The sequence below is a fragment of the Hemitrygon akajei genome, chromosome 11 (assembly GCF_048418815.1).
Source record: "Hemitrygon akajei chromosome 11, sHemAka1.3, whole genome shotgun sequence".
Classification (NCBI taxonomy): domain Eukaryota; kingdom Metazoa; phylum Chordata; class Chondrichthyes; order Myliobatiformes; family Dasyatidae; genus Hemitrygon; species Hemitrygon akajei.
The window spans coordinates 139,233,192-139,360,029 of record NC_133134.1 but is presented as its reverse complement, the minus strand read 5'-3'; the positions used below and the strand labels follow the sequence as shown (position 1 = coordinate 139,360,029).

Here is a 126,838-nt window from a genome sequence, read left to right as displayed (position 1 = left end):
TCCATCACTCCACTTCCTCATCCAGGTCATTTATAAATATCATGAAGAGTAAGGGTCCCAGAACAGATCCCTGAGGCATCCCACTGGTGACCAACCTCCATGCAGAATATGACCCGTCTACAAACACCCTTTGCCTTCTGTGGGCAAGCCAGTTTTGGATCCACAAAGCAATGCCCCCTTGGATTCCATACCTCCTTACTTTCGCAATAAGCCTTGCATGGGGAACCTTATCAAATGCCTTGCCGAAATCCATATACACTACATCTACTGATCTTCTTTCATCAATGTGTTTAGCCACATCTTCAAAAAATTCAATCAGACTCGTAAGGCACAACCTGCCCTTGACAAAGCCATGCTCGTCAAGTCAAGTCACTTTTTATTGTCATTTCGACCATAACTGCTGGTACAGTACACAGTAAAAATGAGACAACATTTTTCAGGACCATGGTGCTACATGAACAATACAAAAACTACAATGAACTACAGACTTGCATAGGACTGCATAAAGTACACAGAACAGTGCAGGCATTACAATAAATAATAAACAAGACAATAGGCACAGCAGAGGGCAGTAGGTTGGTAGTCCGATGGCTTGGGGGGAAAATCTGTTACATAAATAAACAGCTGAATGACGGCGTCCAGGATTCCGTCCGTTTCTGTACTCTCGCCGAGTATTTTGTTGCCACAGATGTAGTCCAATATACTGTGCATTGAAGAGCAGAATGGATGGGAGAGCTGGCCAGCTAGGGCTTGCTTTTTTCCTGGCACGGACCCCTGCCCACTCGCCTCGCTTCCGCTTCCTCACACACTGCTTACGACGTCCCCAACTCCGGCCACCGGCATCAGGCGACTCCGAGGACTGCAGGCCCGATTCCCTCAGCAAGCCGAGGTCGCGCAATCTAACCAGCAGATTTTCATGATAGTTTGTTTTTGGGTGACCTCTGTATTGTAGCAGTATCTGGCGATGGTAGATAGTCGCTCTGTTATCCATTGTCCTAAACCCTAATTGTGCCTTAAAATTAAATTGAAAAACTAAATTAGCACCAGATCCGAAAGGCCGCTGCTGCCGTGTGCTGTGCCACCTACTACCCTGACTACTCCTAATCATATTATGCCTCTCCAAGTGTTCATAAATCCTGCCTCTCAGGATCTTCTCCATCACCTTACCGACCACTGAGGGAAGACTCACTAGTCTATAATTTGCTGGGCTATCTCTACTCTCTTTCTTGAATAAAGGAACAATATTCGCAACCCTCCAATCCTCTGTAGCCTCTATCGTCCCCATTGATGATGCGAAGATCATTGCCAGAGGCTCAGCAATCCCCTCCCACAGTAGCCTGGGGTACATCTCATCTGGTCCTGGCGACTTATCCAACTTGATGCTTTCCAAAAGCTCCAGCACATCCTCTTTCTTAATATCTACATGTTCAGTCTGCTGAAAGTCAACACTAGAATCACCAAGATCCTTTTCCATAGTGAATACTTAAGTATTCATTAAGTACATCCGCTATTTTTTCCGGTTCCATACACACTTTCCCACTGTCACACTTGATAGGTCCTATTCTTTCACATCTTATCCTCTTGCTCTTCACATGCTTGTAGAATGCCTTGGGGTTTTCCTTAATTCTTCCCACCAAGGCCTTCTCATGGCCCTTTCTGGCTCTCCTAATTTCTTTCTTAAGCTCCTTCCTAGTCGTTTTATAATCTTCTAGATCTCTATTACCTAGCTTACAAAAGGTTCAGAGAGCTTTTCTTTTCTTCTTGACTAGATTTATTACATCCTTTGTACAGCAAGTGAGAACTGACCAGTGCCTTATGAAGCCTTAGCATTACATCCTTATTTTTATATTCTCATACTCTCAAAATGAACACTATCACTGCATTAGCTTTCATTTCCACTGACTCAACCTGCAAGGTAACATTTAGGGAGTCCTACACGAAGACTTCCAAGGCTCTTTGCACCTCTAATTTTTGAACTGTCTTCCCATTTGGAAAATACATCATATTTCTTCTAACAAAGTGCATGAATTTATGTTTGACTACACTATACTCCATCTGCCACTTCTTTGCCTACTCTAAGTCCGCAATTTAGTAAACAAATAGTTTAATCATTGCACTAAAGTAACCGACAGATGGATCTTCTTTCACTGTTAAAATTTGTTTAAGCAATATGGCCTGCAGTAGGTTCTAAACTTCTTTTTTTCAGCCTACTTATTGTGAAAAGTTGCACAAATAAATGTTGTTTGAGGGTGAGAATGAACAGGGTTCAGATTTGCAATTTTCTTCCATGTTCTCAGTTGCAACTGGATAGGATTATGGTGATAATTGAAGGTGGCTGACAACTATGTCATCACCTCTCTAGTAGTCTTCATCCATGTCCCTGCTGAGATCACCACTAGTAATTCCTTTCTATTCTAGCACCAAACAAATGGGGTGAGTGATTCATTTCAGAATGTAGTGGAATTCCATTATTCCTGCAGCAGTAAGTGCCACATTTTAGAGTGAAAATCATCAGGAAAAGTTATTGTGGGCATGTGAAAATGTGAAGGAGAAACATTACATAAAATGTAATTGAAATTTTTGAGGTTCAAAGTTCAAAGCAAATTTTATTATCAAAGTACATATATGCTACTATATACAATCCTGAGATTAATTTTCCTACAGACACACTTAGTAAATCTATAGAAAAGTAAATATAACAAGATCAATGAAAGATCGACTAGAATGCAGAAGACAACAAACTCTGCAAATGCAAATATAAATAAATAGCAATAGTAATAATAACATGAGATAACAAGATCAAGAGTCCTTAAAGAGAGATCATTAGTTGTGGGAACATCTCAATAGATGGGCAAATGAGTGTAGTTATCCCCTTTTGTTTGAGAGCCTAACTGTTCTGGGGTAGTAAATGTTCTTGAACCTGGCGCTGTGTTTCCTGAGGTTCTTGTATTTCCTATCTGATGGAGCAGTGAAAAAAGAGCATGGGAATCTCCAATGATGTATGTAGCTTTCCTACGATAGCGTTTCATGTAGAAGTGTTTCTTTGCTTTCTTCGCGTGCTGGTTCCAGGACAGGTCCTCTGAAATATTAACAATCAGGAATTTAAAATTGCTAACCCTCTCTACCTCTGATCCTCCAATGAGGACTGGCTTGTGGACCTCTAGTTTCTCTCCTGAAGTCTACAATCAGTTCCTTGGTCTTGCTGACATTGAGTAAGAGCTTGTTGTGATGACACCACTCAGCCAGATTTTCAATCTCCCTCCTGTATACTGATTCATCACCAGCTTGAAACAGGTGGGTACCACACATGCCAAAGTGAGAAGTTAAAGATCTCAGTGAATGCACCAGCTAGTTGGTCAGCACAGGTCTTCAGTACTCGGCCAGGTAACCTTTCCAGTCCGGATGCCTTCCTTGGATTCACCCTCCTGAAGGCAGCCCGCACATCAGCCTCAGATACTAAGATCAAAGGATTATCCGGCGATGTGGGGATTTGCAATCATTCCTCCATGTTCTGGTGGTCAAAGAGAGCATAGAAGGCATTGAACTTATCTGGAACTGAAGCCCTGCTGTCTCCCATGTCTCTTGATTTAACTTTGTAGGAGGTGATAGCATTCAAGCCCTGACACAGCTGTCGAGCAACCCTCATTGATTCCAGTTTGGTCTGGATCTCCACTTCACCTGTGAGATAGCTTACAGGAGATCATACAGTACCTGCACTTTTGTAGCTTTCATAGTCTCCAGACTTGAACACCTCTGATCTAGCCCTCGGCAAATTTTGGATCTCATGGTTCATGATTGGGGAAGGCTCTGAATGATTTAGTGGAAACACGGTCATCTACAGCTGTTTTAATAATGTCCATTACAACCATAGTCTAGAGACTTTCAATCTCTAGATGAGTGCTTGAAAATGGCCAAGTTCACTAACTCAGAGAAATCCTGTAATCATTCCTCTGCCTCCCATGACCAGCTCTTCATTGTCCTAATCCCTGGAGCTTTGCTTTTTAGGCTCTGCCTACGGGCAGGTAGGAGGAAGGCAACCAAGTGATCCGATTTAATGGTATGAAATTGATCCTGTCTATATTGATTTAGACATAGTCAAGTTTCATTGTTGCATGTAACTCAAGTTCAATTTAATTTAATGGTAAGCTAGTATTAAAAAGCTTAGTAACTATAATAAGAAAATGTGCAATTGGAGGTAACCTTGGGAAAATGGGATCTAAGGTAGGTCTTGCAGACTTCTATAGCAGTACTAGAATGTACTGGAGAATCAGCATCACTTGTTTGAGTATTTTTAATGTGAGGAAAAAAAGTTAAGTCAATTTTTATTCATTTTAGTTTGTTTCAATGTTTTTCATTATTGCTTTTAAACTGCATTAATCAAATTTTAATTCTTGCAAGCATTTTAAATCGTGGTTGGGTAAGAACCACAGGTGCCAAGTCCATTTGGTCAATTCCATCTTGATTTAGCCAAAAAATCCCAAGTAAGTCACATCACATATAAAGGAAGTCATATATTACTACATAGTCATGAAATTGTGGGCTTGAAAGATTCCCTAGTCTTCATAACGAAACTGTACATCCATTTTGTGAATCACTTTTGCCAAGTGATTTTTTGCCCTGGCACTCAGTTATATTACCGTAGTTTCATTGGTGTATGTAATTCAAGTTCAATTTTAATCCCACTAAAAGACTTTTTGACTCTACCTTGATCAGATGAGATCAGTTTGTATCAAGTTACAGTATATGTGAGTATGCTGATGTTTTAAAAATTATTTCACAAACCAGATCAAAGGTTAGAATCAAATTACAATTGCTTCTCCATTTTTAATTTGAATCCTAAACTACTCATTGTTGCAAATTCGGGGTCAGGCTCATTTTAATACTTAACTCATTTAACTATTATTGCACTAGTTAAGATTAACAATATTGCCTTTTGCAATTGTGCAGAGAAGTCTTATTCCAAAAATGCAATATGCATTTATTCCTTTTTAATCTGAATTCAAAAATGTCATCATTCAGAAATGTTGCTGAGGATGTTTCAATATTTCACACTATAGTTACATGATCATTTTTTGATTAATTAAATTATTTATATTTCAAAGTTTTCAATATTTAAAAATATTAATGTTCTCACTTTTACTTCAATATCTTGAGATTCCATTGCATTACAAAATGTACTTTTCATGTTTTCAAGTATCCAGATGATTCTAATTAGCTCTGGCTTTACTGGCTTCTTTATATTCAGTTTTGTCTCCACAGGATAATTCTCTCCCCAAAAGTACTTTCAACAGGGTCTCAGATCTAGTCTTCTACAGGATTCACTATCTGCCTGAGGCCAGTTGCTTCATTAGTGCTGCTGCTCTGATAAATACATTATTATTCTTTATATCCTCCCTACTAACAACCAGAAGCACCAATTGATTTATGATTATGTAAAGAACAGGGCATTAACACGCATTGTCTAAGATAGGTAACATTTCTCAGATACATTGTTGGCAGAATTTCAGATGGTGGAGGCAGACAGGAGAGGCAGTTCAGCTGGTTGAGTGATGTTGCTGTAACAACCTTGCACTCAACATCAGTAAGATCAAGGACTTCAGGAAGGGGGAAGTTGATGGAACACACACCAGTCCTCACTGAGGGATCAGTAATGGAAAAGGTGCTCAGTTTCAAGTTCCTGGGTGTCAACATCTCTGCAGATCTATCCTGGGCCTAACATATTGATGCAATTACAAAGAAGGTGTGACAGTGGCTAAATTTATTAGAAATTTGAGGAGATTGTATGTCAGCAAAGATTCGCAAGTTTCTACAGATGTACCATGGAGAGCATTCTAACTGGTTGCATTATTACCATCTGGTATGAAAAGGCCACTCACAGTATCAGAAAAAGCTGCAGAAAGTTGTGAATGTAGCTCGCTTTATAAGGGGCACTAGCCTCCCCAGCATCAAAGACATCTTCAAAAAGCGATGCCTCAAAATGGTGGCATCTGTCATTAAGGCCCCCGTCACCCTCATATCTTTGCTACCATCAAGGAGGAGGTACAGAAGCCTGAAACACATACTCAATGTTTTAGGGACAGCTTCTTACCCACTGCCATCTTTTTTCTTGCTCTTTTTTTGCACTACTTATTGTATATATATTATTGTAATTTAGTTTTTTAAATTATATTGCAATATAATGTTCCCACAAACAACATACAGTATTTCATGACATATGCAGTGATATATTAAACCTGATTCTGATATTTGAAAACATAGTCCTGTTTAAAATTGGATTTTCATTGCTTGTGAATCCAGTTAACACAGTGGATTCCAGTTAATTTGGCCATCGATTAATCAGGCTGGTCGCTTATTTGGGACAACTCTTAAAGAGCAAAAACTAATCAAGAACATTACCAGGAGTCTCTTTGTTTATTTGGGACACTATGCCGCTTAATTGGGGCAGGAGGCAGTTGCCCAAAAGGTTCCAACTAGAATTAGTCACGTGTACTTGTGTGGCTGTTAAGACGCTTCACTGTGTTTAAATTTTAAATAGTGTTAGTTGCATGTATTAGTGTCCAAAAAGCAGCAATTTTTTTTGTCACTAATGGTTTCCAAGAAATAAGGTGTAAGACAATTACGAACTGTTTTGCTCACTGTGATTTCAAGCCTTCAGGCTTGGGGATGCCTGAAAAGGCCAGGACTGAGAAGGAAATGATTTCACTACTTCAACAGTTTTTGAAGGTGTCAACAATCACCTTGAATATTGCAATGAAAATGAAGATTCGGAGGATGCAATCATCAATAGCATTGTATGAAGGCAGTCCATTATTTGCACTAGATGTCTACACTGAATTTGTTCATTGCGTACACTGGATGAATTTCTCTGTCGATAACTGTTAGGAACTAATACACATATGTATAGTATTGTAGCAATATTGGTAGTGTTCTAATTTGTTCTGCATTTCATTGAAATACACAATTTATTACTCAGTTTGTCTCTTTTATATCTTTTAACCATTTCCATGAAACTTCAACTAATTGGGGTAGTTGTTTAATTAGGACAAAATGGCTGGTCCTGACGTATCCTAATTAACTGGAATCTGTACATCGGAGATAAGTTAAAATAAGAAGTGTTTTGGTAGAATTAAGTTCAAAAGCAAACCATTTTAGTGATATGGGATCTCCAAAGCATTCTGTCAAGATCAAGTAGGGTTTCAAATATGGATCCACACTCCTTGTTAAATTCTTGCCACCTTGCTTTCTCCTATTACTTTTTAAAATTGTTCCAATGGCATATCACAAATTGTATAATTTATCTCTCAAAATCAGAAATGATTTTCCAGGATACTTGCTCTATCAACATATCTAAAACAGATATCGCTTCTTAGAAGTATTTGAAACCACAGTCCTGTGTGAAGTGAAATGCTCATTACTTGTGCATCTCCATTTTCTGGCAAGAGAAGGAAATAGCTGAATCAGCCACCAATTTTCAAAACCCATCCTTAACTTTCTCTCATTTGGCAAGCGAAGAACAGCAGATGGTTTGAAATCTAAATTAATTTAGAAGCTGTTTGTAACATTCAGATTGGGCAGCACCTGTGCACAGAGAAGATCTGTATAAATTCTTCAGGCTGATGACCTTTCATCAGAACTGAGCCAAAATAAACCAATTCCAAAGCCTGATGTGCTGGACTTTAATAATACAGCAACCAGGATGACTATGGCAACTAACTTCACAGCTGTTTGTAAAGATACAGAAAGTGCATCATGGTAGCAGCTTCCCTCGCACTGATTTCTTGGTGTGAGCTCCACTTGGTTGTGGTCTACCACAGCATAGAAAGCAGTGGATGGATTCAAGGTCCATCAACAAACAGAGGTCTTGTTGGAATTGTAGATATTGTTTTCCTCTTGAACTCAGACAGTGCAGTATCGCAACTATGAGCTTCAAGGAAACGAGTTGAAAGTTATTTATTGTTATAGTCAATATTCAGCTGAACTCAGTCATATTACATACAATGGTCTGATAGTTAACTGTGTGACATAGTTCTTAAGGAAGTCATGATCCCATCAACCTTAAAGAAACATTACATTGAAAAGCTAATATATATAAGCTAAAAATAAATATCTAGGTATCTTCTGATGAAAAGTCTTTGACATAAAATATGAATTCTGCTTATCTTTATGTAGATTCTGCCTGATCTTCTGAGTAGGTAGCAGAGCAGTTAGCATAATGTTTTTACAGTGCCAGATACCAATCAATCAAGATAAAATTTCTACTGCTGTGTGTAAGGAGCTTGCATAGACTCCCCAGTGTTCTGGTTTCTCTTACATTCCAGGAAGTTTGTGCAGTTAGGGGTACTGAGTTGTGACCCTGCTACTTGTGGCATTGGAAGCGTGATGACGCTTGCTGGCTGCCCAGGACAATCCTTGCTGATCTGATGCAAAGGATGCATTTCACCCTATGTTTTGATGTACATGCGACAGATAAAGCTCATCTTTCTGATCCATTTTCTGTTTTATTTTATTTCAGATTTCCAGCATCTGAAGACTGGTTTCCCACATATATCAATCTTATTTTAAAAGAATGAAGATAGGAAAGAACAGAATGGATAATTACTCTAATGAAATGGATCTCAGGATGCTAATAGGTGGCAAAGGAGAAGATTGTTCAGTCCTAAGTGACAGTTTTGGCCACAGAAGAACTGGATGACTGGAGGATAGCAAATAGTGTTCCATTATTCAACAAGGAGTAACAAATATAACTGCAGACCAATAAGTCTTACATCAATGCTAGGGAAATCGTTCAAAGTAAATGTATTATCAAAGTAAGTATATGTCAGCATACACTACCCTGAGATTCATTTTCTTGCAGGCATTGTGAGAAATACAAAAGAATTTATGAGAACTATGCATAAACAAAGACTGACAAGCAGCCAGTGTGCAAAAGAAGACAAATTTTGCAAAAAAAAATACTGAGAACATGAGTTATAGAGTCCTTGAAAGTGAGTCTGTCAGTTGTGGAATCAGTTCAGAGTTGGAGGTGAATGAACTTATCTACGCCGGTTCAGGAGCCTGATGGTGGCCTGATGAGGCTCCTGTACTTCCTGCCTAATGGTAGTAGTGAGAAGCCAGCATGGCTTCGATGGTGAGGAACCTTGATGCAAAAATGCTAAGGGACAGAATTTTTCTTCACTCTCAGGGGTAGTCAGCATGTCATTGTTGGTGTGAAAACCTGTTTCACATATTTGATTAAGTTCTATTAAGTACCTAAACATGTTGATGAGTGGAGTGTGGTATATGTTGCTGACACGGACATTAATAGGGCCTTTCCCGAGGTCTCGTGTCCAGAGGTTAGAGCTCCATTTCCTTCTCTTGCCAGAAAATGGAGATGCACAAGTAATGAGCATTTCACTTCACACAGGACTGTGGTTTCAGTCCTGCTAAAGGGCTTTGGCGCAAAACATTGACTCTTTTTTTCCCTAGATGCTGGCCTGCTGAGTTCCTCCAGCATTTTGTGTGTGTTGCTTGGATTTCCAGCATCTGCAGATTTTCTCTTGTTAAAGATGACAATGGTCTTAGCTATCAGTTGGGGCGGGGGATGGTTGAGGTCACCTGAAAGGGGGTCGGGAGCTGTGGTGGGATATGAATTGCAATATTAAAAAAAAAATCTGCAGCACCTCTGAAGCACTGCTGATCAGAGTTGCTCCTCAGGTAAGAAGTAAACAGCATGACTGTCAGAAAGCCTTGGGACAATTAGTGAAAACTTACTCCTAATACATTAATTGTCTCCTTTCCGAATTGTGGAATTCACCTCTATACTCTGATTAATGCTCATTTCATCAGATCCTCTTGTTCTTGTTCCCAGGTTCCCTTTTGAAGTATTGTTCTGTGGTTAAAGTCTATGTCTGGTAAAGTGCTTCAAAGTCAGTTCTGCCATGTTTCAGTTGCAGATATCACGAGTAAAATTCCATTCTTCACCTCTTTAAACTAGTTTAGCCCTCCTACTCTCAGTTTCCATCTTTATTGCCATTATACTGTGGAATTAAATTGGGAAATAATATGACATAGATTGGGAATTTGAGGAATTGAGGAAGGCTATTTCACACTAATGACCTATCATGCATTAGTAATAATTCCTAGCCCAAGGAAATATATTGAGACTGGAATATGTATGGACATCTTCAAGCTCAAAAAAGCAAAACTTATCAGAACTATTGAGTTTGCATCCTTATGTTATTTAAATTTGCCTTGAATAGTTATATTTGAACTGCACTGAGGATATAGATCATGGTGGATTGTTAGTGGGACCTTTCACATGAAAAGGGATTTTATCACTATGCAAGCACAAAATTCCCCCATTCCCCCAGTAAGACTGCTTTTAGCAGCAGCATAAGGAAACAAACTATTCCAGCAACTTATCAGGGCATCGAAGCAGGTACGGTGGCCCCACTAGATTGTAATACACTTCTGTCACAGTGTGTCTTTGGATGACATTATAATGACATACATTTGGCCTTTAGTTGCCATTCGTGGACAAGGTGCTTCCCATTCCCAAATGCAGATTAGCTCTTGAAGGGTGCAAACCTAATTTTTCCAATTATTCCAATGTGCTTCGTCCTAAGAATTCCTTCCACATATTTGCAATAATCAGCTGGGGTTTACAGTTAAATACTTAATTAAAACTGGAGACCAGAATTAGCTTATGGTGACAAATACACCAGCAAACAATAGCACTGACAAAGCATCCAGGTCTTGAAACGTTAATAGTTTCTTTTTGATGAGTGTTTGCAAGCATTTTTGGTTTTATTATCAAAAACTCATCTGGCTCTCTGCTGTTCCTTCCGATGGGAAATCTGCTACCCTTATCTGGTCAGGTGGATCATATGCGCCACAGTGACGCGGATGTCCCTTCCCTTTCTCTGACAACAGTGAAATGCTAGCCTTGTAGTAGATGGCGATAAATAATCTCTTTACGTAAAGCTATTTCAAAGCTGTTTAAAAGTCTCTTTATAGTTTATATCGTGGTTCTGCTGAGATTTAGGTTCAGTTATTAGCTACTGTGTCTTGAAGGCGTCCAGTTGCATTTTACCTAGATAAATTCCGACTTTATATTGCTTTTTATTCTTGCCAATTGTTCACAGAAATATTTAATGATAAAATTATTTGTTACCCTCTTCCTCTTTTGCTACTTGAAGCAAAACTTCAGGACGAACTACAGAGAGAGAGGGGCAGAATAAATTATGCCAATTATATACCAGTTATGTATTAATTATGTTAATTCAATGTACCCAGCATTCCTTTATGCCGCGTTGGCTGCTGGGACAGAGTCTAGCTCCAGAATGGCGGCTGCAGGCGTATCAACACAAGGGACCACAACGACATCGTCGGCGGCAGCGCCGGCACCTCCGGGAATGAGTTCAGGAGGTCCTACTCTCACCGGGACTCTCAATAAGAAGAAGAAACCGTTCCTCGGCATGCCGGCTCCGCTGGGCTATGTGCCCGGTTTAGGCAGAGGGTGAGTTCCGTCCCCAGTGCGTGTTTGCTTTGGTTCGAAGTGGCGCCGAGGGGAGCCTAACACTTAACGGGCCCAGGGTATGGTGCAGGTAGATGGATGGCTACCGGGTCCTTCAGTGGCTCAAAGAGCTTTGCAGCAACTCGGTAGGTCAGGCAGTATTAATGGAGGGAACTGGCGGTCAGCGTTTTAGGTTGATGCTCTTCAACTGGCTTAGTGTGTTTCTTCAGATTCTGGCATCTACAGTCTCTCGTGTCAATAGATCTTCCAATGTAACTTGTAACAAACGCAACGTTTTGTACGCACCATTATTTGTGCAAAAGCGTTAATTTCGGGCTGTGTCTTTCCTAGTATCCACTCATTAAGATTTTGGCTAATGCACAAAGATTTTGTCAGCTTACTTGGGTGTCTTGTCCAATTTGACTTTTCATACAGGACCTTGATGGGGATGTTGCTCTTAAAAGCATATTCTTCGATCATTTTCTTAGTCTGCTTGGTAATCTCTTCCTATTGACAGCTTGGAACAGAGCAAGTCTTTTGGGCACATAGATGGTGTAGTCTGTCCAATGTAGCCAGCTGAGAGTAACTTAAGCTCAGTGTTGGAGGTGATGGACTAGGAAATAATGTTGAGTTTGGCTTGCTTATCTTTCCAGTGAATTAAAAGAATTTTGAAGAGATGATCTCCCCCTTCCCCCCCATTGCCCAAAGCTGCCATGTGTCAGAAGCACTGAGGTGGGCTGGTTTTACTGCAGTTTGAGTTCTGTGCCAGGCTTTTAGTCTTGATCTTGAAATGTACCAATTTTTTTCAGTCAGCAGATGGCTGTAGTGAATTTCATCATTGATGTTTGTCTTTGGTGAGGAGTGGTTTACAAAATACAGGAGCTGTCCCTATCTTCCAACATCTCACTATGGACAACTTTTGGAGGAATGTGTGTTGCAGTAGGGGCAGGATGCTTAAAGAAAATAACCTTGTTGATGTTAGGTGCTACAAGCAAACTTGACACTGTCCACATTATGCGTGAATAATTTACCATCCTAAATACTTCTGAAACAGTGTAGGAAGTTCGGAGCAAGAAGACTGTGAGTGAATGATTGATTTTTCGGAGGGAAGGGAGTTTTTTTACTACTTGGGGTAAAAGAGGCAAGGCTGCACAGGCGCGTAATGTCAGCCAGTAGCGCGCGAAAGGTTTAAAAAGAAAACCGCCGTATCCAGCGGGCAGCGGAGTGAGAGGGAGGCAGAGTGATAGGGCTTTGGCTCAATGGGCTTAGGCGGTAACAGGACAAGGCAAGGTAAGTTTAACTGTGTTAATGGCGGAAAGGAGGTAGTATGAGTGTGAGGCCAGTTTTTTGTGCTTGGTGTCAGATGTGGGGGGTCCTGGAGTCTCTCAGCCTCACGGACAGCCACATCTGCATCAGGTGTGTCGAGCTGCAGCTCCTGACGGACCGAGTTCAGGAACTGGAGATACAGCTCGATGACCTTCGCCTCATCAGGGAGAGCAAGGAGGTGATAGAAAGGAGTTATAGGCAGATGGTCACACCAGGGCCACAGGAGATAGACAGGTGGGTCATAGGAGGGGGAAGGGGAAGAGTCAGGTACTAGAGAGTACCCCTGTGGCTGTACCCCTTGACAATAAGTACTCCTGTTTGAGTACCATTGGAAGGGACAGTCTACCAGGGGGAAGCGGTAGTGGCCGAGTGGCTCAGAGACAGAGTGGCTCAGGAGGGTAGGAAAGGGAAGAGGAAGGCAGAAGTGATAGGGTACTCTATAGTTAGGGGGTCAGGCAGGTGATTCTGTGGACACAGGAAAGGAATTCGCATTGGAGTTTGCCTCCCAGGCGCCAGGGTCCGGGATGTTTTGGATCGCATCCAATATATCCTGCAGTGGGAGGGAGAACAGCCAGAGGCCGTGGTACATAGGTACAATGACATAGGTAGGAAAAGGGAAGAGGTCCTGAAAAAAGACTACAGGGAGTTAGAAAGGAAATTGAGAAACGGGACTGCAAAGGTAATAATCTTGGGATTACTGCCTGTGCCACGCGACAGTGAGAATAGGAATAGGATGAGGTGGAGGATAAATGTGTGGCTGAGGGATTGGAGTAGGGGGTAGGGATTCAGATTTCTGGATCATTGGACCTCTTTTGGGGCAGTTATGACCTGTACAAAAAGGACGGGTTGTACTTGAATCCCAGGGGGACCAATATCCAGGCGTGGAGGTTCGCTAAGGCTACTGGGGAGAGTTTAAACTAGAATTGTTGGGGGTGGGAACCAAACTGAAGAGACTGGGGAAGAGGAGGTTAGCTGACAAATTGAGAAAGCTTGTAGACTGTGCGAGAGGGAGGATAGGCAGGTGATAGAGAAGGGACGCGCTCAGACCGAAGGTTTGAGATGTGTCTATTTTAACACAAGGATTGTTGTTAACAAAGCGGATGAGCTTAGTGTGTGGATCAGTACTTGGAGATCTAATGTGGTGGCCATTACAGAGACTTGGATGGCTCAGGGACAGGAATGGTTACTTCAAGTACTGGGTTTTAGATGTTTCAGAAAGGACAGAGAGAGAGGCAAAAGAGGTGGGGGCGTGGCACTGTTGATCAGACATAGTGTCACGGCTGCCGAAAAGGTGGATGCCATGGAGGGATTGTCTATGGAGTTTCCGTGGGTGGAAGTTAGGAACAGGAAGGGGTCAATAACTTTACTGGGTGTTTTTTATAGGCCGCCCAATAATAACAGGGATATCAAGGAGCAGATAGGGAAACAGATCCTGGAAAGGTGTAATAATAAGAGTTGTCATGATGGGAGATTTAAATTTCCCAAATATCGATTGGCATCTCCCTAGAGTTAGGGGTTTAGATGGGATGGAGTTTGTTAGGAGTGTTCAGAAAGGTTTCTTGACACAACATGTAGATAAGCCTACAAAAGGAGAGGCTGTACTTGATTTGGTATTGGGAAATGAACCTGGTCAGGTGTCCGATCTCTCAGTTGGAGAGCATTTTGGAGATAGTGATCATAATTCTGTCTCCTTCACAATAGCATTGGAGAGAGATAAGAACAGACAAGTTAGAAAAGCGTTTAATTGGAGTAAGGGGAATTATGTGGTTATCAGGCAGGAAATTGGAGGCTTAAACTGGAAACAGATGTTCTCAGGGAAGAGTACTGAAGAAATGTGGCAAATATTCAGGGGATATTTGTGTAGAGTTCTGTATAGGTACGTTCCAAAGAGATGGAAGTTATGTAGGGTACAGGAACTGTGGTGTACAAAGGCTGTAATAAATCTAGTCAAAAAGAAAAGAAAAACTTACAAAAGGTTCAGAGAGCTAGGTAATGTTAGAGATCTAGAAGATTATAAGACGACTAGTAAGGAGCTTAAGAAGGAAATTAGGAGAGCCAGAACGGGCCATGAGAAGGCCTTGGTGGGCAGAATTAAGGAAAACCCCAAGGTATTCTACAAGTATGTGAAGAGCAAGAGGATAAGACGTGAAAGAATAAGACCTATCAAGTGTGCCAGTGGGAAAGTGTGTATGGAATCAGAGGAAATAGCAGAGGTACTTAATGAATACTTAAGTATTCACTATGGAAAAGGATCTTGGTGATTCTAGTGATGACTTTCAGCAGACTGAAAAGCTTGAACATGTAGATATTAAGAAAGAGGATGAGCTGGAGTTTTTCGAAAGCATCAAGTTGGATAAGTCGCTGGGACCAGATGAGATGTACCTCAGGCTACTGTGGGAGGAGAGGGAGGGGATTGCTGAGCCTCTGGCGATCATCTTTGCATCATCAATTGGCACGATATAGGCTATGGAGGATTGGAGGGTTGCAGATGTTGTTTCTTTATTCAAGAAAGGGAGTAGAGATAGACCAGGAAATTATAGACCAGTGAGTCTTACCTCAGTAGTTGGTAAGTTGATGGAGAAGATCCTGAGAGGCAGGATTTATGAACATTTGGAGAGGTATAATAATAGGAATAGTCAGCATGGCTTTGTCAAGGGCAGGTCGTGCTTTCAGAGCTTGATTGATTTTTTTGAGGATGTGACTAAACACATTGATGAAGGTAGAGCAGTAGATGTAGTGTATGTGGATTTCAGCAAGGCATTTGATAAGGTACCCCGTGCAAAGCTTATTGAGAAAGTGAGGAGGCATGGGATCCAAGGGTTATTGTTTTGTGGATCCAGAACTGGCTTGCTCACAGAAGGCAAAGAGTGGTTGTAGACGGGTCATATTCTGCATGGAGGTTGGTCACCAGTGGTGTGTCTCAGGGATCTGTTCTGGGACCCATACTCCTCGTGATTATTTTATAAATGACCTGGAGGAGGAAGTGGAGGGATCGGTTAGTAAGTTTGCTGATGACACAAAGATTGGAGGTGTTGTGGATAGTGTGGAGGGCTGTCAGAGGTTACAGCAGGACATTGATAGGATGAAAAAAAACAGGGCTGAGAAGTGGCAGATGGAGTTCAACCCAGATAAGTGTGATGTGGTTCATTTTGGTAGGTCAAATATAATGGCAGAATATAGTATTAACGGTAGGACTCTTGGCAGTGTGGAGGATCAGAGGGATCTTGGGGTCTGAGTCCATAGGACACTCAAAGCAGCTGTGCAGGTTGACTCTGTGGTTAAGAAGGCATATGGTGTATTGGCCTTCATCAATCGTGGAATTGAATTTAGGAGCTGAGAGGTAATGTTGCAGCTATACAGGACCCTGGTTAGACCCCACTTGGAGTTCTGTGGTCAATTCTGGTCACCTCACTATAGGAAGGACGTGGAAACCATAGAAAGGGTGCAGAGAAGATTTACAAGGATGTTGTCTGGATTGGGGAGCATGCCTTATGAGAATAGGATGAGTGAACTTGGCCTTTTCTCCTTGGAGCGACGGAGGATGAGAGGTGACCTGATAGAAGTGTATAAGGTAATGAGAGGCATTGATCATGTGGACGGTCAGAGGCTTTTTCCTGGGGCTGAAATGGTTGGCACAAGAGGGCGCAGGTTTAGGGTGCTGTGGAGTAGGTACAGAGCAGATGTCAGGGGTACATTTTTTTTATGCAGAGAGTGGTGAGTGCGTGGAATGCCGGCAACAGTGGTGGAGGTGGATATGATAGGGTCTTTTAAGAGACTTAGGTACATGGAGCTTAGTAAAATAAAGGGCTATAGGTAAGCCTAGTACTTTCTAAGGTAGGGACTTGTTCGGCACAACTTTGTGGGCCGAAGGGCCTGTATTGTGCTGTAGGTTTTCTATGTTTCTATGTAAGTTAGTTTGATTATTTAGATTGAAGTGACCTTAATTCTGGAATGTAGTCATGATAAATTGAGTGGTTTTTCATTTGTTCTGAACTTACACTCTCAAAACTGCATGATAAATGAGTTGGCTAACTGATGTATTAGACATATTATGCCTCCCCCGTGTGAGGAATAGAAAGTTGCTACTTAATGGTGCAGAGACAATATGTTGTCCACCTGAACTGACATCGGCTAGCTGAATTGACAGGGATATTTATGTCAGAATGTGTAGCATGGACACTTCTGTTTGTACTTGCACACTCCAGGACAGTGGCATTCTTTAACAAATCCTGTTTGTTGGTGCTTCCTGTCTCAGGGAGGGGACCCGACTGATGGGTGGGATGTCTTTAAAAGGGTGCCTGTTTGTGGTGGCACGTGCTCTGTGGTGGCTCAGTGGAAGAGTTCATTTTGGGAAAAGGGCAAGAGTGCTGGTTCCTGGAAAATGGTTGGTTGCTTATTTTGGTTGCACCATGTCATGAATATATTTGTGGACATTTGTGAAGAAGGATGTGAAATCCTGTTTTGTTTTTTGTGTAATTGTTACCACGTGCCTGAACAACACTTACCACACCCCCCCCCCCCCCACTTCACTCGCACCAAAATGAGCCTTTAAGTAAGGATCTCCTTACACGCGGAGAAAAGAGATGGGTCTTTCTTTGAAATGCAGGGTGGAGTTTCTGGATTTCAGTTTGCTATTCAGGACTACTGTCCCACAAACCTTGGTGAACAAGTTCCTACTCCTCCGTCTAAATATACTGTGCCACTGGGTGTTACACTTCATTGAACAGACCTCAGATAGTCAGGAAGCAAAACGCTTCACCCTCATCATCATCCTGAACAGCACCCCCACCCTCGGGCCGTGTGCTGAGCTCATTGCCGTAAACTCTGCCCATACGTGATGCGACCTGAGCAATTGTCTCATCAAGGTTCACTGATGATACGACAGTGGTGGGGCTTGTCACCAGCGATGACCAGACAGCCCATAGAGAGGAAATGTAATAATCTCTTCCTTAATGTCAACAAGACAAAGGAGATGGTAATCGACTTCACGCCACTCATTACCTCCCCCCACCTTTACGTTGGCAGCATAACAGTGGAAACTACAAGCAGTATCAAACTCCTGGGTGTGCACATCACGCACAACCACTCAAGATCCGAGAACACATCTGACACAGTCAAGAAAGCTCACCAATGCCTCTGCTTTCTGAGGAGGCTGAAGAGAGCTGGACTTTGCACATCCGTACTCGTGTCATTATACAGATGTGCAGTTGAGAGCTTCCTAGCAAGCTGCATCACTGCTTGGTTTGGAAACTGCACTGTGGCAGACAGGAAGGCTCCGGAACAGGTAGTCAAAACTGCCCAACTCATCACTGGCACTAGCTTACCCATCGTCAAGGGCGTGTACAGAAAGGTGCTAGAAAAGGGCCAATAACATCATGAAGGATCCCAGACATCCTACTCACAGTTTGTTTGTCAAACTCCCAACAGGGAGGAGGCTAAGTAGCATCCACACATCCTGGCCAGAATCAAAAATAGTTACTTTCCCCAAGCAGTAAGGCTGATCAAGATCTCCACCCATAAAATGCACCACTGCTTTATTATTACTAGCATCACTTTATGGACATACAATCGATCTATGTATAAAAGATACATAGTGTATATATATCTATAATGCAATTTTATTATTATGTTTTTTATCTTTTCTGTTTTTGTGCTGCATCAGATCCAGAGTAACAATTATTTTGTGCTCCTTACATTTGTGTACAGGAAATGACATTAAGCAATCTTGAATCTTAAAATGAACAAGTCCCTGTGTAGTGGGCAGGGGCAGGATAATCAAAGGTGACACAAAAGCCTTTTACCTGTGGTCAGCAGCAGAGCACTGAAATGTTGTTGTTGGATGAACAAATTGAAGTATGGTATTTTTTTTAATGAATAATGCTTTAACATCTCCATTTTCATTCAAGAGCAACTTAGACATGAAACAGCCTGTTTCGTTACTCTCCTGTTGAAATACACTTGTAATTAGTGGTACGAAAACAAACTCTTAATAGGCCTAGAGTGACGAAAATGAATCTCCTTTACTAATAGGATTCTCAGGACACTTTGGGGAAACCCATCAATAAGAAGTGTAATATAAATTTTAAGTTGATTTTTTACCTTTTTGTGAATTTGTGGAATGGTATGATCATACAATAAGCTTAAATTGGCCTTTTGTTCTGTGTACATTGTCGGGGTCTGATGAACTGGTGGTTGACATACACTAACAACAGTTTTTGATGCTCAAGTCCATTCCCAGCACAATACTAAACTAACATTAAAATATGAATACCAGATTTGTAATGTGTTTTCCTTTCTTCTCATTGATACTTTATGGTTAAAAGGTTTGCAGTGCTAACAGTCCTAAGCAGAGTCTGGTTAGCAAATTCCAGACAAGTCCAAGAGTGTAACAAGGATACTTACTGTCTGGAATTGACACAATATCAGAGATCAGTGGTCGATAAGGCATAATAGTAGTGATTTAATCAAAATGGGTCAAAATAAACTGCTCTCCCAAAATGCTGGTGGAACACAGCAGGCCAGGCAGCATCTATAGGGAGAAGTACTGTTGACGTTTCGGGCCGAGACCCTTCGTCCTGACCCTTGGCTCGAAAGGTCGACAGTACTTCTCCCTATAGATGCTGCCTGGCCTGCTGTGTTCCACCAGCATTTTGTGTGTGTTGTTTGAATTTCCAGCATCTGCAGATTTCCTCGTGTTTGCAAAATAAACTGCTTCTTTGTTTAAAGTATGTTTCTCATTATTGGAGTACAATCTGAGTGGTTGATGCATGGTGATCTAATTTGAACTGTCTTCATTAACTGCAGTGAAGTGTAGATCATAAATTAAATCATAGTGTGTGCAAGTATATTAAGTTTTTAAAAAGGGGACCATGAGCTAGTTGAAATTCTGATTGATAATGGCTTGATGCGGTTTACAGTGCCCAGTTGAGATCACTGCTCTTTAATCATTCCCATTTCTCCACAGTTCTGTATTTATATTATGCTTTCAGAATTATGTGATCCCACCTAAGCCCTTGATTATCTGATTCCATATTTAGAATTACTTTTTTCAAACATTACTGATACCTGTAATCCTTTCTAGCTGGGGTACTCGGGTTGCTGTCTTTGGGGATTGCCTTGCCATTAACCGATGTTATTGATTGGAAGTGGAATATTAATAAAGACAAAAAGACATTTCCTTGAGTATTGCCTGAACAGTCATTTGGATACGTGATTTCTTCCCCACCCCCCCCGAAAATGATAATATTACCTTTGTTGGGTTTCCTTGGCTCTGCAGTTAATTAGTTGATTCTGTCCAGATTATTTTGGGTGTAAGCACTTATAGTTACATGGCATGAAATGAACAGCGCCATTCACATTGCTATAAGCTTGACTGGTCCATAATCATTCTCTGTGCTGATATATATGTAGGATTAATACTGCCATATCATTTAAGTGTGCTGTATATATATACAGACTGATAAAATCCTTTTATGCAATAGTTACTTCACATTTTGTTTTCTGAATTATTTTTGTTGTACATTAGGACATCATTTGGATCGCCTTAACATTAATGGCATTGCAAACCACCTTAATGTGATCTCTCTTCAGATTAGCTCTTTAACATCTTTCATGATTCTGAACCTGTGCTGTCCTTCCTCTAAGGCCTTGGACATGTCTGTGTGTGGCTGAGTGTTGGTGAGCGGAACTCAAGCAGTTTATTACAGTTGTGGTTGGATACCATCTGAAGCTTGTTGAAATTTAGAAATTCATTGAAGTTGAACAATTTTAGTTTTTTAATTTTTTTTGTTAAATTGTACATAAGTAAATGAGCATGAGCTGTAATGACCTCTTCCGAAAGAAAATATACAAAATGTTGTTAATTTAGTGAATGGTCATATGGTTATCATTCTTGGACCAGCTGAAGTATTGAAAAAATACTTTGTATTTTAATATGTTCATATTAATAATGCTGCCACATTAGATTATTACTTGGAGATCATTGATGAGTTAAATGCTGGTGAGAGAATTACTAAGAATAGTTCAATGCTTGAACTATGAGATTGCAAAGGAGAGAAATGTGGTCCATTGAACCACCACGTGGCCAGAGCTTGTAACAGTTTGACTAGGTGTTAATAGAAAACTGACAGCAAAAAACACTGCAGCAGTAGGAAGGATCACTTGTGGAAGAGTGTTTGGATGAAGAATACTTGGTTTAAATCTATAGATACATATAAACGTGAAAAACAGTTGCTGGGGTACTAAAAGCTGGCAGTTTTCAATTTGATTTTATTGCATGATGTGCAGGCTCATTCTTATTGAAAGACAGTGTTTAATCTGAACTACATTTACTAGTATGACTGAACTTGAAAATATAGAAATATCTATTCATGAATTTTTCAGTTTTTGTGTATATTTACAAAGCTGAAATATAATTGAAAGGATCAAACGTCTCTCAAAAGATAAACTACTGCCCACTGATCTGAAAAGTTTGTTTGTAAAAATAGGAGCATATTGGCCACCGGTGTTAATGATAAACTAAAGTTTCTATGAAGACTACTTATTGTATGTAGTTAAATCTCAGGGTCAGTTTTCCATTTCATCCGGGGAAGAGCAATTCATGCTAACTATAACTGTAAAATAGAATACAGATATTACATAATTGCTAATTTTAAATCTTGTGCTTATTTTAGTGCAACTGGTTTCACAACACGTTCGGATATTGGACCTGCTCGAGATGCCAATGACCCCGTTGATGACCGGCATGCTCCCCCTGGAAAAAGAACTGTTGGCGATCAAATGAAAAAGAATCAAGCAGATGATGATGATGAAGATTTGAATGACACAAATTATGATGAGGTAGTTAGACCATCTCATTTCTGTGGTTTCTCGTTGCTTAAGATGGCCTCTAATATACCTGCCCTTTTTATGGGGGGGGGAAAAGACCAATGAGCACAAAAAGCTGCAGTTGCAACTTTATACAAGGCTCTTCCATTTCATCTGCTATTTCTCTTAGTGTACTAGCTTGTATTGACCAAGGCAATGCCTTTATGGGGCATTTGTCAGACTGCACTTGGAGTACTGTGAGTAGTTTTGGCTCCCTTTTCTAAGAACAGATGTACTGTATTGAGGGGGTCCATAGGAGGTTCCCAGGAATGAAAGGGTTAATGTGTGAGAAGCTTTTGATGGCTTTGGGCAGTCTAGAAGAATGAGGGGAGGTGTCTCAATGAAATCTATCAAATATTGAAAGGCCCAGATAGAGTGGATGTGGAAAGGGTGTTTCCTATAGTGGGAGTGTCTAGACCAGAGAACACAGCCTCAGAATACAAAAATATTTCATTAGAACAGATCAGAAACTTCTTTAGTCAAAGGGTTGTGAATCTTTGCTACAAATGGCTGTGGAGGACAAATATTGAATATATTTAAAGTGGAGGTTGATAGCGACATTTACTTCTCATTCCTAAATAAATTTCTAATAATTTCTTTACTTAATTTCATTTAGGAATGAGCAGTAAATGTTAGCCATTCTGGTAGTGCTTCACACTTCATGGATGAATAAGCTACAATGTATTCTTGGCAATTTAATTAATATTTTAGTATAAGCTACACCAGTTTGGTATTATCTACAAATTTTAAAATTACCTTTTTAATGGCACATATCTCCAGCATAGCCATGTAACTACTAATCAAATCAAGGACTTTAAGGAGACATAGGGGACAGTGAGTTTACCATCTTGAAATCATGGCAATGTTGTATTTACTGAAATGTTAGTTAGATATCTCACTTTGTGTTTGCTACCTAACCTACTGAGTTATTTAAGCATTTTCAATTTTTCAATCTTGCAGGATTTGTAGCATTTTGGTTTTTTATTACTTCCACTGCATTCCTTTTATTTTTTTCTGATTATTTCTCAAGCAGTTTAATATGGTTGGTGTAATATGACCTTTTCTTTTGAAATGTTCTAATATTGAAAATATCTCTTAGTAAAAATAATTCATTTAATGTTGCTGTTGTTAGTTGAAATATATGTATTGGTGCATTTCATTTTTTTTGTAGTAAATCAAAACTTCAGTGTATTTTCTGCTTGTCTCTGCTTGATAATTTGGTGACAGAAGTATTTTTTTTTAAGTTTAATGGATATGCTGGAAGCTTATTCTCAAGTGGGCCATATGAAAAAGATGATGAAGAGGCAGATGCAATCTATGCTGCACTGGACAAGAGAATGGATGAAAGAAGAAAAGACAGAAGGTATGCAACTTGTATAAACCATGCAGAGCACAAGTAGGCCACTCATCCCAGCTAGATTATTTTGGGGGATAATGGTAACTGAAGTTTCATTGCATTCTTCCTCATAGCAGCATAGTGCTCAGTCACTTCCTTTCATAGTACTATAGTTAATTTCAGTTAATTGTGACACATCTGGACTAGTACATTTTGGCCCAGTTAAGTGGCTGTCCCAATAAGCTGAACCTTCATTGAAATAGTTAAAACGGTATAAAAAAGTCAAACTGTCATTTAGCTGAGTAACGAATTATGTTTTTAAATTAAATACATAACAAATTAAAACAATACCAATTCTCCTATAGCAGTATGAAACCGTGTATTAGCTCCTAATAGTTAACAATGGAGAAATTCATCCAGTGTATGCTGAGGTGTTCTTTTGACTAAGTGTACAAAATTAGTGCAGCCACGTAGTGTACAAAACGGATCGACTTCATACAATGTTTTTGACAATTGCATTCTCTAAGTCATATATGTCAAACTCAAGGCCCGCGGGCCAAATCTGGCCCGCGGTGGAATTGTCTTTGGCCCGCGAGATAATATCTAATTACTATTAAAGCTGGCCCCAGTAATCGAAGCGCCTATGGCGTATGATATGGCTAATGCTGAGTTTATTCAGGTACCAGGTTTTCAGGGTTTTTAGTGTTTATTCAGCAGTCTTCATAAGAAACGGAATTTGTAAAGTGAAACACTTTGTAGTTATAGCAGAGACTGAGACACATGAGAGCAAGCTGAAAAAACGGAGGCAACGAAAGCTGCGTTCGCACGCGTCCGACTGATCCGGCCCGCATGAAGCTGCATTTTGCTCAATCCGGCCCGTGACCTAAAATGAGTTTGACACCCCTGCTCTAAGTCTTCATTTTCATTAGCATTGTAACGTTCAAGATGATTGTCAATACCTTCAAATTCTTTGCAGTTCATAACTTGAAATGTAAAATTGTTTTAATTTCATTCCTGGCCATTTCTAGCATCTCCAAGCCTGAATGCTTGGAACTGCAGGGAGCAAACGGTTCTGAATTGTCTTATTTTTCACCATCTCTCTGCGACAAAAGTAATTGCTTTTTGAACACGAGCACACACAGCTGATGCTTTTTAAAAACTGTTTGCTCTAAGCATGGTGTAGTGTCTAATTACACAAGAGTGCACGGACTGACATTACTTAGAAACTATTCGTTAGCAGTTTCCAGTCCCAATTGAGGTGCATAGTGTACTAAGTAAACTAATGGAATCCGGCTATTTTCTCGATTAGTTTTTTTTTCTTAAAGAATTGTGCCAAATAAGTGGTAGCTCCGATTAAACGATAGTCTAACTAATTGATTGTATTTTTATAATATACAGTGGATTCCGGTTAATTGGGAAACATTGGGACTATTACATTTTGGCCCGATTAAATGGCGGTCCTAATTAGTTGAAGTTTCATTGAAATAGCTAAAAAGTTATTTTAAAAAAGGCAAACTTACATTTAACTGAGTAACAAATTATGCATTTAAATGAAATATAGAACAAATTAGAACACTACCAATGCACTAAATAATTGTGTATCAGTTCAACGGAGGGATTCATCCAATGTGTGCTGCTGTATATGGGATGTCCAGAGAGGGGTAGCTCCTCTGTGCAGTGGCTTTTCTTGTCCATTCTGGGGAAGTTCACTCACTTTTGGTCCCCACCAGACAATCAGCTCTCACCTGTGGCTCCAAATAGTTTGCATGCAACATTGGCCATACCCTGGTACACCACTTCAACAGGCAAGTTAAACCAGGTGAGGGTAGTCAGTGGGCCTCATATGCTGGTGAGATAGGGACTTGCCTATCCTAGCGTGTGAAGTCAGCTCCAGCAGACTGGGCAAATAAGATCAGCAGTGAAATCCAACAGTTAAGAAGGTGATTCTGCAACTCTTCATGGAAAGCAAAGGGCTTCATAAGGCACAGAAGATTCATGATTATCTACTGCAACTAAGGAAGAACCCAGCTTGTGACATCTACTCATACTAGTGGACCTGGACCTTCGAGTTTGAGAATGGAACTGTCCCAGTGCAACAGCTTTAGCTTTCTCACAGGCCTTTGTACGTGTTTCTTCTAATTATTTAATAATGATGAGCATAGTAGGCTAGATGGTCTCTTTTACTCTGCTTCAGCACTCAGTAAGATTATGACTAATTCAATGCCACACTCTCCCAATACTCCTTGACTCCCTTATGGTCCAAATGTCTGTTAATATCTGCCTTGATCAATTTCAATACATCTGCCTCCAAGCCTCTTGGGTGGAATATTTTTAAGATTCTTAACACTTGGTGAGGGAATTACAACTCATCTCCATGTTAAAGTAGCAATTTCTTAAATTTGCTGATAGCTTCCAGTAGCCTTCATAATTAGGTATGTTCCCAGTGTCTTTGCTACTGAATTTTTCATCATTTTAAAGATCTTTATTTGCACTCCTCAATCCTCTTCAAGAGCCTACCGTAGATTCCGGACTACAGAGCGCACCTGATTAAAAGCCGCTGGCTCTAATTTTAGAAATAAAATCAATTTTTTAATTGTACAGGCCGCACCGGATTTTCGGCCGCAGGTGTCCCACGTTGTAATATGAGATATTTACACAGAAAGATATTACACGTGAGGATTTTTTAACTTTTAATTAAATCCATATGGTAACAAAAACAAATACATATTGCAAATGCTTTTTTTCGAACCGTGCCCGTAACGCGGCTACTTTTAAATATACGTTGCGTATACTTCTTTACTGAACAACATTCCAATATCTCCTAACGACTGGTAAAAAATATATATACTGCAGCCTACCAGGAAAAGTTATTGATCGCCTTTAACTTAAAAGCAGCATTCGCTCAGATCCAAAGCTGCTCGCGTAATGCGCTCCCTCCCTCCGTCCCGTTTTATCGCAAACGGCATTTTTCCCACAAGACGCGGCGAAACCGGGTGTGACGTCATAGCATCCCGCGATGTAGTACAGAAAACAAATATAGTTAAAACTCTTCTAACTTTAACTAGAAAATGAATTACTAAGCGAAAATATTATAAACTAAATAACTGCCATAAAGGCAGCACAATGCTTTTCTTCGAGTGTTTTCCATGTTGATGAGGGTGAGTACAAATGACTGATTTACAATAATTTAATTGTGAAAGTGCGCTTGATTTATCGTGCAATTTCATTGGACCTCTGTGAACTACTCATCAATTTTATTGGTCTACTGTTATGAGGCAAAATGTTTACGAGGCGGCATGAAAAAAATCATGTATTAGCCGCTCCGTTTTAAAGGCCGCAGAGTTCAAAGCTGTTCAAAATGTGGGAAAAAAGTAGCGGCTTAAAATCCGGAATCTACGGTAATTAACCTCTCTGGATAGGTAGGACCTCTGTTCTATTGTTATCTTTGTATGGTCTTTACATTCTTTCCAGTGTTTTTATAATGTGAAGATTAGAACTGTGCTGCAGTTGTGTTACAATCAGAGTTTCAACTGTTAAGAATACCTAAGTTTAAAGTGTGTACTTCTAGAAATACAGGTGTCCCCCGCTTTACGAATGTTTGTTTTACGCCACTTCGCTTTTACAAAAGACCTACATTAGTGATCTGTTTTCGCATTACAAAGAGGATTTTCGCTTTTACGAAAATTTTCCCCATATAAGTTAATGGTTCTTCGCTTTACGCCATTTTGGCTTAAGATAGGTTTAATAGGAACGTTCTACCTTCGTAAAAGGGGGCGGGGGGAGGCACCTGAACAGCCCAATGTTTGGATGCTTTTCTTGTAGATTTGCTTCCACTTTTATTTACTCTTATTTTCCTCAATAGTATTGATAATTTTATAACGTGTAATTCATAAACCTTTAAATTACTTGGCCAAATGTGTCTGTTCTGTGAGTTTATTAATCATGTTTAGTAAATTCTTGCAGTCCTCCTTGGTATTGACCAACCCTCCCTGAGAAAAGGACAAGTCTGTAAATTGGAAATCATTTTTTAAAGTTTTCCGAATAACATTCCAGCAGTGACTGTTGGCGAAGTCTTTTTCTCTATAGCTCATAGCCTGTAAAGTCATGGAGAGCATGCATACTCTACACAATACCAAAGATGAGGGGCAAATGTATGTGAGACAGCAACTTGGTATGCCACAATAGCACCCTTCTAACTAATAGAACATTTTCTGCGACAAATTCTTTTATTGGTTGAAAGAATTAGCATAAAAAGTCAGCACTCGTTGCCATTTCATAATGAAAGGAGTTAAAAATGCAATTAATGTCAAGTGCAGTGAGTTACTGAAATTGAGGTTGAAATGAAGTGTCATTCTTGTGAAGCAGTGTCAAAAAGGTGCAAATCCTCCACTAAATTGTCACAATTTGTAATTTGCGGGGTTTCTTGCAACAAGTAACTGATCGGTTTATACTATAGTAATTGCCTGCATCTTTAACATGCCATTTTATCAGTGGATTTTACTGTAATATCTTTTTAATTTACTGTTGAAACATAATATTTGCAGTAAACAACAGACTTGTATGCAACTATTTTTGAGCAGAAAAAAATATGCATATGCTTGTCACACAACAGTAATACAGCTACAATTTTTAAGAAAGGAATTTCAATTTGATATGGAATTCAGTCTTCGAGGAGTAACTCATTTTTAACTGTTCAGAGCAAGGGTGAGCATTGCATCAAGGAATGCAATTCCATTCAGTTGGGCTTTAAAGTTATTCACTGTAGGAATACTATGATAAGACATATTAAGTATATAATTATATAATCTGCATGTTTGTATTCCTCAAAAAAAATGAGGAGGTTCTTAATTTTTGTTCATTTAGCAGACTTCAAGTAACATCAGTGCTTCCTATGAAAAGAAGCAAGAGGCTCCCAAGCAAACAAAGATTACAATATTAATTATAGTGTAGGGGTAATTAACTTAGGATGTCCCCATTAATGCAAGTTCCTCATGGGAATATCTGAATAATGTTCATAATGCAACAACTCAGTTTAGTAAAACATTGGAACAGTGCTTCAGAGCAGCAGTACATAAAATTCTAGTACTTGGTATTTATTTTAATGCATGAGTTAAATAATGTTGTATCTGTACAGTGTTTCTAAATCTAATTTAACTAAAAGTTGTAGAGTAACTTGACATTTGAATATACAAGGAGATGGTGGTGGACTTTAGGAGATCTAGGCCTCATATGGAGCCAGTGATCATTAATGGAGAATGTGTGGAGCAGGTTAAGACCTACAAGTATCTGGGAGTACAGTTAGACGAGAAGCTAGACTGGACTGCCAACACAGATGCCTTGTGCAGGAAGGCACAGAGTCGACTGTACTTCCTAAGAAGGTTGGCGTCATTCAATGTCTGTAGTGAGATGCTGAACATGTTCTATAGGTCAGTTGTGGAGAGCGCCCTCTTCTTTGTGGTGGCGTGTTGGGGAGGAAGCATTAAGAAGAGGGACGCCTCACGTCTTAATAAGCTGGTAAGGAAGGCGGGCTCTGTCGTGGGCAAAGTACTCGAGAGTTTAACATCGGTAGCAGAGCAAAGGGCGCTGAGTAGGCTACGGTCAATTATGGATAACTCTGAACATCCTCTACATAGCACCATCCAGAGACAGAGAAGCAGTTTCAGCGACAGGTTACTATCGATGCAATGCTCCTCAGACAGGATGAAGAGGTCAATACTCCTCAATGCCATTAGGCTTTACAATTCTACTGCCAGGACTTAAGAACTTTTTAAAAGCTATTATTAATGCTTTTTGAGATAGTGATTTAGATGCATATCATATTTTTTACTGAGTTAAGTATTGTATGTAATTAGTTTTGCTACAACAAGTGTATGGGACATTGGAAAAAAAGTTGAATTTCCCCATGGGGATGAATAAAGTATCTATCTATCTATCTATCTATCTATCTTTGATTATTATTTTGGATTTACAACTAATTTATAATGATCCAGAGAATTCAAAATATATTTATTATCAAAGAATGTATAAATTATACATCTTGAGGTTTGTCTGCTTATAGACAGCCACAAAGCAAAAATCAAAAAACCTAATTTTAAAAAGAAAGGCCAAAACCACTGCGCAGAATGAGAAAACAAAACAATCATGCAAAGAGTATAAGCAAGCGACAGTATTCCGAACCAGATTGAGTCCTCAGATCTGCTCCTCGGAACAGCCGGTGTAAGCCCAAGCCTCAGTTTCAATAGCACAGCAGCCAGAGCAGTTCACCATTGAACAATAAATGAATGTTGCAGGAGAATGAGCATTATCAGCCCGACCCTCGCCTCCGTTCTTGACCCTTGGGCTTTCCATTCTATCTGGACTAGTGTTTAAATTGCCCAAGCATTGGGAGTACCTCGCTCTAGGACCTGGATGGCAGTGTAGTCATATGCTTGAACTTCCCAGCCTGAAGCCATTCTCAATTTTAACAAATCGGCTTGGTACTTGGAGCAATTCAGCCTCTCGACCAGCTTAGGTGGACAGGCATCTAAGCTCTTCTGCATCGACTACTCTCCAAATCGCTCACTCCAAATCCATCTCCTCCTGCGACCTTGTCTTGAACATGTTGTACTTTGGCTTTGCAGTGCATCTGCACAGACAAAACTTCGAATCAGTTTTGCCTCCACTCACTTCTTCATTTGCAGTGTAAGTTTACCATAATTTTCTTCAGAAAAGATGTTATTAGTAATGTTTTTAGTCAAATGCCTTTCCAACTATCAGCAAACTGTCGCACGCCTTCAGTTGCGCCATTTTAAACTGGAAAGAGGGACTCTTACTATTCAGTTTGAAGCTGGAATAATAACCTTTCAAAACATATCATCTTAATTTGAGTAGTTAGATATTAACTGAGTTTTTAAACTTGTTTTTTTGAAGTTGTAGAAATAAAGTTGTATGTAATTCACTTTTTCATTGATCTGGGCAGGTATGAACACAAAGATCAGTTATGCTGGTCCTGTATAGAGTCCTGTAGTCTTCATTTTCTTTGTGTCTAGAATAATCTGCTTTCCAGCCATACAGGTGAAATTTTGCTGGAGTGATTGATCCCAGAGGTGTTGAATTCTTGTGAAGTTTGTTTAGTAATAAGTACCTGGTCATACTACTGAAGCATCCAGCCTCTAGAACAGAAGGGAAATCTGGAGGTGGGGGCATTGTTAGTATGCATTCAGACATTTTAAAAACTTGAAACTGATATAAGTAAAGTGATGTAAGTACAAGTAAAAATCATCCCTGTTCCATGTGCTGAAAATTCCTATTCAAGTGAATTTTTGTACTACAGTAATAGATTGGAAATGGAACAGAGAATGATTTCCCAGTCATAATATTGGCGAATGTCAGTAAAACTTGGCTATGTGACTGATTTCCACACGGAGTCCAACAGAACATTGTGCTTGCATTTGTAGTGCCATCTGTAATTCAGCAAATTCTGAACTTCTTGTCAGTCATTGCAAGGCCAGAACTGATGTCAGAATGAGTAGCTAAGCAGCAGAGGTTTGCTCTGGAATCACCCAACTACAGGCAGGCATGAACCAGCTCTAATAGAAATTTGCTGTATATTTATCAAGCTTTGCTTTTTGTTAAATAACAGTTTGGCTGTTTCCTCATTCATGAATATTTTCAATGAGTATTCAGCTAAATCTATAGTACAGAATTCCAAAACCCCCATTCAGCTGTGGGGCAGAAGTTCACTGAAGTTGCTGACTCCTTATCCTTCGATTATGCCTCCTGGCTCTAGACTTGCTCTGTGGGAGGAAGGACCCTCTTGTCATCCACATTGACAACCCCCTTCAGGTTTTCAGTTTCAGAGATCATCTTTCATTCTTCTAAATGTTTGAAACAAGTAAAATTTGTTCTTAATGGATATCCTAGATATCAGTCAAATCACTCTTTGTTCCATGCTTGTGAAGTGAATTTGTTTGAATTTATGGAATTGCTGTCTTTGCTAATAGAATAGACATTTTTCATCCAAAGCATTAACATCGGCCATGTTAATGTGGACAGGCTTAGCAATTGGTCAGTGAATGATCAGATTTTATTTTGCTAATGTTTGCCGAAATGGGAAGTAAGGTTACAATACAATGGCAATGTATGTCTATATTTCTACATCATAGTTACAATATGGCAGTCATTATTAACACTGGATGTGTCTTAGTAATTATGAGAGGTTTCTTATACAATGGGTGCAGTGTGAATTTCAACTAAGTTGTTTTTTAATTGGATACAAAGTTTTGAACTAATTCCCTAATTACACTGGAGATAAAGATTTTGCTTACTGAATACTTTTGTGTGTATCTTAGGGATTTTGGGCTGCTAATCATGAAAATCATCATGAAATTTCCTTATCATGCACCATTTTTATGAAATGGCCCATATTTGTTATTTCAATTCACAGATCAAGTCAGAATACTTGATGCCAAGATTAAGGAAGGCATTTTTATTGATCCACAAATCAAACAGGTCGTCAATGACAAGCAATTTAATACCAAACTACATGTAGCTGGTTGACAATATGATTCAAGCATAAAAAAGCATGAAGTGTAACATGTCACAAAAGATTCATTTTCTGCATCCTCATTTAGACCTCTTCCCTGAAAATCTTGGCACTGTCAGTGACGAGCATAGCAAAAGGTTTCACCGGGACATTGCGGTCATGGAGAAACTATCAGGGCAACTGGAATCCATCAATGTGGCTGATTATTTTTGGACACTTAAGTGAGAAGCCTCAAACACTGAGTGCAAATGAAAATCATCAACAAAACATATTTTTAACTTAGTTGAATGTCCTGGCAAAGTGCCAGCACCATTATGTAATTAAATGGATTATATTCAATAAAAGTTAATTTCTTGTTTCTCCAAAATACAAATAGTCTGAAATTATATTTGTGTTCAACTTTAGGTGGGCTATCATAAATTTAAAAAAAAATAAGAAATGTGTTGTCCAGTGTTATGGAAGTAGTTACTATAAATTTGTTTAAAAATCTAATGAATGGAAGGTATGTATATTTTATTTTTTATGTTTAAAATTAATATTGTCCCCTCCAAGGGAGCAGCGTGAGAAGGAAGAAATTGAGAAGTACCGTATGGAACGTCCAAAAATCCAGCAACAGTTCTCTGACTTGAAGGTAATTATTTTGTCTTTTAGTATAAAGCTACATCTCTAATGCTACTTCCCCATTTTACTTCTTCCCTCAAATTTGAAGAGATTGGGTAATTTCTGCATTAGATGGTTGAAAAGCCTTCGTTATTTGGGCAAATAATTTATTCTTGGTTTCCACACTGAGGAATTGTGCCTTCAGCTGTGATCCAGGTAGATTAATGGTAGTGTGGTCTTTTGTTCTACCTTGTTATCACAATGTGTGTAAAATTCTGTCTTCTATTACATTTTAATTTAAATGTGAATCAGCTTGAACTGAATCGGGACCACTGGCATTCAGTATTTAATTGGCAGTAATCCCATGACTTTGAATATGCTGTCAAATGAAGAGGCTTGGGTTTACTGATGGATTTTGAATCCCTGCAGAGTCTGGCAATGGAGCTCAATTTATGCTGGGTTATTGCTTCTAATCCTCTCGCAAGGTAGATCTAGCAGGATGCAAGACCTTTTTAGTTTCTGTAAGGATCATAAGGGTGTCAATTAGGGAATAAAGACAGTGATCAGTTTTTAAATAATTGTGTGTTTTAATATTTTAGCATTAAGTTGCTTTTAAATGCTTCTGAATGTCAGATATTTAAACTATAAAGAATTCCTCTGGTTTTCCAGCTGGTAAAGGTAGCAATGAGGCTTTGCTAGCTATCAGAGGTAACTTGGGAAAGGCTTCCTGAGGTTTTGCTGTCACTCAGACTATGCCCATTGTCACAAGTCAGCAGGATGGATATCCACATCTGAACTCTGTTGGTGCAAGTACAAACCCCATTTCCAGAAAAGTTGGGATATTTTCCAAAATGCAATAAAAACAAAAATCTGTGATATGTTAATTCACGTGAACCTTTATTTAACTGACAAAAGTACAAAGAAAAGATTTTCAATAGTTTTACTCACCAACTTCATTGTATTTTGTAAATATACATAAATTTAGAATTTGATGGCTGTAACACACTCAACAAAAGTTGGGACAGAGGCATGTTTACCATTAGTAACACTTTTTAATCGTTTTGGAACTGAGAATACTAATTGTAGTAGATTTGCAATTGGAAATTTTGTCCATTCTTGCTTGATATAAGACTTTAGCTGCTAAACAGTCCGTGGTCTCCGTTGTCTGATTCTCCTCTTCATGATGCGCCATACATTTTCAATAGGAGATAGATCTGGACTGGCACCAGGCCACTCAAGCACACGCACTCTGTGTCTACAAAGCCACACTGTTGTAGCCTGTGCAGAATGTGGTCTGGCATCGTCCTGCTGAAATAAGCATGATCGTCCTGGGAAGAGACGTCGCCTAGATGGCAACATATGTCTCTCTAAAATCCTAATATATGCCTCAGAGTCAATGGTACCTTCACATACATGCAACTCACCCATGCCATGGGCACTGATGCACCCCCATACCATCACAGATGCTGGCTTTTGCACCTTCCGCTGATGACAATCAGGATGGTCCTTCTCAACTTTGGCACAGAGAACTTGACACCCATTTATTTCGAAAACTAGCTGAAATGTGGACTCATCTGACCACAGCATACGGTTTCACAGTCTTTCGGTCCATCTGAGATGAGCTCGGGCCCAGAGAACTCACCGGCGTTTCTGTATAGAGGCTTCCTCCTTGTGTAATACAGTTTCAAGTTGCATTTCTGGATGCAACGACGGACTGTGTTAAGTGACAATGGTTTTCCGAAGTACTCCTGAGCCCAGGTGGCTATAATTGTCACAGTAGCATGACGGTTTCTTAGGCAGTGCCGCCTGAGGGCTCGAAGATCACGCGCATTCAGCAGTGGTTTCTGACCTTGCCCTTTACGCACTGAGATGTCTCTGAATTCTCTGAATCTTTTCACAATATTATGTACTGTAGATGTTGAAAGACCTAAATTCTCTGCAATCTTGCGTTGGGAAATGTTCCTTTTGAACTGACTAACAATTCTCTCACGAATTTTGGCACAAAGGGGTGAGCCACGACCCATCCTTGCTTGCAAAGACTGAGCCTTTGATGGACGCTACTTTTATACCCAGTCATGATACCTCACCTGCTACCAATTAGCCTGCTTAATGTGGAGTCTTCCAAACCGGTGTTACTTGAATATTCTGTGCACTTTTCAATCTTATTTTAACTCTGTCCCAACTTTTGTTGAGTGTGTTGCAGCCAATAAATTCTAAATTTGTGTATATGTACAAAATACAATTAAGTTAGTCAGTAAAACTATTGAAACTCTTTTCTTTGTACTTTTGTCAGTTAAATAAAGGTTCACATGAATTAACATATCACAGATTTTTGTTTTTATTGCATTTTGGAAAATATCCTGCAAATGGGGTTTGTATGTTGATGACTGGCCAGATAATTTTCGTTGTGGTTCAAATTAGCAAATTGATATGTGGGAACATTCTGATGTTTAAAATCTCTTCAGAGGAAGCTGTCAGAAGTTACAGAAGAAGAATGGCTGAGTATTCCTGAAGTTGGTGATGCTCGTAACAAACGTCAGAGGAACCCTCGCTATGAGAAATTGACACCTGTACCAGATAGTTTCTTTGCCAAACATTTGCAAACTGGAGAACAGCACACATCTGTGGATCCCAGGCAAACGGTCAGTGTTACTTTACACCTCGCATGCAAATCTTCAGTTGCATTAGAAAAAGGGTGATCTCATTGTTTTATTGTGTTGAATTATATTAATCATTTTGCATGTAGTATGATCTTGATATTCTTTGATAGGATCACAACTGAAGCACAAATAAAGTTCTTGGTACAATTTAAGTTTCCATAACTTCATACTGGTTGTTGTGATGCTCTTATGACAGCGATGAGCACTTGATCTCGATCATTAAGTTGAGGCCCTTGGAATTTGTCTGCCTGCACTGCACTTACTCTGCATCTTTAACACTATATTTTGTATTCTGTTTTTTCCCCCAATGCACTTGTGTCTGAAATGATCTGTCTGGATGGTGTGCAAACAAAAACTTTCACTCTTGGTATACGTGACGGTAATGGACCAAATATCAACTAAAGGATGTGCATTTGATTGATCCTTGGAAGGTTCTTCATTGCATTAAATTGAGTGATGTTATCTGATATTCACCAGAGACATAAGATTCAGCGAATGATTGAAAAGTAGATGTTGAAAGCATTTAGCATTCAAGGCCATAGTTCTTTAAATGATGATCCTCTTTGGACTGAAGAGGAATGATTGCTAAGTAAATTGTAAATTTTTGAACTACTCTAATCAAGGTGATTGGGGTCATTTCAACACACACAAAATGCTGAGGGAACTCAGCAAGCCAGGCAGCATCCATGGGAAAAGAGTAGAGTTGATGTTTCAGGCTGAGACCCTTTGGCTGAACCAGAGGAGAAAAGCTGAGGAGTAGATTTAAAAGGTGCGGCGAGATGGAAAGGGAGAGCGAAACCCAAGATGATAGGTGAAACCGGGTGGAGAAGGGATGAAGTAAAGAGCTGGGAAGTTGATTGGTGAAGGAGGAGTCTGATAGAAGAGGGCAGAAGGCCATGGAGGGAGAAGCACCATAGGGAGTCGATGGGTGGGCAAGGAGAGGAGGTGAGAGAGGGAAAAGAGGACGTGGAATAGCGAAGGACCTGTCGAAGAGTCTCAGCCTGAAACACAACTGTTTACTCTTTTCCATACATGCTGCCTGGCCTGTTGAGTTCCTCCAGTATTTTGTGTACGTTGTTTGGATTTCCAGCATCTGCAGATTTTTTCTTGTTTGCAATTGTGGTAATTTTTTGGGTGCACGCATGATTAATGCTGATCAAGGTTTTGGATAACAAGCAAGTCTAAGTCTATATATTTTCGGATAGTACTAGAGATGGTGTTTATTTTCTCCATGATCCTAGTAAATAATGAAGCAGAATCAAGGGACTTTGCTACTTTTGTTTTCCTACCTGTGCTTCTGTGTTCCATAATGTTTTGGTATTTATGAACAAAGTAAATTTACCTCTGAAAATGTATAGACTTATTCAATAATTTTTCTGCTGAGAATACTTCTTTTTAGCCCTGGTATAAAGGAAGGTGACCTGGATATTTTTAACTGGGAAAGAATATGTCCAGAATAAAAAAACACTTCTGTTATGAGAAAACATGTCTACAGAAAAATTAGTCCAATTATACAGTGCCTATAAAAAGTATTGCCCCCCCCCCCCGGAAATTTCATGTTTTACAACATTGAATCACAGTGGATTTAATTTGGCTTTTTTAACACTGATCAACCGAAAAGGACTCTTCCGTGTCAAAGTGTAAACAGATCTCTACAAAGTGATCAAAATTACTTACAGATATAAAACACAAAGTAATTGCATTAGTATTCACCCCCTTTATCACCAAATCATCACTGGTGCAGCCAGTTGGTTTCAGAAGTCACATAGTGAGTCAAGTGGAAGTCTGTTTCTGGCGACCTTTGTGCGGTCGAGGTGTTTCAGTTGATTATAGTAAAAACACACCTGTATCTGGAAGATCTAACTGCTGGTAAGTCAGTATCCTGGCAAAAACTACACCATGAAGACAAAAGAACACTCTAAGGAACTCCGTTAAAAAGTTGAAACGCACAAAGTCAGGAAATGGATACAAGAAAATTTCCAAGTGGCTGAATATCCCTTGGAGTACGGTTAAGTCAATCATAGAAACATAGAAACAGAGAAAACGTACAGCACGCTACAGGCCCTTCGGCCCACAAAGTTGTACCGAACAGGTCCCTACTGTAGAAATTATTAGGCTTGCCCATAGCCCCCTCTATTTTTCTAAGCTCCATGTACCTATCCAAAAGTCTCTTAAAAGACCCTATCATATCCGCCTCCACCACTGTTGCCAGCAGCCCATTCCATGCACTCACCACTCTCTGCGTTTTTAAAAAAAACTTACCCGATGTCTCTCCTCTGTATCTACTCCCCAGCACCTTAAATCTGTGCCCTCTTGTGGCAACCATTTCAGCCCTGGAAAAAAGCCTCTGACTGTCCACATGATCAAAAAATAGAAGGAATATGGCACAGCAGTAAATCTGCCTACACCAGACCATCCTCAGAAACTGAATGTGCTAGAAAGGGGATAGTGAGGGAGGCCACCAAGAGATCTATGGCATATCTATGGCATATCTATGGAGAGGTACAGGCTTCAGTGACTGAGATGGGAGAGATGAGCTTCATTGGCTGAGATGGGAGAGACTGTGCATACAACAACTGTTGCCCGGGTGCTTCACCAGTCGCAGCTTTATGGGAGAGTGGCAAAGAGAAAGCCACTTTTGGGGAAAAGCAATTCTACCGAACTCTTCGCTAGAGTTTGCTAGAAGGTATGTGGGAGATTCTGGAGCTAGCTGGAAGTAGGTTCTATGGTCTGATGAAAGTAAAGTGGAGCTTTTTGGCCAACAGACTAATCCCTATGTTTGGTGTAAGCCAAACACCGCACATCATCAAAAACACACCATTCCTACTGTGAGGCATGGTGGTGTCTGCATCATGCTGTGAGGATGCTTCACTGTAGCAGGCCCTGGAAGGTTAATGGTAAATTGAATTCAGCAAAATACAGGGAAATCCTGGAAGAAAATCTGATGCAGTCTGCAAGAGAACTGCAACTTTGGAGATTTGTTTTCCAGCAAGACGGTGACCCCAAGCATAGAGCCAAAGCTACATAGGAATGGCTTAAAATCAACAAAGTTAATGTCCTGGAGTGGCCAAGTCAAAGTCCAGACTTCAGTCCAATTGAGAATTTGTGACTGGACTTGAAAAAGGCTGTTCACTTATTATCCCCATGCAATCTGACAGCTTGAGCAGTTTTGTAAAAAGGAATTGGGAAAAATTTGCAGTATCCAGATGTGCCAAGCTGTTAGAGACATTTCCACACTGACTTAAGGCTATATTTGCTGTCAAAGATGCATCTACTGAATACTGACTTCAAGGAAGTGAGTAATTATGCAGTCAATTATTTTGTGTTTGATAATTGTACTAAATTTGACCAATTTATAGAAATTTGTTTTCATTTTGACACAGGAGTCTTTTCTGTTGATCAGTGTCAAAAAAGGCCAAATTTAATCCACTGTAATTTGATGTTGAAAAACGTGAAAACCTCGGGGGGGTGGGGTTGATACTCTGGCACTGTATATGTATCTATTGCATTTTTGGATGTTACACATTTGTTAGTATGACTACTCTTAAGACAGCTGGTGAAGAAGTGTTACATATTGGAATATTTGTTGGAAAATCAACATTTAAACTTCAAGGAGATTAAGTTTACAGGGAGCATTATTTTTGACTTTCCATTGTGTTTGTTTTATAGAACCATAGAACATTACAGCACAGTACAGGCCCTTCAGCCCTCCATGTTGTGCTGACCCATATAATCCTTTAAAAAAAGTACTAAACTCACACTACCCCATAAGCTTCTATTTTTCTTTCATCCATGTGCCTGTCCAAGAAGCTCTTAAATACCCCTAATGTTTTAGCCTGCACCACCATCCCTGGCAAGTCATTCCAGGCACTCACAACCCTTTGTGTTTTTAAAAAAAAAGAAAGAAAAAAAAACAACACACCAAACAAACTAACAACTTACCCCTGATATCTCCCCTAAACTTCCCTCCCTTAATTTTGTACATATGCCCTCCTGGTGTTTGCTATTGGTGCCCTGGGAAACAGGTACTGACTATCCACCCTATCTATGCCTCTAATAATCTTGTAGACCTCTATCAAGTCCCCTCTTATTCTTCTACGCTCCAAAGAGAAAAGTCCCAGCTCTGCTAACCTTGCTTCATATGACTTGTTCTCCAAACCAGGCAACATCCTGGTAAATCTCCTTTGCACCCTCTCCATAGCTTCCACATCCTTTCTAAAATGAGGTGACCAGAATTGAACACAATACTGTAAGTGCGGTCTCACCAGAGATTTGTAGAGTTGCAACATGACCTCTCGACTCTTGAACTCAATCCCCCTGTTAATGAAGCCTAGCATCTCATAAGCCTTCTTAACTACCCTATCAACCTGCGAAGCGACCTTGAGGGATGTATGGATTTGAACCCCACGGTCCCTTTGTTCATCCACATTCTTAAGTAACTGACCATTAATCCTGTACTCAGTCTTCTGGTTTGTCCTTCCAAAATGCATCACCTCACACTCGTCTGGATTGAACTCCATCTGCCATTTGTCTGCCCAACTCTGCAGCCTGTCTATATCCTCTTGTAACCTTCGACAACCTGCAGCTCCATCCACAACTCCTCCAATCTTCATGTCATCCACAAACTTACTCACCCATCCTTCCGCCTCTACATCCAGGTCATTTATAAAAATCACAAATAACGGGTCCCAGGACAGATCCCTGTGGCACTCCACTTGTTACCGACCTCCAGGCAGAAGGTTATGTCATATTTTTAGAAGATTATCAGGGTCATTGTCCAATAATTGACCTTTACTTGGGGCGCAAGCCGCAATTTCTCAATTTTTGATTGTAATATACTTGGCAGTGTTGCAAACTGTGAAAGAAGATGGGTTGCAGTAAGGTACAAAACAGGATGGTGGAATGGGCAGATATGGTAGATGACGTTCAACATAGGGAAATTGGAGGCATTTTGGTAGAGTGGATGAGAGACAATTTAGAAGGTGGATGCAGAAGCGAAGGCATCTTGTCAATGAAAGTGATGGAATAGGTTGAGCAATAATAACATGTGAATTATGGGCTTTATCAACATAGTACAGAGTATAAAATTAGGGAAGTCAAGCTTAAACCATTATAAAACACTGCTCTGGCATCAACTGAAGTATTGTGTTCTCTTTTAGGTGCCCCATTTAGAAGGTGTGTAGAGATATAGGAGGGAGTTGAGAGATTTATGGAATTGTTGCCAGGTGTAGGAACTACAATTCCAAGAGTGAATTGCAGAGACTGTTTTGGAGAAGGCTAATATCCTTGTGAGAAGGTTTCTTAGTGTTGCATGGGTGGGGGGGGGGGGTGGTTAAACTAGTTCTAGGGGGATGGGAACTAGAGTGCCAAAGTGGATAGTTGTAGGGAAAACATGTCATTAATCCTCCATACAAAGATAAATAACAGGGTTGAGCGTGGTGGGAATAATACTTTGAGTTGCATCGATTTCAATGCAAGGAGTATTGTAGGAAAGACTGATGAGTTCAGAGCATGGATCAGCACATGGAATTATGACATTGTGGCCCCGAGTGAGACTTGGTTGCAGAAGAGGCAGGAATGGCAGTTCAATGTTCCGGGCTTCTGTTGGTTTGGACATTTGGTTTTGGAGTGAGAGGGGTGGCATTACCAGTCAGAGAAAATGTCACAGCAGTGCTTGGACAAAACAGGCCGAAAGCTTGTCTACTGAAGCTGTATGGGTAGAACAGAGGAGTGAGAAAGGGATGACCATATTAATGAGATTACATTATAGACCACCCAGTACTCAGCAGGACTTGGAGGAGCACAGTTGTAGGAGATCGCAGACTGCTGCAAGAAACACAAGGATGAGATAGTACCTATCATCACAGCCTTAAGTTTCTTGCAGCAGTCGGTGATAATGGGTGACTTTAACCTTTCACATCATCTGGGATGCCATATCGTTAAAGGGCTGGATGGGAAAGAGTTGTAAAATATGTTTAGGAAAGATTCCTTAATATATAAAGGAGAGTGTTATACTGGATCTCCTGTTAGTGAATGAGACAGGGCAGATGACAAAAGTCTGTCAGGTTACATTTGGAGCTAGTGATCGTGACGCCATTAGTTTTGAAATAACTACAGAAAAGGATAGGGCTGCTCCTTGGGTTGAGATTCTGAATTGGAGAAAGGCAAATTTTGGTGATATCAGAAAGGATCTGGTTAGTGTGGATTGGGACAGGTTGCTTTTTGGCAAAGGTGTGGGTGGTAAGTTGGAGGCCTTCAGACTTCATCCAGTCCTTTTACAGTATTGGAGTTCTGGTCAATATGTGAAGTTTGTATGTTCCTTGAATTTTAAGGAACTGGATTTATAAGTATTTGGATAGATGGTAGGGAATAGGGATTGCAATTCAACAGCTGTCAATCTGTATAATTTTATTTCAACCACCAGGTGGCAGTGCAGCTTTTCCCATTTTAAACTATTTGTTAACGTATAATGTGATTAAAAAGCAACCATATGCAACAAAATTGTATTCATTTGTACTACTCCTGCATTTAATCAAGTATATCAATGTTTTGTAAATGTTTAGTGTTTGTACTGAAGCAACACAGATCGGGTCAGGCAGCATCTATGGAGGGAAATGAACAGTTCATGTTTTGGGTCAAACTTCTCAGCAGGACTGGAAAGAAAGAGTGGAGCTAGAGCTGGTGAGTGAGGGGTGGATCCAGGTGAGAGAGGGAGAAGAGTGGGAATAATATAAGAAGTTGAGAGGTGATAGGCATATGTATCAAGGCTGAGGAAGAAATCTGGTCACAATCAAATATGGAAAAAGGTGAGGGGGGAGCTGGTAGGATGAGTGACTGGATAGTGGGCAGATCAGGAAGGTGAGAGAAGTGAAAGAGGTGATATTGGTGTCTGTATTAGTGTCTTGTTTGTTAACTGAGGTACAAACTCGTTTGCTTAATTTTGTATCAGTTTTACTTTTTTAGCACTGTTCAAAATTCATAGAAACATTTATCATCAGAGTACATACATATCGCCACATATAACCCTGAGATTCTTTCTGCAGGCATACTTAGCAAATGTATAGAACAGTAACTATAAACATCAGGAATTGTTAACTGTAGCAATCTGTGCAAATGCAGGAATAAGTAAATAGCAATAAATAACAATCCAGCAGAGTCTCTAAATGAGTGCAGTTATCCCCTCTTGTTCAAGAACCTGATGGTTGAGGGGTAGTAACTGTTCTTGAACCTGGTGGTGTGAGTCCTGAGGCACCTCTGCCTTCTACCAGCAGTGATAAAAGAGCACGGCCTGGGTGGTGAAGATCTTTGATGCTCCTTTTCTGTGACAGCATTTCATGTAGACGTGCACAGTGCTTAGGAAGGTTTTCCCCATGATATACAGGTGAGGCAGCACTTCATCTGTGACACACACACAATGCTGGTGGAACGCAGCAGGCCAGGCAGCATCTATAGGAAGAAGTACAGTCAACATTTTGGGCCGAGACCCTTCGTCAGTACTAACTGAAAGGAAAAAAAAACCTGTGAGTCTGTTGGGGTCATGTACTGTGTCTGGTGCTCCTGGTGTGAGCTCCTGTATATTGGTGAGACCTGATGTAGATTGGGAGTCCACTTTGCCGAGCACCTATGCTCTGTCCACCAGAAAAAGCAGGATCTCCCAGTGGCCTCCCATCTTAACTCCACCTCCCAGTCCCATACTGATATATCTATCCCTAGCACCTCTACTGCCGCGATACAGCCACAGTCAGGTTGGAGAAACAACACCTTGTATTCCATCTTCAACTTGATGGTATGAACATTGATTCCTTGAACTCCTGGTAATAGCCACCCCTGCCCACCCCCCCCCCCCCACTTTACCATTCCCCATTCCCTTTTTCCTATCTCCTATTATCCCTATCTCCTTGCCTGTCCATCTCTGGTGCCTCTCCCCCTTTCTTTCTTCCAGGGCCTTTAAATTTCCTCTCCTATTAAATTTCCCCCTTCTTTAGCCCTGCATCTCTTTCACCAATCAACTTCCCAGTTCTTTACTTCACCCTTCCCCCTCCTGATTTCACCTATCACCATGTATTTCTCCCTCCCTTCCCCCAAACTTTTAATTCTACTCATCTTTTTTTCTTCAGTCCTGCTGAAGGGTCTCAGCCTGAAACATCAACTGTACTCTTTTTCCATAGATACTGCCTGGCCTGCTGAGTTCCACTAGCATTTTGTGTGTGTTGCTTGGATTTCCACCATCTGTAGATTTTCTCTTATTTATGTACTGGGCCTAATCCACTCCTTTTGTAGCATTTTCTACTCAAAGGCATTGGTGTTCCTGTACCAGGCTGAAATGTAGCCAGTCAGCACATTTTCCACCACACATCCATAGAAATTTGCCAATGTTTTTAATGATATGCCAAACTTCCACAGACTCCTGAGGAAGTAGAGGCGCTGTTGTGCTTTCTTCGCAATGATATTTATATTATGGTCTGGGGCAGGTCCTCTGAGATAGTGACACCCAGGAATTTAAAGTTACTGATGCTCTCCAGCTCAGAACCTCTTGTGTTTTCTGCCTCGTGGACCTCTGGTTTTCCTCTCCTGAAGTCTACAATTAGTTCCTTGGTCTTAATGGCATTGAGAGTTTGTTGTTATTACAGCACTCAGCCAAATTTTCACTCTCCCTCCTGTATACCCCCTTTGATACAGGCCACAACGGTGGTGTGGTCAGCCAACTTGTATATGGTCTTGGAGCTGTATTTAGCCACACAGCCCTGGTGATAAATTAACAGATAAAGCTAGTAATGTGAACTATATTAATTATTTTTGGGCTGTTTAAATAACCACTAATTTTTTTCTAACAAAACAGCACTCCTTCCACTAAAACATCCATGGTTTGAAGGTTGTGCTGGATAGGCAAATACTTCACTGTAATCATAAATACTGATTGCATTTTATGAGTTGCTGTGTTTTTGAAGATTTTTTCCATGAATGGAATGACCTATTTTGCAATGCATAAAGATCCCCTACCACCATCAGAAAATGAACCAAGTACTTCATTTCCCTTGTTTATTTTAGAGTTGTTAGTTTGTGCATCTACTGAGACATTTTCACTACAAAAGTTTAAAAATAACCACCAAGTGTCAACTTAAATTAAGCTATGTAACTGAGTTTATAGAATAAGCAAATAATTAATTCTGTCTGTTCAGGATTTTCCAATTATGCTTCACTTAATCCATTGGAAATGTTTAATGTTTTCATTGCAGCAATTTTCTGGATTAACATCGCCTTATCCTGGTGGCTTGAATACACCTTACCCAGGTGGAATGACACCTGGGATCATGACACCTGGATCAGGAGAGTTGGACATGAGAAAAATTGGTCAAGCCCGAAACACCCTGATGGACATGAGACTGAGTCAAGTAAGTGAAGATCAACAAGGTTAAATGAAGGCCAAATTTATACAAAGTGAAAAGTGGTGTATCTCTATTATATGAAATTTAGAAAAATGAGAAAATACCTCACTGAAAAGTATAAAATTTTCAGAAGGCTCGACTTGAGTGGTATCAGGGAATGGTTCCCATGCTTAAGAGTCTAGAATTAGGAAATTGCAGTCTCATTGGAAGCAGTAGGCCATTTATCAATAAAATGGTGAGGATTTTATCTTTTATTTCATTGTGAATTGTCCACCCTGGATAAATGTGTAAATAAGTCGTTGATAGACTTCTGGAAATTGGAGGAAGTGAGTTGCAGATAGATCGGGAAAACAACATCTGAAATAAAGTTTTAGCCATGACCTTGTTGAACGGCAGAGGGAGTGGCCTATTTCTATTTCTTGTTCTCTTCCTTTATGGGGGAAAAACATAGTAATTACAATTTCATCAAACTATTGCAAAAAGATGTCTAACATCTGTCTCAGTTTTGTATCAGGAAAAATTAATGTTTTTTTTTCTCCTGAAGGTATCTGACTCTGTTAGTGGGCAAACTGTTGTGGACCCCAAAGGCTATTTGACAGATTTGAATTCTATGATTCCAACACATGGTGGAGACATTAAGTAAGTGTATTTTATTGCCAATAAGATGTAGCTTTGATAATCACCATCATAAATCTAATTTAAGCTACTATGATTTGTGACCATAGGATCTTGATGATCCTTTTATTTTTATTTGTTATCTTACTCTATTTGGAAATTTAAATAAACATGGCATAAGCCATGGTTTACTACGAACACCTAACATCATTCTTCTCTTACTCCATCCAAGTAAATGAGAACTTCCAAGTTGAGGCCAAATCAAACAACACTTTAGAAAATATTCCAGTTTTGAGCTTCTCAAAAGAAATGGAAGTATTTGTAATTTGTATCATTTGTAGGCAAAATGCTGGATTTGTGAGTTCAGAACTAGCAGAATAGTAGCAGCCTTATAGATGTAACAATTGATTTTAACAGACTAATGCGGTTAAATAGGGGATTTATTAAGTTGATAAACTGAGATTTTAAAAAAATTATTAGTACAGAAGTGCTTTTTACACTACATATATAAATGGAAATGTTTTATTTCCTTTTAGTCAACTTTGGCTAATGTTTTAATGGTTTATAAAAATATCTATTTACATTGCAAATACTGTTTCACAACAGTGACATCAAAAAAGCCAGATTACTGCTAAAATCTGTACGTGAAACCAACCCTCATCATCCTCCAGCGTGGATTGCATCCGCAAGACTTGAGGAAGTAACGGGCAAACTGCAGGTGGCTAGGAATTTAATAATGAAAGGAACAGAGATGTGTCCAAAGGTAATCAATATTTTCAGATTACTTGTATCGAGCGCTGACTATGCTTGTCACTTGGGAATTTGACAAGAACTCTGTTTAATATTTGTTTTATCTAATTATCTGTATTTCATCATATATATAAAATGAATACCTCTTAACAGTTTTGTGCTTACTTTGTAGATGTAAGAAGATCTGTAATTTGTAAAATCAAATAATTTTGCTATTTACCAATTATTGTACAAGTATAATTGCTAAAACTGATTTTTTTCCCCCAGTTATTTTACTTGTGCACTGCTTCTCGAAACCTGGTGTTAATTCTGACATCCCCCTTCTACCCTTTGTCATTCGATATTAGGCAGAAATGAAATGAATTTCTGGTGTATTTTCTAGGCTTCTGAAGCTTTTACAATTTACTTCTCGTGCAGGATTATTTCAAAATCAGAATTATCATTGCCATTTCCGATTACAGGACAACAATTTGCTTTGTGCAGCAGTTTTGACAAGAATAATCCATATAAGGTTTATTGCAAAGGGGAAGAAATGCAGGTCAATAGCAAGGATTTGAGAGTCATCTAATAGTTTAGTGATGAGAATAAGATTGTTTCCAGTCATTTTGTAGGTCTAGAATGGTTGAAATTTGCTGTGCACAAATCAGAAATAATCTTTGAGAAATACTGATCCATTTTAAGTACTGATCACTGGTGATCAGAGTTGTTATTTGCTGCCCACATAATTAGATAGATTCAAGTTGCCTACTGATCCATTCTTGCAGTTATTTGCCAATTGTCAGTTTGAGCCAATGCTAATACAGGCTAGGATGAAAACGAAGATTCATTAGATTAACACAAAGTAGACTTTGAATGCTGGAATATGGAATTAAGGACAGTCTTTGAGGAACTCGGGTTCAGTGGTATCTGTGGAAGCAATGAGTGTATGTTGATTATTTGGGTTAAGATTCTGTGTCTGAACTGAGAGGGAAGTAAAAAACGATTTCCTAAGGGGGATTAGGGCAGAAGCCTCTCTCTGCTTACAACTTGCAGATAATTGAGCTCCTCCAGTCCTGGATATGAGCATCTCCAATATTTATCAACACGTACAAAAGCTGGATGAACTCAGCAGGTTGGGCAGCATCTGTTGAAATGAGCAGTCAACTGATGCTGCCTGACCTGTTGAGTTTATCCAGCTTTGGTACGTGTTGATTTGACCACTGCATCTGCCGTGTACTTTGTGTTTCCAATATTTATCACCCCACCAGTGGTGGCTGTAGTCTGAATTTTCAAGACTTTGAGTCTAGAATTCTACCCTTATGTTTTTAAGATGCTTCTTTATATCTACTTCTTAACCAAGATTCTTATCAGATTTTGTTTGGTAATACTCCTGCAAAGTGTTCTGGTGCATTTTACTTTATTAAGTTTTCTGCTTAAGTACTTGTTTGTTTAGTTTAAGTTGAACTTGTTTATAAAATTGAACTACAGTTAGCCTAGATTATTTTTCAATTTGTATTTCTAGAGTGAAGATGTTTGGTTGGAGGCAGCTCGATTGCAACCTGGTGATACAGCTAAAGCAGTGGTAGCCAACGCTGTCCGTCATCTGCCACAATCTGTTCGCATATACATACGTGCTGCAGAATTGGAAACAGACATCAGAGCAAAGAAGCGAGTTTTGCGAAAAGGTAAATACTGAGTTTGCGCTTAAACTTCTTGCATTTTTTGATCTAATCGTCTTCATTTACAAAGAGAGGGGGAAAAAACTTCGGAGAAAGTGACATATTTTTCATTTGCCATTGGGATTTATTTTAAGTAATCCGGGGAGGCAGGTAGAATATTAGCTGTAAAGATCCTATCCAAAACAGTTAGCTAATTGTAACTTGCGTTTTCATGAGTGTTTTTGGACTGTTTGGCAACGTACTAAATTCTTTGAGACTTCCTTTAAGCTTTCCAGGTTTTAATATACTTGTGTGTAATATTTAATAAACATTAAAGTGTGTTTGGATAATAATAGCAGTAATGGCCAGTCATCTGAGAAAAATTTCCATTCGGGTTTCACCAAAATCCTGAGCATGCTGTATTTGGATTTCTCTCCCTAGGAGATGCTTTTATTTGATTCCAATTGATTTTGATTGCTTTAGTCCTATCAAAATTAATCTAATTTTCCAAGTAATATGTTACTGATAGAAATATCTGTTTAGCAGATTTGTATAAATCTATACTTTTACGGCCAATGCCTTATTAAATAAATACATGAAACTGAACATGTGAACAGTACAAAGCAAGCTTTTATAAGTTTTTCATCAGCTGTGAATTGTACAGCTTGCTGTTTTTGTTGGCCTCAAAATTGAATCTTCATGTTTGTCCTTGATTTATCATTTTGTGCTGTAAAGAATTTGTGTTCGAATTACTCATGAAGAAGCCCAGCTGCTTTACATAGAAAATAATTTTCCCACTGAAGAAAATTCCTTTTTAGAATGCAGTTAGCAACATTTTGATATTTTAAAAGAAAATTGAGAGATGCAGGGCGTGCAAAAACACATCTGGAATCATCTCTTTAATTTTGAATTTGGTGGTTTTGGTTAAAGTGTTACATGGATGTGTTTTCTTAGATCTTTAATAAATTTGATCAGAAATGGAATGCAAACTAGTGATCTCATATTGATCATTATTAATGGATTTTTTCCTGTTATATTTGTAAATTTTGTATAAGTCTGAGAACATGTAAAAAGTGGATTCAGAATTGCTTTTGATTTTTTTTTTTGGTTTGCTGTGTTAATTTCATATACCTGCACTACTGCTTTAAATCCCATTTGGTTTAAAGCTGCTTATGTTAGACTTGTTTTGTAACACAGAATTAAAATGAGCAGTATTATAATGATTTTGCAACCTGTGAAATAATTTATTATGCAGTTTTAACTATTGCAATGCACACAATTATTTGGTGTGTATTTGGGCAATTAATAGTTATGAAATTTCAATCTCCTAGAACCAGTCTTTTATATAAAAAAGAAAACAAATTTGTTACATTTATAGTAGAAAAGAAATTAGTTTCAAAAACAGATTTTCATGCCTCTACCCTTATACTACGTGAGGACATACAAATGCAATGGAAGTTGTACTATTTGTTAAGAGACCAGTTATGTTTGCTTTTTGGTTAGGGTTGTGGAAGTGGGTAGTCAATGTATAGTTGTCCAATTACATATATTTTAAAACATTCTTCAGCCCTAGAGCATGTACCAAACTCAGTGCGGTTATGGAAAGCAGCAGTTGAACTGGAGGAACCAGAGGATGCACGGATTATGCTCAGTAGGGCTGTTGAATGCTGCCCTACGAGTGTTGAGGTAATTACATGTCAGAATTAAACGTTAACTTGTACTTCATATAGACAGTTTATGGAATTGCAGGTCTGAAGTTCTTCTGTTTTATAGCTCTGGCTTGCCTTAGCAAGATTGGAGACCTATGAAAATGCTCGGAAAGTTCTTAACAAAGCAAGAGAGAACATTCCAACTGACAGGCACATTTGGATTACTGCAGCAAAACTGGAAGAAGCTAATGGAAATACTCAAATGGTAGACAAGATCATTGACAGAGCTATTACTTCACTTAGAGCAAATGGAGTGGAAATTAATAGAGAACAGTGGATTCAGGTAATTATTCATCTGAAAATAAGTGCCAACAATCATTTCTCTTGTACTAAATCATCTGTTTTAATTCTTCTCTCAGGTGAAACTGATATATTTGTGGTGTAGTAGACCCAGACTAAAAATTCATGGTCTGCTACCCATATGTTTTATACCATGCAGTAAGTAGTTACTGTTATTGGATAGCTCACTGGGTGATGTTATTGATAATGTTGAAGAGCTAATGATAACAGTAGTGAAGGGTGAATAATTCACAAAAAGAAATAATAGTCTGATGACATTTTTTTGTTGAGGTTATTTGAGATTTTTATCAGAATCAGATTTAATATCACTGGCATATGTCATGAAATTGTCTTTGCAGCAACAGTACAATGCAATATATTATAACAGAAAAGTACATGATCACAGTAACTGTAATGGCAGAGGGGAAGAAGCTGCTCCTGAACCGTTGAGTTTACAACTTCAAGCTTCTGTACTCCCTTTCTGATGGTAGCAATAAGAGCAAGGCATGACCTGGGTGATGGGGGACGTTAGCGATGGATGCCGCATTTTTGATCGCTCCTTGAAGATGTCTTGGAAACTATAGAGGCTAGTGTTCATTATGAAGCTGACTAAGTTTGCAACTCGATCCTGTTCGATAGACCTTCCTGCCCCCAACACCCCACATACCAGACAGTGATGCAGCCAGTTAGATTGCTCTCCAGGGTATATCTCAGGAAATGTCCTCAAATTCCTAATGAAATATAGCTGCTTCTGAAGCTTCATATAATGATGTGAAACACTTTCTTTCAAAGAACTTCTCAATTTTCTTCTTGGTTTCATTAATTTTACCATTTAATAAGCCACTGAAGCTATCTCTTCACAGCAGTAATCTTGTCCTTTTACAACTGTTCTTGCTTTCCCTGTCCTGCAGTATCAATGGAAACATTTTACCTTCCTTTGAAATCAGTTAAAAGAATTACCTCTAATTTCTCTAATGCTGTAAAGAAACTTGTCAACACTGTTGAGGCTAAATTGTTAATCAAACATTCTAAACTTTTAAGTATTCTCCCAAATCATAAGATAATGTGTCTAAAATTTGAAGCCAATTGTAATAAATGGCTACCTGGAAACAAACATATCTCAAGGTTGTATAATTTATACATTCTTTGATAGTATGTACTTTGAATCTTTGAACAAATAACTGACAGAAAAATATATGAATGAAAATATTTTGAACTTTACCAAGTTTAATAACTAAAACTACCAGGAAAAAAGGTCATTTGCTGTTATTAACATTATGTTGTAATTATAGCCCCACATCTGCCTCACATGCCATTTTGCCCACCTGGTAATACAGCATGGGATCACAACTGGATCCTTGAAGATCAGCACTTGAGCAGCCGATAGGCTGGGGGAACTCAAATAAACATTAGATTAGTTTGAGCATCAGCTGAGCAAAGATTCAACACTGCATCAGGGATCTGCCATAGGAAATGTATCCGAAATTATGAATCAATCCAGAAAAATGATTACTGAAAGAAAAAATAATTTCTGCCGATTATCTTAAGGTACTGATTTTTTTCTACCTGGCCTGCTCAAAGAACCCCTAAAAGTTCAAAAAAGTGCATTGTGGTACTGTGGAGCCAGAGGATAACTTGTACAGTCTTTTCTCAGGTCAACTAGAAACATATCCATTTAATTGATCTGGCACCTCAGGGAGAGAGGTGTATGGGAGTTGTATGCAGGCTTCCAAACATTAGCCAAGATATGGGGTATAAACTATAACAGAAAAGGCATGTTTAAAAAAAGGCAGTGTTACGATGGTCATGAGTGATTGTAGTATGCAGATAGATTGGGAAACACAGGTTGGTGCTGAATCCCAATAGAGCAAATTTGTAGAATGCCTACGGGATGTTTCTTTTTTAGAACAGCTTATGGTTGAGCTCACAAAGGAAAGAGTAATTCTGGATTGGGTGATGTGCAGTCAACTAGATTGGAGCTTATGGTAAAGGAACCCTTGGGAGGCAGTGATGATAATATGATAGAATTTATGCTGCAGTTTGAGAGGGAGAAGGTGAAGACAGAGGTATCAGTATTACTTCGGAGTAAAAGGAATTACAGGGGCATGAGTGGCGAGCTAGCCAAAGTTGATTGGAAGGAAACACTAACGGATAAAAGCAGATCAGCAACGGCTGGAGCCTTTGGGAGCAATTCAGAAGGCACAGCATAGGTAGAACCCAAAGAACTGGTAGTATTCTAAAGGGAGGATGAGGTAACCGTTGCTGATAAGGGAAGTCAGTAATATGAAAGAAGATACCAAAAGTTTTTTCAGATATGAGTAAAAGAGAGGCGAGCATATCGGACCACTGGAAAATGACTTTGGAGAGGTAGTAATGGGCAACAAAGAAATAGTAGACTAATTTAAGTACGTAGTTAATAGTGGAAGACAGCCGCAGTGTGCCAAAAGTCCATGTGTGTCAGGGAGCAGGGGTGAGTGCCATTGCGAAAAAGTGCTAGGCAAACTCAAAGATCTTAAAGTGGATAAGTCACGTGGACCTAATGGACGACATAGTACCTAATGGACCTGAGAGAGTCTGCTGAACAGAAAATGGATGCATTGGTCATGATCTTTCAAGAATCACTTGATTCTGGCATAGTCCTAGAGAACTGGAAAATTTCAAATATCACTCCACTCTTTAAGAAGGGAGGAAGGCAAAAGAAAGGAAATAGGCCAGTTAGCCTAACCTCAGTGGTTGGGAAAGTGTTGGAGTCTATTATTGGGGATGAAGTTTCAGTGCACTTGGAGGCTAATGATAAAATAAGCCAAAGTCAGCATAGTTTCTGTAAAGAGTAATCTTGCCTGACAAATCTGTTAGTTCTTCAAGGAAGTAACAAGCAGAGTGAACAAAGGAGAGGCAGTGGATGTCATTTATTTGGATCTTTAGAAGGCACTTGATAAAGTGCCACACATGAGGCTGCTTAACAAGACAAAATCCTGTGGCATTACAAGAAAGCTACTGGCATGGATAGCAGAATTGCCCGCAGGCAGGAGGCAACGAGTGGGAATAAAAGGGGCCTTTTCTGGTTGGCTGCTGGTGAATAGTGGTGTTCCTCAGGTGGCAGTATTGGGACTGCTAATTTTCACATAGTTTGTTAATGATTTGGTTAATGGCTCCATGGTAAAGTGCAGTTGATACAAAGATAAGAGCAGGGGAAGTAATGTGATTGCAGCAGGACTTGGACAAATTGGAAGCATTGGGGAAAATAAGTGGCAGATGGAATACAGTGCTGGGAAATGTATGATAATGTATTTTGGTAAAAGGAACAATAGTCTGGACTATTATCTAAATGGGGAGAAAATTCAAACATCAGAGGTGCAAAGGGACTGAGGGACTGCAAGACTCCCAGAAGGTTAACTTACAAGTTGAGTCTGTGGTAAAGAAGGCAAATGCAATTTTGGCATTTATTTCAAGGGGAATAGAATATAAAAGGAGATAATGCTGAAACTTTATAAGACACAAGTCAAGCTGCACTTGGAGTATTGTCAATGGTTTTGGACCCCATATCTCAGAAAGGATGTGTTGTCATTGGAGAGAGTCCAGAGGAGGTTCATGAGGATGATTCTGGGAATGAGGGGTTAACATATGAGGAGTGTTTGACGGCTTTGGGCTTCTATTCACTGGAATTTAGAAGAATGCCCGGGAGTGGGGGAATCTCATTGAAATCTACCGAACGTTGAAAGGACTAAATAGGATGGATGTGGAGAGGTTGTTTCCTATGGTGGGGTATCCAGAACTAGAGGGAGAGCCTCAACATTGAGGGGTGACCTTTTAGAACAGGTAAGAATGAATTTTTTTTGGCCAGAGAGCAGTGAATTTGTGGAATGCTGTGCCACAGACTGCAGTGGAGGCCAACTCCATGGGTATTTTTAAGGTGGAAGTTGATAGTGTCCTGATCGGTCAGGGCATCAAAGGATATGGCGAGAAGGCAGGTATATGGGGTTGAGTGGAATCCAGGATTAGGCATGATGGAATGGCAGAGCAGACTCGATGGGCTGAATGGCTTAATTCTGCTTCTGTGTCTTATGGTCTTAAAGTATTATACGTCAGTCTTTACTGTCAAAGACACTAGTAGTATGCCAGAAGTACGAGAGTGTCGAGGCAGAAATGTGTTGTTGCGATTATTATGGAGAGGCTGCTGAAAGGTCTGAAGGAAGATGAGACACGTAGATGCACTACATTCCAGGGTTCTGAAAGAGGTAACTGAAGAGATTGTGGAGGCATAAGAGATGCTCTTTCAAGAGTCGCTAGATATTCAAATAGGCCAGTTAGCCTGACTCCAGTAGTTGGGAAGATGTTGGAATCTAATAAGGATGAGGTTTTAGGGTACTTGGATGATAAAATAGGTCGTTGTTAACATGGTTTCCTTAAAGGAAAATCTTGTTCTGACAAATCTGTTGGAACTCTTTGAGAAAAGAACATGCCAAAAAGACACAGACGAGTTAGTTGATGTTGTTTACTTGGATTTTCAGAAGGCCTTTGACAAGGTGCCACACATGAGGATGCTTAACAAGAGCTCATGGTACTACAGGAAAGATACTATCATGGATGAAAGATTGCTGACTGGCAGGAGGGAAAAAGTTGGAATAAAGTGGGCCTTTTCTGATTGGCTGCCCGTGATTCATGGTGTTCCGCCGGGGAAAGGTGTTGGGACCACTTCTTTTCACGTTACGTGACAGTAATTTGGATGATGGAATTGATGGCTTTGTGGGCAAGTTTGCGAACAATATGAAGATAGGTGGAGGGGCAGGTCATGTTGAGGAAGGAGGGAACTTTGTTTCTTTAAGACCTTGCTTACAGTGATAATGGTAGCAGGCTCATTATCTCCAAATGTCACATTAGTCATGGATTACCTAAATGACCTTGCATTTTGTGTCTGACCTACCTGGTGGAGAAGAATTACAAAATGCTGGAGGAACTAAGCAGGTCAGGTAGCATCTATGGAAATTAATAAACAGTCAACATTTCAAGCCAAGACCCTTTTTCAGACATTTGTGTATTTAAATGCTACCTGACTTGCTGAGTTCCTCCAGCATTTTGTGTACTTTGCTTCGGATTTCCAGCCTCTGCAGAATCTCTAGTGTTTATGGTGGAGTGTCAGTATGCTTTCATCTTGTAATATGCTTTGTCACATAATGTTCAAGTTGACCGTTCAGGTTACGGCTGTGTCTGAACAATCAGAGACACAAGAAACTTGAGCTCAGCAGATGACTCAAGAGGGCATGACTTAAAGATTGAAGGGCATCCATTCAGAACAGAGATGCGAAGAAATCTTTTTAGCCAGAGGATGGTGAATCTGTGGAATTTGTTGCCAAGGGGGGCAGTGGAGGCCAAGTCATTGGGTGCATTTAAGGCAGAGATTGATCGGTATCTGAGTAGCCAGGGCATCAAAGGTTATGGTGAGAAGGTGGGAGAGTGGGACTAAATGGGAGAATGAATCAGCTCATGATGAAATGGCGGAGGAGACTCGATGGGCTGAATGGCCGACTTCTGCTCTTATGGTCTTATGGATGACCTTGCTGGAATAGCCTAAAAAGAAGCTAGAATTTGAAAGAACAACCGAATCACTGCTATGGATTCCTCTTTCAAATCCTAGTCCCGAAGAGGAATCTGTAACAGGGTTTGGCTCTTTCAAATTCTAGCTTCCTTCTTGATAAAAAGCCAGGATTAGTCCCATAGTGAACTGTTCCTTCATTCCATTAATACAATGGACATTACACTTTCACAATGTGAACTCTACCTTGGATGCACCAACCTATATCTACTACCCCTTGTCACCATTGTTACTAGTTCTTTGGATGGAAGAATTTGTTTAAGGAGAAAAGTTGAAGATAAGTGAAAGTCCTCAATGGTTGATGCCAAGGCTACTTTCTGTAATTCTACGAATTTGGCTTCCTGCAGTTTTGTGTTTTAATTTTTTTCTGTGTTTTTATTTACTTAAGGGAAATGGGCAAAGCAATGCACCTTGTGATCAGAGGCTCCAATGAAACATTTATAAAACTTGGCTGGAAAAAAATTTGATCAAAAATTGGTTGAGTTCTTCTCTGCCTTGCAATTGGATACCAAATTAAACTACCAATTCAAATTTCAGTTGTCAATATCCTTTTCTTTGCCCACCTTATGTGTGCCCACCTTAAAATTTGATGGTTAGCCACCTGCCTTAACTTTTAACTAAACTTTCAAAGTTTGGTTTCTATATAATGCTCTATAAAGCAAGCTGAATTCCCTTAGAGCATATTGTATGCTATGTAAATTCAGATGATTTTACTGACTGCGGTTGACTCTTTAAAAAAAATTAATTTTCAGTGCAATCATTTAATTTGCAGTGCAAGTGATACCAAAATGTCTAAAAGAATCATATCTCAGAACAGTTGTGATATCAAAATTTCTTTTATTTGTCAATAATAAGATTTGTCCAGAACCAGAATATGCTTTCAAATTAGTTATGTTTAAAATGCTAAAATACTTACTTTAAATAACTGATACTGAGAATGTTATTGGGAGTATACTATACATTCACAGCAATGTATTCAGAGTGTTATTTAATGCTATGTTATCTATCTTTCCTTGCTGCTAGAGTATTCCATGTTTGAAAATGTGACTGGTATTTTATCTTCTCCACTTGTATCTAGAAATCTGTCATATAATGACTCTTGGGAACAGATTTTGTAGCTTTAGAAACATAGAAAACCTACAGCACAATACAGGCCCTTCGGCCCACAATGCTGTGCTGAACATGTACTTTAGAAATTACCTAGGGTTACCCATAGCCCTCTATTTTTCTGAGCTCCATGTACTTACCCCACTTAAAAGGCCCTATCATATCTGCCTTCCACCACCGTCGCTGGCAGCACATTCCACGCACTGACCACTCTTTGTGTTTATTTAAAAAGAAACACCCCTGACATCTCCTCTGTACCTACTTCCAAGCACTTTAAAACTGTGCCCTCTCATGTTAGCCATTTCAGCCCTGGGAAAAAGCCTCTGACTATTCACACGATCAATGTCTCTCATCTTCTTGTACACCTCTATCAGGTCACCTCTCTTCCTCCACCTCTCCAAGGAGAAAAGGCTGAGTTCACTCAACCTTTTCTCTTCAGCGGTTTGAACGGGGCATGACTGTGCAAGTGTGCAGATGTCAGCCGGTGAGAACTGCAAAAAGAGTTTATAAAGACCGATTTATATAGCGGGCATTGGAGTAGAGACAGAGTAGGAAGGCATTGGCTCAATGGGGCTTTGGTGATAATGGGTCGAGGCGAGGTAGGTTATCTCTGTAGAATACAGACAGGAAGAATGTGTGAGTCCAATTTTCTGTGCTCAGCGTCAGATGTGGGAGGTCCGGGAGACTCTCAGCCTCCCGGACGGGCAGATCTGCATCAGGTGCGTCGAGCTACAGCTCCTTAGGGACAGCGTTAGGGAACTGGAGATACAGCTTAATGACCTTCGTCTGGTCAGAGAGAGTGAGGAGGTGATAGAGAGGAGCTATACGCTGGCAGTTACTCCAGGGCCTGGGGAGACAGATAAATGTGTAACAGTCTGGAGAGGGAAGGGCAAGAGGCAAGTGCCAGAGAGCACCCCAGTGGCTGTCCCCCTTAACAATAAATACGCCTGTTTGAGTACTGTTGGGGGAGAGGGCCAACCTGGGGGAAGCAACAGTGGCCGTGACTCTGGCACAGAGTCTGGCCCAGTGGCTCGGAGGGGTAGGGAAAGGAAGAAGATGGCAGCAGTGATAGGGAACTCTTTTGTTAGGGGGTCAGACATGCGATTCTGTGGACGCAGGAAAGAAATGTGGATGGTAGTTTGCCTCCCAGGTGCCAGGGTCCGGGATGTTTCTGATTGCGTCCATGATATCTTGAAGTGGGAGGGAGAACAGCCAGAGGTCGTGGTACATATTGATACCAACGACATAGGAAAAGGGAGAAGGTCCTAAAAAGACTACAGGGAGTTAGGAAGGAAGTTGACAAGCAGGGTCACAAAGGTAGAAATCTTGGGATTACTGCCTGTGCCACGTGACGGTGAAAATGGGAATAGAATGAGGTGGAGGATCAATGCGTGGCTGAGGTATTGGAGCAGGGGGCAGGGATTCAGATTTTTGGATCATTAGGACCTCTTTTGGGGCAGGTGTGACCTGTACAAAAAGGATGGGTTACACTTGAATCCCAGGGGGACCAATATCCTGGCAGGGAGGTTTGCTAAGGCTATTGGGGAGAGTTTAAACTAGAATTGCTGGGGGGTGGGAACCGAACTGATATGACAGAGGAAAAGGGGATTGTCTCACAAATAGAGATAGCTTGGAGACAGTGCAAAAGGGAGGATCGGTGATAAAGAAGGTACGCACTCAGAGAGATTTGAGATGTGTCTTTTTTAATGCGAGGAGTATTATGAATAAAGTGGATGAGCTTAAGAGTGTGGATCAGCACTTGGAGGTGTGATGTTGTGGCCATTACAGAGACTTGGATGGTGCAGGGACAGGAATGGCTACTTTAAGTGGCTTTAGATGTTTAAGGAAGGACAGGGAGGGAGGCGAAAGAGGTGGGGGCATGGCACTGTTGATCAGGGATGGTGTCATGGCTGCAGTAAAGGAGGAAGTCATGGAGGGGTTCTCTGTGGAGTCTCTGTGGTTGGAAGTTAGGAAGAGGAAGGGGTCAATAACTGTACTGGGTGTTTTTTCTAGACCACCCAATAGTAACAGGGACATCGAGGAGCAGACAGGGAGACAGATTCTGCAAAGGTGTAATAATAACAGTGTTTAGATGGGGTGGAGTTTGTTAAGTGTTTTCAGGAAAGTTTCTTGACACCATATGTAGATAAGCCTACAAGAGGAGAGGCTGTACTTGATCCGGTATTGGGAAATGAACCTGGTCAGGTGTCAGGTCTCTCGGTGGGAGAGCATTTTGGAGACAGTGATCACAATTCTGTACCCTTTACCATAGCAATGGAGAGGGATAGGAACAGACAAGTTAGGAAAATGTTTAATTGGAGTAAGGGGAAATATAAGGCTATCAGGCTGGAACTTGGAAGCATAAATTGGAAACAGATGTTCTCAGGGAAATGTACAGAAGAAATGTGGCAAGTGTTCAGGGAATATTTGCATGGGGCTCTGCATAAGTACATTCCAATGAGACGTGGAATGGATGGTAGGGTACAGGAACCGTGGTGTATAAAGGCTGTTGTAAATCTAGTCAAGAAAAGAAGAACTTACGAAAGGTTCAAAAAAACTAGTGATAGAGATCTAGAAGATATAAGGCTAGCAGGAAGGAGCTTAAGAATGAAATTAGGAGAGCCAGAAGGGGCCATGAGAATACCTTGGTGGACAGGATTAAGGAAAACCCCAAGGCATTCTACCAGTATGTGAAAAGCAAGAGGATAAGACGTGAGAGAATAGGACCAATCAAGTGTGACAGTGGGGAAGTGTGTATGGAACCGGAGGAGACAGCAGAGGTACTTAATGAATACTTTGCTTCAGTATTCACTACAGAAAAGAATTTTGGCGATTGTAGGGATGATTTGCAGCGGACTGAAAATCTTGAGCATGTAGATTTTAAGAAAGAGGATGTGCTGGAGCTTTTGGAAAACATCAGGTTGGATAAATCTCTGGGACCGGATGAGATGTCCACTTCTCAGCCCAGTCTTGCATCCTATCAATGTCTCGCTGTAACCTCTGACAGCCCTCCACACTACCACAACACCTCCAACCTTTGTGTCATCAGCAAACTTACTAACCCATCCCTCCACTTCACATCCAGGTCATTTATAAAAATCACAAAGAGTAGGGGTCTCAGAACAGATCCCTGAGGCATACTACTGGTCACCGACCTCCATGCAGAATATGGCCTGTCTACAACCACTCTTTGCCTTCTGGATCCACAAAGCAATGTCCCCTTGGATCCCATGTCTCCTCACTTTCTCAATAAGCCTTGCATGGGGTACCTTATCAAATGCCTTGCTGAAATCCATATACACTACATCTACTGCTTTACCATCATCAACGAGTTTAGTCATACCCTCAAAAAATTCAATCAGGTTCGTAAGATGTGACCTGCCTCTGACAAAACCATGCTGACTATTCCTAATCATATTATACCTCTCCAAATGTTCATAAATCCTGCCTCTCATGATCTTTTCCATCAACTTACCAACCACTGAAGTAAGACTCACTGGTCTATAATTTCCTGGGCTATCTGTACTCCCTTTCTTGAATAAGGGAACAACTGCAACCCTCCAATTTTTTGAAACCTCTCCTGTCCCCATTGATATAAAGATTATCGCCAGAGGCTCAGCAGTCTCATCACTCGCCTCCCACAGTAGCCTGGGGTACATCTCGTCCAGTCCCAGAGACTTATCCAACTTGACGCTTTCCAAAAGCTCCTGCACATCTCCTTTCTTAATGTTTATCTGCTCAAGCTTTTCAATCCACTGTACGTCATCCCCAGTGACTACTGGAGCAAAGTATTCATTAAGTCCTTCTATCTGCACCGGTTCTATACACACTTTTCCACTGTCACCCTTGATTGGTCCTATTCTCTGATGTCTTATCCTCTTGCTCTTCACATACTTGTAGAATGCCTTGGGGTTTTCCTTTATCATGCTCGCCAAGGCCTGCTCAAGGCCCCTTCAGGCTCTCCTAATTTCATTCTTAAGCTCCTTCCTGCTAGCCTTATATTTTCATTATGCTATCCAAAGTAAAATGAAAGTTAAAAGTACTGAAACAAAACAATTACTCTGATAGTTTAGAAATATTATTCCTTTGTTATTAATTAGAGTTTATTAATGACAAATTCACACAACCCATTTCAATTGTACTGATGACCTTGATTTTATAGGTGATAATTTAGCTGAGTTAGGGAATTCCTTATATAAAGCAACAATCATCAAATGTTGTTCTGGTTAATGTTTGAATATTTGAGGATGTATTTAAAGTGTGGGTTTGCCACTTGCTAATTGTTGTCTGTTTAAATTGTCTATAACCTCAATCTAAATTATCCCTCACCATGGTATTAAAACAATGGAAAAGTGCAAAACTGTATGCCAAGAGCAGCACCCCAGTTTACCCCACAGAAGTGCCCACCTGTTGAATGCTATAGGTAAAATTGAAGAAATTAGAATCAGCGACAACTTGAAGAGTCAGTTTTGTACATTACAGAGGTGGTCCCTTCAGCTCAACTAATCCATGCAGACCAAGGTGCCTATCCCAACTAGTCTCATTTGGCCCATATCCTTCTAAGCCTTTCTTATCCATGTACCTGTCTTTCTCTGATTAACCCACTTACTCTGGGAGCTCATTCCGTATGTGCAGTGCACAATCAGCAAATCTGGTCTAACCTTTTCGTGCATGTACATTCAGGAGTACTGGTGGCCAATACAATGGCTAACAGGAGAAGTGAGCTGCATGGATATACCTTTCCCAACAAGCATTGCAGGATGAGATTGAAGAGCTTGCAACCATCTTAAGCCAGAAATATTAAGTACCGTAGATTCCGGATTTTAAGCCGCTACTTTTTTCCCACATTTTGAACAGCTTTGAACTCTGCGGCCTTTAAAACGGAGCGGCTAGTGTATTATTTTTTTTCATGTCGCCGAAAACATTTTGCCTCGTAACAGTAGACCAATAAAATTGATGAGTAGTTCACAGAGGTCCAATGAAATTGTACGATAAATCAAGCGCACTTTCACAATTAAATTATTGTAAATCAGTCATTTGTACTCACCCTCATCAACATGGAAAATACTCGAAGAAAAGCATTGTGCTGCCTTTATGGCAGTTATTTAGTTTATAATATTTTCGCTTAGTAATTCATTTTCTAGTTAAAGTTAGAAGAGTTTTAACTATATTTGTTTTCTGTACTACATCGCGGGATGCTATGACGTCACACCCGGTTTCGCCGCGTCTTGTGGGATACCAGTTTGCGATAAACGGGACGGCGGGGGGGGGGGGGCGGCGGAGCGAAAACGCTGCTTTTAAGTTAAAGGCGATCAATAACTTTTCCTGGTAGGCTGCAGTATATATATTTTTTACCAGTCGTTAGGAGATATTGGAATGTTGTTCAGTAAAGAAGTATACGCAACGTATATTTAAAAGTAGCCGCGTTACGGGCACGGTTCGAAAAAAAGCATTTGCAATATGTATTTGTTTTTGTTACCATATGGATTTAATTAAAAGTTAAAAAATCCTCACGTGTAATATCTTTCTGTGTAAATATCTCATATTACAACGTGGGACACCTGCGGCCGAAAATCCGGTGCGGCCTAAAATCCGGTGCGGCCTTTACAAGTAAAAAATTGATCTTATTTCTAAAATTAGAGCCAGCGGCTTTTAATCAGGTGCGCTCTGTAGTCCGGAATCTATGGTATATTATTTAACCTGCGTCCGTCCGAGACCCCAGTGATCACATAAATGACCTTTCAGCTAATTAAATGCACTCCACACAATGACAAGAAAAGCTGAGTGCATACATGTGCCACAGAATGATCATGCCTCTAGGCTAAATAGAAAATAGTACTCTGCCCCACACTAGGGACAGTATAGTGGTCAATTAATCCACCAGCCTGCACATCTGAGATGTATTGGAATTGGTTTGTTATTGTCCTATGTACCAAGATAGTGAAAAGTTTGCCTTTCATTATCCAATGCATCGAGGTAGAAGAAGGTGAAACAAAATGCAAATTAAGTGTAATTAGTACAGAGAAAGTATAGTGCAAAATCATAATGAGATAGATTGTGAGGTCAAGAGCCCACCTTATTGTACCAGGGAACCATTCAATAGTTTTATAACAATGTGGAGAAGCTGTCCTCAAGTCTGGTGATGTGTGTTTTCATGCTTGTGTCTTGTACCCGATGGTAGAAGGAAGTAGAGACAGCCAGGGTGGGTGGAGTCTTCAATTATGCTGGCTGATTTACTGAGGAAGCGAAGTATAGAAAGAGTTCATAGAGGGAAGGTTTGTTTCTATAATGTGCTGAAGCTGCGTCCTCAACTTCCTGTAGTTCATTGTACATACATTGCACATACAAACTAGCTCCTGTATTGTTATGCATCCAGATAGGATGCTTTCTATGGTGTATTGATATAATTTGGAGGAATTTTATGCCATTCCTACTTACAAAACTGCTTCAACTCTGAGATGTTGTTGGACTTCCTTGCATGAACTGCTTGCTTCAGGTCCTTCTGCAACATTTCTCTAGGATGAAAGTCAGTTCTTTGGCCATTCCAAAACGTGAAATTTCTGCTGCTTTAACCATTCTTTGGTAGAATGACTTGTGTGTTTAGGATCATTGTCTGGCTGCATGACCCACTTTCTCTTGAGCTTCAGTTCACGGACAGTAACCCTGACATTTCCCTGTAGAATTTGCTGGTCTAATTATAGTTCCATCAATGATGGCAAGTGTCAAGCCATCCTGGTCCCAAGGCAGCAAAGCAGGCCCAAGTCATGACACTGCCACCACCATGTTTCATAGATGGGATGAGGCTCTTTTACTGGAATGTAGTGTTTGCTTTTCACCAAACATAACACTTCTCATTAAAGCCAAAAAATTTTATTTTGGACTAGTATGTCCATAGAATGTTCTTCCAGTAAACTTCTGGCTTATCCATGCGGTCTTTAGCAAACTTCAGACAGGCAACAGTGATCTTCTTGGAGAGTAGTGGCTTTCTTCTTGCAATCTTGCCATGCACACCATTGTTGTTCAGTGTTTGCCTGATGGTAGACTTGTGAACACTGACAATGCAAAGAGGTTTGTAGCTCCTTAGAAGTTACCCTGGACTTCTTTGTAATCGCCTGGAATATTACATACCTTGCTCTTGAAGTGATTTTTGTTGGTTGACCCCTCCTAGGGAGAGTAACAGCAGTGTTGAATTTCCTGCATTTGTATACCATCTGCCTGACTGTGGACAGGTGGAGTCCAAGCTGTTTAGAAATGATTTTGAATTCTTTTCTAGCTTGGTGAGCATCAACAACTTTTTTCCCCTAAGGTCCTCAGAAATCTCCTTTAATCAAGGCATGACGCACTTCCAGAAATCTGTGTTGAAGATCAGACTTTGATAGTGAAGACACAGGTTTATGTTCTTTAAATGAGACAGGCCCCCCCCCCCCCCACACTCTGACCTGATTGTCATCCCATTGATTGAAACACCTGACTTTAATTTCCCTTTTAAATGAACTGATAATCCTGGAGGTTCACATATTTTTTTCCAACAAATACGTATAATACTGGATTATTTTTCTGAAATGAAAAAGCATGTTTTTTGTATTGTTTATTTAATTAGATTCTTTATCTGGTTTTAGGACTTCTGTGAAGATCTGATCACATTTTGGGTCATATTTATGTAGAAATAGAGAAAATTGAAGGGTTCACAAACTTTCTAGCACTACTGTACACTATTAACGAAATGTAGAGCAATTGAAATTTAGCCACTTCTCATTGTATCTGCCAATAAAGTGAAGAAAGAGATCCTAAGATTCTAGTTTCTCTCCACCGGCCTAAATGCTGACATTCAAGTTTACTTTCACTAGGATCAGTATTTGACTCTGGATTTCTTTACAGCTTTGGTCCAAACATAAACAAAAGCAATAAATTTCAGGAGTTGAGAGTAGCTCTTGTGTGGAGGCCTGTTAGAAAATGATATTTGGAGGAGAATCTCCACTATCTGTAGCCACTCTTGGCACAGAGAGCATGTCTGAGACCTATCATGTGTCTCCAGAATTCACTTAAGAAAAAAATTCTATTTTTCATCATAGAAGGAACACCTCAGTACTGTATCCTCAGCCTAATTTTCATCTTCACTGACCTTTCTTCTAGCCTTGAATTAGAGTGGCAATGTTTGGCTAATAATGATCAATACAATTGACTGCCTCTTTGTGAGAAACTTCTGGGCATACGGTAGTTGCTTTGTGACAAGTGACGGCTATGCCATGTATATCAATCTCACCCACTGATGCTCAATGGCATTACCACTGCTGGATTCTATAGTATTCGTTTTAAGCTAGAAAGTCTTCACTGATTAGAATTTTCACCTGATTTTGCATGGCTGGTCAATTTGTTACAAGAGTTTAAGAATTGAGCATTCTATGGTAAATGATTGACTTGACGCTCTAGAAGGCACATAATTGACATAATACTCTCAGTGGTCTTTGACCATTGTTTCACCAATTATACTTGAGCTGAACACCACTGAGGCTAAAGCAACTAGCTTGATGAGCATCCCATTACCATGTTAAACATAGGTGGCTGTGCTGACATAGTTGCAGTGAGTACCTTCCATAAGGTGTGCGCTGTAGCTATTTGCCATCTCCACAACACTATCCCCCAACTTGCAGGTTCTGCAGCCAAGATCGATAATAGCAACAAGTACATGGAAATAAGTTGACTTCTGTGTTACATGAAGTCTTGACTTAGAAACCTATAATAAATGTGATGAAATAATAACATATCAACATTTTGGAATGCTTTGGATTTCAGGGCTACAAAAAAGTTTTAACATGCAGTTTGCAAAAGCTTAAACTGGTTATAACCATCTGGAAATTTAAACAAATTTTCAATAATGATGGCGGGATAACTTCCAAGATGGCGGCGCGATGCAGCTTGCAGCGGCCACTCCAGAGCTGATTATTTGTTATTTGTGAAGCGGGGTGCTGTGCGCAATCATAATCGGATGAAAAACAGACATGGGAGCACAGAGAAACATCGGGAAATCTCCAGGAAGACGTTCTTCGTTGCTGCTGCTGTGAGGTCCGGGTCTCTGCTGGAAAGAACAGGCCCCCAGTCCTCGGGGTCGCTTTGCCGATGGCCGTTGGTGGGGCGTCATAATACGCTCGGCAGAGGATGGTGCTCGGAGAAGCTGTGCCGGAGGAGATGGTCGGAGGCTCGGAGGTTCAACGGACTTGGAGTCCGCTGCGGTCGGAGTGCTTTAACTGTGTACTGTGTCTGCGAGGCTGGGTTCGATGGAGCTTTCAATGTGTGCTGCGTCTGTGAAGTTGAGTCGGGCGGCACCGTGGAAGTCCATGGGGGGGGGGGTGGTATTCCCTTCTGCCGCCTGCGTGGGATGATGAGCCTATCGGGGCCCTGAGGACTTGTGGAAACTGCGTGGAGGTTTCTTTTGAACTTAGTCTTTTAACATCTTTGGACTATTTTTACTGTGCCCATGGTCTTTTTTTAAAAATCAATTATGCTATTGTTTGCACTGTTGTAACTATATGTTGTAACTGTGTGGTTTTGTGCAGGTCTTGTAGCTTTAGTTTTTGGTCTTGTTTTGTCTTGTGGAATTGGATCTCCTTTCCGGGGACGCGCTAAGATGATAGCGCGATATTAATACGCAGCAGCCTCTCCTGACTCTGGATTGGGGATTGCCAAACATTATGTGGATTTTCTGGTGTAGTCTACTTTGTCATGTGCTTTTGTGATATCATTCTGGAGGAACGTTGTCTCATTTTTTAACTGCATTGCATTTGTGGTTTCTAAATGACAATAAACTGAATCTGAATAAATCTGGTTCTGTCAGTGATGTTCACATTAGCAGAAGATTGAAATCTTTGACAGAACTGCTTTTTGTCAGAAAGTAACGATTGAATTGAATTGACTTTATTACTTATATCCTTCATGTACGTGAGTAAAAATCTTTAAGTTATGTCTCTGTCTAAATTACAGTAATTTATAATATGTCCAATATAACATAGTCGATATAGCATGTGTACAATATAACATAGAAATACAATTGTGTCAGTGTGAATTAATCAGTCTGGTGGCCCGATGGAAGAAGCTGTCCTGGAGCCTGTTGGTCCTGGCTTTTATGCTGTAATACCGTTTCCCCAATGGTAGCAGCTAGACCAGTTCGTCGTTGGGTGCTCAGGTCTCCAATGATCCTTTGGGTCTTTTTTACACACCGGTCTTTGTAAATATCCTGATTAGTAGTAAGTTTACATCTACAGATGTGCTGGGCTGTCCGCAGCATTCTCTGCAGAGTCTTGTGACTGAGGAAGAGTATAGTTCCCATACCAGGCAGTGATGCAGTCAGTCAGGATGCTGTCAATCGGGCCCCTGTTGAAAGTTTTCAGAATTTGGGGGCACATACCAAACTTCTTCAACTGTCTGAGATGAAAGAGGCACTGTTGTGCCTTTTTCACCACACAGCCGATATGCATAGACTGCGTGAGATCCTTGGTGATGTTTATGCTGATGAAATTAAAGCTGTTCACCTGCTCAACCCCAGATCCATTGATGTCTATAAGGGTTAACCCATCTCCATTCCTCCTGTAGTCCACAACCAGCTCCTTTGTTTTTACAACATTGAGGGAGAGGTTGTTTTCTTGATGCCACTATGTCAGGGTGATGACTTTCTCTCTGTAGGCTGCCTCATTATTTGAGATTAGGCCAATCAGTGTAGTATTATCAACAAATTTAATTGGTAGATTGGAGCTGTGGGTGGTAACACAGTCATGGGTTTATTAAAAGTAAAGGAGGGGGCTTAGGACACAGCCCTGAGGGTCACCTGTGTTGAGGATCAGAGGGGCAGAGGTGAGGGAGCCCACTCTTACCACCTGCTGGCAAATTGACAGGAAGTCCAGGATCCAGCTGCACAAGGCAGGGTGAAGGCCTTGAAGGTGGAGTTTGTAGAAATCAAGGAGCTACAGGAGTAGTTATTGAATAAGTACTTTTTAAGAAAAAAAACAAGATAGGAAACAATTTGCATCGTGTCCAATGCATTTTGTCGTTTTGTACTCAGCAAAACTGATTAACTCTTTGGGACAACACACACAAAATGCTGGTGGAACACAGCAGGCCAGGCAGCAACTATAAGGAGAAGCACTGTCGACGTTTCGGGCTGAGACCCTTCATCATGTCCCGAAACGTCGACAGTGCTTCTCCTTATAGATGCTGCCTGGCCTGTTGTGTTCCACCAGCATTTTGTGTGTGTTGTTTGAATTTCCAGCATCTGCAGATTTCTTCGTGTTAACTTTTTGGGAGTTCATTATCTAAGATGTTTTCCCAGCTGAAATGCAAATTGTAACAATGATAAACTAATTCTGACTTTTCAGAAAGTTGTGTTTTTTTTATTGTGGCTACTTCTAAAGAAGATAACTGGATGGTCCCCATGTGTGCATTTTCAGAAGTCTTATCCAACAATTTGCATATTTAAAAACTTGGTGAATAGCTTTACAATGTTGAACGGAATGCAGCTGTATTGTAATTTGAAGTTGGTAACTTATTTTGAAAAATGGATTTAAAATCTTGCTGCCCTCTGTGAATTGCGTGCAGAACAGACGAGTATGCTTTTGGATTTGACTCGCTGCTTAGTTGATCAAAGACATGTTTGTGTGCGAAAATGAACTTCTTCCAGATGTTATGGCACTCTGAATGTTTTTTTTATCAACATGATGATTCAACTGCCTTTAGTTGTTTTAAAACTAGTTCATTCATGTCTTTATTAATCAACAGTGCTACAAATTTTAAAATTATTTTGAAATAATGCCTTTTTTCTTTTTCAAGCTACCTTTTTCCAATGGGTTATCAATTGATAATCATAGTAGTATATAGAAAGACTCAAAATATCAGCAGACTATGCAGCTTAGTCATGTTAGATGTAGACAGATGAGACACAGAAGCCAAGAAATAATAGACATGGATGTGTCTGCCCACTGGTTGAAACTTTGAAATAAGGAGGGTTGCTAACTTGCAGAACTGATTGAAGCTAAAATCTCTTGGATAAGTACTCAAGTAATGTCATAATGTCAAAATATATATTCAATGTTATCTAAATCCACAAAATGTAGTATTTCTTCACATTTAATTGACATGAGTAAGATGGGATATAAAACTTGTTCTGTGAGAGTATTAGCAATTAACTGCACATGGGACAAATGTTACTCTCGGTAAGTGACTAGGTATACTAAATATCTTCCTTGAGGCATGATGTAGTAATTCTGTGTACCCATGACAATTTTGTCAGGTGCTAACTCAAATTGTCAGCTTCATTCAGTTTCAGAATGATGGTTGTGAGTTGTCATATTGTGATTATTTGTCAATAATATTGCATTTTGCTTTGATCCTGTAGGCACATTAATAAAGACTATGGTTGTTCAATTGAATTATTCATTAAAAAGTGCTCACTGAACTTTTGAACCTCGATCTGTTCCAAGTTTAGTAATGCTACTGAAAATTTATGAAAAGACACTTTTCTTGCAGCATTCACTAGATTAATCAACTTGTAAGTATCCTCCCCTTGTTCCTCTTTACTAATGTTCCTTCCTAAGGAAAACAGAAAAGTACAGAACAACATTTCAAATGTAACATTTGACATAAGCCTTGAACTTCAAATACTCACAATTATCTGCAGCATGCAAGTAGGAAGAATGCTAAACCTGTTTTTGTTTTGAAGTTTTTATAGGAAATGACCTATAACACTTTTCAAATAGGTGTGTATTGCTGACATCTTGAAATTCCTGCAGTATTGTAGCCCAAATTTTCCAACTCTGCTGTTTGTAGCAAAGAATCCCTGTTGGATTGTCTAATTATTTCTGAGACATTATTAATCTTGAGTGATTTTTTTTTAAAGTAAAATTCCAGTGTACAAAAGATGGATTTAAATGATGTACTGTTTAAGCTGTATATCGATTTTTACTCTTCTGAGCAAATAACGTAGTAATTGTACTCTAATAGAAATTCATAAAAATCAAGTAGAAATTATATACAGTGCTACATAAAAGTATTCAGCCTCCAACCCTTTGTTCACATAAATGAGTATTACAACCAGGGATTTTGATCAATTTAACTGAGAATTTTTATTTGTGAAGCACGTGCTCCATTTTTCACAGCAGAGCCCAAAATAGGGAAAATTGTAAAGCATGAAAAGCTTAAACTGCTAAAGCTGAAATGTCTGCAGTTCAGAAGTATTCATATTCCTGTTGCTCAGTAGTTAGTTGAATCACCTCTTGCAGCTTTTACAGTCAGTAGTCTTTTTGGCTAAATCTCTGTTAGCTTTACACGATGAGCAAGATTTGTCTATTCCTCCTTGCAAAATTGGTCAAACTCTGCCAGATTAGTTGAGGAGTGGCAATGGACAGTAATCTTGAGGTCTTGCCAGAGAAGTTTGATTGGGTAAAGGTCAGGATTCAAACTGAGCCAATTAAGGATATTGATTTTTTTCATTTGAAGCCACTCCATGATAGCTCTGGCAGTGTGCTTTGGGTCGTTATTCTGCTGAAAGACAAATTTTATCCCCAGTTTAAGCTTTCTGGTGGAGGCTAGTAGTTTTTAATCCAAGATCTCTCTGTATTTAGCTACATTCATCTTCCCATCAATCTGACCATATTTCCAGTCCCTGCTGCTGAAAAGCATCTCTGTAGCATGATGCTCCCTCCACCATACTTTATAGTAGGGATGATGTTACCTGGCAGCAATAAATTACGTAAATGTACTGCTCAGTGTTGAGGCCTAGAAGTTCCACTATAGTTTCACCTGACCTTCTTTCACATCTTTACAGTATCTTCTAAGTGAGGCTTTGTAAAGTCTGACAGGCAAGGATATTCTCTTTTTTTAACCCTGACTTCTTTGCCACTCTTCCATAAGTACCGTAGATTCCGGACTACAGAGCGCACCTGATTAAAAGCCGCTGGCTCTAATTTTAGAAATAAAATCAATTTTTTACTTGTAAAGGCCGCACCGGATTTTCGGCCGCAGGTGTCCCACGTTGTAATATGAGATATTTACACAGAAAGATATTACACGTGAGGATTTTTTAACTTTTAATTAAATCCATATGGTAACAAAAACAAATACATATTGCAAATGCTTTTTTTCGAACCGTGCCCGTAACGCGGCTACTTTTAAATATACGTTGCATATACTTCTTTACTGAACAACATTCCAATATCTCCTAACGACTGGTAAAAAATATATATACTGCAGCCTACCAGGAAAGGTTATTGATCGCCTTTAACTTAAAAGCAGCGTTTTCGCTCCGCCGCTCCCCCCCGCCGTCCCGTTTATCGCAAACCGGTATCCCACAAGACGCGGCGAAACCGGGTGTGACGTCATAGCATCCCGCGATGTAGTACAGAAAACAAATATAGTTAAAACTCTTCTAACTTTAACTAGAAAATGAATTACTAAGCGAAAATATTATAAACTAAATAACTGCCATAAAGGCAGCACAATGCTTTTCTTCGAGTGTTTTCCATGTTGATGAGGGTGAGTACAAATGACTGATTTACAATAATTTAATTGTGAAAGTGCGCTTGATTTATCGTACAATTTCATTGGACCTCTGTGAACTACTCATCAATTTTATTGGTCTACTGTTACGAGGCAAAATGTTTTCAGCGGCATGAAAAAAAATAATGCATTAGCCGCTCCGTATTAAAGGCCGCAGAGTTCAAAGCTGTTCAAAATGTGGGAAAAAAGTAGCGGCTTAAAATCCGGAATCTACGGTACCCTTTTTTGTGCAAAGCTTTGAGATTTTTGAGCATTGAACTTCGTCTTGAGTTAAGCCACTGACTTATGCAGCTCACTCAGTGACAGTTGGCATCACAGTGGCCTCTCTTACAAGTGCCATTCTTTGGTGACAAAGTTTAGAGGAGCAACTTGACTTAAGTAGTGTGACTATGGTTTCATTCTTTTTCATGATGACTGCACTGGGCTCAGAGGTATGTTTACTGCTCTTCAGATTGTCATGTATCCTTCCCCAGATTTGTGCTTCCCTGTTATCATTTCCCTGGCTTGTCTTGAATGCTCTCTTGTTTTCATTTTGGTTTTGGTCTGTTGAAATTTACTATACTGTTAAACCTTACAGAAAGAGGGGTTATTCTTATGTATTCATTGAAAGCAGGTGATCTTCCAGTTTTCTACATCAACAGATTGGGTGAGTGGTAAAGAAATGCTGTATATTCCACCTGAGGAAAGTTAGTGTAGTAATTACAAAGGGAGTGAAAACTTTTTCAGCATCCCAATTTTGGCTTTAATCTTTAGCAAATTATTGACAGGTTTGGAATTTTTCTTTTTCTTTGACATAATGCACTATGATTTATAGATTAGCAAAAAAATCTAACTTCAGTATACAGTCGGCCCTCCTTATCCACAAGTTCCGCATGCATGAATTCAACCAACTGCGAATCGAGAAAACCTGGAAGTGCTCTTCCAGCACTTGTTCGAGCATGTACAGACTTTTTTTCTTGTCATTATTCCCTAAACAATACAGTATAACAACTATTTTACATAGCATTTACATTGTATTAGGTATTATAAGTAATCTAGAGATGACTTAAAGTATACGGGAGGATGTGCGTGGGCTATCGTGGATCAGGATCGAAAAAATCGGAAGTTCTCTTACTAAGTACGTCGGAACAGGTACATCCGGTATTAGTGGCAGTTAGTCAAACATTTGTCTTCGTATATAGTATATATTTTACCTTTCTATGCATATAAAACGCTTAAGAACGTATGTTTTAGTGTCGGGCTCAGGAACAGAAGTTCCCGAGCCCGATCCAGTGACAGACCACTCCTCAGTGTGCTCTCCATCTGCGCTGGGTTGATGTGGAGGATCAAAAACCCAAAACCCAATAATTAAACCACTGCATTGCTTAGTAATAATTGTAGCTTTCATCAGGGCAGGGCCTTTTTCACTTTATCCTTTAAAATTGTTCCAATTGTTGACCGATGTAGCCTAATGCTTTTCCAATGACCTATGGCGTTTCACCTCTTTCTGATCGCTTTATTATTTCCACTTTATTTTCAATTGTGATTATTTTCGTGAACAGAAACGCTGCAGATTCAGAGCTCCGCCACCGGGTCCTAATATCCACCGCACTGAGACAGGTTAAGTAAGGTCTGGACTTGAGCATCCATGTTTTTTGGTATCCGCAAGGGGTCCCGGAACCAATCCCTTGCGGATAAGGAGGGCCGACTGCATTTTAAATTTTAAAAATGAGACAGTAAAATGTGAACATACTTGTGGGGACAATATTTTTTCAAGGAATTGTTATTGACAGAATTGGACATGGGTAATGATGAATGAAGTGTTTGTTCTACAGTGACGTTTTTACTGCTGTCCATATGACCCAGGAATTCTTGAGTAGTATTGCTTTTATTTGAACAACCATAAATATTCCTGAAAGGAAGCAAATATTTTAACTGGTGAATTTTCCACCCATTGAGTTTACAGCTCAGCCAGGGCCAACCTGAAGAGGGGTATCTCTCAGGCTAAACACATATACAAACAGAGAATCGAGGAGCATTTCAACTTCTTGAATCCCCGGCGCATGTGGCATAGCATACAGATCATTACAGACTTCAAACCACCTAGTACTGTGCCCCCTTCCAGCTCTGCTTCCCTCCCTGATGAGCTCACTTACTTCTATGCTTGCTTTGACCGAGAGAACAAGGAGGTCACCCTCAAAGTGGAACTCCCACCTGGTGAACTGCCTCTCTCACTTTCTACCTCCGATGTTTGCGCCACCCTGAACAGGGTGAATGTACGGAAGGCAGCTGGTTCGGATGGAATACCTGTCCGTATGCTCAAAGTCTGTGCAGGGCAGTTGGCCGGGGTCTTCACGGACATTTTCAATCTGCCCCTGGCCCAGGCAGTTGTCCCCACAAGCTTCAAGATCACCACCATCATGCCTGTGGTGAAGCATTCCACTGCCAGGGGCCTGAATGACTTCCGCCCAGTTGCACTCATCCCCATCATTGCAAAGTGCTTTAAAAACCTGTCTGCCCACTACCCTGGACCCCCATCAATTTGCCTATTGCACCAATAGGTCAACAGAGGATGCCATCTCCACGGCACTTCACTCTGCCCTGACCCAGCTGGACAGCCCCAACTCTTACGTCAGAATGCTATTCATTGACTTTAGTTCGGCATTCAATACTGTGACCCCATCCAAGCTGATCACCAAACTTCACCAGCTTGGTATCAGCTCATCCCTCTGCAATTGGACCTTGGACTTCCTGACTAACAGAACTCAATCTGTTAAGTTAGACAACCTCTCCTCCTCCACTCTCACTCTGAACACCGGCGTGCCTCAAGGCTGTGTGCTGAGCCCTCTTCTGCACTCCCTTTTCACTTATGACTGCATTCCTGTACATGGTTCCAACTCCATAATCAAGTTCGCAGTCGACACCACGATGGTTGACATGATAAGAGGGGATGACAAGACGGCCTACAGGGACGAGGTGCAGTACCTGGCTGTGTGGTGTGCCGACAACAACCTGGCCCTTAACACCAGAAGTCCAAGGAGATCATTGTGGACTTCAGACATGCTAGGAGCCACACTCACAGCCCCATCTACATCAATGGAGCTGTAGTGGAGCGTGTATCAAGCTTCAAATTCCTTGGTGTCCACAATTCTGAGGATCTCACCTGGTCCCTGAACTCTTCTATCCTGATCAAAAAGGCGCAACAATGCCTTTATTTTCTGCAGAGCATCAAGAAAGCTTACCTCTGTCCCAGGATACTGACGGACTTCTACCACTTTACCGTTGAGAGCATACCCGCCAACTGCACAGTATGGCAATTGTCCTGTATCAGACCGCAAAGCAGTCCAGCGAGTGGTGAAAACTGCCCAGCAGATTATTGGCACCCAATTGCCCACCATTGAGAGCATCTACCATAAACACTGCCTGGGCAGGGTGAAAAGCATTATCAAGTATGTATCGCAACCTAACCATGGACTTTTTGCTCTCCTCCCATCCGGTAGGCGCTACAGGAGCCTCCGCTCCCACACCAGCAAGCACAGGAAGAGCTTCTACCCTGAGGCTGTGACCCTGCTGAACCTCGCATCGCAGTGCTAAGCAGTAGTGTACCCATATTGTACTGTCTCAGTACTTTTATACTTGTGTGCTGTAACACTTTTTATTCACAGTTATTTTGTAAATAACACTTCTTTGCATTTCTGGTTAGATGATAACTGCATTTCATTTGGCTTTGTGTCTGTACTCCTCACAATGACAATAAAGTTGAATCTAATTAATGCTGATAATGTTGGAGAGCTGTTTCAGTTCTAGTATAATTTCTTCAGGAAACGTCTAATATAAAATTTTGGCATTTTGCAGAAGGCTGCAAAGTTTGTCAAGTCAAGATGTACTTGTTTCTCCATTTGAAATGACAGTTGATATTTATTCTGCCTACTCCACTTCTGTGATGAAGGCAGTTACAGCTGCAGGATTGATGATGCATGGCTTCAGAATGAGAGTGGCTTCCTCAATTGTTTGGCATTTATAAACAAGTTTCAATTTCTGTGTTAAGCCATTCCCTCCAGAATTGATGGTATCAATTACAGTATTATTAACACAACTCATTTAAAATATTTGTTTTAATAAGCCTGTGATGATTTGTAAGCTCTTTAAACTGTGACTATTCCTACAGGCAGCTGTTGATCCCAGGGGATCATGGGTTTGCGCCTCTGGTGGACTGGGTTAAGCAGCATCTGCTATCACCAGTAACTGCTGCTTCCCGTGTTAGATCATAAGACGTAGGAGCAGAATTGGGCCATCTGACCCATTGAGTCTGCTCTACCATTCAATCATCGATTTTAATACCAGCATTCCCACAATCCTGATTGAGAAGTTTCAGAACATGGGCCTCTGTACCTCCCTCTGCAATTGGATCCTCGACTTCCTAACTGGAACACCACAGTCTGTGCGGGTTAGTGATAGCATATCCTCCTCGCTGACCATCAACACTGGTGCACCTCAGGGGTGTGTGCTTAGCCCACTGCTCTACTCTGTATATACCCATGATTGTGTGGCTAGGCATTGCTCAAATACCATCTATAAGTTTGCTGACGATACAACCATTGTTGGTAGAATCTCAGGTGGTGATGAGAGGGCGTACAGGAGTGAGTTATGCCAACTAGTGGAGTGGTGCCAAAGCAACAACCTGGCACTCAACACCAGTAAGATGAAAGAGCTGATTGTGGAGTTCAGGAAGGGTAAGACGAAGGAGCACATACCAACCCCCATAGAGGGATCAGAAGTGGAGAGAGTGACCAGTTTCAAGTTCCTGGCTGTCAAGATCTCTGAGGATCTAACCTGGCCCCAACATATCGATGTAGTTATAAAGAAGGCAAGACAGCGGCTATACTTTATTAGGAGTTTTAAGAGATTTGGTATGTCAACAAATGCACTCAGAAACTTCTATAGATGTACCGTGGAGAGCTTTCTGACAGGCTGTCACTGTCTGGTATTGGATTTGGGGGGGTGGGGGGGCTGTACTGCACAGGACTGAAAGAAGCTGTAGAGCATTGTAAATTTAGTCAGCTTCATCTTGCATACTAGCCTACAAAGTACCCAGGACATCGTCAAGGAGCGGTGTCTCAGAAAGCCAGTGTTGGTTATTAAGGACCTCCAGCACCCAGGGCATGCTCTTACCTCCATCTGGTAGGAGGTACAGAAGCCTGAAGGCACACACTCAGCGATTCAGGAACAGCTTTTTCCCCTCTGCCATCTGATTCCTAAATGGACATTGAATCCATGTTCACTACCTTACTTTTCTTTAATAAATAGTATCTGTTTTTTGCACTATTTTTAATCTATTCAATATCTGAATAATGTATAAAGTATATAGAATAAGATTTACTTATTATTATTCTTTTTCCTTTTTTCTTCTATATTATGTATTGCATTGAAGTGCTGCTGCTGTTAACAAATTTCACGTCATATGCCAGTGATAATAAACCTGATTCTGATTCCTTTGTTTTTCCCTCCTCTTCCCCCCCCCCCCCCATCCCAGTTCCCCTGCCTTCTCCCTGTAACCTTTGATGCCATGTCCAATCAAGAACATATCAATCTCTGCCATAAGTACACCCAATGACCTGGCCTCCACAGCTGCGTGGCAACAAATTCCACAAATTCACCACCCTTTGGCTAAAGAAGTTTCTCCACATCTCTGTTTTGAAAGGGTGCCCCTCTATCGTGAGGCTGTCCCCTCTTGTCCTAGACTCTCCCACCATGGAAAACATCCTTTCCACATCTACTCTGTCTAGGCCTTTAAACATTCAAAAGTTTTCAATGAGATCCTCCCCTCATCCTTCTGAATTCCAGTGAGTACAGACCCAGAGCCATCAAACCTTCCATGTAAAAACCTTTCATTCCTGGAATCATCCTTGTGAACCACTTCTGGACCCTCTCTCCAATGTCAGTATATCTTTTCTAAGATGAGGAGCCCAAAACTGTTTATAATACTCAATGTGAGGCCTCACCAGTGCCTCATAAAGCTTCAGCATCACATCCTTGCTCTTGTATTCCAGACCTCTTGAAATGAATACTAACATGGCATTTGCCTTCCTCACCACTGATACAACCTGGCAAGTTAACTTTATGGGTGTTCTGCACGAGGATTCTCAAGTCGCTTTGCATTTCAAATGTTTGGATTTTTTCCCTGTTTAGAAAATAGTTTGCACATTTATTTCTAATACCAATGTGCATAACCATGCGTTTTCTAACATTGTATTTCATTTGCCACTTTCTTGCCCATTTTCCTAATTTGCCTTAAGTCCTTCTGCAGCCTGTTTCCTCAGCACTACTTACACTTCCAGCAATCTTCATATCATCTGCAAACTTGGCAACAAAGCCATATATTCCATCATCTAATTCATTTATATACAGCATAAAACAGAAGTGGTCCCTGTGGAACACCAGTAGTCAATGGCAGCCAACCAGAAAAAGATCCACTTACTCCCACTCACTGCCTCCAACCAATCAGCCAATGCTCTAACCATGTTTTCCTGTAATACCATGGGCTCTTAACTTGGTAACCAGCCCCATGTCAAAGGCCTTCTGAAAGTCCAAATATTCAACATCCACTGCATCCCCTTTATCTACCCTACTTGTAGTTTCCTGAAAGAATTCCAACAGGTTCATCAGGCAGGATTTTCCCTTGGGGAAACCATGCTAACTTTGTTCTATCTTGCCCGGTGTCACTAAGCACTCTATCAGCTCATCCTTAACAATTGACTCTAACATCTTCCCAACTACTGAGGTCAGGCTAACTGGTCTATAATTTCCTTTCTGCTGCCTTCCCTCTTTCTTAAAGAGTGGAGTGACATTTGCAGTTTTCCAGTCCTCTGGCACCATGCCAGAGTCCAATGATTTTTGAAGGATAATAAATAAAAATGGAAGGCTAAGTAGAAGAAAAGGGTTAGACTGAACATGGGGTAGGTTAAAGGGTCAGCACAACATCATGGGCTGAAGGGCCTGTACTGTGCTGTAATGTTCTATGTTCTATAATCTCTAATGTCACCACAATCTCTTAATGCTACTTCATTCAGAACCCTAGGGTGCACTTCATCTTCATGTGGTCCAGGTGACTTACTTAGTTTTTTGAGCATCTTCTGTCTTGTAATAGTAACTGCACCCACTTTTCTTCCTTCAGGCATACTGTTAGTGTCTTCCACAGAGAAAATTGATGCAAAATACTCATTTAGTTCATCTATCTCCTTGTCTCCCGTTATTATTTCTCCTGCCTTATTTTCTAACGGTCCTATGTCCGCTCTCATTTCTCTTTTATTTTTAACATACTTAAAAACGTTTAGATAGATAGATACTTTATTCATCCCCATGGGGAAATTCAACTTTTTTCCAATGTCCCATACACTTGTTGTAGCAAAACTAATTACATACAATACTTAACTCAGTAAAAAAATATGATATGCAACTAAATCACTATCTCAAAAAGCATTAATAATAGCTTTTAAAAAGTTCTTAAGTCCTGGCGGTTGAATTGTAAAGCCTAGTGGCATTGGGGAGTATTGACCTCTTCATCCTGTCTGAGGAGCATTGCATCGATAGTAACCTGTCGCTGAAACTGCTTCTCTGTCTCTGGATGGTGCTATGTAGAGGATGTTCAGAGTTATCCATAATTGACCGTAGCCTACTCAGCGCCCTTCACTCAGCTACCGATGTTAAACTCTCCAGTACTTTGCCCACTATCCACTTTGATATTATTTGCTAGTTTGCTTTTCTATTTCATCTTTTCGCTTGTAATGATTTTTTTAGTTGCTCTCTGTAGGTTTTTGAAAACTTCCCAATCCTCTGTCTTCCCATTCATTTTTGCATTGTTGTATGCCCTTTCTTTTGCTTTTACAATAGCTTTGACTTTCCTTGTCAGCCATGGTTGTACTATGTTACAATTTGAGTATTTCTTCAATTTTAGAATACATATGTCCTGTACCTTCCTCATTTTTTTGCAGAAAGGCATGCCGTTGCTGCTCTGCTGACTTCCCTGCCAGCATGTCCTTCCAATTCAGTTTGGCCAACTCCTCTCTCATGCCACTAACTTCCCTTACTCCACTGAAATGCTGCTACATCAGACTTTACTTTCTCCCTATCAGATTTCAAGTTGAATTCAATCATATTGTGATCACTGGTTCCTAAGGGTTCTTTTACCTTAAGCTCCCTAATTGCCTTCCGTTCATGACATAACACTGAATCCAGTATAGCTGATCCCCTAGTAGGCTCAATGACAAGTTGCTATTAAAAAGCCATCTCATAGGCATTCAACAAACTCTATCTTAAGATTCATTACCAACCTGATTTTTCCAATCGACCTAAACTCTCCCATGACTATCGTAACATTGCCCTTTTGACTCACCTTTCTATTTCCTGTTATAATCTGTGGTCCAGCACTCGGCCACTGTTGGGAGGCCTGTATATAACTGCCATCAATGTCCTTTTACCCTTGCAGTGTTGTGTCATTGCTGAGTAGTGATGCTGGAGTGTCCTCTCTAAGGCACAAGCCTGGGTGGAAAAATTTGAAGAACCGCTGTTGCCCATGCAGTGGGGTTACCCCCCTCCATGTCACTGATGTAATCCAAGGGAAGGGCAAGCACCAGTGTCGTCGCAGAGATTGGCAGAGTGAAGTTGTAAACAACATCAGACTGCCTTAGGGACCCCAGCTCCGGATTTCTTCCTCTGGGTTTACTTCTGAAACTTTTCCCATGGGTGGGTATGGCCACAAGGCAGTGGAGGTTTAAAATCAATTTTCTTTCTCCTAGGCGGGCTGCCATCCAAGGCTGATGGGCCCCACCTGCCCAAAACAGCTGGCTTTGAGGCAACAGTGGTCTGCCTTTGCCCCTTGTCGGTAGAAACAGTCCTGAAGGCCAGAGTTAGACTTGGTTGTCAGAGGCTGTTGAAGACACACGCCATTTGGAGCAGTTTATAGGTAGTGGGAGCTTATCCGCACTACCACTGCTGGCTATGACAACCTTAGGAACCAAACTGACTAAGCAACATTAAATGCTATTTCTTTCATTACTTTTTTCAGTTATAAAGCAGACTAACTTGGCTGAAATAATGAAAATTTTCATTTACCTATTTTATAACATCTGAAAAGTGGGAAAACACTAAGTTTTCAATTTAATATCTAGGAATCACATTGTTCTGAATATATGGCTCTGCAGTTCCCTTCTTTGAGAAAGCATTTTGTTTGCATCATCCTTTTGATTTGTAAAATTTTAGTCTAATTGTGCTCAGTACATAACAATTTGCAAATTTGATAATGTTTTGAGATATTTACTATAAACTGAGTACAGTATGATACACTGTAGATGTGCAATCATATAATGTTTATACTGTTGAAAATCTTGACTTATTTAATCTTTTCCCTTTTGAAGGATGCTGAAGAATGTGATAGGGCAGGTAGTGTTGCCACCTGTCAAGCTATTATTCGGGCTGTTATTGGAATTGGCATTGAAGAGGAAGATCGGAAACATGCTTGGATGGAGGATGCAGAAAGTGTAAGAATGGCCATTTTGTTAAATTTTAATAGAAAATTACATCCAAGATAGAATACTAAGATTCATGGAATGTATTTTCCCCTGGTGACCTAAGAGCAAAGTTTTTTTTTCATTCCAATTAGCTTATAACCAGATTTCATTTTTAATTTATTGTTGAAATGTTTGCACATTGTATCACAAGGGAGAACACTGTTTTCTTACAAGTTCAGTGTTTCAAATGTTCTACATGGTGAGCTACTGGGAAATGCAAACCAAGTGTTTTGCATTTGCTAAATCTAAAGGTCTTTGAAAAATTTGCCCAAGCCATAGTCATATCGCCACTTTTAATGCACTTGTGCAGTGAAAGTTAAAAAACTTTATTTCATTTCGATTTGGAAAAATTGTAAGAAATCCACCAAAGTGCTAATGCATCTTTTGTTAACTGTGAAAATAGCATTACTTTTAACCAGTCATTTTTCTATTTCCATTATGGTCTCATCTTTTCATCTTTAAGCTCGTAATTTCCTTGCTAATTTATACTTAACAAAACCAAGAGGAAAATGTTTTATATTGTGTATTTTTAAATTTCTTTCCATCTTTTTTTAGTATCTGTTCCCGTTTGTAGTCCTGAATTATTTTTTGATTCTTCAGTTTTCTTTCCCGTATACAGGTCTCTTTTAACTTGATGCAGATTAATTGTACAGCTCTTTTGGTTTGATACAGCATGTTCCTCATTTATTTACAAACCACATAAGGAGTTTGTTCCATTATGCATTAGTGTTTACTCATTAGTAGAACATCTTTATTTACTTCTTTTAAAGTCTTTTCCATCACTTCATAATTTGCATGATACTGTATATTTAAAATGATAATTGTGTTTCCCCTTGTAAACTTAATAGCAAATCAGTATTATTGTCACTATTCCCTAAATGTTTTCTCAGCCTTAGTTAGCTTTCAGGTTGTCGAATAACAGTAGGTCATGAGAATGAGGCGAGATGAGAAAAAACTCTTCAATTACAACCTGATAAATTCTGTCACAGGGAATGCTCGAGGCACAGAAGTAGTTTGTTAGAGAAACATTTGGATCAGTACCAGTGGAAACGAGTATAAAGAATGGAAAGAAAGTTTGTTTAGTTTCCGGCATTCTCAGACCTGTTTCAATTCAACTGGATATATATATATCTTTTGTGTGCCAGAAACGCATACATAATACAGTGGGATGTTTTAGTACATCCAGATTCTCTTCCAAGGATAATAGCTGTACATAGTCATAATTAAGTTGTAGGAATCTGTGTCCAAAGGGTTATATATGTCATAAATGTAAATTTTGGGATATTGGCTATGATTCAATTTGTGATAAGGTTAACTCTTATTTTAATGCAACTTTAATGCAGTAGAAAATGTTTGGATCTTCAGATTAATACTTCATCTGTTTATATTCATAAATATATTCTATGTTTATTGCAAGAAGTTATCAACTATGTAAGATAATTGATATCAGAAATTAATCAGAATTTGCTTTTATTTTTTCATAGTGCATTTCTCATGGAGCTCTTGAATGTGCACGAGCTATCTATGCACATGCACTTCAAGTCTTTCCAAGCAAAAAAAGTGTGTGGTTAAGAGCAGCCTACTTTGAAAAGAACTATGGCACCAGGTAGTGTGAAGTTGAAATATTTTTCCAGCATCATTGTTTGGCAAACATGGTCAGAAATTTACCTTATTGTATTTAACATAAGAAATGGTTTTTGTTGGGCTGCCTAATTATTATTTACAAACTGAATACTATTGCTTTTGTTGCATGAAAATCTAGTAGGATCAAAGCTGCTACAGTCCAATATCTTGAATGATCTAATGTGATTTTAAGCGCTCAATGCCGTAGAACACTATAACACAGAAACTGGCCTTTCTGCTCATCTAATTCATGCCAAACTGCTATTCTGCCTTGTCTCATTGTCCCACACCAGGACAAGAGACCTTCATCCCCCTCCGATCCTAGAACTTAACCAAACTTCTCTTAAGTGTTGCAATGAGATCTGCAATATCATTCTTGAAATGTTGTTCTCGATTTTTTTTTTTAAATTCTCCTTGTGTTCAGCAGGTTTGGTGCAATTTCTGATTCACTGTGCATCAATCCATGGTGGTTTACTCCTGAAGGGAAGAACAATGTATTTCAGTGAGGTGTCTTTGTAGCATTATTTTCTTTTCAAAGATGATGAACAAAGTTTGTCCAACCTCTCCTTGTAAGCAGATACTCTGTAATCCAGGCATTCTCTCCAAAGCCTATGCATCCTTCCTGTGATGTGGCAACAAGAACTTCACACAATAGTCCAAATGTGGTCTAATCAAAGAGTTCACCCACTTGCAACATGACCTACCTCCCCTTTATACTCATTGCCCTGACTGATGAAGGCAAGTATGTTGTATGCCTTCTGAATCATCCTGTCTATTTCTGATGTTGCTTTCAGGGAGCTATAGACCTTCACACAAAGATCCTTCTGTATATCAGTGCTCCTACAGGTCCTGCCATTTACTGCGTACTTTCCTTGTGCATTTGACCTCCCAAATTTCATCACCTCACACTTGTTCAGATTAAACTGCATCCTCCACCAATGTTTCTAACTGGTCTATTTCCTGATAAGTCTTTTGACTATCTTTCTCACCTTGCTTTTTTTTTGTCATTTTGATTTTCAACAAAATCACCTTACTTTTCTTTGTGGAACTTCACTGGTTAGAGCTCAAGTCAGAATAATACTTTCACCACTGTTGACTGTCATCTATGCATTGTGCCACTGGTAAAGGTTCTCCATCTCTGGCAGTATTCAGGGCTTCCTTCATCATGTCAGTCGCTTCTTCTTTGTTTTCACTACTGTCACTCATGCAAGTTCCAGATGGAGACTCAGGAATATCGTTACGTACAGATGTAGCAGGGTTCTTTGTTGCTGTTTCCATAACAGTTTTGTTTTACCAGTCAGGATTGTTAGCCCTGAGCTAAACCCCTGAACCTGGAGGACTAGTGGACCACTGTTAGTCTGGCCTCTACCCTTTGACCTGTTTGGCATGGGTGACCCTAACAAGAGCCAAAGCAGAAAGCCCTGACTCCAGTCAGTACAGCTCTCCAGGTCATTGATGCATGCAAGTCTCCAAACCATAACAAGGTTGTAGCCCAATTGTAGGCCTGTCTTCTACAGCAAGTTAATTTTGAGTCCAAGCTACCAAGCCTCCATAGATCCCATGCGCTTTAATCTGCTACAAGATATCTTGTTGAAAGCTTTTCTGTAAAGTCCATGTATATAATATCCACAGCCCTCCCCTCACAAATCATCTTTGTCGCCACCTCAAAAAAAAATACAGAGTCATGTTTGTAAAACATGACCACCCGTACACAAAGCCATTTCTGGCTATTCCTAATATGTCTGTGTTTTGACCCATTATTATTGAAATTATATAACAAATAATGTCTAGCCCTTGAGAAGTTCTTGTACATGTTGGAATCTGTGTTAGTAATTGAGTGTACAGATCACTTTGTTTACTGCATTTGGCTTTCTAGGAATTTGTCAGTATATAACCACATTTGTAACAACTTAATATGATAAATGGCTCAAAATGATGTGTTTCTTTAATATAAGTATTGACTTCTGTATATTTTAACTAAAATTTTTTTTATACAATTAGGACAAAATGGAAATATGATACATTCAAAACATTTGTAGATAGAGCAAGTTACAAAGGATTGCATTAATGGCTATGAGATTGTCTAATTAATAAGTGAATGTAAATAATTTTCAATATAGTGCAGATTTAAGACGCTGCACGTATGAATAACGATTATTTATTGTAGTGGTGGTGTTTCTGAATATATAACAAGTTTGCTTGAAATATCCATTAGAGTATTCATAGTTAAATAATACTTCTTTCCCCAGGGAATCCTTGGAAGGACTTTTACAGAGGGCTGTGGCTCACTGTCCAAAAGCAGAAGTTCTTTGGTTAATGGGTGCCAAGTCCAAGTGGTTAGCTGGAGATGTGCCTGCAGCCAGAAGTATTCTTGCACTTGCTTTTCAGGTTTGTCTGATTGAAGATGAATGTCATTGCTGAAAATATAAGACCTGATTTAAATAAGCTAAAGACACGTTATTCAAAATTATTCAACAGCAGAAGCAAATGACATAATAATCTTCAAGTTAGATAATTTCTCTGGGGAGAAAAGTAGTTAATGTTTCAGGATGATAGTTGTTTGTTAGATCTTTACTAAAAGATTTAGCTTCAACAGACTTGGTGTTCTAAACTGGATTAATTTTTATAATTGTCTCTTTCTTGCATCAGCACCTTTACTATTCATTTTTCAACATCCATGTAGTAAGGTGGATTAGATAGTGAGGTAATTCATTCAGAAAATCTATCTCCTTCCTTGTGCCCTTCTACCTTATTAAAAATTCATAACATGAGAAATTTATATTATGAATATCGGGATAAGTTTGCAGAATTGCAGCAAAGTGTGATTTTTGCTGCACTTTGCTAACTGTTTTATAAACTTTGTAAGTTTGAAGTGCCTCTAAGACATTTCTGTAAAAAAAAAAGTGTAGGCACTTAAAAACTTGAAGTGATTTTAAAAGCAATTGGTTCAGCTGCAAAATTTAGTAAACATATTTGTGATTTATTTTGCATTTTTTTAATGTGATAGGCTAATCCTAACAGTGAAGAAATTTGGTTAGCGGCTGTTAAGCTGGAGTCTGAGAACAATGAATATGAAAGAGCACGAAGACTTCTGGCTAAAGCTAGGAGTAGTGCTCCAACGGCAAGAGTAAGTAAATATCAAACATTTTCAAATGAACTTTATTTCCTTTGGAGTGAAAACACCTGTAGTAACTCTGCAACATATATGTATACTTAGGAAAAAAAGGTGTTAAGTATTAAAGCAAATATTTTTTGCTTTTTTAACATTTGATTTGTAATCACAAAAGTCACTGCAACTACTTATCTGTAGTGACCTATTTTCAATCTTTTCATGCTTAAGAAAACAACCTTAGCTTTAATTTCCTATTTTAAATCTGTGTGGTAGAAATGGAAAATTAAGTCCTTGTACTAATTTCTCAACATTTACTAACTTGATATCAACAGCAACCACAACAGGTTGTTGATGACTCACTTATCAGGAGGTAATTGAATACTCTCCAGTTTTTGAATAGATACAACAGCATTTGAAACTCCATTCCTAGTCTCCTTGCAATAGCTTTGCAGCTTTGTGATTTAATGTAATGACAAAACGTTGGAGCTACTGCATAAATTGGATCTAAAATCCAAGCTCTTAAGACCATAAGATATAGGAGCAGAATTAGGCCAGTTCGTCCATTGAGTCTACTCTGCCATTTCATCAAGGATGATCCATTTTCCCTTTCAGCCCCAATCTCCTGCTTTCTGCCCGTATTCCTTTATGCTCTGACTAATCAAGAATCTTATCAACCTCTGCCTTAACCCAAAGACTTGACCTCCATAACCTCTTGCGGCAATGAATTCCACAGATTCACCAGTCTGGCTGAAGAAATTCCTCCTCACCTTCGTCCTAAAAGGACACCCCTCTGTTCTAAGGCTAAGTCCTCTGCTCTTGAACTTCCCTATAACAGGGAAACATCCTCTCCACATCTACTGTGTCAAGGTTTTTCAATGTTCGATAGGTTTAAATGAGGTCACCCCTCATTCTTCTGAATTCCAGTGAGTACAGGCCCAGAGGCATTAAACACCCTTCATATGACAAGCCTTTCAATCCCAGAATCACTTTCGTGAACCTCCTTTGAACTCTCTCCAATGTCAGCATATCCCTTCTTAGATAAGGGGTCCAAAACTGCTCATGATACTCCAAGTGAGGCTTCACCAGTGCCTTATTAAGCCTCAACATTGCATCCTTGCTTTTATATTCTAGTCCTCTTGAAATGTCTTTTATTTCAAATTTAACAATCTTTCATTTGGCAATTTAACTTAAAAACTTACTTGCTTAGCAAAACCAATTTTTACAGCAAATACTAAAATCTGTTGATTTTTCTTTCTCAAGGTTTGTCATTTCATGTTTGTTTCCCGTTTAATGGCCTTAATTTTTCCAGTTGTTTGTCATTGATTCAGAACATGTGCCTGAAATTTCAAGATCATCACGCCAGTGTGCAACTACTGAATTTGCTGGCTAGGAGTGGAGAACAATTTTCCATCTGTGTTCTAAGTAACAGCAGGACTGAAACTCATTGACGTTTGCCATTCAGAGGTTCATTTTGTTATACCGAAAAAACATGGAAGTCATGGAAAAGAAAGAAAAAGCATCATCCTCTCCCTTGCACAAAGATTAACAGATCGCCCTCCCAGAAAATAGCAGCTAGAACATCAACCCCCAACACCCTCCATCATGAGGAAAAAAAAGCAATAGTAACATCAAACCCCTGATCCCCTCTCTGACACAAAAATTAACAGAGAACATCGGACCCCTCCCTCACACATAAACTAGCATATCGCCCACTCAGAAAATGGCAACAAGGGCATCAGACCCCCAAACACTTAATTTATCAGTGAAAAACTGGCACCAATCTGAGAGTGCGTGTCTTCTTCACTCCTCACCAGTTCGCCGCCCCACAGATGGAAAGTGAGAGAACCTTACAAGTCAGTTCAGCCCCAGGATATCAGGGGAAGGGTGTGAGTGGGAAGTCAACAGTGAAGTAAACTGAAATGTACAGTACTATGCAAAAGTCTTAGGCACCCTAGATTTCTATATGGTTTCTGATGGTATGGCCTCCATCATTGAGGTTGTGTGGGATTACTTGGAAAGACAAAAGCAAGTGAAACAGCAGAAGAACTGTGGCAAGTTCTCCAAGATGCTTCGAAAAATCTTACCAGATTATTTTCTTATAAAACTGCACAACAGTGTACTGAAGAGAATTGATGCAGTTTTAAAGGCAAAGTGTAGTCACACCAATTATTAATTTGATTTAGTTTTTAATTCAGTGTTTACTGCTCTTTATAGTATTTTTTTGATATTTAGAAACTTTTCCTTTCATTATTTTTGAAAGCATCTTTGCTTTAGAGATTTTTTACTTGTGCCTAAGACCATTGCACAGTACGTTGTTGTGTGGTTGCTTGCTGATTAATTACGGAACTTCAGCAATTGTCAATGCATGTGTGGAAGTCCCAGACCTATTGCCTTTTAACAACAGCATGGTATTGTTAACAAGTTGACCACCTTCTTCTTGGGCCTGTAGCTCCCAGTGGATCATAGGCCACTGATGAACTTCCATCTCCATCATCCTCTGTTCTGAAGCAATTTCTAGAGGGTGAACCGGAAGTGTCCACGACATCTAATTTTGGCCTCAACATCTCTTCTCCATGTGTTATTTCAGCATCCTCTTCTTCTTTCCATTTTAATGCCTGCCTGGTGATATTGGTGGCATTGTCAATGTGTGGCCAGTCCACCTCCATTTCTGCTTGCGTATTTGTACCTCTATGGATTCCTAATTGGTGTTTTCCCACAGTGTCTGGTTGGTTACTTTGTCAGTTCATCTCGTGTTTAGGATCCTTCTTAGGCACTGGTTGATGAAAGTCTGCAGTTTTTCTAGGTCGTCTTTGTTGTTCTCCTGGTTTCAGAGCTATATAGGAGCCTTGTTTTAACATTTGTGTTGAGATTCTGTTATTGGTTTTCCTTGATATCCACACTTTCTTCAAGACATTGAAAACTACTCCGACATTGTTGATGCTGGCCTTGACATCCGTTCTACCATATATATGTAGACCTAGGAAGTCTGTTCTTCCAGGGTTGTATCTCTCATCACTATGGGTCTATAGCTGGTGGAGTTAGTGGTCAAGAGTTTTTTTTTCATCTGTTGTTTAGAACTAGACAGTAGGGGGATGTCATCTGCAAACTCGAGGTCATCAAGGTGCTGCCACATGGTCCACAGGATTCCATTTCATTTTTCACTTGTCTGTTTCATAATCCACTCTATTGTCAACAGGAACAGGAAATAACAAAGTTAAATAGTTAGGCACATAAATAATATAATGAAAAATAAAAATAACATCACAAATGTCACTCATGTTTAGACTAAAACTTAATGGTAACTAACTTGCCATCATTTCTCATCTTGCCCAACCATGCATCGACTCAGAATTATCTTCTAAAAAGGAATCTTCAGAACATGAGGATTACAGGCCACTAATTCACCTTTTGGTTTCCATTTGGATGACTGCCTGCTAATTAGGGTTCTGATTTTCCGGCTGAAATAAGGGACTTATTACTGATGATTTTTCTTTATATTGTAGGTATTCATGAAGTCTGTGAAATTAGAATGGGTGTTAGGAGATATTCCTCGTGCACGTGAGTTGTGTGATGAAGCACTTAAACATTATGAAGACTTTCCAAAGTTATGGATGATGAAAGGTCAAATCGAAGACCAGGTTGAAAATACAGAGAAAGCTCGTGAATCATATAATCAAGGGGTATATATGCTTTGTTGCTAGTGATTAAATATACATTAATCTGTTTTTACAGAAAGCACAGGTTGTCTATCCTTAATCTGAATTTCTGCAGTACTGAAGTGATATCTTAAAAGTACATAAAATAATTTTGCATTTTAATGTATTTTATGTGCAGTTAAAGAAATGTCCCCATTCCAGTCCTCTTTGGTTGCTTTTGTCGAGACTTGAAGAAAAAGCTGGCAACCTTACAAGAGCAAGAGCCATATTAGAGAAAGCACGCCTTAAAAACCCACAGAATCCAGAGTTATGGTATGAAAAAAATGAGAGACTTTAATTAGCAACATGATAGTCACAGATGTCTGCGTGATTTAACATAATTTTGTAAAATGGTGCAATAAGGATCTAACTTCCTTCTGTTTAAAATATTCAGTTGAAAATAAGTTGCATTTTGTGTTACTTTAACCATTTCATTTACTTAAGCCTTTGTTTTTCTGATACTTTATATATAGAATAACTGCCTCTAAGATATTTCTAATTATGACAGGTTGGAATCTGTAAGACTAGAATACAGAGCTGGTCTGAAGAATATTTCAAATACATTAATGGCAAAAGCCCTTCAAGAATGTTCTAACTCTGGTAAGTTCTTTAAAAGGACATCAGTATTTAAAGAGAGTACTGATGTTTTTACTTAAGTACATTAAAGCTGGTCACCATTTGATAGGTTAGTTTCCTTCCATTTTGTTCTTTAAAAAAAAATCCCAATTTATATATGAAACAGAGCAAAACATGCAGTACTATGCAAAATTCTTATACAGTCTAGCTATACATACGCACCTAAGATGTTTCCACAGTAGTGTATTTAACTTTTGTAAATTATTGACATTATCGTGGAGCCTGTTCTCTGCATGAACATAGAACATAGAAATCTACAGCTCATTACAAGCCCTTCGGCCAACAATGTTGTGGCGACCATGTAACCTACTCTAGAAACTGCCTAGAATTTCCCTACCACATAGCCCTCTATTTTTCTAAGCTCCATGTACTGTGAAGATTTTAGTTTAATTAAATCTGAGACAACTATCCACATTTCTATCAATAACTAAATGCTGGAGTTAGCTGGCTTCATTGCACAGCTGTAATTGTATTTTGTCCTTATGATGTATTGCTCTGGAGCCAGAATGTTACATATATAAATTACAAGGTTTGCCATGATTGGAAAAATCCTGTTTTATTTTTGCAAATTCTATCAATTGCAGATCCTATTTTCCTCTGTTGTTTCCCTCTTGAACAGTTGAAATTTGAAACTGGTAATTGAAGTGAGAGGTTGCAGTAATTGAACCTCTGCTGTAGCCCTGACAGCAGAACTACTTTTGCAGCAACACTCACTTGACTCCTGGCAAAACAGTATTCTATGTTAGGGTTTTTCTGTTTTTCTGAGGAAAAGAAATCCAATGTTCATAATCTATTCAAATGAATATTTTGGTCCAGATTTAGGGTTATCGCTGGAATTTACAGCTGTCTGATCTAGTGATCTCTGTGGTGTGAGCTTCCCTTTTCCAAACATCAGTTCAAGAAAATTCTCGTTGAGTGTACTGTAATGCCATCCAGCTTGCGAAGTAGCCAAGTACATTAAAAAAATACTATTAATTTTTTTTGAAAAACAACCATAGACAGACCAAGAATTTTAAAAACTGAGTGTACATATAAGGTGATTTTTTTTTTTTTAAATCTGTAACTTTTATGAAATTTATGTGAGAGCGTGGGAAATTAGCAAAATGCACACAAGGAGAAAAAAGCAGCAGATTGTCACTTTTTGTTAGGGCTTGCATAATGGAAAATCATGATACTTTTTTTTAGGAATGCAATCCCTCTGTAGTAGGATTGCTTTGATTTAACTTTCAAATAGGGCTATAAAGTGCTCATGGAAAGTTATAAACCTAAAATTCTTCACTTTTTTTTTCCTCATTAATTTGCTGACTTTGTATTTCCAACATTTTCAGCTTGTAATTCAAATTTGTGGTATCTGAAGCATTTTACTTCTGGATTTCCTGAATTGGAGTGGAACAGATCAGCAGTTACCTACAGCAACTATAGTGACTTTAGTTCTCAATTTGCTGCAATATGTTCCGTCCATAGATACCAACATTACCTTTTAATTTTCTCCTTACTTGCTCTATGTAACAGCAATCCAGTTAACCTTCTCCCTTTTTTCTTGCAAATTCATACCTTTGATGTTTATCCACCTTCTTATAAATGTTACAATGTATCTCCTGTCACAACATTGGTTGGCATTGCATTACAGGTCCTTATTACCTGTGCTAAGGTACAATGAAAAGATGTTTTGCATGCCATCGCTGCAAATCATCACATCAGTATAAGAGAAAAGCAATAACCATGCAGAATAAAAGTTAGAGAAAGACGGGCAATAAGGTACGTTCATTGTAAAGTAATTATGAGCTGAATTAGGTGAGAGAGTAGGCGGTGCAGCACACGGCAGCAGCGGCCTTTCAGATCTGGTGCTACTTTAATTTAGTCTTTCAATTTAATTTTAAGGCACAATTAGGGTTTAGGACAATGGATAACAGAGCAACTATCTACCATCGCCAGATACTGCTACAATACAGAGGTCACCCAAAAACAAACTATCATGAAAATCTGCTGGTTAGATTGCGCGACCTCGGCTTGCTGAGGGAATCGGGCCTGCAGTCCTCGGAGTCGCCTGATGCCGGTGGCCGGAGTTGGGGACGTCGTAAGAGGAGTGCGAGGAAGCGGAAACAAAGCAAGTGGGCAGGAGTTTGTGCCAGGAAAAATGTAAGCCCTAGCCGGCTGGCTCTCCTGTCCATTCTGCTCTCCAATGGACAGTAGATTGGACTACATCTGTGGCAACGAAATACTCGGCGGGAGTACAGAAACGGATGGAATCCCGGATGCCACCATTCAACTGTTTATTTATGTAACAGATTTTCCCCCAAGCCATCGGACTACCAACCTACTGCCCTCTGCTGTGCATATTGTCTTGTTTATTATTTATTGTAATGCCTGCACTGTTCTGTGTACTTTATGCAGTCCTATATAGGTCTGTAGTTTAGTGTAGTTTTTGTGTTGGTTTACATAGTTCAGTGTCGTTTTTGTATTGTTCATGTAGCAGCACCATGGTCCTGAAAAACATTGTCTGGTTTTTACTGTGTACTGTATCAGCAGTTATGGTCAAAATGACAATAAAAAGTGACGACTTGAATAATCCATTTTATCATACAAGGGGACTGCTCCATTGTAACAGTGGGATTGAAGCTGTCCTTGAGCCTAATTGTAGCGTTTTTCAGGCTCTTTTCCTCATCTTTTTACCTGACGGGAGAGTTAGAAAAGAGCATCTCCAGGGTGGGTGGTATTTTTGATTACATTGGTGCTTTACTGAAGCAGTGAGTAGTTTAGACAGTGTCCATTAAGAAAAGGAGGGTTTGTGTGGTGTGATGTGTTGAGCTGAGCCCATAACTCTTAACACTGTTGGAGGTAGAGGCCAACAGTGCCTGCTGAGGAGGTAGATGCACTGGTACACTTCCTTGGCTAAGGAATCTATGTGGTTGGATCAGGACAGGCTATTGGTGATGTTCACTCCTAGGAACTTGAAGCTCTCAACCCTCCAGACCTCAGTACTGATGTAAACAGGCGAATGTTTCCTCATTAGTTATGGTTCTTTTGTCAATCACTTCACCTTCATTCCCTATCCCCTTGTTATTGACTTCTACTAATTGGAACAATTTCGTACTACTTTCGTTCTGTCTGTCACTCACAGCTTCCTCACTTCTATATTCTATCCACATAGCTGAAGTTTGTCATTTCTGGAATCTTTGAGCTCTTTCTTTCTTCATCTTCTCAAAAGCATTCAATTTGCTACAACGTGGTGCCAAAAACAAAACTCCCAATTGTAGCAGAATTATTGGCTTTGGTGGTTTCATGTTGGTTTTCATGCTTTTCTAAACATTTTTTCAACTTTCCTGGTCATTTTCAGCAAACAATGCATTTATATCTCTAGATATCTGTTATTGCACCAGTTTTAGAATTGTCATTTTTAGTTAATATTGCCTGTTCTCATTTTTGCTACCAAAGTATTTTGATTGTTCTGAAATATTGAAGGTGCTACATATGATTGCTTTGTGTACAGTATGTTTGGAACATTTTCATTAGATTTATGGATTTCTCATTAGGGCGACAAAATGAAATTTCGAAATTAAATGCAACACACATTGCGGTTTTAAAATGTAACAAATTCAAAGGAAAATGCACATTTAAAGATCATGGTTTCCACATGTGATGATTCCATTTTTTGACCATTATTTTTGCACTAGGTACCTTAAGAGTTGGGCTAACTTTATGAATTACTAAGGAAGCTTGGATTTAGAAAATGTGCCAATTTATATGGAATTTTTCACCTCTACTCCAATTTGATCTAATAAGTCATGGCAAAAAAATTTATTTCTGTTTATACAAATGCTAGGAAAAAAGCTAATTGTTTTAGCTTGGTACAAGGTCAGAACTTAGGATATAGTAGCAGAAGTAGGCCATTTGGCCCATCGAGTCTGCTCTGTCATTTAATCATGGGCTGCTTCAATTCTTCCAGTCATCCCCACTCCCCTGCCTTCTCCCATATCCTTTGATGCCCTGGCTAATCAAGAACCTATCTATCTCTGCCTTAAATGTACCCAATGACTTGGCCTCTACAGCTGTTTGTGGCAACTAATTCCACAGATTTACCATCACCTGACTAAAGTAACTTCTTCACATCTCTGTTCTAAATGGGTATCCTTCAATCCTGAAGTCGTGCTCTCTTGTCCTAGACTCCCCAACTTCGGTTGGATTCACTGAAAATCCTCAGAAGAAGAAACTCTATAAATCACAAAAAGCATATGAGATTTTTCACATCAAGGTACATTGAAACATTTTGTTTTTTGAAAAACTTTTATTCATAACAGCATAAAGGTTCAAAACTTAGTTAAAATAAATATTCCTGTGAGCTTTCCTGCTGGCTTGGTCAGTTTGTCCATTTTGCCTTGTCATTATGTGGAATAACTGGTTACACTTGGTTGAAATGGTTTTCTTTCATTTCCATTTAAAAGTTGGTTTGCTTTTACTGCGTGTAACTTAATATGAGTGAAGCAACATATTTACAGTGATCAATCAGGATCTCACATTCAAAAACTCCCATAGTAATTGACCCATTTTGCAGTTTCTAATGGCTGGGCAAGAATGTATTTAACTTGATGCTTGGGAAGCAGCAAATATCAGTTGACACACTCCTTTTGTTTGACTATTACCTGAGCACCGATTTGATTTAAAATTGATGTTTGTGTAGAAGTTTAATTGCAGTGTAACATGAATTAATGTTGAGATTTAATTTACATTTTGGACTGTTCACTTAGTCTGTCAGTTGAGTTCACAGCTAACATACTTATAGTGTAATCTCATTCTCTCCGTTTGGTTGTTCTGTCTTTTTAAGATTCCTTGTAGGATTACAAGAAGTTGAAATTGGAAGGGCAAGGTTATTAGAAAGCACAATAGCAATGTTTAGATATGTTGTAATAGTGAAAATGTAGGATCTGAATCTCAAAAAATTGAGATGCCTGCAGTTTTGTAGAAAATTGAGGGTTGCGATCAATTTTTATATCTAATATTAATTAAATCATTTTTTTGGATGGGACAGTAGAGGCTGCATGAAGGTGCAGAGCTCTGAGGTCAGCCAGATAGTTGCACCAAAGAATTTCAACAGAGTGAATGGTCTGTGTAGTAATAGGCAATAATTTGTTTTGACAATTGGGTACAGAGGTTGCTATTCTATTTACCAGTGTTTAAAAGTAGATATTGAGTGCAGCAGTAACAGTACTGTAAAGAATTGCCAGTCTGTCACTGATGGATAAAATTTGTCCTCGGTGTCAGATGAGCATAAAACTTAAAAAACTTTCCTCTGAAGCTAATTAGCAAGCATTAAAAGGTGTACTACTTAATACAAAGTATCAGGGACGTACGAGAACAGAATATCAACAAAGGAATGATAGAGCAGAATCTGAACCTTGATATTTGTGCCCAAGACATTACATTAGCCTGCTGCTCAAGTCCTTATTGCACAACTTGAACCAGTTTCTACTGGATTTTAAAAGACTGGCCTCATGATTATTGGCATTATACCAATCATGTAATTTTTATTTAAAAAAACAGTGGTCCTATTGATTTTTTTTTGCTTGAGCAGTGATCTGACTACACTACAGCTTACTGCTGTTTACTTTGTTTAAGAAATAATAGTGATATTTAATGGAGTATAATTAACCAATAATGTAAACTGTGAAGAATATAAAAGTAGTAAACTAATTAGTCTGTCACATTATTACACTTCTTCTATGTAAGATTTGTGCCCACTGTCTGCGCTGGTCATTCAGTCCTTGCTGGGGGCTCTGACATTTATTGAGTTGTAAGCTATTCCTGTAGTCGAAATCTACTTCATTAAACTGCAACAGTTTTGCAGTTTTATAATTGTGTAATTCCTATGTCATTTTAAGGCCAAACTGTCTTAATGAAGTATACAAATCTTTGCCCATGTGAGAATACAGTATTGGCAGGATCCAAGATAGACCTTCTACATAAAAGAAGCATGGTTTCTAAATGCAACTTCAACTGTCAGACTTAAATGTCTTTTAGCAAAAAATACAAGTAGTAGTAGGACAAAGATTTGTAATCTTCTCAAGTCACACACACCTTCGTGATCATGCTGATTGGTGTGGCCTTTGGGAGGTGGTACATCAGAATGCTGTCGAGGGGAAAGACTGGCCTCATGATTATTGGCATTATACCAATCATGTCATTTTTTTAAAAAAAAACGGTGGTACTATGGATTTTTTTTGCTCGAGCAGTGATCTGACTACACTACAGCTTACTCAAACAATTATCAAAAAGATAATTAAGATAAAAGATAAGATAATTAACAAAAAGATAAACAATTATCTCAAATACTTAAGCAACTCAATATTTTTCTCTTTTTCAGTTTGGAACCAACGATATACTTATCAAGTTGGTTAACTTTCTGAAATTTCTGCATGTTGTAATGAATGCCATTTTCCACTTGTATTTACATAAACAGCTCAAACAATGGTGTTGAATTTCCACTGAGATTTTCTGCATAAGGATTCCTGCAAAAGCTTAACCTAAACTTTTGAGTTACACTAGTGAAAGGTTCATTTTGATTTTGAAGATTGCAGCGTGATTCCCTTAAACAGTTATCTGTTATTTAATCTACTTGATTAAAAGTTTGGAACTGTCATTTCGGCTTTGAGTTCTGTGAATGTCAAGCCCTTGTTGACAGGTTCTGAATAGGAGCTGAGCACTCCTTTGAGGGGAAACTTTAACATCCAGGTTGGTTGGAGTGTTCAAATTGCTGATAATTCTCAATCTGAGATTCTTGCTTAAAATGGTAGCTTTCACCATCTTAACTGAAAGAGCAGAACAAAACATTTGGTATAACATGGCTGTCAAAGTGTAGACATTTTGCTCAAATGTTGTACAAAATAGGGGGTGAAAAGACATTTATAATTTTTAATTATATGTAATTAAAGTAAATTTGGAATAAGATTTTTTAATGCACTGAACTATAGAGAGATGTCTTTGACTTTGAACTTTATATCCAAGGCAATTGAATAAAACTTAAGTAATGAAATTTTCCAGCACCAATATTTTCAGAAAGAACTATAATTAACTACAGAATGAAAAGGAGGAAAAAAGTCCAATTATAATCATGCAGCTAGAGACAAAAAATTGGATTTGGAACCATACCTAACTTGTTATCTGAGTGTTATTTTGGTGAGGTAGTTAGTGGACAGTTCTATAAAAAGCTGATAGTTCATACATTATAAGCCACCTCTGGTTAGAAATCATATTCTAAAACTATTAGTGAGCAATATTGTAAGATACGGAACTATCTATATATTTCAATTAATAATAAAGTAAATTGTTGCATTAAGTGCCCAAATGTTATAATTGTAGGTATACTCTGGGCTGAAGCAGTTTTCCTGGAAGCAAGACCACAAAGGAAGACCAAAAGCGTCGATGCTCTCAAAAAATGTGAGCATGATCCTCATGTCCTCCTGGCAGTGGCAAAGTACGTTGACTTGCTTGTCCTTTTTGCATGGAGTGTTAATAATGTAGCAATGGTGTATGAGATCATCGCATTGTCAGAATTAGCATTGTGGCAAATGAAAATCTGACTATAATGATGTATTTATGGAAATACAGTGCATATGTGAAATCTGAATTGACCTGACAAAGTAATGTTCCTAAAATAGCAAACTAAAAAAGATTGAGTTCCTATCTGGTTGGATGCTAGTTCTATATCTGCACTAGATAAAGTTGGAATAATTGTTAAACAGTGATGTAAACTTACCACAGAACTATATATATTTTTAAAAACTGGGAAATTATATCTAGTCTATATACAGTTGCAAGAAAAAGTTTGTGAACCCTTTGCAATTACCTCGTCTTCTGCATTAATTATTCATAAAATGAGGTCTGATCTTCATCCAAATCTCAATAATAGACACAATCTGCCTAAACTAATGACTCACAAAAAAAGTGAATGCATTCTTTAATCATTCACAATCCAGGCTGGAAAGGTGATATGAACTCTTGTATTTAATAACTGGTGGAACCTCCTTAAGCAGCTGTAGCCTCCTTCAAATAATTCCTGTAGCTGTTGATCAGACTTGCACAACAGCGAGGGGGAGTTCTAAACCATTATTCCATACAAAGCTGTTCCAATTCATCAGTATTTCAGGCACACCTTGCATGAACAGCCCTCTTCAGGTCATGCCACAGCACCTCAATTGGGTTAAGGTCTGGTCTCTAACTTGGTCATTCTAAAACACTATTTTTCTTCCTTTAAACTGTTCTGTTCTATTCTTGTTTTGGATTATTGTTTTGTTGCATCATCCAACTTCAGGTGACAGACTGCTACCCTGACATTCTCCTGTAAAATGCCTTGATACAATTTTAAATTCATTATGTCCTCAGTGATTACAAGCTGTCCAGGCCCTGAAGCAGAAAGCAGCCCCAAACCATGATGCACCTTCCACCATGCTTCGCAGTTGGGATAAAGTTTTGGTGTTGGTGTGTTGTGCCCTTTTTCCTCAACACTTAGCAGTGTGCACTTCTGCCAAGAAGTTCAACTTTTATCTCCCCTGTCCACAGAACATTATCCCATAAATGTTGTGGATTATCCAGGTGGTCTTTTGCAAACTTGGGACTTGCAGCAATGTTATTTTTGGAGAGCAGTGGTTTCTTCCGTAAACACCATTCTTCTTCAGTGTTTTTCTTGTAGGAGATGCATAAACAGAGACTTCAGCAATTTCTGGAGATTTCTGGAGGTCTTTTGCTGTTACCCTTGGGTTCTTTTTCACTTCCTTCAGCATTACACATTGTGCTATTGGTGTGATCTTTGCAGGACACTCACTCCAGGGAGAGTAGCAACAGTACTAAATTTCCTCCATTTGTAGACAATTTCTCGTACTGTGGGCTGATGAATTCACAAGTCTTTAGGAATGTTTTTGTAGCCTTTCCAGCTTCATGCAGCTCTACAATTCTTTGTCTCAGGTCCTCTGAAAGTTATTCTGATTAAGACATGGTGCACATAAACATCTTGAGAAGAGAAGGCTCCATCAGTAACCTTACTTTGTGTGTCTATTTTATAAGGCAGGGCACCTCTACAACCCACACCTCCAATCTCATCTCATTGATTTGAATACCTGACTCCAAATAGCTTTTGTAGAAGGCATTACCCCAGAGTTTCACATACTGTTTTTGAACCTAGAATGATTGTTTAAATGGTTTACACAGTATTGATGAGAAGTACAATTGTGTGTTATCAGTTTAGATAGATTGTTTATCTATTGTTGAGACTTGGATGAAGATCAGACCACATTTTGAGTAATTAATGCAGAAAAGCAGGTAATTACAAAGGGTTCACAAACTTTTTCTTGCAACTGTGTGTTCTTAACAAATATCTACAATTAACTATTAATTGAATGTGAAAACGTAGCTGAGCAGTGAAATTTCAATTATTGGATTACTTTTTTGAGATCAAAATCAATGAACTCCAAACATGTAGTTTTGTGTAAATCTCTATTGCCTTAAAAGACTAACAAAATAGATGCAAGTATTCCGTGTGATTTCTTCAATGCAATGAATTTTAAGTATCTACTATTTATTTCTGTTCTCAGCATTAATAACAATGGCTTAGAATTGATCATGCTAATGAAAGTGAGATTTGCATCAGTATTCTTAAGAACTCTGGAGAATCTTTTGGCTTCTGGGCATATGCAGTTGGAACATGGATTTTTTTTAGAGATTCTATCACAGATGTACTGCTCTTCTGCAAGATGTGCTGATGCTGTCTTCTGGTGCAATAACAGCAGCTTTTAAAAATATAAATATTTGGGTTGAAAAATTTTGCCTCCGCTACAGTTCAGTGGATACAGTAGTGAGTGATCTGCAGGTGGCACAGTTGTATCTTGACTAGTTGTATAGGTGGGTTGAATGGATATTTAACAAAATGTCATAAGGTATTTCATAAAATTAGCAAATAAAATGTGTTGGTAAGCCACAAGAGATTTTAAGGTAATTGACCTAAATAACCTACCAGGAGCATCTTAGAGGAAAGGAAGATTGGTTCCTTGACAGTTGAAGGAATTTTGGCAGTTTTGAAACAATTAATTTTGAGAAAAATGATGAGACCAGAATTGGAGAAGCGCATGTATCAGTGAGAGTTTTGTGACTGCAGTTGTCTGTAACAGATTGTCAGGTGAGGCTGTGGTTGGTTCTGGAAACAAAGATGCACAATCATTTGTTGCTTCTTCACTAGTGTAATGTAGGTTAGTAAGCATGAGATGATGCAGCGATGAATTCCAGAACTACTTTTATTTTAGTAAATGAGTAGCCTAGACACGACTTCAAACGAGTTAAAGTCCCACTATGGGATCTGGGTAATTTAAATTCAGATAGTAATTAACTTGAAATAAAATGCCATTCACTGTAATAAAATTGGCAGATTATTGTGGTGTCCTTGCAGTAGTGTGTTTGTCTAGCCTAGCATGTTTGTGACTCCAAAGTCCCAGTAGTGTGGTTGACTCTTAATTATCCATTCAAGTGTCCTAATAAGCCATTCAGTTTAAGAGTTTAAGGATATGGGCATTAAATGTTAGTCTCATCATCAACCACATAGCGTTTATTTTTTTTAAATTTAGTGATACAGTGTGGAGTAGGTCCTTTTGGCCCTTCAAGCCGTGCCATCTCAGCAGCCCCCAATAGCCCCGATCTAATCACATGACAAATTGCAGTCACCAAATAACTTACCTGTTACTTTGGACTGTGAAACTGAAGCACCCAAGGAAAACCCATGCATTCCATGGAGTGAACGTACATAAATGCCTTAGCAGCAGATTTTGTGCAGGAATTTTTTTTAAAAACATGCAAAATAGGATCTCCACACAATTTTACAGAAGGTCAGGAGTGTTGAAATGGTTGGGTGTAGAGTTAACAAAGTGTCCTTGAGAATTTAAACAGCAGATTAGTACAGACAAAAGCAATGTTGGTGGTTCTATAGAAGTTGAAATTGTTGAAGATATCAGTGTGTTTACAAAATGTATCTCTTGTGAATGGCACCAAGGTTATGAATGTTCTGACTGAATTTTAAATAACTGCACAGCAGAAGGTTGTCTTGACTAAAGTTCCACAAAATATTTATTAACATGAAAATAGTTTTTAATTTACAAGCTTATCTGTGGAATTTATTCATCTGATTACTCGTCCTAGTGTCTTTGTTGTCATTTGCTCTATGTACCTGTCCTTCATTAGTTCAAGCAACTAATATATCTGCTCAGTCTTTTAGAAGATTGGAGCACAGGAGATCATGAAAACTGACTTTATTTGTTTTCCAATTACTTTTTTTCCAGATTATTTTGGAGTGAACGTAAAATAACCAAAGCTAGAGAATGGTTCCACAGAACTGTGAAAATTGACCCTGACCTTGGAGATGCTTGGGCTCTGTTTTATAAGTTTGAGTTGCAGCATGGCACTGAGGTAACTAAAGGTTTATCACTGCATCTCTGAAAGAGTTCTGTATTTAATATAAAAATTCTTAATTTTTTATGTTTATCTCAGTAGGGTATTTTTCAGTTTTTTGTTCAGTAAAATCAAGAATTATCCAAAACTGTTCAGTCAATAGATATATCAGCAGTTGGCTTCTATACTGCAACTAAAATGAAATTAGTGATAATATGCTTCTTCAAAGTTATAGAAATATTTTTCATAATCTAATACCACTAAAAAGCCATTGAGCAGCATATCCCAAGAAAAAATGAAATGCATCAGCAATTCAGATCTGCATTTTGAAAATCATGTGTGGCATTCTTGAAGTAAATTGATTGAAAATGCGCTTTCTGCTTGGCTGATAATTGTCAGCATGGAGATTTACAGGTGGGAAGAGTAAAATTTCCAAGTAAGCCTTCAGGCAAGGTAGCTTTTTTTTTGAACTCATTAAATCTGAAAAATTCAAATCCTTGTTTGCATTGTAACTTGGATTTTTGAAGGATTTCATTATCTGAATTTTGGTAGGCTGCATGAGTGAGAGAAGGAAGCTAATGAGCACCTAATTAAATTTATAGTCCATTTAAGAGTCTTCTGGCTCTAATGTAGAAAATGAATAGGATATGAAATTTGCAAGGCTCAAGTATTGAAACATGAAAGATATGAATGTATAAGCAGCTATTCAGTTGAAAATATTGAATAAAATATTTGCATATGCTTTTAATAAATGCTGCAATGTGTTATTACTAGTGTGGGGAGGATAAACAAATAGGATTTGGGGCATTTAAACATTTTGAAGTAGCCCCAGTACTCAACCAGCTGATTGTTTTTTAATCTTTCGTGGTGGGTTAGTTTAGGATAAATGGAGATTTATGATGTGTAATAAATCACAGAAAAGTGAACAAAAGTGGTATGGCAGTGCAGTTGTTTGAAATAGTTGAAGATGGTATATAATGTGATTTTAAGTTTTAGAAAACAAATAGCCTCGCCCTTTTCTCCCCTAAAACTTTTACACAGTATTGTATTTGTCAATGTGGAGCAAAGGGTGAGTTTGCAAATCTGGTGGGAGCAAAGGATGTTTGAAATGGCGAGGGTGGAGCACCGTGTCGGGGGATAGGTGGCAGAGAAGGAGTGACGGGTGGGGTGGCGCAGGAGGAGACTCCAGGCAAGATTATTTGAATCCATGCAATCATTACAGAATGTCTGGTGCTTCCCATTCCCTCCCCCAACCGAGATTCACTTCTCCCTGTCCCCTTCCCACTCCTAGTCCACAATGGAGACCCATGTCAGAATCAGGTTTATCATTACTCATGTAAGTCATGAAGTCTGCTTTTTAGCAGCAGCAGTACACTACGATACATAAAATTACTACAGTACTCTGCAAATGTCTTAGGCACCCTAACTCATTATATGTGTGCCTAAGACTTTTGCACAGTACTGTAGCTGAAGTGTTAGAGGGTATAATTATGATATTGAAAAGATAGTTAAATAGGTATGTGAAATGAAAGTTTTAAAAAGATATGGCCAACTACATACAGACAAATGGAATTAACTCAGTCGGGCAACTTGGTCTACATGAACAATCAGGCCAACAACCCTGTCTTCTGTGCTGTATGTAACACCAGTAAAATCGATAGTTTTGGGCAACAATTGTGCAATTCAGAATGCAGGAGTAATGTATAGAAAATAAAAATGCTCAACTTCAAAAATACATTTTGTCTATGTTTTAGACAAAACATTTTTTTACATCAGTTTGGATGGTTTTTCAGGGAAATTGAATCTCAGGTGAACTTTCATCTGTTCCTTCTACAGGAACAACATGAGGAAGTGAAAAGACGATGTGAAAATGCAGAACCGAGACACGGAGAGCTATGGTGTGAAGTATCCAAAGACATAAGGAACTGGCAAAGAAAGATTGGAGAAATTCTTGTACTTGTAGCTGCTCAAATAAAAAATACTTTTTAAATGATTGTTTCAAGATACTTGTGTTTATTTTTTTATTGGAACAGTACTTCAGTACAGAAGTCTGGATCTGTGCTCTGTCTTCCTACTCCTATGTAATTTAATTACATGATATTTATCCCAATTCCTACGACATTTTCTGTTTGGTAAAAAGTTTGTGTAATTGTGTAAAATACATTTAAAAATATTCCAATGTTATTGATAGTGGGTAATTTCTTTGAAAATAATGGTTTGATAATGCTTGGTGTAGTAGCTGTTAACTGTTAAAGTTTTTAAATATGAAGTTAAATGCCATTTAAATTGGTTCTATAAATATAGAAAATATACAAGAGAAAATGTGTGAAATATTTCAATGTTTTGTCTGAGCAAGTTGTTTAAATTCCTTTTATCTGTCTAAGCATGGTTTCTTTATAATAAAGCTTAAAGTGAATAAGATACCACTTGGTGCTTAAACTGCTTTTAATGAAGCTCTCCACGCTTTATTTGAGATCATTTAACCATGCAACTTGCAATACACTTAGTTGGCCTTTTTAAAAAAAAAATTATGCTGTGCTGATGAAGGCAATTTCAGTCAACTTATCTCAATCACCATTTGTGACTTACTGGAGGGTTAGGTAACTGTCATCAGCAAATAATTTCACAAGCTATGTATGGAGTAAGTATGCAACATCTTCAAGCAATTGAACCTGCTCCTCTACGCTATTCATATCCAGAGTACCTGCACCAAATGATGTTTCTCCTGAACTCAAGGTACATATTGAAATCAAGCCAGGACAAATACATTGTCGAACAACTTTTATCTATCAAAATCTTGTTGTAAAAAAAAGTTAATTTGTCTTGTTGGATTATAGAATATCAGTTTTAAAAATAAATGTTTGAGTGCAACAGTGTGCTGGAATTAGTTTTTTTGAATAAACCTTTTGTTTGTATTTGTACTATTCTTAATTTACAAATGTAAATTTATAATTTGTGGTGTGAACCATATTCTATTTCTGAGTTTATTTATGTATATCCCATCAGTTTTTCTTATTCCATGAGCAAAGAGTCTGAGGTTTTCGAGTAACATACGATGGTAGGTAGCCACTAAACTGTGGACTTTCTCCTTAGTGTGTTTGCAACAAATGCACCAAATCTAAGCCCCTAGGGCCAGGCCCTTGAATCTACCAGTTCACAACATGGCCATTGAAGTTTGGAGCAAAGGGAATGTGAACTAATGTGTTTGTTGAAGTGAAAACAAGGCAAGGGAATACACATAATCTGGGAGGATTGTGCGAGGTGGGGAAATAGGAACTTTCTAATCATATACCAAAATGAACAAAGCATCTTCAGTTTCTTCATAGCTGAACAGGTCAAAATTATTTTTACAAAACCATATGGACACTGTGAAAAGTAAAACAGATTCTAAAAACTTGAAATAAACTGAAAGCAAAACCAACATTTAAATGGATGACCTATCATCAGACCCAGGAACTGAATGTGTTTTGTATTGGAAAGATGAAAGGTAATGTCAACAATGGAAATGAGTGCTAGATAACAGACAAAATGACAAACAGTGGTGCCTTGAAGAATAGCAGTAATTGAACTGTCCAAGTGTAAATTCGAGGAAATGGAGGTGAGAAAATCCTGGAGCTGTGAAGTAAATGCAAAAGGTTATCTTTTGATCTTTTGGACAAAAGTACAGGCGACATTTCGGGTCAAGAGGTCGACTACATTTTTTTCCATAGATGCTGCCTTGCTTGCTGAGTTCCTCCAACATTTTGTATGTTGCTTGGATTTCCAGCATATGCAGATTTTTTTTCTTGTTCGTCTTTTGATCTTTCCAACTTTTTTTTCTGTAGTTTTAACATTCAATTCGTAACGTGATTTTAAAAAAAGCCTTCAGGTGATGTATTTTCATCAGAAAAATGTAAAATGTTAACCCTTTCTCTCACCACCAACGTTGCCTGACCTGAATATTTCCTGTAATTTTTTTTGTTTTATATAGGATACTTATGTTGAAAATGAGAGCAGTGAGTTTGTATTACTGTATGCATAATCGGCTTCAGTACTTAATACAGTTCTGTTCACAAGAGATTATGCCAAATAGATGTGGCTAGTAGTGGTAACATTTAACAGTGAGAAAAGATTGGTTAAACTGCTCAAAGAATCTGGAGTTGGTTTGTTTGAGCAGAGGAAACTTAATTGAAGTTTATGAAATCTGAAGCCCTAGACAGAAATAATAGAAATCAGTAATGTTACAATGCTTGAGCTGACAATCAAGATCTGAGTTCAAATCTTGTTACAGCAGCTGAGAAATTTACATGTGGTTAATCTGATTTCAATTAAAATCATTTTGGTAATAATAAAAATACCAGCTGGTTGTAAATTCTTCTCTGGTTCACTAATGTTTGCTAAGTATGGGAATCTACCATTATGTCATCTTGATCTGTGTGACTTAAGACCTGCTGAGGAATTACTAATTTTAATTGCCTTTGAAATGACAATTAATATAATTACTAGGTTAAAAAAAGTTAGACCATCTGATGTTGGCATAATCTCCAAATTTGGACACAGTAAATTTCTCCCATTTAATCCTACGAAGTTCTCAAACATTTGAACTACCCCACAGACAAATCCAGCAAGTGTGTCAGAATCATATCTTGAAGTTGATATCACTCCTAATCTATATGCAACTGCAATCTATTTTTGGCCAAGTGTAACATTCTTTACAATGTTTAAACCAAGGAAATAATCCTGGTGCAATGAGTGCAGAAAGGCATGCTGGGAGCAAAGGCAACTGTACACCAGGTGTTAACCTGGTGAAGCTGCAATAGATCTACAATAGATGCTTATTCAGCATTTTAAAAAAGCCAGCATGACCTATAAGAATCCAAAACAGCTTCTTACCAGTTCATCAAAAGTAGACAATGCCAATCCATGCAGGCCCACATCCTTGAAGGAATTCTTGTCATTTGTGTATATATACTCCCACCACCCTCCTTAAAATTGTATGTTTTGTGTTATATTGCCTTAACATATCATTTCATCTTTACTGATTAAAATTATATTATCAAGTGTTTTGTCCGTTCCATTTTTATACATTTTCAAACAATCCTTATTCTTAAATAAATTTCTAAATTTTGTATTTCTAAATATATATGCTAAATTTTATTCATTGGGCCATACTCTTCCAAATATCAATCAATTTTGTTTCTTTTTTTTTTGCTAGTCCTAAAATAAACCCTCCACTTTCCAGTTTCAGTCTCACTAATCTGTGGTTGCCTGCGCGCTTTTTTAAAAAAAGTGTTACTGTCATTTCTATCCCTACTTCCTTCTGTATCTGAATTCATCACTCCATTCAGTTGGCTTTTCTACTTTGGACACTGGCATAAAAATAGAGACACAGATATAGCTGTCAAAGTAACTTCAGTTTCCATCCTTATGGAGGCACCATTTTCTTAGATAGAAAATACTCAGTAATTATATATCCCTTCATTCCTTCTATGATTCAATTTTTCCCCCATTGTCCCCCAATTCCATCCATGTATATTGTGCCTTTGACTCCAACTGCCCTACCCTTTTATGGACTAATTTTGAGATGATATCTTCTCCTTATCCCCTGGCAGCTAATATTAAATTCCCACTCTTCCTTAATGTTTCAGGTCTGTTAATGCCATTATATCTTTAATTACCATTTTGTTTTATGGAACCAGTTTTTCCTCAGGATGCAGAACAACCCAAGTTTCAGATAACCACACGAAGGTATCAAATGGCTCCAAATCAATTTCAAAATTAAGGAAGTCCATTTCAATTATTAATTCAAGCCCTAAGGTGAGAGGAAGTAGGTCATTGTAGTTTACTTTTTATTAACATAATTATTTTTTTTAAATCAGTCATTGCTGGCTGTCCCCCAGTTGCTTTGAGAAGATGTTCATGAGCCTTGAACTGATAAAGTCCATCTGGTGCAGATGCTCCCACAATGCTGCTGGATGCAAGTTCAAGGATTTAGACCCAGTGACTTTGAGGGAAGAGCAACAAATTGCAGGGGCTCTGCAGAGGTTTGGTGTTTTCATGTGCCTTTAGCTCTTTTGTTTATCTGATGATCATTCCAGTTTTCTGATTTATAACATTTGCACTATTAGTTTCAATCATATATTAAAATATTTTTAAGAAGTCATACACAGTTATAGAATCTGGAGGCAGGCCCTTTGCCTACTAAGTTCATGTCAACCATCAAACACATCCAGTTATACTAATCCCATTTAATTCTTCCCCACATTCTCATCAACTCCCCTTTGATTCTAAACATTAAGGACATTATGCAGTTAACCTATCAATCCAGAATGTGGAATGAAACACACGTGATCAAGGAAGAACATGAAAACTTCTCACAGATAGAACCTGAGGTCAGGGTTGAACCTATATCAATAGACCTGCAAAGCAGTAGCTCTACCATCTTGCCACCGAGTCATATCTAATCATTTGCTTAATACAATATTTTACAAACATAAAAAATCCTGTGCATCTAGTTTATATGGTTAATTGTTAAATGTTCACATATTATTATATCAATATATACTTTATATACTTTAAAACCCTTAAATAAGATTGCTATCTGATTGATAAGAAAATATTAAATATTATATTGCTATAATGTAAAAATATTAAAACTATTGGTAAAAGCAAAGCTTTGCAGCGCAATTAAACTGTACTAAACTTTTGCCCAGAAAACATTAAAGAATGGAATGCCAAGTTTTTTTTCCATTAGACGAAAGTGAAAGTCTGGCAACTAGTCACGGAAGTTTGTTAAAGTTAATCAAGCTTGAACTAAATGAAATCGAGGGTAAGCGGAGATTCTGTCTCTTTCTCTGGTCATGGCACTAAGTGCACAACAGCAACCAGAGCTGATTCAAAATGAAGTGGACTAAAGAGGATTAATCCAACAGTCAAAGCTCTGTGTCATTGCATTGATGTTTATTGGAAGAGATACATGGATCTGTGGAAGTGTAATTGTTACACTAGAGAAGTTTGACAATGATCACTAATTGCTTCGATTCACGGTACTGTGGATTATCCAGTATACCATGCTAAATGGTAAGCACAGGAAAATCACTTTCTGTCTAACTTTACTTTTGCAAATCTGCTTCTTTCCTTTGGAAAAAAAACATAAATTTCTTAATATTCATTTGATCTGGGAGGCCTGCATGTCTCAACCATAATCTCATGGATGTTTGCTACTCAAATCAATCTAAATCCAGTTTGGTTTGTGTAACATGTCTTTCTATTTAAAATCAGAATTGAAAAAACCTTGTTTCTCAGAGATTAAAATCAGACCATACTGTATCACAAATTTAAGCTTTAATTAATTCAAGCCTATTGCATTATCTTTCATGCTGCATCAAAAGCTAAGCATGCAAATTATTTTTTGCATAGATGTGATTCTGGTATTCATAATACAAAGTTTCTGTGATATACTGTTCATTTTATGTTGCTGCAACATGGCATATGTAAAATGTTACCAGTTAACAGAGGAGCTTTCTGCAAATTGTTAAATTCACAGATGCGTGCAGTTTTATCCGGACAGTTAGAATTTGATATGGAGGCAGACGGTACACTATAGTGCTGAAATAAATTCAGTAGCTACCAGACTCAGCAACAGTTGAACTGAATTAGTTACATCAAAGCGTGTGCAATGGAGGTGTTTAAGACACTGTTGGATAGGCACCACGAATGTGCAGAGAATGAAGGGAAAAGGACCACATGTTGGCAGAAGCAAGTTTTCATTGATTCCATTATGGTTCTTGTATTTACTGAGAATGACAAGAAAAAAAATCTCAGGGTGCATATGGTGACATACTGTATATGTATTTTGATAATCTTACTTTGAACTTTGATTAGTTTGATTAGCAACATGGTGGGGTAAAAGGGCTGTTTGTGTGCTGTTCTGTTCTATGTCAGACATATAAATTCAGCTTTTAATTTCCTAGTACGAGGGTCGAGAACTGGAAAACAAAGTAGGTATTTTCTTAATTCTATGCAATTATTAGCAAACTTCAAAATGTAAGCTGGTTGCAGAATGTGTTGATATTGATTGGGAGGTAGAGAACAAAAAGTTGAAACATCTGATATGCCACAGGTTAGTAAAGCAAATCCAACCACTGAAGGATAGGCATGGAATTTAGAAGTGTGACAGCAATGCTAAACCCATGGTGAATCTTAAACTACTGTGTACATTTCTGGTTGTCACATTATAAAGTGATATCATGCTCTTCTTCAGCTATCCCTTGGGATAGATTCCACTGCCTATTTGTGGGCTCTGAGACGGCTGAGAAGACAAGTTTGAAAGCCGCTGACTTATTCCCAGAGAGAACGGAGGTTGATGGGGCGGGTTGGAGGCGTTCTCCTGCTGCTGCCAACAGAGGCTTCTGCATGCTCCCAGTAACATCCCCAGTACATCTTCCCCGCCTTGAGCAGTTAGCGCCAAGAGTCTGCAGGAGCTGGTAGGGAAATTACACAACAAAAAAGATCCAGGCACATCCTGGAATCTTTTTCTCTGGCTGGCTGGATCTTGAAAAATGTGGACCCTATGTCATATTTTAGGAGGTTTCACTTGACAAAGGCAGGCTGAAGGTTGAAATTCACCACTCTCTTCCGAGTACCATCAGAGTGCTTGATTAATTGATAAAAGGATGTTCAAATATCCAGGACTTCAGATTGGAATACAACTCAGTCAAGCGTGCAGCAGTGATCCCTGATCTCCTATATACTTCTGAGTCCTGGGCTACCTACAGCTGGAATCTCAATGCACTGGAAAAGAAAACATCATTGGTACTTTCACAAAATCCTCCACCTTCTTTGGATGGAATTAATAAGAGTCCTTTCCCCAGCCATATCCTCAACATTGAGGGCCTATTGACACTCAGTCAGATGTGTTAGGCAGGACCTGTCAATCACATGCCCAACACCAATCTCCTGAAATAAATTCCCCATTCTAAGTTCTGTCACAGGAGAGCATTACTAAGTATAGAGAAAAATAAAATGATATAAAAGCACTGGAGAGCTTCAGAGAAGATTCATAAGGATAATACATGAAGGCAGACTGAGGAAATGGTGAACAGACTGGTTCTGGTTTCTCTTCAAGCCTCAAGATGTTTTAAAATTATGAAGGCTTCTAATACAGTGGATACAAAAGGAACATTTACCCCTGTGGGGATAATTATTAGAGGCTGTCAATATGTGGCTCCCCAAGAGCTCCAAAAGGGTATGCAGAAGAAGGAATTCAAAGAGTGATGAATATGGGAAATAATACAAAGAAAGATGTTTAAGATTTATAGATATATTTAAGAGGAGGATGGATGAATGTATGAGGGAGGAGAAAACAGGGAGTTATGCTAATTGATTTCATGATGAAAGTCACAAGCAGGATTAAGTACAGCTCAGTAGGGTAAATTTGTGAATTGTAAGGGAGATGCAAAGAGCCTTCAGATCTAAATGAGCAGAAACTTTGCAAATGCAGTACAATGTGGATGAATCTGAAGTTTCCACTTAGACAGGAAAACAGGGTGGGGAATAATATATATGCTGTTTAAATGGGAAGCGTTGAAGAGGGTTGGATGTTCTTAAGGATCAGTCACTGAAAGCAAATATGAAGGTGAAGCAAATAGTTAAGAAAGAAAATAAAGCAAAGTTAGTCATCAGAGCAAGAGTACTAACATACAAGAGATAGTAATTTAATTAAGTATTGGATGTTGTTCTGTATTTATACAGGGCCTTGGTGAGTTAGGAAGTACAGTAAGTGATGGAGTGGGCAGAAAACTAAAAATAATATAAGCACATTACTACATAGAACATAGAATAGTACAGCACAGTACAGGCTATTCGGCCCACAATATTGTGCCGACCCTCAAACCCTGCCTCCCATATAACCCCCCACCTTAAATTCCTCCATATACCTGTCTGGTAGTCTCTTAAATTTCACTAGTGTACCTGCCTCCGCCACTGCCTCAGGCAGTGCATTCCACACACCAACCACTCTCTGAGTTAAAAACCTTCCTCTAATATCCCCCTTGAACTTCCCACCCCTTACCTTAAAGCCATGTCCTCTTGTATTGAGCAGTGATGCCCTGGGGAAAAGGTGCTGGCTCTCCACTCTATTCCTCTTAATATCTTGTATGCCTCTATCATGTCTCCTCTCATCCTCCTCCTCTCCAAAGTGTAAAGCCCTAGCTCCCTTAATACTAGGTGTAGTTTAAAGAAACCAACCGATTTGGATCCAATAAAGGCATATAACCAGTTTCTCAGTGATGAGCAAATAGGATCTGGAGAAGAACAGATGGTCTTCAGACATACAAAGCATAAATGTTAGTAGCTTGGCACAAAAAATAAAAGTCCAAAATGGTACAGTAACCTCCAACTTAAGTATAACTGAAATATAAAAGTAGAAAAACTTATGCTTCAGTTATATCGCGTTCTGATCAGACCCCCATCTGAACTACTCCATTCAGTTTTCGGTATCTAACAAAAGATATTTTGACAATAGAAAGGTATTCAAATTTGCCAGAATTAGACTAAGGCTTAAAAAATGAAATTCAGAAGACATGTTGCACATTCTTGCCATATGTTTTATGACTCCGAATTGCTAAGGAGTGATTTAACTGAAGTGTTAGAAATGATGAAGGTAATTACTAAAGCAGACATTGTCTTTGATTCAAGTGGAGATGAACGGGCCAACTCAACATAAGGCAAGTACAGCTTTAAATATACAGCACTTTTTCAAAGTTTCTAATGAAAATGGAACACAGTCTCATGGTGTACACAGATTTCTGGGTTAAATAATCTGAAGAATTTTGTTGGGTATGAATAACAAACAATATGAGTCAACAGTGGTGATCAACCAATTTGCCAGAACAGATTTGAAAGGATGGAAGTGATCTGTGCTTGTAATACATGTGTTGCTTAATAAGGATATTTCTCAATAGCAGAGACAATATTTATGTGTTGCAATTCAGGCATATTAGTTTCCTCTTGCTACATTTTCTACAGTGTTCTGGATTTACTGTATTATTATCTACAGTGTGTAGCAAACAAATGACCTTGTTTTGACAAAAAGTATACTTCATTCTTTTACATAAACACATCCAAATATGTTTATCAATACTGCCCAATGGCTGAACTTCATCCAAGTAAGTCAGGCTTATCCAAATAATACAATCACCCATTTTTCTGGTTATAGAGAAACCACAAATTTGGAGCAACAAAATGACTCAGAAAAATAATTAACTGGGCCTAATAACAAGATGATGAAAACCATATCCTTGATTTAAAAGTTATTGAATTGGAATTAGTTCAAGTGAAGTATAAGCTACTGCATGGACAAGTTGAGTTTATATGGTATAGTACATCTTAGCAAGCATTTGGGAATTTGTACGCATAAATCATCTTGCTACATTAATTGCAAGGGGCATTCCCATGTGAATGCGGAAATCGTTGACTGGCTGCACATCCGCTGGACTCTACGTGGAGTCCATTGTGAAACGAAAACCTGGTGATATTCCCCAGACTTTATATTGGAGAATCTGCTCTGGGGTCCTGTGCAGGTGAGATGTGATCCTAGTTTCACAGACCTGATCATTTGCAAAAGCCCTTTATTGAAGTGAGCAAGAGATATATGAATATGGTAAGTTTTTAAAAAGTTATTTATGTTTGCTTTAATGTTTTTTAAATGCAGATGTTAATTTACTTCCATCGCCACACATGACCAATGCATTTGTAAATATTGTACTTTTATTTGTTATTTTTACACTTACTAATGAGAGAAGTGTTAATTATACATTAAAAAAAAAATCACAACAGTGGCTTGCCTGACAATTTGCTTTTAACCGCAAAGCAACCCATACCTCAACAGCAGCTGTTGAATTCCATGCAGTCAGCTTCAGACTCAGATCACGACATCTGATACCAACTCCAGCCCCTTTCCCCTGGTTGACAGACTTCAAACAAACCTCACTCCTTAGTCCTCCCTTGGCAGTTGGAGATAGACGAGTATCTCCCTACTCTGCTCAGTCCTCCCCCACCCCCCCCACCAACTTTCTCGAGAGACAGTGAAGAGAGCGAAAAGGGTGAGGGAGGGGAAGAAGGGAAAGAGAGTGGAGTTAAATGGAGAGAAGATGTGGAGGAGGGGGAGCATGGCAGGGAGGGAAAAGAGCATATATGTGGCAGAAGACCAACTGTGAGGGACTGAGAGAGAGAGATGGGTGAAGAAACAGATCAGAAATGCTGATAAATTTGTGTCTCACGCTCACACAGCACACATTTATCTTCCTTTCTCATTTAAAAAAAAATCACACCCACTCTCACTTCCTTCTTTTCTCCATTCCCTCACTTTTCTCCTCACTCCCATTTCCAGTTTACTCTTCCTCTCCCTCTCTCCCCCTCTTCCTTTCCACCTCCCCCTTTCATCTCGCTATTTCCTCTCCCCTTCCTTATCTTCTCTTATTGTCTATTCCAGGGCCCTCTCCCTCTGCATCTCACCTAAGTGCAACTATTTTGGTTCTGTTATCTCGGTATTGAGCACAATTGAGTTTTGGGGTAATGTACCGCAAAGTTGGCACTCAATGACAAAGTGGCGATGCGCTGGGGAGAGGTGAGGAAATAAAGCAAACAGAAATGGAGGAAATGCAGAAATCTTGAAGCTCTAGGGGTAAAGGTTAGTGAGATAATGGCAAAGCCTAAACAAGGAATTGAACTCAATAATAATAAGACAAATGATTTTATTGATGGTGTTTAAAGCAAAACAATTTACTTTGGACTATTCAAAATAAAGGGCAAAATATTTTCCTTCAAAAAAAAAGTGTCTGATAAAGCAGTTCCTCAATTATTTTTCAAAAGTGCAATTAAAATGCTATTAAAGTACTGATACTTAACTGTTATGAAGGTAAAAATAATGATTTAGTTAGATTGCTTTTTCAGATAATAACACTTCAAATGCTGTATCAAATGCTATTACTTAAATCTCAGTAGAAAATTTATTCATTTATAGGTAGAGATATTTGATTGGCTTTGGTTTCATGTATAGATAACAAAACGTGACGTTCTGTGCTGCTGAATATGTGTCGTTGATACTGCTCGCGTACCATCGCCGTTTATTTACATATATGTGGATAAAAAGTTTGAAGGAAAGCAACACACACAAAATGCTGCAGGAACTCAGCAGATCAGTAGGCATCCACAGAGCAGAATCTCATGTCCATGATTAGGGTAGTTGCTCATAGATCGTTGTGTTACAAAGCTGATAGCAACTGATGAAGTCAGTCAGTGCATGAAGTTAGCATTTTTCAAGGCCTCCAGTGCAACGTCATCATTGTCACCGAAGAAAACACGTGCATATGACCACACATCTTGTAGATTGGAGATAGATCACTATTCTTGCTTTATCTTCCATCAGTAAGACAATAATGAGTGTCACGTGTACTGATGACACCATCACATGCAAGTGATTCCAGGAAACTGGCAACTGTGTTATAGTGAATTATGCTCAAAAATGCCGTGTCAAATTTTATAATGGGTGGGGCTTCCTCTGGAAATGGATGAAAACCCATTAAAAACAAGCATACAAATTATTTTCTGCGTGATTGTTCAAAATACAGTTGCCAACAATCAAGCCTCTAGGCTTACATGTCTTGCCAACTACAGTGTACTGCAACTTGCATGCAATGACCAGCATATTTGAAACACATCTCGAAGTTCTTGATAAAATTAATTCAATGGTCTCTTATGACCCAGAAATCTCTTACAGTCGTCTCCTACTCCAATTACCACCCTGATACACAGCATCATTTCAACTTTGGAGAGAAATATGAGCTTCATAAATAGAGCTAGATTAATAAATCATCTGCACATCTGTTTCGATTTTCTGAGAAACGCTGGCACTCAAATCTTAAAGCAATGATTAAACTATTAACTGATCAAACATATCCTATTATACTATTATTCAGCAGGGTGAGAGACAACTGAAGCAATTAGAAGATATTATAAATTTTATGCACCTCCAGGGATTTCTGGAAAGTAATGACTTATAGTAATGTATAGGCATTCATCAAGTATTACTGTTTTGTTGCAAATGCCAGAAAATGTGGAAGCTGTTTTGTCACGTATTTAACTGGAAATCAGACAGAATTCTGCCTCCTCCTTTTATGAAGTACTACATTGTGTGCCAAATAAGGAAAGAATTGTTCACTGAATCTTTAGAATCTGAACTCTTCTTATATCCTTAGGTTGATAAACAGTAAATTTTACAAAACAATCTCAGTTTAGAACAATGTCCTGACTGTTTAAGTCATCTAAGAAAAATAGATCTCTCACATCACTTTTATCTGCTTTGAATTAATGCATTTGTTAATTTAATGATGAGATTGTGTGATTAACTGAACATTGCCAGCAGCAATTTCTTACTTGTTGTGCGACTTTCATGAGAATAGGCATTTTGAAAGCCAAAAGTGGAGTTTATTGTCATATGCACACATCTCACCCTTTTCATATTTGAATACATTCACTGAATAAACAACTTTTGTTAAAACAAAAATTTTCCAAGTGCAAGCAAGTCCATTGTAGTGATTCAAGTCTTCTGATTAAGGATATTAAAGTCACTCTTAATTAGTACTCTTTCTATGTATTTTCAAGACAGAATACATGATGCACAGTATCTCTCTAAAGTCGGTAAACCTTTTCCACACTTAAAGTGGAATTGTATTTCTTTAAAAAGAGAGTATGCAAAAGGTTTCAGAGAAAGGATAGATACATCCTTGATAGCCCCCCCAGCATCCAGACATCTTCCAGGATCGATAGCTGAGAAAGGCTGCATCCATCATTAAGGATCCCCATCACCCAGGACATGCCCTCTTCTCATTTCTACCATCAGGGAGGAGACACAGGAGCCTGAAGGTACACACTCAACGATTCAGGAATTGCTACTTCCCCTCTGCCATCAGATTTCTGAAATGGTCATTGAACCCATGAACATTACCTCACTACTTTTTTATTTTGGCACTGTTTACTTAAGTTAACTGTTTAAATATGTGTATGTGTATATTCAGATTCAGATTATTGTCATTTAGAAACCAGAAATGCAATGCAGTTAAAAAATGAGACAACATTCCTCCAGAATGATATCACAAAAGCATATGACAAAACAGACTACACCAGAAAATCCACATAACATTTGGCAATCCCCAATCCAGAGTCCGGAGAGGCTGCTGCATATTAATATCGCGCTACCGTCTTAGTGCGTGTCCCGGAAAGGAGATCCAATCCCACCAGACAAAACAAGACCAAAAGCTAAAGCTACAAGACGTGTGCGCATGTATGTGTGGCCAAGGCATTTGTCTAGTTATCTGAAGGTTGCTAGTTCGAGCCTTGGCTGAGGCTTGTGTGTGTGTCCTTGAGCAAGGCATTTAACCACACATTGCTCTGTGACGACACTGGTGCCAAGCTGTATGGGTCCTAATGCCCTTCCCTTGGACAATATCAGTGGCGTGGAGAGGGGAAACTTGCAGCTTGGGCAAGTTTTATTATTATTATATATTGCAATGTAGTACGGTCGCATAACAACACATTTCATGACATTTGGTGATATTAAACATAGTTCTGATTCTGACATGGAAATAAGAGTAACTAATTCCTGTTGAACACTGAGTGCCAGCAAAGTTGTGCTGTGCCAGATAACCTCTATCGTTTTTGCATGTGCATTACAGACTGATAATGTGATGGTGAAATACATTGGTTGTGTGAAAGTGATTATTTCCTGTTGTGTTACTTTTCTCCAGCTTGTCCAAGGCTTGCGACCAGTATATTTCTGCTCCTACTGCTGACGTCTTCAGTCACATGCAAGTGTAAAGTGAAGAAGTGCAGGATTGGAGTCATCCTAGAGAATTATAAAGCAGTCATTTTTGATGAATTAAGAATCCTAGTATGTACATGACAAGTAGCTTTTGTATATTATGTTAATTATATAGTATTAAATTACATAACCAGCTTTACATTAATGGTTTATCTTTTGCAGAAAAATATCACTGGAATTTCTGAAAATTATGAAATGTCGAAACATCCAAAAATGTTTAGTTGTCAGTCTAATAAGGTACAGTTGGAAAAAGTGTGACAATGTGAATTTTTAAAGTTTTTTTGTCCAATCGTAAATTGTTTCCTTGAATTTCTTTTACAGTTAATCATAGATCAATTGAGCAATTCTATTATATATCAGGATACATATGAATACAAATATAAAGGTAATTGTTGCAGACCATCATTGGCAAGTATCTCCTTTCTTGGATAAAGAGATAAAGCTTGCACACTATGCAGCAGGTATGGTTTCACTAAAGCCCTGTCTAATTATGGACAAACATCCTAACTCCTGTACTCTGAAGGACAATGTACCATTTGCTGTTTTAAATGATTGCTGTTTCTGTATGTTTGCCTTCTGGCATACAAGAACACTCAATCTAACACCACTTAGGTACCACATATTCCTCCTGTGTTTCCTACTAAAGTAGATAATTTCTCATTACCTATGCCATATTTTTCTGCTGCCATATTTTACCTACTCATTCAATTTGTCTAAATTACCATAAAACCTCATCATAATTCATTAGTCACAATAACATTCAGTTCAATATCATCAGCATCCAACCATCTGAATCTGATCTAAGTTCAAAAACCTTTGAACTTAGGAGTCGGATCTCCATTTCAATATCATTGTCTTGATCAGTCTGACGTCCTGTATACAATTCTGGTCACCCCATTACAGGAAGGACGTGGAGACTTTGGAAAGGGTGTAGAAAAGGTTTATCAGGATGTTCACAAACAAGAGAAAATCTGCAGATGCGGGAAATCCGAGCAACACTGTCAAAATGCTGGAGGAACTCAGCAAGTCGGGCAGCATTGATGGGGGGAAAAAAAGGTACAGTCAACGTTTTGGCCCAAAACATCGATTGTACTTCTTTTCCCCCATCGATGCTGCCTGGCCTGCTGAGTTCCTCCAGCATTTTGTGAGTGTTTATCAGGATGTTGCCTGGATTAGATGTTATAGACTATAAGGAGAGTTTGAACAAACTTTGGTTGCTTTCTCTGGAGCATCGGAGGCTGAGGGGTAACCTGAAAGGAATTTATAAGATTATGAAAGACATAGATAGGTTAGACAATATGAATCTTTTCTCCAGGATATAAATATCAAATGCTAGAGAACATGAGCTTAAGGTATGAGGAGAACACTCAAAGGAGATGTTTGTGGCAAGTATTTTTGTTAGACGGAGAATGGTAGATGCCTGGAATGGACTGTCAGGAGAGTGATGGAAGCAGATGTAATAATGCCAGTTAAGAAGCTGTTAGACACATGAATGGGTGTGTGTGTGTGTGTGTGTGTGTGTGTGTGTGTGTGTGTGTGTGTGTGTGTGTGTGTGTGTGTGTGTGTGTGTGTGTGTGTGTGTGTGTGTGTGTGTGTGTGTGTGTGTGTGTGTGTACACATCATGTACAGGCAGAAGAGAGTTTAACTCAGTATTATGGTTTGGCACAGATTATGATGTTCTGTTCTAAATTCTAGAGTTTCAGATCCCGTGTGTCTAATCTCCAGCTCTAAGGTGGGAGGGAGATCTGGTTGATGCTGAGATTGAACATTTAATACTTAACATTTTTACATCTTACCCAGATCAAGCCCACCAATACTACAACTGTCTTTCTAGTTTGTAGTTAGGATATGTCAGACAAAGATTATGTGGATCTGGTGCCATTAACGTGAAACAGTAGAGAGAAGTGTACAAGCAGAAAGAGCATCTTAATTGTTGCTGTATCACAATGGTTACGTTATTCAATCAGCAGCCAGAGCTCTGGACCATTGTTCCAGGGACACAAGTTTATATTTGATAACAGGAGATGAGGAATTATATTCAGGTAATTAAATCAACCTAGAATTAAAGTTAACTTCGGTAAGGGGAAACCATTAAACTACCATAAGGTTTTGTAAATCAATGTGGTTTCTTCAAGGAAGGAAATATGTGGTCCTTACCCTGCCTGGTCTACGTGTGACTCAAGACCCTTCACTGTGGTTAACTCTTAACCTGCTCCTCATTTCTTGGCAGTTATTTTCTTTTCTTGGCAATTTTTTTTTCTTGACATTTACATTCTGTTAAGGAATTAAGTTAAATAATGTTAATAGTAAGCTGAATTAAGATAATTTTTTAACTAAGTATGTTTTCCACATTGTGTTTTAGGAACAAAGGATACTTCAGTCAATTTATTGTATGACTTTACTCCTGAAAGGTCAAGTCAACTGCACTGCAATGAGCAGTGTGCATTCATCTTTGTGCAAGATCTGTAACCAAATGGAATCTGTAATAAAATGTCACTGTAACAAAGTGCATCAGGTTGGTAATAGTTGATGTATATTTTAGAAGTCCTGCAAGTGCGCACACCTGTAGCTATCCCATTTACTCCTTATGTCTATGTACATCTAACCTGTCGAACATTTCTAAATGAAACCACATGATCTCATCAAGTACACTTACTCGGGTTCTGATAGTTGTTCATTCCGAGGGAGGTGGCATTGTGTCTAGACTCCAAAGCACCAATTATCTAAGGCTTTCTTGAGGATTTCATCTTGTTTCTTTGTATCTCCTCTATCTCTTTTCTCAAAATCCCACTTCTTAACCCTATGCCTGATACCTATCCCATCTCCTTCCATCCTGCTGTACGTTCTGAGGCTCCAAAGATAGGGGTTACAGAGAGACAACTTCTTCAAAGGATTTCCCCTTCTGTCTCATGAAAAAACTTAACATTGCAAAAAAAATGCTCTAATAAGAAATGAGAAAATTAATTCTCCTTTATTTTTCATTTCCCCTCCTATGCCTACTTATAAACACTCTGCATTCTTCCGCTTCCCATTTCCTCTTCCTATTTCCTCATAGCTCCATTTTCATGTGTCCCGGCTGTTAACAATTGCTGCCAGTTCTTGCCTCTCCCATTATCCTCACATAAGAAATTACACTTCTTCCATTAATCAGCTATAACTGCCAATACTAAATGTTAAGTTTTATTTATTTCTTTAGAGGTGCAACACAGTACCAGGCTCTTTCAGCCTAACATGCATGCACTGCCCTACTACACCCGTGTGACCAATATAAAGTCAATAAATATCAAACAGTGATTCTAAGTTATATGATTTATACATCAAAAAAGTCAAGATCAGCTAAGTATGCCATTGTGAAAAATGCAGACGATTATCAATGACATTTTGTAAGAACTCCACGTCAGTTGTTCTCCCACCACTCCCAACACCTATCATCTCCTTTCCCTAAAACCTAATCATTCTTATCTACCCATCATTTGCAATCTATTGCTTTTGCCTGAATCCCCAAATCTACTAATCATGATGATTATTGATTACATTCAACTATTTAAATATGATTAGGCTCACAATGGTAATTTGATCAAAATAATTGTCCTGAAACATTACCACTTTTTCTCTCTCCACAGTTGCAGCTTAAGCTGTTGAGTGTAACCAGAACTTGTTTTATTTGCTATTTTTCACATCTGTAATACTTTATTTTTAAATTATCATCCAGAGCTCCCCTCCCAACCCTCCATTCTTCTGGTGCTATTCATGTACCTTGAAAAATGTGTCCTTGATTTCTCCTGTCAATGATACTCTTTAAAAATGTTAACAAAATTAACTTCATGATAAACAGTTGTTTGTTGTCCCACAGATTTACAATTTTCAAGAAAAATTAATTTGTTAATTCTATGTTATACAAACAAAACCCAAATTTGGGTCCAACCACCGTAAGCTGAGAGTCCTGATTATGTATAGTATATTAGTTGCTCTGAGATAGTGTGTCCTCCAAATACAAAAGATTCTGCAGATGTTGGAAATCCAGAACATCTCCTGGAATGTAGTGCATCCTCCAAGTCTCCTTCATAATGCATGGTTGATCCTTTGGATTACCACACATTAAAAAACACGTTGAGTTCCTCACATTCCAAATTCTATAGTTCATAGTCACTCCAATTATGTGTGGCTGTACCATGATGCTAATGGGATTTTCCCAAACAAATCTACAAATCAAAATGGGCTACCTACCAAGTAGTAGCTGCAGAACAGCAATCTTCATGATCAAAAACCTCAAATACCGGCATGTTCCTTACTCCAACATTACTATTTGCACCTATCCAGCAAAGTGCCCAGATTGGAGCGCCAAGCGTAACTAAAAATTAGATGCCAACTTGATGTAGCTACACTGTTGCACACAGAGCAACTGAGCAGCTTTCAAAAGATAAAACTGTGTAACTCTACAAGGGACACACATCAACTCAAAACTGTAGTCTAGACATGAGTGTGCTGTAGAGTCATAGAGTACTACAGCACAGAAACAAAACCTTTGGCCCATCGTGACCATGCCAAACTATTATTCTGCCCAGTCCTATCTGGATCTGGACCATAGCCCTCCTTACTGCTCCTACCAAACTTCTCTTATATGTTGAACTTGAGTCTGCAGCCATCACTTCCACTGGTAACTTGTTCCACACTCTCACTGCCCTCTGAGTGAAGAAGTTCCCCATCATGTTCTCCTTAAATATTTAACCTTTCATCCTTAACCCATGACCTCTTGTTCTCGTCTCACCGAATCTGAGTGGCAAAATCTTGCTTACCCGATCTATACCCATCATATACCTCTATCAAATCTCTTCTCGTTCTTCTATGCTCCAGGTAATAAAGTCCTAATGTGGTGAACAATTGACTAATTGGTGAGGGAGTTGGGTTCCATGGTAGTGTAATGGTTAGTGCAAAGCTATTACAGCATTCCAGAGTTCAGAATTCAATTCCAGCACCATTCTGTAAGGAGTCTGCACATCCTTCCCTTGGAATGCATTGGTTTTCTCCATGTGCTCTGGTTTCCTCCCACAGCCCAAAGACATATCGGCTACATTAATTGGTCATTGCAAGTTGTCCTGTGATTAGGTTAGGGTTAATCGGGTTTGTCTGGGTTGCTGGGGTGGGGTGGCTCAAAGCACTGGAAGGGCCCACTCAAAATCTGATGATGGTGGAGACCCAGGCCAAAGTATTTCCACTACCTCCACCAATGATACATCTCAGCCATCTCATTATGTCCACAACATTCCAAATGCCATGCAAGAGCTAAGAAGACTCACTGCACATGAGATCACGGAACAACGGAATGCAGAGGATACAGCAAAGGATTTGGGATCCAACTACCTAGCTCCAGTCCTCAGTATATGCTTAGCCAAAAATAAGGACAGAAGGGCAGGAAAAGTTAGAATGGTGTCAGACAGCATATAGCTGAGGAGATTCACACTGAAGCAATGGAGCTATCAACTAGAGACAAGCAAATGTCTTACCACAGCCTTACGTCTGTGGTGGGAAAGCTGTTAGAAAAGATTCTTACAGATAGGATCTATGGGCATTTAGAGAATCATGGTCTGATCAGGGACAGTCAGCATGGCTTTGGGAAGGGCAGATCGTGCCTAACAAGCCTGATAGAGTTCTTTGAGGAGGTGACCAGGCATATAGATGAGGGTAGTGCAGTGGATGTGATCTACATGGATTTTTGTAAGGCATTTGACAAGGTTCCACATGGTAGGCTTATTCAGAAAGTCAGAAGGCATGGGATCCAGGGAAGTTTGGCAAGGTGGATTCAGAATTGGCTTGCCTGAAGAAGGCAGAGGGTTGTGGTGGAGGGAGTACATTCAGATGGAGGGTTGTGACTAGTGGTGTCCCACAAGGATCTGTTCTGGGACCTCTACTTTTTGTGATTTTTATTAACAACCTGGATGTGGGGTTAGAAGGGTGGGTTGGCAAGTTTGCAGGTGACACAAAGGTTGGTGGTGTTGTAGATAGTGTAGAGGATTGTCGAAGATTGCAGAGAGACATTGATAGGATGCAGAAGTGGGCTGAGAAGTGGCAGATGGAGTTCAACCCAGAGAAGTGTGAGGTGGTACACTTTGGAAGGACAAACTCCAAGGCAGAGTAGAAAGTAAATGGCAGGATACTTGATAGTGTGGAGGAGCAGAGGGATCTGGGGGTACATGTCCACAGATCCCTGAAAGTTGCCTCACAGGTAGATAGGGTAGTTAAGAAAGCTTATGGAGTGTTAGCTTTCATAAGTCGAGGGATAGAGTTTAAGTAACGCGATGTAATGATGCAGCTCTATTAAACTCTAGTTAGGCCATACTTGATGTAATGATGCAGCTCTATTAAACTCTAGTTAGGCCATACTTGGAGTACTGTGTCTAGTTCTGGTCACCTCAGTATAGGAAGGATGTGGAAGCATTGGAAAGGGTACAGAGGAGATTTACCGGGATGCTGCCTGGTTTAGAGAGTATGGATTATGATCAGAGATTAAGGGAGTTAGGGCTTTACTCTTTGGAGAGAAGGAGGATGAGAGGAGACATGATAGAGGTGTACAAGATATTAAGAGGAATAGACAGAGTGGACAGCCAGTGCCTCTTCCCCAGGGCACCACTGCTCAGTACAAGAGGACATGGCTTTAAGGTAAGGGGAGGGAAGTTCAAGGGGGATATTAGAGGAAGGTTTTTCACTCAGAGAGTGGTTGGTGCGTGGAATGCACTGCCTGAGTCAGTGGTGGAGGCAGATACACTAGTGAAGTTTAAGAGACTACTTGACAGGTATATGGAGGAACTTAAGGTGGGGGGTTATATGCAAGGCAGGGTTTGAGGGTCGGCACAACATTGTGGGCTGAAGTGCCTGTAATGTGCTGTACTGTTCTATGTTCTATGTTCTAAACACAAAGGAAGATCACTTGTTGTAATCCATTCATTTCAGATTCAAAAAGTTCAAAGTATTATTTATTATCAGAGTGCATACATGTCACCACATTCAACCCTGAGATTCTTTTTCCTGTGGGCACGCTTAATAAATCTGTAAACAGGATCAATGGATGACAAACTGCGCAAATTCAAATATAAATAAATAGCAATAAACAACGAGCACAAAATAACAAGATAAAGACTCTTTAAAGTGAGACCATCGGTTGTGGGAACACGAGAAATAGAATGAATGCAATTATCCCCTTTTGTTCCAGAGCCTGATGGTTTAGGGGTAGTAACTATTCTTGAACCTGGTGGTCCGAATCCTGAGGCATTTGTACCTTCCACTTGATAGCAGCAGCGAGAAAAGAGCATGGCCTGGATATTTGATGGTGGATGCTGCTTTTAATCTGAAGCATCACTACTGCAGGAGTTTTTTGTGGAAATACTGTATACCGTATATTGGATTCAACCAGTGACATGTACCTAGAAGAAAGTTCACTGAGGATTACAAGGTGTTCAGTTCCATTTGCAGCTTCTCAGATAACAAGAAGCCTATGCTTGAATGCACTAGGAGTTGGACATGGTTGCATTTTGTCACACGTCAAAACCATCTTAAACATGTTCTTTGATCTGTAGCCAAGAAGATTGCAAGCAACCACAGAAAAATAGAGTTCCTGTAATTTGCCTGCTCTCAGCATTTCCCAGAGAGAACTTGAGCAATAGTTTTAAAAAAAAGGGCACTTTCAGGAATCGGTTAAACATCACAATCATCCTCCTGGCTTCATATTATCTATAGACAAAATACAAGTAACTTCCATAGTAATTTCTACAGAATTCCTACTCAGTGTTGAAAAATTGTAGCCCTCTTTGATTAATAATTATAATTTACAAACCATTTATCAAATCTACAATATAGTTTTACAAACCTATTATATCGTTATAGCTTACAGAGCATTTTCATTTGAAAAGCATAGATTGAGGCTGATTTTCCAATACGTCTCAGAGAGTGAGAACTTCTCTTTGGACCCATATGTAGCAATATTTTGGCTGTTAGCCATTGCTGTGACACATTGATAGATTTGCTTGAATTTATTAGGTCAATTTGTCAATCCACAATGTCCACCCCTTTGTTTTTGGGTGTCAAGTTTACACATGAATGTAGCAGAATAACATTCCAGCTTTGTCATCCTCCTTACCCTAGGATAAATTCCTAGACTCTGCGGTTCATAGTTTCTGGTTACTCCTTGTCTCATTGCTATTTTGCACAATTTTGATCGTGGCCGACTGGCTCTCCAGCCTGCAGTCAACCAACAACATTGCATGAAACTGAACTCAGCTGAACTAAACTGTGCATTCATAGACTGTTTCAAGGAATCTGCAGTTTGACATTTAATATTCTGTGTGTTATTTGCTCGTTTTTTTGCCGTTTGCTCGATCTGTTCTTTTTGTTTGTGCGTCGGGTGTCTGATGTTTTTTTTGAACAGCTTCTCTGGTGTTTCTTTGTTTCATGGCTGTCTGCAGGAAGATGAATCTTAGTGTCGGCGGGAAGATGAATATCCGGGTTGCATACTGTATACATACTTTGATAATAAATGTACAGTAGTTTTATTTTGAACAAATTAATTTACAGTACTAAAATATAATTAACAGTAACTGATACATACAGGGATTGGACTGAATTCTTAGAAACTACTTAATAGCTGGAATAACCACCAGCCTGTTAGGTTGATCATCCTCTATTAGATTATTTTAGGTCTCCTAGGTAGTCATCTCAGGTTGGTATTAAGGCAAAAGTAAATATAAATAATGAACTGCAGATGATAATTATGAAGGAGGTACAAATGTCTGTTGGATTTACTTTATTTGTGGCATGGTGGTTAGCCCTGATATCTGATATCCTGGGACCTAGGTATGATCCTGATTTCAGGCACTGTGCAGTATTTGTATCTTCTCCCTGTGCTTATCTGGGTTTCCATTGGTTACTCTTGTTTCTTCCCTTATCCCAAAGATGTATTGATACTGTAAAATGAACTGGTGCAGGATTTCGACCCTGAAACATCGACAGTTCCTTTCCTCCTGTAGATGCTGCTCAACTTGCTGAATTCCTTCATCAGTTTATTGCTGTATTTCTACTGCAGTTCTGATCAGATTCTGCTCCCTAAGTAGACCCTTCTTGGGGTCTTGTTGGTGAAACAGGAGTCTCAAAATGAAATTGTATTGCTGGATGAGTTGGCTGTTTAACTTCATGTTAATAGGTGAGACCTGAGACCCCATTGTTGGCAGTTCTCAGACATCTCAATTGGATAATTGTTTACCTTTGCATCTAGCTATGATCATTCTGATCTAGTATTACCTCAAGATTCAAGTTTATTTCTTCAATAGTTCCATGTAATATCAGAGAAATGTACACAATATACATCCTGAAATTCTTGTTCTTCTTTGTAACGTGTACATTGCAACAGAGAGTGAAATGCATTGTTTCCATTAGCAATCAACACACCGGACGGTGTGCTGGGGGCAGCTCACAAGGTGTTACCACACATTCCCGTGCCAATGTAACATGCCAACAATGCTCAGTAGAACTACACAGAACACAACAAGCAACAAAATAGCAGTATAAACAAATCCCATTCCTCCCACACATATACCCAGTCCTTTAAACCTAGGTCGGGTGCTCACACACATATGCAGTCCTTCGACCTCAGGTCTGGCCTCCAATGGGCCTGGAGACACTGGGCATTGACCTCCCCAGTGGACTCACAGCAATTTGCAGTCTTGGCTCTGGCTAATAGACTTCAACTTCCAGACGCCCAGGCCTCAATTTTCAACATCAATCCCAGGACATGCCAATCACCAACTACCTGATGTCAATGTGCTGGATCACTATTACTGATGTCCGTTCAGGTCCTCCTCAGGGTTTCAAGCCTAGTGCTATCTAAAACTTGAAGCATTAGTTTTGTACATCCAAGTTCAAGTCATTGACATGTATCAAGAAAAGTAGGTTCCAATACCAACCCCAGGAGATCATCACTGTACATTTTACTCCATATCAGAAACTGCTACTAATTCTGATCATGTAAACTATATTCTACCATACTAATACTGCTCCTTTAATTTCACTGTCTTTAGTCTCGGTGATAATCCTATTATACAGTACTTTATCAAACAACTTTTAAAAGTTCACATTCACTAAATCAACTGCAGTTCCTTCACTGACACCCTCTGTAATCTCACTAAGTTCAGTGAATACATTTTGCATTTATCAGGGCCATTCTCTTCCCACGTCAACTCACACTTGTCCAAGTGCTAATTTTGTTCCTACTTATTATTTCTGAAAGTTTTCTAATCATCAATTGGCCTGTTATTTTTGATTTTTTTTAAATGACAAGAATGCAACATCTACAGTTCTCCAATCAGGTAACACCACCACTATTTACCACCTGTCCTAACACTCAGAGCTAATGACGTTTGGAAGATTATCGGTACGTTCAGGATTTCTGCCCCTTGCTTCATTTAGCAGGCCAGAATGCAAACTATCTGGACAATGTGATAGATCCACTTGGTGCAGTTCGACCAGGATCCACACACTT

The 126,838-nt window shown here is 39.1% G+C and overlaps 1 protein-coding gene across 1 annotated transcript; it reads left to right on the top strand.

Annotated features, from left to right (window-relative positions):
- The first annotated feature begins 11,282 nt into the window (after positions 1 to 11,282).
- prpf6 (PRP6 pre-mRNA processing factor 6 homolog (S. cerevisiae)) lies at positions 11,283 to 102,875 on the top strand. Its single transcript, XM_073061784.1, has 21 exons — positions 11,283 to 11,497; positions 21,493 to 21,658; positions 22,930 to 23,048; positions 32,098 to 32,176; positions 34,611 to 34,787; positions 44,042 to 44,197; positions 44,736 to 44,830; positions 45,413 to 45,569; positions 47,058 to 47,220; positions 48,761 to 48,879; positions 48,967 to 49,185; positions 79,815 to 79,937; positions 81,452 to 81,573; positions 83,840 to 83,978; positions 84,598 to 84,717; positions 88,206 to 88,382; positions 88,537 to 88,670; positions 88,906 to 88,997; positions 96,387 to 96,501; positions 100,346 to 100,472; positions 102,291 to 102,875. Exons 1-21 carry the CDS (start codon positions 11,322 to 11,324, stop codon positions 102,441 to 102,443), a joined length of 2,928 nt encoding a protein of 975 aa, XP_072917885.1. The 5' UTR covers positions 11,283 to 11,321; the 3' UTR covers positions 102,444 to 102,875.
- The last annotated feature ends 23,963 nt before the right edge of the window (positions 102,876 to 126,838 follow it).

Coding starts and splice junctions, on each gene's coding strand:
- prpf6 (XM_073061784.1), top strand. CDS start 11,322: ATGGCGGCTGCAGGCGTATCAACACAAGGGACCACAACGACATCGTCG. Junction 44,198..44,735: donor TGGACATGAGACTGAGTCAA/GTAAGTGAAGAT, acceptor TTTCTCCTGAAG/GTATCTGACTCTGTTAGTGG. Junction 88,998..96,386: donor TCAAGAATGTTCTAACTCTG/GTAAGTTCTTTA, acceptor TTATAATTGTAG/GTATACTCTGGGCTGAAGCA.